Source organism: Brachypodium distachyon, chromosome 2 (assembly GCF_000005505.3).
Source record: "Brachypodium distachyon strain Bd21 chromosome 2, Brachypodium_distachyon_v3.0, whole genome shotgun sequence".
In the NCBI taxonomy this organism is placed as follows: Eukaryota; Viridiplantae; Streptophyta; class Magnoliopsida; order Poales; family Poaceae; genus Brachypodium; species Brachypodium distachyon.
In genome coordinates this window covers 37154570-37286322 of record NC_016132.3, presented here as the reverse complement: position 1 = coordinate 37286322, position 131753 = coordinate 37154570, and the positions used below count along the sequence as shown (strand labels likewise).

At 47.6% G+C, this 131753-nt stretch overlaps 11 protein-coding genes, 1 long non-coding RNA gene and 1 pseudogene across 12 annotated transcripts; 7 read left to right on the top strand and 6 right to left on the bottom strand.

Annotated features, from left to right (window-relative positions):
* Positions 1 to 4372: 4372 nt before the first annotated feature.
* LOC100844880 (probable clathrin assembly protein At4g32285) lies at positions 4373 to 6601 on the bottom strand. Its single transcript, XM_003568949.4, has one exon. It carries the CDS (start codon positions 6491 to 6493, stop codon positions 4748 to 4750), a length of 1746 nt encoding a protein of 581 aa, XP_003568997.1. The 5' UTR covers positions 6494 to 6601; the 3' UTR covers positions 4373 to 4747.
* A 6696-nt stretch (positions 6602 to 13297) lies between these two features.
* Positions 13298 to 13934, bottom strand: LOC104583244 (annotated as a pseudogene).
* Positions 13935 to 22938: 9004 nt separating this feature from the next.
* LOC112271097 lies at positions 22939 to 23619 on the bottom strand. The gene is made up of 2 exons (XR_002963964.1): positions 23417 to 23619; positions 22939 to 23258 (listed from the first exon to the last, which is right to left on the bottom strand). It is a non-coding gene; the product is annotated as an uncharacterized LOC112271097 (long non-coding RNA).
* A 23085-nt stretch (positions 23620 to 46704) lies between these two features.
* Positions 46705 to 50369, top strand: LOC100844571 (E3 ubiquitin-protein ligase XB3). The gene is made up of 8 exons (XM_003568948.4): positions 46705 to 47024; positions 47130 to 47189; positions 47329 to 47400; positions 47484 to 47605; positions 47707 to 47847; positions 47943 to 48050; positions 49298 to 49562; positions 49650 to 50369. Exons 1-8 carry the CDS (start codon positions 46842 to 46844, stop codon positions 50052 to 50054), a joined length of 1356 nt encoding a protein of 451 aa, XP_003568996.1. The 5' UTR covers positions 46705 to 46841; the 3' UTR covers positions 50055 to 50369.
* Positions 50370 to 58377: 8008 nt separating this feature from the next.
* Positions 58378 to 59929, top strand: LOC104583243 (peroxidase 2). The gene is made up of 2 exons (XM_010235059.2): positions 58378 to 58641; positions 58791 to 59929. Exons 1-2 carry the CDS (start codon positions 58438 to 58440, stop codon positions 59709 to 59711), a joined length of 1125 nt encoding a protein of 374 aa, XP_010233361.1. The 5' UTR covers positions 58378 to 58437; the 3' UTR covers positions 59712 to 59929.
* Positions 59930 to 61083: 1154 nt separating this feature from the next.
* On the top strand, positions 61084 to 61846 carry LOC112270995 (peroxidase 5-like). Its single transcript, XM_024459810.1, has 2 exons — positions 61084 to 61323; positions 61712 to 61846. Exons 1-2 carry the CDS (start codon positions 61105 to 61107, stop codon positions 61748 to 61750), a joined length of 258 nt encoding a protein of 85 aa, XP_024315578.1. The 5' UTR covers positions 61084 to 61104; the 3' UTR covers positions 61751 to 61846.
* A 381-nt stretch (positions 61847 to 62227) lies between these two features.
* On the top strand, positions 62228 to 62533 carry LOC100830311 (peroxidase 2). The gene has a single exon (XM_024458831.1). It carries the CDS (start codon positions 62228 to 62230, stop codon positions 62531 to 62533), a length of 306 nt encoding a protein of 101 aa, XP_024314599.1.
* A 1262-nt stretch (positions 62534 to 63795) lies between these two features.
* LOC104582763 (peroxidase 5) lies at positions 63796 to 65310 on the top strand. Its single transcript, XM_010233457.2, has 2 exons — positions 63796 to 64071; positions 64374 to 65310. Exons 1-2 carry the CDS (start codon positions 63865 to 63867, stop codon positions 65193 to 65195), a joined length of 1029 nt encoding a protein of 342 aa, XP_010231759.1. The 5' UTR covers positions 63796 to 63864; the 3' UTR covers positions 65196 to 65310.
* A 1940-nt stretch (positions 65311 to 67250) lies between these two features.
* Positions 67251 to 68715, top strand: LOC100843967 (peroxidase 2). Its single transcript, XM_014898880.2, has 2 exons — positions 67251 to 67594; positions 67698 to 68715. The coding sequence occupies exons 1-2, from the start codon at positions 67325 to 67327 to the stop codon at positions 68544 to 68546; spliced, it is 1119 nt and encodes a 372-aa protein (XP_014754366.1). The 5' UTR covers positions 67251 to 67324; the 3' UTR covers positions 68547 to 68715.
* Positions 68716 to 71293: 2578 nt separating this feature from the next.
* On the top strand, positions 71294 to 73451 carry LOC106866071 (peroxidase 2). Its single transcript, XM_014898604.2, has 2 exons — positions 71294 to 71561; positions 72507 to 73451. The coding sequence occupies exons 1-2, from the start codon at positions 71346 to 71348 to the stop codon at positions 73344 to 73346; spliced, it is 1056 nt and encodes a 351-aa protein (XP_014754090.1). The 5' UTR covers positions 71294 to 71345; the 3' UTR covers positions 73347 to 73451.
* Positions 73452 to 85919: 12468 nt separating this feature from the next.
* On the bottom strand, positions 85920 to 87620 carry LOC100843658 (peroxidase 5). The gene is made up of 2 exons (XM_003568945.4): positions 87082 to 87620; positions 85920 to 86976 (listed from the first exon to the last, which is right to left on the bottom strand). Exons 1-2 carry the CDS (start codon positions 87349 to 87351, stop codon positions 86218 to 86220), a joined length of 1029 nt encoding a protein of 342 aa, XP_003568993.1. The 5' UTR covers positions 87352 to 87620; the 3' UTR covers positions 85920 to 86217.
* Positions 87621 to 91744: 4124 nt separating this feature from the next.
* On the bottom strand, positions 91745 to 94327 carry LOC100843355 (protein WHAT'S THIS FACTOR 1 homolog). Its single transcript, XM_010233456.3, has 2 exons — positions 94000 to 94327; positions 91745 to 93247 (listed from the first exon to the last, which is right to left on the bottom strand). Exon 2 carries the CDS (start codon positions 93174 to 93176, stop codon positions 92010 to 92012), a length of 1167 nt encoding a protein of 388 aa, XP_010231758.1. The 5' UTR covers positions 93177 to 93247; positions 94000 to 94327; the 3' UTR covers positions 91745 to 92009.
* Positions 94328 to 94614: 287 nt separating this feature from the next.
* LOC100843052 (peroxidase 5) lies at positions 94615 to 96089 on the bottom strand. Its single transcript, XM_003568943.4, has 2 exons — positions 95727 to 96089; positions 94615 to 95602 (listed from the first exon to the last, which is right to left on the bottom strand). Exons 1-2 carry the CDS (start codon positions 95949 to 95951, stop codon positions 94817 to 94819), a joined length of 1011 nt encoding a protein of 336 aa, XP_003568991.1. The 5' UTR covers positions 95952 to 96089; the 3' UTR covers positions 94615 to 94816.
* Between the last annotated feature and the right edge of the window lie 35664 nt (positions 96090 to 131753).

Below are 131753 nucleotides of genomic sequence, written 5' to 3'. Positions count from 1 at the left end.
AGGATGCTACTTAGTTCCCTTGATCACCGGATCAGCCTGCTAGGAGTTAATTAACACGTGTAAGCACAAAGAAAAATAAAATTGAAATGCGATGCATATATGTGTTGCGTGCATGCATGGCTCTAACAAATAAATTAACATGCAATACCCAGCGATGCATGGATCGATGATCTGTGTGTACTGTGTAGTACTATATGGAGTATATGTTAATCTCTCATTGCAGTCAATGTTGATCACGTACGGCTGCAAATTAAAGGCACCTAGTCAAAGAGAGGTCCTGCATGCACTCAATAGTAAGGGTCGGTTCTTTAGTTTCTACCTTTCCCTTTCTCCCCCTCTCTTTTCACATTGTGACAGAACGTACGAAGGTAAGGAGATTATAAATATATATATATAGCTGTTATATACTCCATCCGATCCATAATAAGTGCCGTTGATTTAGAACAAAGTTGTACTAAATCAGCGACACTTATTATATGGATCGGAGGGAGTATATATATATATATGCTAGCCCAAAATCAGCAGCGAACCTTTAAGACATCAATTCACATGCTCTAAAAAAACCGTTGTGAAGACTGTTGCAACGCACAGGCCACTTAGCCAGTATGCAATTAAATTGTAGTAGCACTACGCTACCTCGACCGATCGATTCTCTTATATGGTACTCCCTCCAAAAGTGAGGGACAATTTTTATGGACCGGAGGGAGTATAGCATTTGGCTAGCTAGCTAGCTAGTTTCAGTTGCATGGATGCATGCATCTATATTATTCATGAGAAGAACTTTAGGTGCTAGCCAGATATATTTGCAATTTCTCTTTTCGAAAAGGAGGATGTTTCCCCAGCTTCTGCATGCATTTGCAATTATGGATGGAAGAACGTAAGCAGCGATTCTACCGGCACCGCTACGTAGCTGTGCCAACAGAAGGAGACACGTGGTGTTGGCCCGGCCCATCTTTTTATTATATTTTGTTATGGGTAAATGGTATATGATATTGGTACATGATACCGGTCAATGACATACGGTATCAGTCAATATATATGTGGTGTTTGTACATGGTGTCAGTCAATGATATATGATATATTTAATTGTATATGGTGCATAATGCCACGTGCCAGCGTGTGGTTGGTCGCATGCAACACATGGGTTCTGATGGCTCCGCTACATCGCGGAGCCGGTAGAAAAGAGTTTCCGATGGAAAAACCTCTATATATATACATATGTCATGCATGCATGAGGCGATGAAGATTTTATCCATGGATAGATATCGGTTACATAGAAGTCTGAGATCGATTGGAGGTAGCACTGAGATCAAGAGAAGACAGATGCTTTGCCTGCCGCTAGCTATAGCTAGGATCTACTGGAGAGCCATGGACGAGAAACGGTGCGCCCCAAAAGCACAAGCTGCTGCTGCCTGCATCAACACTGGTACTCGAAAAGCGAAAGAAGCGTACGAAAGAATGTAGACCATGACGAGAAAGAGGATTATGACGAAAGCTAGCCAGAGAGAGAGAGAGGGGATCAGTAATGCGAGCTTATTGGAATAGTCCAAGCAAGAGGTAGCAAGATCTAGAATCCTTGGATGTGGATTTTGATCTTTTTGCATGTTACTCTCTCGGAAGGAATCAGATTCTCCCAGCTGCTGCTAGATGCTTTGGCTTTCTTGTGCATGCATTTGCTTTGGCTTTGGCTTTGGCTAGCTTTGCTTTCTCGAAGGCCTAGGCCATCCCTCTCTCAGGCAGCTTGGCAGACCAGCTCTGTGTGTGTATCCCCCTTTGGGAGAATAAAGCAAACCAATGCACATGCACTCACACTCACACACTCTCTATCTCTCTCCTGTGCTATGCTTGTGATTGAACCCATGCATGCACATCATGCAATTCCGAGACGATGGAACGCGTACATTCTTTAAGGTATCTCATAGATTGTGTAGGACGTACGTATGCACATTTGGTGGTGGCGCCAATTCCCATGGAATGAATAGATATGTGACTGCCTGCACAGAGTAGAGTAGACTGCTGTTGAAAAAACATTTCAATCATCTATCTGTAAACATATTATATGTACATGGTTTGCATATATCGATCTACCCAGTGCACGTACGGTCCAAGTAATAAGAAGGCATGATCCATAAGGTACCCTGAACCATCCATTTGCCTCAATCCAATGGCTAATTTTATTTGGTACTCCATCACAAGCACGGGGGAGTACCGTCTAAAAAAATCACGGAGTGCCTAAACAAGAGGGACAAAAGCGTAATCATAGCACTTGCTTCTTTTTTTCTCAGCAGTTAATAATTGTTCCTCGTACAGAAAACACAAAACGATTGAAGAAAATGCAGAGACATAGATCCCTGTTCGACAAACCCTAAAATTCTCAATTGAGTCACAAGATATGGCAGCCAGGGATCCACTGCCGTGCGGCCACCAATATCTAGGAGTTAATCCCGAGCAGCCGGGACGAACTCAATGCCGTACATGTCGCTGGAGTCGCCGGATATGTCGCGCCCGCGGAGGACACGAGGAGCACATGAAGTTCAAACTGAATTGCACAAAGCCATTATCGGATTATTGAGATCTAACCAGATTAAGGTTCTAAATCCTGTTGTGGACAGCAACCACAGAATCAGCGTCAGCATAAATCAACAACTGACCCGATCTTATCTGTGATGCTATGAATTTCTTCCTCCATGGAGCGCCCTAGGGGCCTCGACCATGCTGGACTGGAGGCATGCGGTCGATCGGGAGTAGGCGCCGGCGTCACGCGCTATGCAAAATGAGAATACGAAGGAGCGGGAGGGTGAGAGGAAAGGGCGGCGACGGCTTGAGGACAGCCTGACAGCAGATGCGACCATGCAATCGGTGGGGGATCCAGGAGAGTCCGTGATTGATTCCGGCGGTGGCCGGTGGCACGATTGATTGGGGCGTCGGCCACTCGTTCGCTGGACAGGAAGGAGATACGAGAAGTTCGGAGTACCGTGCGTAAAATGTCTAAGTTACCCTCACCTATGGACGGCCAGATTTGCTTGGCACTCCTACCCATACTTATGGAGTACCAAGGTACCGTAAAAATCCTCAACTTGAAAAGGTTTGACTTAGGGACAAAGGTAGAACTTATTATATTTATTAACGGATTAGTAGTGAATAGAGAAAACGAATTTTAGCAAAACACAAGAGAAAACGAAGAGAGGATGCTAGTGCTTTCTTGCTAGCACATGAATATCTTGTTCTGATGCAAGATATACCACTTTCAACCAGCCTTGTGAATGGAAGAGTGAAAACAATGTAGATACATGATACTCACTCTATCCTGAAATAAGTGACATGGATTTGCATAAGAATCTATACAAATTCACGTCATTTATTTTGAGACAGAGGAAGTACTACACATATTTGACCTTTGTTTGAGAAGTGACATGTGTTGTCTCGAGAGAAAAGAAAAAGGAAAGGGGTCGGGGGATCGAGGAGAAGAAAGAACGCATATCTCTCTTGGGTTTTTTTAGCGAAACGCACATCTCTCTTCTGGCTTCCTTTATTCTTGCCAGCAGGCCCAAAGTATATACCATGCGTTTGTTGGGCTGGACGGGCATTTCACACCCTCATTACTGGCCTGGCCCAAAGCATTCACCATATGGTGATCCCCATTTGGAGATGTTTTAGCAGCCGGCCTCTCAAGTGGTGGATATATATGATTTGTTGTTTAACCTGTTTATACTTCGGCCCATGAATATTTGAGTTGCATTTCAGCCCATCGCAAGTCAATAAGAACTGGCGTCAAACTCCCCGGATTTTTCATATATTTTGGTTAAACAAATGGACTAAAATTTTAAAATCGCATCACATCTTGAAAAACTACTCCCCCGACCCATATTACTTGTTGAAATATTACATGTATCTAGACGATTTTTAAACATAAATACATCTATATTTGGATAAATTTAGACAAGTAATATGGGTCAGAGGGAGTAGTTCATTTGTTTGAACTAAAAAGTTTGGAGGGTACCTCAAGGTTTCCTTTTTTAACCTCTAACCTGGCTACAGCGTACGTGTAGCAGTGAAATCTGAAATGCCATTGAATTAACAGTGAAAACTGGTCCGCCATGCAATCTCATCCCAGGGTCCCATGACGCGTCAAGAAAAGCAAAGATATTTTAGACATCACATTGCATGACGAATGATCCATTAACACGCCGGCTGTGCTTGATTACATTGATTAATCACTAACCTCTTAATTAACGGATGTCTTGATGCTCCCAGCTGAATTTCAAGATACCATTGGCCTTTTAGCTAGCAACCCAACTGTTTAACCTCACATGATCAAAATCACAACAACAATAACAAAAAAACAACAACTCCGCAAGTACCATAATATATGTACTGACCCCAGAAAAAAGAACGATTAAATATATGTGTTGTGAAACTTGCACCAGCAAATGCCAAATATCAAGGACGATCTATCAAGCACCCACAGGACAAACCAGAAAGGGGTGATAACAGATTTGATATCAGCACAATTCTGTGCATTGTATATTTTCAGTCTCAATCTTTCCCGATCGATCTCTTTTACTATTCCTAAACCCGATTGATCTCGATTACTGCAGCGAGAAAGATCAGAATACCAGGTCAACTCGAATCATAATAACGATAATTTTGAACACTTGATGATCTCATGAGCAGAGTATCATTATTCACAGACAGGAGGAAATGGTGCTAGCTTCTGCTTCCCCTGCTTCTTCTTGAACTACTTCTATTAGTAGTGGTAGTAGCCGCCGTGGTACCCTGCCATGGGCATGGGCATGGAGGAGTTCGCCACAAAGGCGCTCCCGCCACCACCGACGGCGACCCCGTTGAGCCCCGTCCGGCCCTGCATCCCGCCCTGCCTGTACTGCGCCCACATCCTCTGCTCCTGCGCCAGCAGCTCCCGCTTCCGCTCCATCTCCGCCATCTGCACGTACGCCGGCGGCGGCACCGCCAGCGACGCCGCGAACGGGTCGCCGCCGCCGCCATGGACGCCGGGGCCCGGCAGCGCCAGGAAGCCCGCTCCCGGAAGCACAACGCTGCTCGCGCTCCCGGACGCCGCGTGCTGCTGTTGTTGCCGCACGGCAGCGCCATGGTCGTACATCCCCTGCAGCAGCAGCGCGTCCATCCCGCCGCCCGGCGCCGCCGTGCCGCGGGTTGACAGGGTGCTGGCCGTCTCCACCAGCGCCAGCTCCCACCCGGGCTCCGCCGCCGGCGTCTGCCACGCCGAGGCGGTGATCGCCGCCGCGTCGTCGTCGTCCTCCGACGGGAAGGCCACCCAGCCACCGTTCTTCGTCTCCGGCGCCGGTGGATCCCCCGAGAAGAGCGCCAATGCCATCTTGTTCCCCTGCTCCTCCGCTGACTCCCTGAGATCGACAAGCTCACCCTGTTCCTGAATCTGTTCATCCCCCATGGGTGCCACCGCCGCAGCCGCAGCTTTCGTAGGCGCAAGTTTGTAATGCTCTGGCGCCGGGAGCGCCCTGATGCCGTTCACGTCGCGCTCGATGCCGTCCATGACATGCGCGTTTGCGGGCGGCGGCGAGGGCGTCTGGGCTGCCTCTGCCTGGCCGCGCTCACGCAACAACTGCTCCAGAGTCTCGAGGAACTTGTCATCGACGCGCTTGACCTCAGGGAATTCCAGGTCGGACGATCTTGCGACGCCGGCGTGGTCGCACCAGGCGTAGAGAGCCAACAGGCCGTCGGCGAGCCTGGCGGCGCTGACGTGGGCCTCGAAGGCCTCGGCGCAGTCCTCGTAGTCCTCCATGTCGAAGAACCTGTCGAGCAGCGCGGCCAGCACGGCGGCCATGTCGGCGTAGAGCGCCGCGCTGTCCTTGACCACGGGCCAGAGCGCGGCCAGCACGACGCGGCTGCGCCTCGCGGCCCCCGCGGGCCGGCACGCCAGGCACCGCTCGATCAGATGCCGCAGCTGCCCCGCGCGCGCCAGGAGCGCGGCCGCGTCCATCTCGTGCGCCGGCCTCGCCGCCATGTCCGCCGCCGGCGCCGGGGAAGAAGAGGGGCCGTCGAGGGAGGCGAAGCGGACGGTGCGGGGCGGCGGGAGGAGGGAGAGGAGGAAGCGGGCGCGGTCGTCGAGGTAGAGGGCCAAGGCGCGCACGAAGGCCGTGTGGTCCCACGACGCCGGGTGCGCCTCGTCCCGGAACTCCGCGGCCATGGCGCCGAGCACGCCATGGCCGGAGAGCTCGTGGCGGAAGTGCGGGTCGCCGTCGGCGAGGAGGCGGTGGAGCAGGGCGAGGCACTTGGCGGCGACGACGTAGTCGCGGGTCCTCGCCAGGCGGCGGGACACGGCGGCGACGCAGGCGGAGACGCGCGCCCGGGAAGACGGCGAGGACGTCAGGCGGAGCACCTCGCGGGCGTGCCGGTCGTCGGCGGCCACGTCCAGCTCCGCGCCGGAGACGGCCACCTTCGCGATGCCGATTCTCGCCTGGTCCTTCACCGCGCCCAGCGCCTTCCGGATCGACATGGATGCTCGGCAGACTAGGTTCGATCTCAACTCCGCGATAGAAACCGAAGCCTTTGCTTTGGTGGGGATTTCGCGGCGGGCAGGAGAAGGAAGACGAAAGGGTTCTACGAGGAGAAGAGACGACCAGACGACGCGGTTTCACGAGGAACAATGGACGGACGGTTGGGATTGTTGGACGGGGTAGATGGAGGGCTGGGATGGGTTTGAGGGGCAAGTCAATGGTAGGCCGGCGGCGGGCGCTGACGTCGGGGCCCGCGGAGGGTTCGAGGGAACTGCGTTCTGCTGCGCGTTTTCCGATTAAACTAATTCCTGGTGTTTTCTTTGGGTGGACCGAAGGATTTGGATTTGATTTTGATTCGAGAAAAAATTGGTACCACTAGCTTTTAAGGGAAGGAACGGAGAGTGGCATCAAAACTTCTCGATTGAACCAAGGAAAAAATCTCAAGGAACAAAACAATGCTCCACGTGGAATCAGTGACAGGATTTGATTTGTTTTATTTTTCCATCAAAACGTAATTTGTTTTAATTTGGTTTTTGATAAGGGTAATATATTAATATCAAGAAGATATCATATACACCCAGACTCTGCAACAACAAGATGTCAACAAAAACATGAGAATGCACACAGCCAAGTGTGTGATGTACGTGGAGTTCAGTCAAGAATAAATCTCATCTTGGATCTTTTCTGATGCTTGCATGCGTCCTCAATTATGCATATGCAAGCAAGCAATCCTGCCTCCATTCCATTGTAGAGATTAATGTTTGATTGTACAAACCCTGCATATTGTGTCCCTCTAGCAACTTTATGCATGTCTTGCCAATCTTGATTGATGATTTTATTTAAGGCATTCTCTTCTCTCTATTCATGTCGATGCTGGATGTGTGGTCGATCCTTTGCTATGAAAATGTCAAGTTTAATTACATGCTTGTTGTTTGCAGATTGTGTGATGTGACTTGTGAGTGCAACAAACCAGAGATATCAACCCGCCTTTCGTGAATGTGAATGTGACGAAGAAAGTGCCAATCCCCACATTCCGCTTGATCAGACAGCCGGGAAGGCGACATGGACTAGGATGAGATTTCCAAATAATCTTGTTGTACTAAAATAAAACCCTTATGTGGGCCGGGCCGTAAATCCTACGTGACGACGACTAGGTCAACATTTTCCAGCGCGAGTCAAGATGCCAACGTGACGCAGTCAATCCTACATGGCAAATGAAGACAAGTCAACAAGTCAAGTCTCTCATGCCATGGTCAAAATGTGGAATGAGTTAGAATAGGGGGCAAGAAAAGTGTCGGGATGAGGCTTTTGGCCAATGGGGGACCATGGACCAACCTTCACTTTTCCCACATGGTGCACACAAAAGTTATGGACCAAAGAACTACTTTTACCGCTTTACCCCACTTTTCTCTCTCCCGTAAGGGTCGTCATGGTCTTTTATCATGTACCCCTAGGCTATAAATACCCCCCCAATGGGGGCATGTATCATTCACTCTCAACTTGAATAAACTCAACGGGAGAGGGCTAGAGTGCTCCCTCTAAGGTTTGCTCTCGAGCACCGCTTTCGACTAAAAGTCGACCAGACTCGAGGAAGCCGTCTAGGGGACTCTAGTTTCAAGGCTCCGCGCTAACCTTGGTTAGCACGGGCTCGAAGGAGAAGGGGTTGGGTTAGAGTTCCAAGGGTATCCTAATCTCAATACTTGGAAAGACGCGTTCGGTTCAAGTACGAGGCGGCCCCGACGAATCTCTCGCTAAAGGTGTCTTGGAAAGATCCGCTTGGTCCAAGCACTTGGCTAACAACCCCCTCGAAACTTTTTCTAACATAGGACTAAGTCGCACCCGCAGGGTCGGCTGAACCTATTCAAAAAATATCGACGTGTCAACTTGTCCAAGTGTACGGTGACCTTCGCTATAAGGCCGGCGTACACGCCCTACTTTCAGACAAGCACTTGTGACATCGAGCATTGGCACCCCTTACTCTAATTGTTGTCGAGAACAACAACAAACCTAAAATAGATTCTAACAGAGCTGACTTTCTAGCCGTCAGATCTCGATCAACAAAACCCACACCCACCCCGTATCCCGCCATGCATAGCCGTCCGATCTAGTTCCGTCAGCCATCTAGATGAGCATCGTGTTTGCTATATATAGAAACCCGCCAAAACCCTAACACGACCCACACCCACCTGCGCCCCGCCACACATAGTCGTCCGATCTCCATCACACGGCCATCCAGATGAGCCTCCTGATTGCTATATATAGAAACCCATCCAAACCCTAACACGGCCCATAACCACCCCACGCGTCGCCATGCATAGCCATCAAATCTCGATCCAACCGTCTACGGCCAAACCCTGACACGACCCACACGGCCACACTCACCCCGCACTCCCGCATATAGCCGTCAGATCATGATCCAACCGTCTCCGCGCAAACCCTAACACGATCCACACCGCCGCCCGCCGCCACGCGCATCGCAGTCGGATCTCAATCCAACCATCCAGAGAGCATTGTGGTTCCTATATAAAACCGGCAACATGAACCGATGACACCCACACCCTGCGCCACCACCAACACAAACCTCTTGCGGCGCCCTCCCCCGAAACCCTATCTCGATCTGACACCCACCCAACACGCCGCCACAAAGTACCAAGCTCTTGCGGCGTCCTACTCCTTTCTCTGTCCTCAGTCCTTGCGTTCTCGAGACAAATCTTCTTCTCCGGTAAGCTTATTGTTGTCTCCGACGATGGATTTTAAGTTTCTTATTCGTTGAGTTTTCTCCAAATCGTGGTGTGAAGATTTTGTTTAAATCATGCATGGACGCTGGAGGGAGACGCACATCTGGTGACGGCGCGCATGCGGCCATCATGTCGCAACCTCCCACCGACAGGGAGGAAGATGGTCGGGTTATATCGACATCGTACGGTAAATAATTTTTACCTTATTTTGATCTTCTGCCATTACGAGTTTTCCTTCCATCATTCGCAAGAATATTTTAAGATAATAGTTGAGTTAAGTGATGTTAATCATGTATTCATGATAAAAATACATGCTTTTGTGTTTGTACGTAGATTGTGAACTATTGAATTACTTTTGCTAGTGTACCATTATTGCAGTTGGCTCACAGGTCTACATGGAACAGAAACGGGGTCGGGGAAAAATTTGTCCCCGTGACTGGAGACGGTTTTGGGTGGGGCGTGGTCAAGGTGGAGTAACAGGGACAAACGTGTATAAGGATGGGTTTCTTTCCTAGCTTGCCACCCATAATTAGGGGTGGGCATAAAACCCGAAGAACCGAAACCGATGACTGAAGAACCGAAAACCGAGGCCGATTGGACCGAAACCGATGAACCGTTTAAATTTTCGGCCACCACACCCCGCTCTCGTCCTGGACCCCGGATCTCTGGCTCTCATCCATCTCCGAAACCTGCCTTAACTTCCCTACGCGAGGACCGGCCAGCTCCCAGTACGGCGAGTTTTCTTCACAATATGGTTTCTCGTGTGCTATCTGTAATTGATTCGGTTATAACCGAGAATCGAACCAAATTTTCGGTTCTAAAATATTCCGGTTCTCATTTTGTCAAAGAACCGATCGGTCATGATTTCCGAAGAACCGAAATCCAGCAAAAACCCGAAGGAGGCTACCCCGTCCCATAATCGTGATGATGGCAATAGATGGCCATTGGTCGGAAGTCGCAACATGCGAAGAGTAGCATGGAAGGCGACAAGAGGACCAAGAGGGCTTAGACACATCAACAACGATGATATGGGCTCCGGAACTCGATCCAATTGGACAGACGACGAGAAACCCGAAAACAAGATCAAGAAATTGGCTAATTGACAAAGAAAATTGATGAATTTTGCACTATTTAGATGAATTGGAAGTGAGATGACTTGGATAGACTAGTACTGGAACTAACTAGACCACTAAATAAAGACACAAACGAGACTTCCCCGATAACAAAGTAGCATGTAGAGAGCAGCAGTAGACAAATATGATAAGATGATGGGCTAGCTAGACTCCAACTCGAATGAAAGGTAGTTGGTGATTGTGGAAAGGTAGCTGCTAATTGAAAATCATTGGAGTGCACAGGCAAACAACAGCAGCTTGATAGGCACACAGAAGGCTCATTCCAAATTTTCCAATACAGCACAAGTAGAGTGCACGCGCAGCCTAACAAGGCCCAAAGCAGCAGCCCAAAGACTTGACAGAACAAACCTGAATAATAACCCATCATGGTCCATTAGCAGCCATGGCCTACGAAGGGCACAAAAGCCCAAACGTGGCCCATTAGCAAAGGGGGCCGCTGCTAGGACTCCTTCCTCCAGAAGGAGGCGGCGGCTGCAACAAGCAACGAGGGACGGGATGGGTTTAGTAGGGGGCAAGTCAATGGTTGGCCGGCGGCGGCCGCTGATGTCGGGGCCCGCGGAGTGTTCGAGGGAACTGCGGTGATTCTTCTGTACTGCTGCGCGTTTTCCAGATTAAACTAATTCCTGGTGTTTTCTTTGGGTGGACCGAAGAAATTGGATTTGATTTTTATTCGAGAGAAATTGGTACCACTAGCTGTCCGATCCGGATCCGACATCCATCTACATGAGCACGTGTTTGCCATATGTAGAAACCTGCCAAAATCTTAACACGACCCACGCCCACCCCGCCTCCCCGCCACTCATAGCAGTCCGATCCTGATCACGCGGCCATCTAGACGAGCCTCCTGATTGCTATATATAGAAACCCACCCAAACCTTAACATGGTCCATACCCACCCCACGTGTTGCCACGCATTGGTGTCAGATCTCGATCTAACCATCTGCGCCCAAACCCTGACACAACCCACACGGCACCACCCATCCCACGCCGCCACATAGAGCTGTAAGATCATGATCCAACCGTCTCCGCACAAACGCTAACACGATCCACACCCACCACGCCCGCCAACACGTGCATTACCTTATTGATCTTCTTCCATTACGAGTTTTTCTTCCATCGCAAGAATATTTATTTAATTTCTCTTACTAGTGTACCATCATTGTACTTTGCTCACGGGTCCACATGGAACAGACACGGGGTCCGAAAAAATTTGTCCCCGTGACTGGAGACGGTTTTGGGTGGGGTTGTCGTCAAGGTGGAGTAACGGGAACAGGAACGTGTATAAGGATGGGTTTCTTTCCTAGCTTGCCACCCATAATTTCCTTCCATTTATGGCCAGATTCCTCCGTTCCCGGATACCATGGACCTTCCGCCACCGGACTTCGGCCCGCATGGCGGCTTCTTCCTCCCAGATGGTGGCTTCTTCGGACCACCACCCTAATGTAGAAGAAGAAGAAGAGAAGAAATCTATCCATCTATCCATCTATCCTTAGTCCGAGTCTGAGTCTTCGTCGATCTTCCTGCATGCATGCATGCTTGGACGGCGAGATCGAATGCCACACCTGACATCGGTCCTGTATCTTTAATTTCAATTATTTCGTCAGCTGGCCAGTCTAGCAGCGTGTCTGTCCCTGTCATTTTTAGTCAAGTCATTACTGAGTACGAATACTTATGGTATGCACATCGTGTAAATATTCTCGTACTCTAGTCCAGGTCATGTCTCCTTCCATTTATGGAAGACTTGTATTTGTGTTAAATGGCATTATTCTTTAATGGAGATCTAAGCCTCAGTTTTTTTAATTTACAAAGACATGTGCCTCAAATTCTTAACTATATATGGAAGGAGTATGATGCAATGTGTGATGTCTTGCTAATTAAAATATTTCCTTCTTTTTCAAATTCAGTATTATTTAGACAATTATATGAAATTCCTGATCTGTATAGTCTCATATTAATTGTCAAAAAATAATAATGAATTTAAAAAGAAGGAAATAATTTAATTAGCAAGACAACACACATTGCATCATAGTCCTTCCATATATTGTTCAGAATTTGAGGCACGTGACTTTATAAATTCAAAAACTCTGCTTAGATCTCCATTAACGAATAATGCCATTTAACACAAATACTAGTCTTCCATAAATGGAAGGGGACACGACCTGGACTAGAGTACAAGAATATTTGCACGATGTGCATACCATAAGTAATCCTACTTAGTAATGACTTGACTAAAAACGACACAGACATACACGCTGACAGACGGGCAGCTGACAAAATAACTGAAAATTAAAGATACACGATCGATGCCAGGTGGCATTCGATCTCACCGTCCAAGCATGCATGCATGCAGGGAGATGAAGACTCCAACTCGGACGCACGACTCAGGATAGACAGATAGATTTCTTCTTCTTCTCTTCTTCTTCTTCTTCTTCTTCTTCTTCTTCAGCAGGGTGGTGGGCCGAAGAAGCCACCGTCGGGGAGGAAGAAGCCGCCGTTAGGGCCGAAGTCTTGCGGTGCAAGGTCCATGTTATCCGGGAACGAAGGAAGCTAGCCCGTTCCCGGTGGCGGCGGAAGTTCTGTGGTCTCCGGGAAAGGAGGGATTTGGCCCATTCCCGGCATCGACGGAGGAATGTGTGGCCCATGAGATCCACCTGCTGCAGCATGTTGTCCATCTGCATCATCTCCTCCATGGCCAGCCCTCCGCCATTGTTGCTGTTGCCGGAAGAAAAACCGCTGACCTCATAGACGCTGTTAGTGAATCCACCATTATTGTTGCCGGAAGAAGAACCGCCGACCACGTAGACGGTGTTAGCGGATCCGCGGAGCCTGGGCATGGGCATGGCGAGAGGTGGAGGAGTAGGGGCCATGTTGCATGCGGCGGTGGCGAGGGTCTCGCGGAGCATGTCGTTGGCGTTGAGGTCGACGGCATGCTTCACCTCCATGAGTGCCGCCTTGAACTCCACGAGCTTGGCCTCCGAGAGCTCCGCCGGGTCAGCGTCGAGCAGGCAATGGTGGGGCACCTGGCCGCCTCGCGCTCCCTCTTCATCTCCTCCTCCACGTGCTCTTGCGGAGCTTCTCCTGCTCCATCATCGCCCTCAGCTCCCCATATGCCCTGTTCAGCTCCACCAGCGCCTCCACCGCCACTGCCGTCGCCCGTCGGAGCCGAAGAAGACGAACTTGCTCCGCCGCCAGCAGCAGCAGGAGTGGCGTTGTTGTTGTTGGCGAAGAAGGTGGCGAGGAGGCAGTTGACGATGATGTCGACGAAGGGCTGCCAAAGGAGAAAGCCTTGCCGCCGGGCGAGAAGATGATGGCTGCCAGCTCCGCGCCGCAGAGAACCGAGAGTTCACTCGCCTTTTTAAAAAGCCCAACACGGTGCTTCGAGAAACTCACCTGGCAAGCCTCCTTGTCTTTGATCGGTAAAATAGATCATCGGCCATCCCTATCAAGTGAATACGTCCCCATACGACGACTTTCGCTGTAAATGGATCCGTGCTACACATATGCGTGAGAAAATATGTGAGAAACATTTTTGGACCTGGATGTAAAAGGGCAAAGTGACTCTGGGCCATTAGTTGTCCTTATTTAGTGTGAGTTTGATTATGCGGGTGGGGCCCACAACTTATCCACGCCAGCTCGGGGAAAGAACAGAAACCTGACAGGTGGGTCCAACAACTTATCCATGTTAGCATGGGGGAACACGAAATAACCCTTACATGTGGGACCCCAACAATTTCCACGTCGTCGTCGGACCCGTAACAATGTGCGTGACCGGAACGTGCCACCGCTATCCCGTGGCCGTTTCCCCTGTTCTTTTCCCCGTTATTTTCCGCCCCCTCTTCTAAGGTGACGGCGAGGGTGACAAGCGCGGCGGCTACGCCAATTGTTGACCAGAACCATGTCGCGCGAGAGCTCATCTTCTCTGTCCCACACCTGGCCTCATTACGGTCCAGTTCCCCTGACCTGCTGTCCCGAGTGCTCGCGGGAGGAGCAGGTCGTGTGGCTGACATGGAAGAAGGTGAACACCGAGAACTATGCCTGCGAATTTGTGAAGTGCGAGAGCTGGCCGCAGCCAGACAAGGTATGGTTGGGCATCTATCATGCTATTTTGCTCGACCTTGGCATGTCCGTTGCGTTCACGATTTCTAAGGTTCGCCCCCTTTTCATTCAGATCTTGAAGCAATGCAGCTACTTTTCTTGGTTGGATGCGTACGTCAAGAAGCTACAACCCGTGGGGAACGACAGCGCAGGGCTCTACGTCGACATGGCCGCCGTGCTCACGGTCCTCCTAGACAGGTTCTTCGACATGGAGGTGTACGGGGACTATGCCGAGGCCTTTGAGGCCCACGTCAGCGCCGCCAGGCTCGCCGACTGCCTGCAGGATCTCTACGCCTGGTGCGACCACGCCGACATCGCAAGCTCCTCGGACCTGGACTTCTCGGAGGTCAAGCGCGTTGACGACAAGTTCCTCGAAACTCTGGAGCAGTTCTTGCGCAGGCGCGGCCAGGCAGAGGCAGCCCAGACGCCCTCGCCGCGCGCCCCACATGCACATTCATGAACGGAATCAAGCACGATGTGAACAGCATCATGGTGCTCCCGACGCCAGAGCATCACAAGGCTGCGGCTACGCCGGTGCCCATGGCGCGTGATCAGATTTAGAAACAGAGTGAGCCTGTCGATCTCACGGAGTTGGCGGAGGAACAGGGGAACAAGATGGCGCTGGCGCTCTTCTCAGGGAACAATACCCCACCGGCGATGGAGACGAAGAGCGGCGGCCGGGTGGCATTCCCGGCGGACGACGACGACGTGACGGCAATCACCACCTCGGCGTGGCAGAAGCCAGCGGCAGAGCCCAGGAAGGAAGCTAGGGTGTGAGCTGGCGCTGGTGGAGACAGTTAGCACCATGTCCCGCAGCACGACGGCGCTGGGCGGCGGAATGGACGCATTGTTGCTGCATGGGATGTACGACCACCACGGCGTCGACAACAATAGTACGCGGCGTCCGGGAGGGCGAGCAGCGTGGTGCTTCCGAGAGCGGCTTCCATCAGCTCACTGGTGTTGCCCGGACCACTGCTACAGAAAGGTTTATCAGTAACGGTCGAAAAACACATCAGTAACGGTCGGGGCCGCCGTTACTAACTTCGTGTTACTGATGATGAGTATTATCAGTAACGGTCGCTTCCGTTACTGATGTACCATCATCAGTAACGGTCGCAGTGACCGTTACTGATGATATATACATCAGTAACGGGTATAACCCGACCGTTACTGATGTATATATCATCAGTAACGGTCGCGTTGCCACATCAGTATCGGTCGAGCGACCGACACTGAAACATTTTCGGTATTTTAAAAAATAATTAAAACCACAGAAAATACACTGGAAATACACAGAATGTATATACAACACAACACAGAATGTATATACAGCACAACACATAAAAAATACATATAAAGCCGCATCACATCACAGCACATTACATCATTTAAAGAATACAAATGTATATAAAGCCGCATAATTTAAAGCATATAAAGAATATAAAAGTATCTCACTTGACGACATTGACTACAAAGTGTCAAAATTTCATAGAATCATATAAAGAATACAAATGTATCTCATTTCAAGTTTGAAGCTATTTTTGTGGGTGAATCCTAAACACCACTTGTTCCACGTGTTCGTAGAAGTCCTCACTAGGCTTGATGACCTTATTGTTGATGAGATGGACGAACTCCCTTTGAATGTTATACACAACCCATTTAGGTCGGTGTCCCATTGTCATTCAGGGCCGCCAGTACTCTTCCATCGCCGCGACTGACCCCTTCCACTCAGGCTTGAACATGCTGGCATTCTCCATAAGAATGTGACAGCAGTAGTAGCCACAGAACACACTGTCGGGCGGCTGTTACTGGCAAGGGAACCTGTGGTTGTGGTGAGTCTCGTCTTTATAGCCTTTACCAGTTAGTTTTCTCTTGGTCGCCACTTTCCAGGCAGTGTTAATGAGTGATTTGATGGGTTTCCAGAACCTACCTCGAACACCCTTCTTCGGATGTAGTGAATCAAGTAGTACACTACGGACCAAGGCAAACAAATGAGTAATGTGACCCAATGGTCTCTGTTTTCAAAAGAAACAAACTTTAGTATCTAAGAGTGTATAAGAAAGACTAAATTAGAAAAAATAAACGGTTCCATATATAAAATTGAACTTACTCCAAATTAAGGAAGAAGAGGATAAAGTCGTGGTCCGCGTATTTCTTGAGACATGCCACCAAGTATTTAGATACCAGAGTTCTTGAGGGATCCTTTTCTGGCTCAAGACCGATGTCACCGTAGTTGAACATCGCGGGGTCTAGAATGGCTACTTTTTTTACCTCCATTCGCCGCAGTTCTCTTATTTGGTAGGCAGACCACAGCCTTAAGAGGTTGATATCAAGTTTTTGGCAGTTGAAGAGGTGGAACAGTTCGTTGAACTCCACACCAAAGGTGATAGAACGTTCCTGAATGTTCTCGGTTTCTTGGTCAAAGAAGCCATATCTTTTGGGATTTGAATATTGATTTGTTGGGCATGCTGTTGAGAACCAGCTGATGCTTGCATGTAGAACTGATGAAGCTTTTGCATCTCTCTGGACACGACATGCAGGGAATCTTCGGTGACCATCGATCTTTCAGGATAGTAAAGAAGCACCCGGTCAAACTCCCTAACCACGAAATAGGATCCATCTTCGAATCTCTGGCCTTGACGGGGGTTCTTTATAAGAATGTCAGGCCTCTTGTCCTCCCAGACTCCAGTTATGTCAGACACATAGTGCATCTCATCTTGAGTGACATTGGAGGACTCCTTGATGGTCTTGCCGCCGCATCCCCTCTTTTTATGCCTCCTCTTATTGTCCCATGCCTTCTGCTCCTCTGCCTTATACTTGTCATCGATCTTGCGGCCACCCATGGACTTAGCGGCACCCAAGAGAGAGAAGGTAGGAGGGACGCTTCCAGCCTGTGCTGACCTGGTGGTCTGGCTATCTTTGAGCTGTCGAGGCATCGACATTGCCCGCTCTTCATCTCCGCTGGCATCGACGGGAGGAAGTATCCTAGGGGAAAGGCCGAGCGGCGATTGAGAAGTACCTTTGTGGGCAGAGGGAGATGGAGTCATAGAGAGCCAGCGCTGGTTGTAGAGAAATACCAAGCTCCTAGGCCACATAATGCGGTAGTTTGGACAACCGCCTAGGATATCCACGCCTTCCTCCGGAGGTAGCGGGATAGCATAATCACGATGGTCGTCGACGACGGAGTCCACCATCACACTCACTTGTGCGTCGTTCATAAGAATGCCGTGCACCAGTGGCGGTGATTGTCTGGGCATCAGGAGGCCAATGGCGCCTACAGGCTTCCCAGGCTTGTCTACGTGGATACGACACTTCACCGGTGCCTGCGCGTAGCAAGAAGAAGGCATATGTGTGTAAGATCTTTATTCATGAAGGTAAGGAGTGAGAAAGAGTTTGAAAAATATGCTTACAAGGATGTTGTTGCTCGGACCCGGATCGTTATCCCGGATGCCCTCGCTTGGGTCCGGTTGGCTAGCGGGGGGGTTGTCCATGCTAGGAGCCGGGCTGTAACCTGGGGTGTAGGTGTCTTCGTCGTCCATACGTGTGTCGAAGGTGGCGCTGCTCTTCAGCGAGGTGCTCTTTCACGGGGGAAGAGGAGGAAGAGGAGGAAGGAGGTTCCTCAAACCTTCCACTCCTCTCCCGAGTATGGCGTCAAGGGCGGGGTGGTCTTTGGCCAATGCCGACACCAAATGACTGACGGCTTGCACTGCATATTCTCACGACACCTCTTGAGACACGATAGATGCCTGCTCTCGTGCCTCTGCGTTAACTTGTTCTATTATTTCAGCAGAAGCGGGGAGCTTTTTCTGGACCCTGTTTCGCTTCGGAGCAGGCGGGAAATAATCATCCCAGCAGGCCCCTTCACCTTCCCCTAGAACACGGCCCGTGTGCTCCGCCTTTTGCAAGCCGGCGGTCACAGCCGACTCCCACCTCTTGCTCTGCACGGAGTTGTCAGAGGTTTCTGACCTTTTGCTCTCCTCCCATTTCTGGGCACTTTCCTGTTATCATATAAGACAGGACGTGAGTCTATATGGATCAGGAGTGTCATAATTAACGCCGAAAAGAAATAAATGCACGTGAACCCTTACCGTAAAAATTTTAACAGCGCATTGGCTCAATGCCCGCCCACTCCTCTGGTGTCATGTGCTGACGTGCATATTCTCTAGCACGTTGGTCCTCCAGCATGTCATGCACTGGAGGCACCCTGCCTGCCGCCTCAAGAATTCAGTCCTGCTTGCGCCAGACCTTCTTCTTCCCCTCTTTCCCTGCACTCCCTAGCCTGTGGTTCAAGGGCTTCCTCACGCGCAACGACCTCATACGTTCACTCTTCGCAATGAAGGCAAAGTTAGATGATTTCTTCTTGAATTTTTCCCATTCGGCCTCATCAGTTACCGACGGCCATTTCTTCTTGATGATCTCGTAGGGTTTGTCCATCCACTTTCTAGCGGTGGTTTTCCAATTAGCAAGTCCATTGCGCACTGCTATGTTGACGGCCGTTAGGAATCGCTCGCGCCACTCGTCAGTGACTTGGAACCCCCTTGCAACGTCCGCGATGCACGTGTTTCTAATGACTTCGGAGATGTCACTCCACTCGTCGGTGATCTTGCAATATTTACATGCAACGGCTCCACAAGTCGTTGCGAAGGCCTTCTGTGCCCTCTCAGGCGACTCCGGGCGGCCTCTCTCAGAGTGCCGGGTGACCACGTAACAGAACTCCTTCAAGTTGTGGCTCCCCCTCGGTGTCTTCTTCCTTAGCTTCTTAGCATGAGTTTCAGAAGGCTTTGGGTTACTCTCTTCCACCCGTCGCTCGTTGTCGCGCTCTTCTGAACGAGAGCTAACTGAGCCAGAGCTGGCAATTTGCTCTCTCGATGAAGACTCTTCATTGACACGATCTACCTCCTCCCGATCAAGAACTGGTTTCTGGCTACTCTTGCCCATTTCGTACCTATGCCATCAACACCATCAAATATATATCGGCCGAAAATTTCGGCATGACCTATGCTAAAAAACTAGCAATTTTTCTCTACTAGGAGCTCGAAACCTGCGTAAAAAACCCACCCGCATATGTACCCCCCGGCACGATGCCCGGCCCCTTCTCCAATGACCCGACACGATGGTCGTGCCCACAATTCACATAAATGAAGCACTTGATGTATTCCAGCATGTATATAGCTAAAATCATAAGTAAACAGCGTGCATATCCCAACATGTATATACCAACTTATATAGCAACCGAACCAAACAACATCAGTTAAACATGTATAGCATATAAACAACATTTATATAGCAACCGAACCAACAGCAGCAGTTAAATATGTATGAAGCACTTTCCAAAGCAAGGAATATTCAGTTAAGCCCTAACATATAACCAACAGCATGTATATATCATATAAAACACCTAAGAAGCCAAGAAAAACAGCAGCATATAAGATCTGAGCAAGGAGAAATGGCTCGAGATTTACTTCGCTAAAATAGCATATAAGATAGCATGTATATATGACAGCATCTAATAATCATCTAATACATGACAGCATATAAACAACAACTAATTTGCTAACCCTAACCCTAACAGCAACTAATTTGCTAAATTAACAACAACTAATTTGCTAAATTAACAGCATATTAATTTGCTAATCCTAACAAGAGCAACAGAAACTAATTTAATAACCCTAACCCTAACAACAACAACTAATTTGCTAACCCTAACAACAGCAACAACAACTAATTTGCTAACCCTAACCCTAACAACAACAACTAATTTGCTAAATTAACAGCATATTAATTTGCTATCGACGGGTTCGACCGTGCTTTTTGGTTGGGTTCGGCCGAGTAACTACGCATCTAATTCTACGCTACCGTTAAAAGTTATTGGTGTCGGGAGCACCCAACGCCTCTATGGCAGCTCCGCCCCTGTCCCGCGGTCGCGGGAGAATTAGATCGGCACGGTGACGGCTGGCGACCGGACTTGGAGAAGATGGCTCGATTGCGGCGATTCCTGGCACCGACGATTCCGTTAACTGGGAGACTGATCAGCGTGCTGAAGCGGATCTAACAGGCAAGGTTAACATGACGTACAGGATCGTATCAAGCATTATCAACGGAAAAAGAGATCAAGATGGGCCAAATGGCCCAAAAGTCCTCATGGGCTCTACCATCTTGTATTCATATATCAAAATGCAAAATAACTAGTAATTGAGAGGCCGGCTCACTGGCAGAAATATCTCTACATCAACATTTTATATAGAATACGTGCCAAAAACAACTTTTTGCATAGAAAACGAATCTTTTCATCACAGATGATTTCCTTCGTGCAGCTGCATCATGCACATCTAATGCAAGATGGCGTGAGTTTAACCATGCAATTTCCATGCAAGCTAGGGCGGATATACAGATCACAATCCTATGTAGTGAAGGAACAATCGATTCATGCAAGACCATTAATTTGCATAACTAAAACATGAATAACGTATCAATAAGCAGAGTTAGCTGGGCCAGTGGGCCTATAAATTAAGGTCGTGTGTCTGTGTCTGTGTCTATAATTCTATATACACCCACAATTCATAGTTCGATGATTTATACCTACGCATGTAAAATAGTCAGACACATGTGTTCTTTTAAGGCAGGCAGGCAGGCAGGCAGGCAGGCATGCATGCATGCATACTCCCGGGTGTATTTACCCTCTCCTAATCCACCGTCTGATCGCTTGTTGCAATGGGTTCGTGCTAACGGGCTTGTAGATGTGGGTATAGCCACCCGTTTACAGTAAGGAGATAAAATTAATTAAATACCTAATTAATTACCTTGCAGCATCATTATCTCCTTCGGGTTGTTAAGTTGCAAACTAATTTTCGAAATTTGAGCCATCAGGCTTTATCTCTTTGTTTATTTTAGCGTACCCTATCTGCCAACTGACCGAGCAGTCAAGATTTTTTTATTTTTTTGCGCTGGAATTCTAGATTCTTTTTCCCTTAAAATACGAGCACGTATATTCTGTTCTTGTAGCAACATAACATCTTGAATTGGGATTTTTTTTTCTTCTGCTGCGAGCGACTAGGCGCAAGGAACAACTATACTCTGTCGATCAATGTCTCACGTCTGAACACAGAATATATACGACGGCATGCTTTTTCTCTTATTTTCTCCATTATTAATCCTATGGCTAGTCGGCCATCTGGGTCATCTGCATGCATGCATGGATGCGAATTAGAGCCAGGGCAACAAGAAATCAAAGCTAACGTGAGATTCTCATGTATTCTTGCTTAATCCCTTTGCACCAATAAAAATCTTCATATTTCACATTTGTTTGGCTACGTGTATTCAGACTTGTCGTGTTCAGCTGCTTCTTGAATTTTCTTAGCTGACCCGTGCTCTATTTTGAATCGCGCCGAGGCTTGTCGATATGGATCCGCGAGTCAAATTAAGTGGAACATGACAAGATTTTCCAAACGTCCTCTATTCACGCTCCTTTCTTCGTTATATACAAATTATACAACCAACATTCTACCTTCTATCTTCTGTCTTCTATATGCTATATTCTATCTTCTATATATAACTTTCTACATACAACATTCTAGGTACAACCTTCTAGAGTAAATTGCACAGAACCACCACATTTCGGTGACTTGTTGCGAAAACCACCGGTTTTGCTAATTTTTGTGCAGAATCATCACAATTCAGTGAAGTTGTTGCACATAACACTGATTCTACCGATTGCAGCGTATAAGCGCGTTTCTGACACCTCGGGGCCACATGTCGGGTTGACCAGCTCAACACGGCGTTGGATGTCCGTTAGCCAGTTATGTCTAAGCCTTTCTCTTCACCCATTGACTGCGGCCCCACCATCATCCTCCACCCCCCTTCCTGCTTCCGCCCGCCCCTGCTCGGTTGCTCCCCATTAATGCCGGCGGCCCCTCGCGTGCCTCTGCTGCGGCCCCCTACGCTGGCCCTGCTCCACCGCCCTGCCACCCCGTGCGCGGCCCCTGCTCCACCTCCCTCCGTTGTCTCACCCCGCCCTGCCGACCCTGCTCCGCCGCGAGCTCCCCCCCCCCCCCCCCCCCCCGTCTGCCCCCTGCCGCCCTGGTCCACGCGCCGCCCGCCCGCCCTTGCTCAGCCGCCGCGAGCGCCTCCGCCGCCGCCCGTGCTCCACCTCCGCCGCGCGCACGCCTCGCTTCACCCTCCATCCTCGTCGTCTACATCCCCATCAGTGCTATGTCAACAACTTCACTGAATTGCGGTGGTTCTGCGCAAACATTAGCAAAACCGATGTTTTCGCAACAAGTCATCGAAATGCGGTGGTTCTGTGCAATCTACTCCAACCTTTTACAACCTATATCCAGTATCCAACCTTCTACGTACTGCACTAGGGATGAGCATACTACGTCCTAGATTCTAGATATTCTATCCTCGATTCCTCGTATTTCTCGCATACTTTGATTACTTGAAAGCCATCGGTTGAATTACTCACAAGTTACAATCTCATTTCCAGACAGAATGCAAATTACTCTGAATTAATTTGGAAAAACACAAAAATAAATAGATAAAAATACATTTCGAAAGAAAAAAAGCATACAATTTACTACTAGTTCACCTAAACAACACACTAGCAAAAGACTAATTCGTCTTAGATTGAGATACGCATCCGTGGGTGGTCATTCCGGCCGGCAGCCTTTTTGTTAGCGCGTAATGGTCTGTTCTTCCGGCGGTCATTCCACGATGAATATGTGAGATTATTCCGCAATGCAAAGTCTGACTAATGCCTCGATCCTCCAGTTCTATTCATCAGTCCGGCGTAGATAGATCTGTAACATAAGCAATAAGCAAAAAGCAAAAAGTATCAAAACAACAATATTCATAGAAAATTTTACAAGCTAGCACCAATACGATTACTAGTACTCACGATGTACAACACGAAGGCCAGTAGTGATAATTAAATTAAGAATCTGCATGTAGAACTTACTGATAAGGTGAACCGATGCATTGGCCGAATCTTCCGATCTTGTACCGCACGCGTCCCGATCTTCATACTGGCAGTATTCTGCCACCGATCCCCAACTAGTAGTATTCTACCAGCTCATATTCTACCAACTCAATATAACCAATCGACTAGTAGGAAAAATATTCTACCAGCTCAAATAAACAATCGGCTAGTAGTAGTAGCCTGTAGGAGTATTTGGTTAATCGGCCGATATTTATAGCCACCGCAACCACACACGAGCATATCCCTCCTTAAAACCAGGACCGTTCAATACGATAATTCATTGATTTTTTAGGAATGGATAATTACTAGTCTAATATGGTTTCGTGGGTTTGCATGCGTGACCCGTTAACCCAATTAATTAGCTGCCGATTGAACGATTCATGGGGGAGTATTATCAGGTCAGCTGATCGTCCGTTCCAGCGCACATAATTACCAGGTTAACTGGGCGTGCTTATCAGGATAGCTCTTCATCCTTACCAGGTTAGCCGCACATACACTACTACAGAAAATTCCATCCGTGATCTTCCTCCAGTGGCGGTTAAAACGAACCAAAAAACACACCGCCACTGGAGGCCTCTCGAGGCATCCACGAGCGCCAACAGTGGCAGTGATAATAACCGCCACTGTTGCCCCACCACCACTGGCGGTGAATATTGTCCCGAAACAAGTCACCGCCACTGGTAATGGCCATGAAAACCCTAACAACCACCGGTGGCGGCCGTAAAAAAGACCCCCCACTGGTAGACCACCCGATACATGATGGTACTACTCAGTCTCAGTGCCCTTCCCTGAACCCCTTAAGCACCGCCCGATCACTCGTTTAGATCTCAACCGGAACGGGGAACGCACTGAGCACTGAGTAGTAACCACCGGTAGGTGGGGCAGCGGAATCCCTTTTATGCTGGTCGAAACTTCTCTAAACTAGCGAGGTGGGACTAAACAGGGGAAACTGGTGGGAGAGCACCAGTGGCGGGCCTAATGTTACCCGCCACTGGTGAGGCCTCCAGTGGCGGTTTATTTTTTCGCCCGCCGCTGGAGATCACCAGTGGCGGTTTATCCGTAAACCCGTCACTGGTGATCCGTCTACATATAACCCCTGCACGAGCCCCAGCTGGTCGAGCTCGCACGTCTGTCTGGACCAGCTGCGGCTCTCTCCTCACTGGCTCCGGCAAAGCCCTGCCAAAATTTGATGGCAGCGGCCGGAAGGTAGCTCTTCCCCCTTCTCCTTCCTCTTCCTCTCCCTTCTTCCTCCTCCTATTCTTCTCCAATTTTGCAAAATGGCCATTAATGGTGCCTTGGCCGCCGGTGGGATATTCGGTCCCGATCTCTCTCCGGCGGCTCTCCCGGGCTGCCCCCACTGTCTCTGGAGCTCCCCCTCACCCTAGTGAAGATCCTCCCTCTTTCTCTCGCTTTAATTTTGCTCGGATGAGCTTCCTCTCTCTCTCTAGCTCTCTCTCTATATAGCTGCTTATGGGGGAGCTTAGCCCCTGGGGGTTAGCCCTAGGGTTAAGCTTAACCTTGGGACCGGTGTACGTGCATGTTCAAACATATTAAATGTGTGTTGACACCGGCCTTCATGCCGTGTATTTCTTATGTGATGTGATACCGGCCGTCGTGCCGATGTGGGTGGGGGTAATTTATTTTTGATGCAGGCATCGAATTTCGTAGTGCAAAATGCTATTTTTTTAGCAAATGTCATGGCGAAATTTTCCATTTTTGTCGATCAAGCTGATTTGTTTATTTTTAAAAAAAATTGTGTTGTAGCTCGATGGGCCATGCTTGGATGTACGAGGACAGGTTACGTGTTGAGTGGATAGAGCGGCTGAAGACTTTTGTCGATGCCAGCGTGGAAGATATGCATAGGAAAGGGGGTGATAAGATGTGTTGTCCCTGTGTGAGATGTCGGAACAGCAAGCTGTACGAGCCAGAGGATGTCGAGATGCACTCGCTCATGCGGGGATTTGTGTCAGGTTATTCAAGGTGGACTTCTCATGGGGAGGATGGCATTGAAGTCGATGACGGCATTGAGATGGAAAACATGGAGTCTGACGACCAGCCTGGTGAAGAAGCATACCGTGGCGAGGATCCAGTACAGGACGTTCCAACCGGTAGGATGGTTGAAATGTTGGATGATCAGCATCTGCAGAATCAGTTGGATGACCCCGAGGATGAGAGGGTGTCCCGTAAGTTCGAGAAGCTGAGAGAGGATGCCGAGACACCGTTATATGAAAATATATGCCGGTGTGGATAAGAGTGTGCTAGAAGTAACGCTCGAGCTTTTGTGTATAAAGGCAAAATACAACATCGTGGACTCAGGATTCACGGAGATTCTGAGTTACCTACGTACGGTACTTCCTCCGGGCAACAAGTTGCCTAAGAGCACGTACGAGGCGAAGAAAGTTACATGCCCACTCAGGTTAGAGGTCATCAGATACCATGCTTGTCCGCTGGACTGCATCAGATATAAGGGCGACTACAAAGACATGCACAGCTGTCCAGTATGCAAAACATCCCGATATAGAAAAAAAGACCCAAATCCTGACGGCGGCGAGGAGGAAGAATTGAAGCATGGTGCGGCGGCAAAGACGGTCTGGTATCTCCCGTGTGGCACTAGGTTGGAGCGTTGGTTCCAGAACGAGAAGGAGGCCAGGTGGTTCATCTACCACGACGCGACTCAAGCGGATATCGATCCTGAGGGCGTGTACCGCAACGATGATGGAGTCCTCAGACACCCCGCAGATGCGGCTCAATGGAGGACTCTGGACGACGAATTCCCCTAGTTCGGCGCAGAGCCCAGGAACATCAGGTTCGGAATGAGTACGGACGGGATCAATCCATTTGGAAACTTGAGCAGCAAACACAGCACATGGCCAGTAATCCTGTTCATATACAATCTCCCCCCGTGGCTTGTCATGAAGAGGAAGTACATCCCCCCTAAGCAGCCTGGAGCTGATCTGAACGTGTATCTAGAACTATTGAAGGATGAGCTCAAGGAGCTTTGGGAGAAGGGTCGAAAGGTTTGGGACGCTCATAAGAAGGAGGAGTTCACCCTTCGAGCAGCTCTCCTGACATGTGTGCATGACAACCCGGTGAACGGGAACTCATCGTGCCAGTCAACACATGAGTACAAAGCGTGCACAAAGTGCGGGGACGAGACAGACGGGTTGTTCCTGCCCGAATCAAAAAAGATTGTGTACATGGGACACCGTAAGTGGCTGGAGATGCAGGACCCGTGGAGGGCTGATAAGAAAAACTTCAACGGGAGGGCAGAGAGGCCGCACAAACCGAGGGAACTAACTGGACACGAAGTATACGAAATTGTCAAGGACCTCGAAAAAGTCGTGGCCGGGAAAGCACAGCCGGCTGCAGGTCCAGATGGTGGCGGCCTTACGTACAAGAGGAGGTCCGTGTTCTGGGACCTGCCTTACTGGAGGTTCTTACAGAGCCGTCACACCATAGACGTCATGCATGTCGAGAAGAACGTGTGCGACAGCCTGTTGGGCTTGATGATGCACCACGCGGACAAGTCAAAAGATGGACCAAAGGCACGGAAGGACCTGCAGTGGATGGGGATAAGGGAGAAGCTGTGGCCGATAGAGGAAGAGGCGCCGCAAGAAAACAAGGATGGTGAACGCACGATATATACGCGATGCAAACCTGCGTGTTACAGTCTGAGCAAAGCCGAGCTGCATAGAATGTGCGAGTGTCTCCATGGCATCAAAGTTCCATCGAACTACTCATCCAGCATCAAGAAACTCGTTGACATGAAGAGCCACAAGCTGGTTGACATGAAGTCTTATGACTGCCACGTGATTCTCACGCAGCTACTTCCGGTTGCAATAAGAAGCTGCATGGAGCCATGGGTGAGAGAGACGGTCATGAAGCTCTGTGACTTCTTCGACACGATCGGCCAGAAGTCCATCACGGTTGACCGTTGCCTGCAACTGAGGGACGCAATGATACAAATATTGTGCGAATGTGAGATGTTCTTTCCCCCAACGTTCTTCGACATTATGGTCCATCTGATGGTCCACGTCGCCGATGAGATCTTGTTGTTAGGGCCATCGTTCCTGCACAACATGTTTGGGCCCAAACGATACAACGGGGTGCTGAAGCGATATGTTCGTAACAGAGGGCGTCCCGAAGGAAGCATCATGGAAGGCTATCATGCAGAAGAGTGCGTTGAGTTCTGCACTGATTGGTTGGCGGACCGCAAACCCGTAGGGGTTCCCGAATCACGAAATAAGGGAAAGCTAGAAGGTGAAGGTGGGCTTGGCCGGAAGGAGCTTGATGTGCATGCCCGCCAAAGAATGAACGACTTTATAAGAGCACACACAATGGTGCTGCAACTCACGCCAAAGGTCGAGCCATTCATCGACATGCACATCGAAGAACTTTGAAACCTCAACCCTAACAGGAATGATGATTGGATCCAGCGAAAACACAATTCTACATTCGCCATGTGGCTCAAGGATCTTTGGTATCTGGGGGCTGCGGTGAATGAAGATGAGAAGATTGTCCAGAAGTTGTCACGGCTTCCCGACCGCAATGTCGTGACATACCAGTCGTACGCAATGAATGGGTATACGTACTACACCAAGGCTCAAGACCGTAAGAGTACGTACCAAAACAGCGGTATAGTGCTCGTAGCTGAGACGGGGACCAACAGCGAAGGCCAGACTGAAGCGTACTACGGCGTGGTCGAAGAGATCTGGGAGCTTGACTACACCTTCACCACCATCGCCATGTTTCGCATCATGGGCACGCGATGTAAGGCATGAAGATCATAGGTTCACAACAGTGATTCTGCCAAAAGAGATTCCCCGTCATCAGGTGAACGTCAAAAGAATCTCGGCACTGCATGAACCATGGCAGTTTGCTTCCAAATGCAAACAAGTCTTCTTCGTAGAAGACCCGATAGCGAAAAACCGTGTAGTCGTGAGGAGAGGTAAAATGAGCATTGTTGGGATCGACGGAGTAACTTCACAACAAGACTATGAAGGTTTCCCCGATCCCATGACCAGGCAAGAAGAAGAGGTGGCAAGACGGACGATCCAGACAAGAAAAAAGTCAAAATTACCCACACAAGACAGGGCCTATGCCAGAAGCAGCCACGATGAGGTCCAAACGTATAAGAGGAAAGAGAAGACAACAAAGAAGAAAGACAAGATTGTCCAATAGTTCACTATTTGTGTAATTTTGATCAATTATGCTTGCTGATAATTTTCAGTGTAATTTGAATTCTAACGAGGTTCGAATCTTAACTTGTTCAAATTTGAAAACAAATGCCGTAAATTTGTTCGCAATATTTTTCTACTATGAATGTTTGTTTCATCATTATAAAGGAGAAAAAAAAAGTTTTTAAGCCCGCCCGGGTCAACTAGGCTGTTCGGATTCGGGCCCAGCCAGGCGAACCCGGGAGCAGCCTACTACCTACTAGGCCAGAGCGGACCCAGGCCAACGGGGCTGTTATCCGAGTCCACAAAGAACAGTAAAGGCACCGGGCCCACAGGCCAGGCGAGGAGCACAGGAGACAGGCGAGAGGATTAATCGGAAGCTGATGGGAGAAGGCAGGAAAGCCTTATATGCTGGTCAAACCGCTTGTAAACTAGCGAGGCGGGACTAAACTCCCACCTCGCCTCGCGCGGAGCCCGCAGAAGGACACCAGTGGTGGTTATTACAAGAAAAACTGCCACTGGAAGGGGACCAGTGGCGGTTATTACCAGGAAAACCGCCACTGGAAGGAAGACCAGTGGCGGTGATTTCCGTGAAACCCGCCACTGTTGTGTGCTACCAGAAAAAGAGGCAAAGAAGTTTTTTAGCCCGCCCGGTCAACTAGGCTGTTTCGGGTTCGGGCCCAGCCAGGCGAGAACCCGGGAGCTGCCTACTACCTACTAGGCCAGAAGAGCACGGGCCCACATGGCTATAATCCGAGCCCACCAGTGCACACAGAGGGTACCGGACCCACAGGCTAGGCGAACGGGAGTACAGGAGAGAGCGGCATGTGATTTTATTCGGAATCTGCAAAGGAAAGGGGAGTAAGCTATTTATGCTGGTCGAACCGCTCGTAAACTAGCGAGGTGGGACTAAACTCCCACCTCGCCTCGCACGGCAGCCCGCACAAGGGGTACCAGTGGCGGTGATTACAGGTAAACCCACCACCGGAAGCAGCCACCAGTGGCGGGTATTCCGCGGATACCCGCCACTGGTAGGAGCTACAGGACTTAGGGATTTCCCAAATCTTGTCCAACTCACCAGTGGCGGTTATTATTCTGAAACCCGCCACTGGTAATGATTTCAGAATGCACTATTATAATCCTATTATATTCTCTGCGTTCCCAAAAAATATAGCAGTTGTACTTTTGAGTGTATAGTAATATTGTTTGTTCATAATACAAGTTTTAGACATTAGTTCATAATATTTCATACAAATTTCTGTGATTATGTCTGGCTTTGGTGCTAATTTAATTTCATAAAATTCAATTTTCATCAAAATGAGCTGAAACTTGGCATGGGAACACCTCTCAGTCCAATAAAGCCACATGGAAAAAATCAAGCCCAAAGTTGTTATAATGTTAACATTTGGATGTTGGCTTAGAAGGTATCAGAGATATCTACCTAGATGATCCCAATATGTTATTCTTATTGGCTTCATTTGGAATTTTGACACCAAACTTCATATACAGGCATATTGTTGTGTGAGCAGCCTCCATGCCAAATATCAAACCATTCTGAGCAATTTTGTAATTTGTAACAATTTTTAACCATAGTAACACTACAAAAGCATAAATATTTGAATTTCAGCAATGTATTTAGCATTGAAATCTTTAGTGAGACAAGAAATAATTATTATACACTTGAAAGTACAGGTGGCATAATTTTCAGAGAGACACCGAATATAATACTAGAGGCAAAATAATAACCAGTGGCGGGTATATGCAATACAACCGCCATTGGTGCTTCGAACAGGGATGTGGTCACCCTCATTCCTGTTCCAATTACCAGTGGCGGGGTTTTCACATACCCGCCACTGGTGGGTCGCCAATGGCGGGTATCCGGGAATTTTGTAATTTGCCAAATATCCAGGAATACCCGCCACCGGAGGTCTCCTGCACCTGTAACCCTAGGAAGGTCTCCAGTGGCGGTATCTGCGAAATACCCGCCACTGGAGACCCTCCCCATATATATTACAGGAAGAGACTTGGCAAAAAAATTCGTATCCGACGCGCGCGTCCACTACTCTAGAAAACCCCTCCAGTGGCGGTCAAAAAATGCGGTTGGTGGCGGTGATCACGCCCGCCACCAACTACGCGTCACTGGAGATTTCGGCACCGGTGGCGAGTAAAATACCCGCCACTGCCGCTCCGAGATCAACAATGGCGGGTAAAATACCCGCCACCGAATACCCACAAACCACCACTGTAAATCCCTCCGGCACCACCCGAAAAGTGCGTGGAGTACATTCGTGGCGGGCAAAGTACCCGCCACTGGACAATTTCCAGTGGCGGTCCTGCCTAACCGCCACTGCTATGTGTTCAGTGGCGGTGGTTCTTAACCGCCACCGGTACTATTTTTTCCCCAAAAAAAATAAATGAGGTATTTATAAAAATAAATATTCCTGTAGCACAGAAATAGCAGGAATACAGCACAGCACAGATAATAATAGCAGCACAATATACAACACGAAAGAAACAGAAATAGCAGCAAATATATTACAAAGTTTCACACGAGTTAAACATTCAAGTCACATGCATGTGTATACAAAGTGTTTGAAAGAATGAGCCACAAATAAAAGTATTCCACACAATTTAGCCATTTTTGGCGACAATCCCGCCGCCGTAATAATCCCCGCTCGATTTGAGGACCTCCTTGTTGAGCATTTCGCCGATGTCCTTCTGGATCTCGTACACGAGAATTTCAAAGTTGTGCCCTAACTCGGCGTTGGCCAAAAACCAATTCCTCATTTCTTCGAAGGTTTTGTTCCCCTTCAGTTGGAAGTCGTTGATCATCTGCTAAATAGTGTGCGCGCAGTAGTAACCGCAGTAGACGGATCCTTCAGGCTGTTGCTCGCAGGGGAAGTTGAAATTGTGGCTGAGGGGAGCGTCAGGATTGCAGCTGAAGCCAGCCATCCCGTACCATTTCACCACGTCGCGATACGCTGAGTTGTGGTTCATTCCCCTTGCGTCTTAGTGGATCAAAAATATGTGACCCCTCCCATATTGAGGCAGATGGCGATTGTCACCCAATGGCCGCTGTTTTACAAAAAGACGCACATTGTATTAGCCAAATAATATAACAAGCAAGTCTTCCGACGGAAAAAGATTTATGTATTCACGCGAATTGAAAACAACTTACTGTAAATGGTACAATATCAATACGAAATGGCGGTTTCTGTGCTTCAAGATGGTACAATATCAACTTACTGCTGGTGTAGACTATCACCGCCACTGGTAGCCCTCGTGGTTGCCTCAAGAGGCCTTCAGTGGCGGTGTATTTTTTGGTCCGTTTTAACCGTCACTGGAGAGGGATCACGAATGGTGTTTTCTGTAGTAGGGTTTCTTGGAAGCATACACACATGAGTTTGAGATAGTAGAGGATAACTGAGATGTTACATCTTGACACAGAACAAATCTTAATACATCTTGATACAGGCTGGGCTGTCACACCCTGCCTCAAGGTCGTCGCGTCGTAGGGGGGAACTCCCTAGTACCCGTTTATGCTCAACGCAGGAAAACTATGTTATGAAGTCGAAGGCTCTCGATCGAGCCACTTTAGCAGTTGTTGTTACTTAGCCACAGTCCACGGCCATCTGCTCTAACAGCTCCACCACACCCCCAATTAATGACTGTGGAAGCCCAGCAGGTGTTGCACCGTGATAGGTCCTTCCGTCCTTGACGTGAGTCACCGCCTTCTCACGCTGATCAGGTAAATACGCCGATGAAGACATCCACCCCGACATGGACGCGGCATGTCGCCCAAGAGGTAGCTTGGCTCGGCTCGTCAGCAGCCTCATATCTCCAAAGGAATCGAGGGTTGTAGCGTGCTGTATCGTCCTCGTTGAAATGCGTGGATGAAACATGCGTTCTGCTTGAACACGTTGAAGCGCCTCGACTTCTCACCAAGGTTGCGCTCTATCGTGTGTGCCTCGTGCGGGCACCACCTCTCGTACAGTTGAACGGGATCGATAACTGATCTGTTGTGCCAAGCTTCTTCTTCTTTTTTAACTGAACGGAAGGGGAGACCCCTACCTTAAATTTATAAAAAAGGTAGTCAAAGACCAGTACGTATTTACATGGATGGATCAACTCCAAAGGAGAGATCATAGAATAGGAAGGGGACTAAAAAAAAGAAACCATCAAATACTTTTTTTTGAGAACCTAGCAGGCGCTCTGCTGTTTCATTAAAGAGGGCAAAGAAAAATACAACAATCCATCAAAAAGAACCAGACCAGTTACAGGCAACCGGCTGGTTAAAAGGAGAAAAGAGATTACTCCCAACTAGCCTCCTTCGGAAGGTCACACTCCGAAACGATTAAAAAAAAAACGCTCGCCGGCCAGGATCGGCGGTTCTCCAAAATTCTCTGGTTCCTCTCCTTCCAAACACTGCAACAAATATGTCTTGTAGAGACATTTTCATTGAGTCAATGTATTTTTTGTCTCTATCTAGAGATAATTTTGAGACAGAGTTTCATGTAGAGACATTTTATGAGACGCTATGAACAATGTCTTAAATATAGAGACACTAGTTGAGACATTATGGTGTAGAGACATTTTTTGAAACATTTAATAGATTGTCACAAAACTTATGTAGAGACATGGTTTTGAGATACTTGAGAAAATGACATTACGGTATAGTTAGAGACACTATTTGAGGCACATATTATGTTGTGTAGAGACATTCTTAGAAGGTTTGAGACATGTAGCAGACTACTCATAATAATTTCATTAGAAGTTTAAGCAAGAATTGGTATCAGGTTGAGATGGTTAGGTGAGTGTGTAATTTTCCTTAAGGTCTTGAGTTCAAGGATTGGTTTCAATATGATTTTTTCAATGCATATTTTCTAGCACATCACTGTAGAGACACAATTTAATGTCTTTACAAAATGTCACGTTGAATGTAAAGACAATATAGTGTCTCTATGAAATGTCTAAAAAGTATAAAGACACAATGCAATGTCTTTATGAAATGTCGTATTAAACGTAGAGACGGTATGGCGTCTCTATGCAATGTCTAAAACAATAGAGACGTCTTCTTAGTGTCTCATCACACATAGCGACACTGTCCATAGTGACAGCTTTGTGGCATTGTACCAAGCGTGTCTAAAATTATATAGAGACATTTATAGTGTTTCTACAAACCAAAAATATTATCTCTACGGGCTATTTCTCTTGCAGCGAAATGTGCCAAACCACCGTACTTGCCCACAGGATGTCAGCATTCGCCTTCTAAGGCTTGATCCTCAGCAACCGGCTCCACCACCCACTAATAGTGGTGCTCATGGCAGAAATGCTTGCCAGCTTCGGCCTCACCGCCAAAACGGATGCCCAAACTATCAAATACTAATCGGGCCATTCCTCAATGAATCGATCTACAGTCAGCTTTTCTTTCTTCTTAGAGGCTCAACTTCCAGAGTTTCAAAGTTTCTGAGCAATGACGAATTAACATAGGGACAGAGCAGTATGTATTTTCAAAGACTTTGCAGTTTCTTGAAAGCCACAGATTCCATAGAACTCACGGTGCCAAGCTTCTCAATCAAGTAGTTCCTGAGGAGGATGTTAATATTAAGCTCGTTAGCGGCAAGTTGTTTTTCGTTTCTGCTATGTTAATTCTGCAGTGAATAACTTGTAGAACCTGACTCTGAGCCTTGTTTGTTTGGATTCGAGTTGGATGCTGCTTGCATGTAGGCCGGAAGCGTGCTAGTTCACGTTGAGACGTTTTATTCCGTTTCAGTGTTTGTAACGGCCACGATCTTAGTCCGTGGGATGGCGGGTGATGTTTGGATCGTGGCCGATAGAATAGGGCCTGCTCGTTGTGGGCTTTGTCAAAGGAATAAAAGGAAAACAGAAAAGACGCATGCAGGTGCGCGTCGCAAAAGAATCTGAGTCCTGCGTCGTGAGTTCTCTGTGTGTTTCCTCCTCCCAGTTCATCGCGTGTGTGCATGTGTCCAGATAGCGTTGAGTCGAACCTGGCCTGAATCTATCACTTGGTATCAGAGCCACGGAGGCGAATCGGCGGCGTGGGTTTCTGGAGAACTTGGCGGCGGCGCTTGGGGACATGTCGACGTCCCCGAGGAGAGGCGGCGATCTCACTATGCCGGCGGCAGGGAAGTACATGCCACCGGCGAAGCGGCCAGGAGATGGCGATGGAGCTGGGAGCAGTGGGAGGCGGGGTAGCAACGTCCCGATCCAGTACCCGCAGCTCACGGAGGCAAATTATCAGCTGTAGGCTGGGAAGATGAAGATCCTCCTCTGCCACCTCGGCGTGTGGCAGGCCATTGAGGGCGAAGGCGCTGTCGATGAGGAGATGGACCAGGGCGCGATGACAGCACTGTCGCAATCTATTCCTGATGACGTGATGATGAGCATCATGAAGTACGAGACCGCGCGGGAGGCGTGGGCCGCGATCCGGACATCCTGGATCGGCGAGGAGCGCGTCGTGGAGGCGCGAATCCAATCCCTGATGAGGAGATTTGATCGGCTCATGATGCAGGAAGGAGAAACGGTCACGGCTTTCTCTCGCAGGCTAAATGCACTTGTCGGCGAGATTCGATCACTCGGGGAGAAGTTGGCAGAGAGGACCGTGGTTCAGCAGCTTTTTTTCTGCAATGCCGAAGCGATTCGCGTCGATCATCGGCACGATTCGGTAGTGGGGAGATCTCAAGACCATGATGGTCGCTTCGGGCGCCTGCGGGCGTTCGAGGAGACCGAGGACGAGTATCAGGAGGCTCATGGAGGCGGAGAATATCAGTTGATGCTGGTTACTCGTGTGTTGGAGCAACTGATGCACAAAGGCAAGGGCGGGGGCAGTACCTCATCCGCCAGCGCCGGCAAGAAGAATGCCGGGCGCGACCGTGCCCAGACGGGGCGTGGTGACAAGGCCGAGTCCTCAGGCAAGAAGAAGAAGGATAGGAAGTTTGACAAAAGCAAGGTCAAGTGCTTCAATTTTGAAGAAATGGGTCACTTCGCGTCGGAGTGCCGCGAGCCAAAGAAAGAGAAGGCGCACCTCGTTGTGGTAGAAGATGACGACAAGCCGGCGCTGTTGTCAGTCGAAGTCTACTCACTGACACCCGTCGTCAAGCCGGCACCGCAAGAAATTGTGATGCTGAATGAGGAGCGCTTGGTGCCGAAGCTGACAGGCACACGGCTCATGTCTAGGTGTCTGGACACCGGGGCAAGCAACCACATGACCGGATCCAAGGAAAAGTTCACCGAGCTGAACACAAGGGTGGGAGGCACAGTGAAATTTGGCGATGGGTCAGTGGTGGAGATCCATGGACGTGGCATCATGCTGTTCGAGTGCCAGAATGGAGAGCATCGTCTCCTAACAGAGGTATATTACATTCCAAAGCTCAAGAGTAATATTGTCAGTGTTGGGCAATTAGATGAGATTGGGTGTAAGACTGTTATAGAGGATGGTGTGATCACAGTTCTAGATCGGCAGAGAAAAGTACTTGCTCAGGTCAAGTGGGCGCGTAACTGTCTGTACATACTCCGGGTAGCACAGGCTTATCCGGTGTGTTTGCTTGCAAAGAGTGAAGATCTGGCCTGGCAGTGGCATGCCAGATATGGGCACCTGAATTTTTATGCACTGAAGAAACTAGGGCAGCAAGGTATGGTCCGTGGTATGCCTGTAATTGATCATGTGGAACGTGTCTGTGATGGATGTATGGTTGGAAAGCACCGCCGTAGTCCGTTCCTGCAGAAGCAGCCTATCGAGCAGAAGTGCCACTCGAATTGATGCATGCTGACGTATGTGGACAAATCACACCAGCTACGTTCAGTAGAAAGAGGTACTTCTTGTTGGTTGTTGATGACAACTCGAGGTACATGTGGGTCATGTTGATCCGCACAAAAGATGAGGCACTGGCCGCGTTCAAGAAGGTGCAGTTAGCAGCTAAATGGAAGCTAAATCTGAAAGTAAAAGCTCTTCGGACAGATAGAGGTGGTGAATTCACCTCAAAGGAGTTTGAGCAGTACTGCACCAAGCATGGAATAGAAAGGTTCCTCACTCCGCCTTACATGCCTCAGCAGAATGGAGTCGTGGAGCGCAGAAATCAGACCGTAATCAACATGGCTAGAAGCTTGCTTAAGGCCAAGAACCTGCCGGGGACATTTTGGGGCGAAGCTGTTAGTACAGCAGTGTATTTGCTCAACCGTGTGCCGACGAAGAGTCTGATAGGAAAGACACCATACGAAGCACTGTATGGGAAGAAGCCAAATGTTGAACATATGAAAAAATTTGGCTGTGTTGGGCACGTGAAGAAAGTTGGAGTACATTTGCCAAACTTGCTGATCGCAGCTCGCCGATGATCTTTATTGGGTATGAAACGCCATCAAAGGCATACAGGATGTATGATCCGAAGAACAAGCGCCTCGTTGTGTCTCGAGATGTGGCCTTTGATGAGCAGATGGAGTGGAAGTGGGGATGAGAAGAAGCTGGGATGAACTCCAGCGACAGGGAGGTATTCACAGTGTCACATAATCTCACTGAAATCTATGCCGCGACAGAGCCTGCCTCGCCTATGAGTTCTGTCGTGACAGAACCTGCCTCTCCCGTCTCACCTGCTGCAACATGTACCGTGGCAGAACCAGCTACTCCGATGGCACTGAAGAAGCAAGTCAATACGGCATCGCGACTGCAACTCTCACCACCAGCGCCCGCAACTGCAGCCTCACCGGAATCAACATCGTCTGCAGATTTCAGTGGACAGAACTTGCGGGTACGTGATTTAAATAGCATTTATAATGAAACATCAGAGGTTGTTGCTCTAGATGAAGAACTGTATTTGCTGGGTGTTGAGGAGCCAGCTAACTTTGCTGAGGCAGAGAAGGAGAGTGCTTGGCAGATTGCAATGAAAGAGGAGATGGACTCCATTGTTAGTAACGTCACATGGGAATTCTCTGATCTGACGAAGGGGCACAAAGCTATTGGGCTCAAATGGGTGTATAAATTAAAGAAAGACACTCAAGGCAAAGTTGTGAAGCACAAAGCAAGATTAGTAGCCAAGGGCTATGTGCAGCGGCAAGGAATTGATTTTGAGGCTGCACAAGAGGGGTGGAAATTACATCACATGGATGTGAAGTCTGCATTCCTGAATGGTGATCTTGTTGAAGAAGTATATGTTTCACAGCCTCCTGGATTTGAATCAGCTGGACATGAAGTTAAAGTGCTCCGGTTGAAGAAGGCATTGTATGGCCTTCGACAAGCTCCAAGAGCCTGGTACTACAAGCTGGACCAGACTTTGGTAGCACTTGGGTTTGAGAGAAGCCCATTGGAACATGCTGTATACAAAAGAAGGTCTGACACTTCATCGCTGATAGTGGGTGTTTATGTAGATGACCTCATAATCACTGGAGGAAGCAATGAAGAAATAATTGCTTTCAAGAATGAGATGAAGAAAGAATTCAAGATGAGTGACTTGGGGCTCCTGAGTTATTATTTGGGCATAGAAGTACAGCAGGAGCATGACACCATATCACTTTGTCAGTCTTCATATGCAGCAAGAATTGTAGAGAAGTGTGGCATGGGAAATTGTAATGCAACTCAAGTTCCCATGGAGGCAAGACTGAAATTGAGCAAAGTAAGTGACAATCCTTCAGTTGATGCAAGCCTCTACCGAAGCATTGTGGGAAGCTTAAGGTACCTACTTCACACCCGGCCAGATTTGATCTATTCTGTCGAGATGGTAAGCCGGTTCATGGAGAATCCTACAACTGAACACATGGCAGCCGTGAAGCACATATTGAGGTATGTCAAGGGCACTTTACAGTATGGTTGTATCTTCACAAAAAGCAAGATCGGCATGAAGTTGCATGGGTTCAGTGACAGCGATATGGCTGGGATTTAGATGGTAGAAAGAGTACCACCGGCGTTGTGTTTTATCTTGGTGAGAACCTGATGTCTTGGCTGTCACAGAAACAGAAAGTGCTGGCGTTGTCATCCTGTGAAGCTGAGTACATGGCGGCATCTGTAGCGGCCTGCCAGGCGGTGTGGCTGGGAAGATTGCTGGGCGACTTGATGAACAAAGAACCAGAAACTGTAACTCTGAAGATTGATAATCAGTCGGCAATCCAGCTAGTGAAGAATCCAGTCCATCATGAGAGAAGCAAGCACATAGACACGAGATTTCATTATATTCGTGACTGTGTGGAAGAGGGCTTGATCGCGGTCGAGCACGTCAGGACCGAGGATCAACTTGTTGATATTCTCACCAAGCCGCTCACGAAGCAGAAGTTCCTGGAGATGAGGGGAAGAATTGGAGTTCACTTCGTGAGGCCGCAACAAGCTTAAGGAGGTGAATGTTAATATTAAGCTCGTTAGCTGCAAGTTGTTTTTCGTTTCTGCTATGTTAATTCTGTAGCGAATAACTTGTAGAACCTGACTCGAGCCTTGTTTGTTTGGATTCGAGTTGGATGCTGCTTGCATGTAGGCCGGAAGCGTGCTAGTTCACGTTGAGACGTTTTATTCCGTTTCAGTGTTTGTAACGGCCACGATCTTAGTCCGTGGGATGGCGCGTGATGTTTGGATCGTGGCCGATAGAATAGGGCCTGCTCGTTGTGGGCTTTGTCAAAGGAATAAAAGGAAAACAGAAAAGACGCAGGCAGGTGCGCGTCGCAAAAGAATCTGAGTCCTGTGTCGTGAGTTCTCTGTGTGTTTCCTCCTCCCAGTTCATCGCGTGTGTGCGTGTGTCCAGATAGCGTTGAGTCGAACCTGGCTGAATCTATCAGAGGACCTGCTCTGGAGTGATTTCGTTCTTCCATACACAGTTCTTGATCTGAGGTCCTTGATCTAGGAATGGTGTAGCAGGAGGAAGCACGAGGACTCACGGTGTCTTCGTGGTGCCTTTATGCTTCTAGACATATCCATTTTTGCTGAAAAGGAAATAGTAGTGATTTTAAGCTTTTTGACGTATCCATTTTTGCTGAAAAGGAAGCCAGCCTCCGAGGCTCCTGTAAATTCTCTGGAGCAACGATGGTTTTATTGAAAAATAAGTTATAAACATTGAACGGAGGCCATCTTCTTTCATCCTTCATGCGACGGCCATCTCTCTCTTTTTTTCCTTTTTTTTTTTGCTAAATCTCCCAAGCCTCACAAAAGAGGCAGATATCATCACGGATGTAGTTTAGCACCGTATGATAGAGCATGTTCTTGTTCTGTGGTGCTGAACTCGCCAACGACATGACCTGAAGTGTTGATCATAATTATGCATTCGTGCTTCTTTAATTTTTTATTAAGAAACAGCCGGAGCAAGTATATATTTTGGATGGAACTTTAAGCTAATATTTGCCCAGTTCTATAAATAAAGCCCGGAAAGATTTTGAGATCGGGGGTAACTAGTGCATCGATCATATTCGTTTTCCGCACATATATTTCCCTTTACTCATTCTTTTTAAGCCAACTTTTGTCATGCTTAATGTTAAGTAAACAACAAGAAACTCATATTAATGAAGTGCGACAAAACCGAGTTAATTATAATCATTTTTTTTAATTTTAATGAAGGTGTGGCCCTTGTATCTAAGAAATACTAGGTGACTTTTATCTTGAAAGGAAACACCCCGGTTACGTTTCATGTCAATTAGCTGCTCAAGGAGTATGCAACTCCATCTTGTATGTATGACACCTAGTTACTTGCTGTGAATGAAAACAACTTGAGGCATGCAGTGTTGATGAGTGGCGAATATTGACGGACCAACTTCTATAAAGGCACAAGTAATGTTAATGGTTGGCAATTAATTTGAAGAGTAGCAGAGTCATGATCGACTATAACGGTATAAACCCATTATTTTGGTCTATAAATTAATCTAGGCAGTGCTTACCTATATATATGTGCATCAGTTCAAATGAAATGCTATGTGCAACCAGTCATGCACAAAACAAATGGGCGGCATATCATGAGATTTTATTTTTGTTTGGAAAGCTACGTACACACGGGTTGGGATATTAGAAGATAACTGAGGTATACAGGGTTGATAGAAAATAGGTCCTTAGGCTTGATAGTTGAAACGAAATGGATGCTTTGTGCAGCGTGGCTCTACGCACCCACGGTGCAATCATTCTTAAGAAACCGCTATAAATGGTACCGACTTGTGTAGACAATTCTCTTTAGTAGGTGTGGAACCATGTCATCTAAGCAAATTAAGTCCGCAAAGGTAATCACGTTGTTTTTCTATAACCATCACCATGTAGAGTTTCGACTATTTTTAAGTAATTTTATAAATGTATAATGCACATGCATGCCCAGTTTTGTGAAAAATAACATTGTTCAGCTGTCAAATTCTTCTGCTGAGTTGACATGATCCGTCTGTAAACTGTGTGCACCCATTTTGCAGCTTTTTGTTGTGGTGCTGAACTCAGAACTCAGATCGCTTTATTAAAGGTGTTATATATGGCAATTGCACATTTCTGTTTCCATTTTTGGAAGTAACAAGTGGATAAATTTTTTTTACTTGGTTCGCTTGACTCAAGTGTAACTAACCCTACCGGAGAAAAACGCCTTTCCGAAGGCTAAAGGAACTCGGCAGAGGATATATACCCTTTGGCAGAGTCTTTCCCGAAGGCCTTATAAGTTATTTTGACCAACGCAATGTTCATGCATGACCATTGACGAACCATCGTGCATGCATGAAGCAACTCTCCATGGTGTGAAGTTTAGTTCATGATCATGCATGACCATTAGTTTGCATAACAAAAGCATGAAAATAGATAGCACCCTGATCTTGTTTTGGGTGTGTATAAAAACCGTCAACCCCTCTGCATAAATAGGGAGGATCCATATGTTAGTGCTAGAGGTGCAACTTGGTGACCCTCGCGGTACCCTTTGACCCTTTTTAGTTCAAACAAATGAACTATTTTTTCAAAAAGTTATGTCATTTTAAAATTTTAGTTCATTTGGTTGAACTAAGGAGGGTCAATGGCTACCCTGAGGATCACAAACTTGCAGTTCTAGTTAGTGCTATGTTGTGCGCATTGTTTATGGTCATATACATATGGACATACATAAACACAAGTTGAGATATTAGAGGATAACTGAAATGTCGTGCCAAGCTTTTTTGTCCTATGAGCGACGTCCTTTGTTAGGGCACCGTTCTCCCATGCGCAATTCTTGATCCGAGGTCCTTGATCTGGAGTGGCGTAGCAGTGGGAAGTACCAGGAGTCACCGATCCAAGCCTCCAACATACTAGGAACCTATCGCCGGGGGCCAAAATCCAAAGGCAGAATTGCACATGACATAGCAAAAAGCCCAACAGAGTTTCTTCGAGAGGTGATCACCGATCACACATTAATGTCAAAAAGATTGTCACATCTTATTTCAAGAACAATTTGGTGCCAACTTCGTCGACTGGCGTAGACTCATCTCTGTTTGTGCATCTCATTGTGTCTACAATGTGGACTTTCGTATGAACTCAGTAGACAAGACCGGCCGAGATGTTATTCGAAATTTTGCAGTTGTTACGGTTTAAACCCAAATTTTATCATAGAAGAAATAAATTACTGACGCTAAATATGAATGACTCGTTTATCGGCAAGCTAGCAAGTAGAAACGACACTTGGTACAACAATTAGCTAGCAGGACCGACAAAAAATGCATGTAGGGTATGTGAGAGTTATGTTGGGCCGAGACTTGTGCTGGTTGATTATAATCATTTCTATGTTGGGCCGAGGCCTGTATAGAAATGTTTTTTTTTGCGAGAAGTATAGAAATGATTATGTGAGTATTTTCTCCGTTCCATAATTTTTGTCCATTTGCGAGAAGTATAGAAAGAATTATGAAACGGAGGGAGTACGTGAGCATGTACTGCCCATCTTCAGTGCTTGGAGGCGAACCTTGGATGTATTTCGTCCTTCCGGAAGCTGTCGGCGGCCGACGGCATCATCCTCGAGGGACTCGATATATATGGCCTTCGTTGATAAGCCCATGGTGAGCCTCGAGGAAGGCGACGTGGTCTGCTTCTGGTATCATCAACAACACTGGTAAGAAGGAGCTGCGAGGTGTTAATCACTTAATCCTCTTCGTGTGAGGGGGGAGGCATACAAGGATATCCTACAGCACGATCTCCAATCATCAACAACACTGTTGCAGATCCAAGAGGTAATTCATTACAGTGGCTGTTCTGATGCAGAGACCGGGCGGTTTCAAGAAGTTTCAACCTTCTTTTCGAAGAAAATAAAGGGTAATTCATTACTTTATTGGTGTCCATGATCAATGATCATCAATTGAACCGTACTTTAATATGGGCTACAGTGATGTGGTAATGCTAATTTGTACTGAATATTGTTCATGTCACTTGTTGCAGACGACTGAAGTACTGAACTTCATCTGACAAACAATGGTCTCATTCAGCAGCACTACTTCTTTTCTTGAAGGGGAATAAGCAGCACATTTTCACCCTTACATGTATGATGTACTCCGAAAGAAAGAATACCGAGGTTTGATCTTTGGTGCTGGCCTAGGTAGCTTTGCTTTTCTTAAACTTATGCCACAGTCTGGTAAGACCATTTTTTTTGTGTCAGTCCTTCAGAGTATCAGGTCAAACTTATTTGGGTTCACTATATAATGACGGAGAAATCATGTGGCGAAAACTGATCACAATGGGAAACATGCAAACTGCAACATGTGCCTGCCTCCTGGGCTCCTGGCCATGCTTTTTGCAAAAACAAAATAACGTCCGCCTCCCTCATTGTTATTTTACACATATCTCATCTCCCTTATTCTGTCCACAATCTAGGTTTTGATGTGCCATTTCTAGCAACAATTAATTAAATAATGATGAATCAACGAACTATCAATGATGCATCAATGAAATGAAAATATCAATAAGATATTTTATGTTCACGAATATCAATGAAGTTTCAATTATGTATCATTGAAATTTCATTAACATATATTATTTCATTGATATATTGCTGAAATTTCATTGACATTCCATTAATATTTGTTATTTAAAATATTATTTCGAAAAAAAGAGCATTCCAGATCAGGAAGGAGAAAGAAAGAGCTGGCAGGGTGTTTGTTGCAAAAAATAATAGGATGCGATGGAGAGAGACAGTGAGGTTGATCTAGACCGAACATTTCAAATCCAACGTGGGTCTTCATGTTTCTGCCGAAAGAGTGGTTTTCAGGAGATACGTACATATACTTTCTCATATTGACGGGGCAATCGGCGAACCCTGCATTTTTGTTCGAAGTGTAACACATACAGAAATCAGGATGTAACCAAAAGAAATGCTGAAAGAAAATACTCAGCATTCCAGCTTAGAGTTTAGAGTACATTGTAGTAGGCATTTCTGCTCTCTTGCCCCCCTTCCTCTGTTTTCTTGTCTGCTATACTTTGACTGTGACAGCAGATTTTCTGAACGAATCAAATATTTTGGACTCCTGACTGCTGATCCTACGTATCAAGTACTCCCTCTGTCCCATACCAAGTGTCTCAAATTTTTTCTAAACATGGATGTATCTATAACTAAAAAGCGTCTAGATACATGCAATATTTTGACACTTAATATGAGACGGAGGAAGTAGATCAACCGAGGCTCAAGCAATATAATGATACTGCATCTAGTGGTTCAGGTGTACACCTGATCCATGTGCAGGTACAACAAACGCTCTAAAAGAATACAGGCTCTAACTAACCTTCATCCCGGCCAATTATACTAGGTTAGCGATAGTAATAAGTAGATACCATGGGAAAAAAGTATATCTACTGGGCTTGTACCGATCGGTTGCATGCATAAAAGTTTCAACCGGATAGATTGTTTGTGGAACAGAGCGATCATTGCCACTGATCATTGCACATGAAACTTTATCTGACTCATTTGATGAAAATATTGTCTTAGAGGGAGTAACAATGCACAATCACTTCTACTATTATTGCCGAGCGGAGTCCTACTTTGTTTAGATTGTTTACGGCTGGTCCAACTTACCGGAGAGACGTTGACCATATCATGTACTCCCTCCTAACAAGTATTCCTGATTTAGTACAACTTTGACTGTACACATCTACAGAAAGGTCTTGACGGGAGATATCCCATTAGAAGTTGGCTCATAGAAGACCGGGCATGTGGCAACGGTGACGGCTGCTCTGTTCCCTTCTTCTTACCTCTTTTCCCAACGACGAGCTAGCTTGGGAGCTCCAAAACATGACAATAGTGATGCTTGACAAGATCCATAGGAAAGAAGAGCTAGAGAATACAGTGGAGAGCATCGAGAGGGAGGCGTGCCTTCTGTATGGTTTTCTTTTTCTTTTTTCTTTTTTACCAACTTTTACCAAAGGGAAAATCACCCGCCAACTCCCCCGATGACGTGTTCGTGGTCAAAGTGCCACGTGAGACAGTTGGCATCTCCCGAGTGAATCTAAGACTTGCACTAAATAACTTAACAAAAGTTGCATAGATACGTAGTTTTGTAATTTCGAGACTAACTTGACATATCAACAATAACAATAATACTCCAGTAGGATAGCGGATGGATTTTACTCAACTTGAAAACATACAACTTTTATTTAAAAGATCAGTAAAAAAAATAGCTATGATATAATCGAAATTAAAATTTACCATGACCGTCCACTGAGATGAGTGTAGAAGATGCACCCCCACCATTTTGGTGAAGTATATACCGAAAGCTACAAGCAATGATTTGCATTTCTCGCGCCCAACCAACACCAAACCGTACCAAACCCCACGAATGCATCCAACAAAATCGATTTCCCACCACACCCATAAAAGTGCATGATTGCCTCCTCTTATATTATAAGTGCCTAGTCATCGTGAAACATGGTGGCACAACTTTCTTTTTAAGATCTATTTCAGCATTTTCGTGTTTTTTTCATTAATTTAATTTCAATACTTTTAACAAGAATTGAAATTTTGATGATACGAAGAGGACTAGGGGCTCACTCGGTTTCGAGTTTTTCATAAGAAATCCGAAAGATTGACAGTAGATGCATTCGGTCCAACCTCTATTTTCCATAGGATATTTCACATTATGCATTCGGTCCAACCTCTGTTTTCCATAGGTATGAGGCAAGACAATTTCTTAGGATGGCAAGTATCATCCTATCATCCCATTTCCCTATGTTTTGTTTTCCTCAAACCGAACGAGGCCTAGAAAATTTATGTGATCCCATTATGGCAGAAAAGTAGAAAAGGTTACAAATATTTAACGTGTTTGGAATTTGCTACTACGTGGAGCGAAATATTGCCAGCTTCCTTAATTAATACTACTCCCTCCAATCCAAAATTCTTGTCATGTTTTAGTTTTTCAAAATTTGAACTGAAACCTAAACAAGAATTAAGGATCGGAGGGTTTGAAATAAAACCACAACAAAAATTTACAATCGGATGGAGTACATCATATACTCTCTTCGTCCAACAAAGGGTGTCTCAACTTTGACTTTTTGAATGCATCTATAGTTCTATACACTAAGTCATGTCTAGATACATCCAAATTTTAGCAAACTTGAGACATCTTTTATTGGACGGAGGGAGTACTAAGTTTCATTAAACCAAGACGTTTCATTAAAAAAGTGATTTTTATGACAAGATTCATCTTACTGATAATTGTGGAAATAGTGGGTTCGTATCGTATGTATGAATCGTATACCAAAAAAATAATTATCGGTCAAAGTTTTTTTTTTGACTAAATGTAAATGGGTCCGAAATAGTCAGGTTAATTAGCGTTTAATCTGACCCGCTGCTTATGCGACGAATGTTCCACGGAAAGAGCAGAGAGAGAGGGGGGTGAGACTTCCGAGAGAAGGAAGAATAAGAGGAGACTTCATTTTCTGGTCAGGGTTACCAAAAGACACCAAATAAAAAAGATTACGCACTTATTACGAATATATAGTACAATGTTTTTAATCAAAATTATCTCTTTAAAATATGTTGGATTTTTTTTTCTCGTCACATGATGACGAGTTGGTCCCAAATCCCAATGACCATCCTTAATTGAGTGAAATCACGAGATATTTCGGCTCCTTTTCTTCTTAAAAAAAAAGAAAAACAGAAGAGAGAGAAAGTTGATTGAAACAATAAAAAGGCGTCAGGCTCCGTGTTTCCTCCCCATTGCCCACTCTTCAGTGCTCCCCCCACTTCGCCGGCGGCGGGAGGAGTCGTCTCATCGCCGGTGCCTCCCCCGCCGCCGCCGCCGACGCTGCTACCGTCACCAACTTAGCAGAGGCGCCGGCCATGGGGCACGGGGTGAGCTGCGCGCGCACCGGCGACGAGCACGACTTCTTCCGCGCGGCGCAGCTCGGGGACCTCGACGCCCTGGCCGCGCTCCTCGACGCCGACGCCTCCCTCGCCCGCCGCGCCACCCTCTACGACCGCCTCTCTCCGCTCCACATCGCCGCCGCCAATGGCCACCTCGAGGTCAGCCACCCACCCAGCCCCCCTTCTTCTTCTTCTCAGTACAGTGCCTCACCAACCACGCCATGGATCTGTCTCTGAACCTTCTTATCCTTCCTTGGCTCGCAGGTGCTCTCCATGTTCTTGGATCGCGGGGCGCGGCCGGACGCGGTGGATCGGCACAAGCAGGTGCCAGATCCCATTTCAAAATCTCCTCTCCTTTTGTTTTTTGAGTGCATCTTACTGCTGTTCCTCCTTACCAACTCCCTAAAAAATCTCCCTGTTTTTTTTCTTTCTGTCTGCTGATTTCTTCTTCGCGTTGCTCCAGACTCCGCTGATGCTCGCCGCCACGCACGGCAACATCGGCTGCGCGCTCAAGCTCCTCCAGGCCGGCGCAAATGTGAGCCACAAATCTGCAATTCCGCTTGCGAATTCCACTCGCTGTTCGCTGACCATGGCCGGATTTCATCTGTGCATTATCAGATCTTGATGTTTGATTCGGTGAACGCGCGGACCTGCCTCCACCACGCGGCGTACTACGGCCACGTCGACTGCCTGGAGGCCATCCTCTCCGCCGCGCGGACCACGCCGGTGGCCGATTCGTGGTGAGATCTTGATCCAGTCCGTGGCTATGTAAGAGCTTGATGGCTTGGCCGGCTTGGTTGTTTGCAAGACTGCTCACCTGCTGCTCTCGTAAGCTTTGCAGGGGTTTCGCCCGGTTCGTCAACGTCAGGGACGACTATGGAGCCACGCCGCTGCATCTCGCAGCCAGGCAGGGGCGGCCGGAGTGCTTGCAGGTGCTGCTGGAGAAGGGCGCCATTGTGTCTGCTTTGACAGGATCATACGGGTAATGTTATTGATCGGTGTTGTTCCTACCAGTCTGGGATTGGCTCCAATTGGTCCTTGATAGTGCAAATGCTGATTCATGTGTTGCTGCTGCAGCTTCCCTGGTAGCACTTCATTGCATCTGGCCGCTCGAAGTGGGAGCTTGGACTGCATCCGGAAGCTGCTTGCCTGGGGAGCTGATCGGCTCCAAAGGGACTCGGCCGGGTGAGCACTAGATCTCTAAATTCAGCTCATGCCTAAATGCCCCTTTGTGTATGTAGCAGAACAATTTCTGGCGCGGTTATAGAAATCACTAACGGTCCACATTTGTCACCAAGTGTCAAAGTCAAATGGAGTAGTATATTTAGTGAACTCACTAAGCATTATGAATCCACATTTGTGAGATTCTGCAATCCTTGCTGTTATTCCCTATGTTCTTTTAATGAACTAGCTGGGGTGTTCGGCATGATTGCGCGGGAAACTTGTTTAACCCTCTTACCCTCTTTAAATTTTCTTCATATTTGTATGCATTATTACACTAGTTGTAAAACCATGGGGCCTTTAATAATTGAGGTGGCCAGATCGATTTGTCCGGGTGTCATGTTCCAGTCATAATAAAGTACATCAGGTCAACAGCTGTATGCATGTAAATTATCAGTTGAAATATGTTCAGAGACAATTTGAATCTGTGATCGTTGTTTTTTGTTCTTTGCCGACTTTCTTTTTAATGTAAACACATGCAACACTTATGCATGCTCTAAAAACAGATACGGTTATGAAGATCAATCGGCTATGATCGGTTTGGGTACCATGCTTATTGGTTATTTCTCTCATTAATGAACATTAGAACTTTTTTGATATAAATTTTAGATTGAAGTATGAATTTATTTGTTTGTATGTTGTATAATAATTGATGATACATTAGTCTTTGCTAGCCTTCAGTTACCTAATATGAGGAAGAAAATATTTTCTAAACACATATTAATCAACTTACCGATTTACCGGATGGTGATATGTTCGTAAAGAGATCTCTCGTCTATGTTTGGGCTTTTTCCTTAAATGGTAGGTGTTGCCTATTTATATTTTATCGTTTACGAAAGATTTAAATTCCTACTTTAATTACAAGTATGAGCACAGGAAGGCTACAATTAATCGTCTCATGGGACAATAGTTTCTCATGTTGATATTATTGTGCCAAATGTCCCTTGACCGCAAGCTTTGTCATGGCAACCTACGTGACCTTTGAACCATGATGCTAACCTACTACCTAGGACTCGACGACAAACATGTATGCATGAGGTCGCATCATCGAACACATGATTCAAGCATGAATCTATCTTGTTTAAAACGCATTGCAATTAGTAACTGGCAGAGGCAGTGCTGAACTTTGGAGTCATGTACTTCTAATATATATAGTAGATTGCCAGTAGTTGTTCTGCTAAATCTGACGACAAATGTTATTGTTCCCCCAGGAGAATTCCCTATGCCGTTGCGCTGAAGCGCAACCATGGGGCCTGTGCAGCTTTGCTAAACCCTTCTTCGGCAGAGCCCATGGTTTGGCCTTCCCCTCTTAAGTTCATCAGCGAGCTTGATCCGGAAGCAAAGGCTCTCCTGGAAGCAGCCCTCAAGGAAGCCAACAGGGAGAGGGAGAAAAATATCTTGAAGGGCACAAAATATTCCATGTCATCCCCTACACGTCACGATGATATCATCGATGATGAAGACGCATGCTCGGAGGTATATCAGATGCTTAATTTCCATATAAACACATCAGATGATTCATTTTCACATCTTTGGGCTGACGGATAATTTGGGCACGGACAGGTGAGCGACACCGAGCTGTGCTGCATCTGCTTCGACCAGTCCTGCACCATAGAGGTACAAGACTGCGGGCACCAAATGTGCGCCCCGTGCACACTTGCGCTCTGCTGCCACAACAAGCCCAACCCGACGACCCTGACCCTGCCCTCACCGGCCTGCCCATTCTGCCGTGGCAGCATCTCCCAACTGGTGGTGGCCCGGACCAGGACACCCAGCGACCCCGACAAGCCAGCCTCCCCGACCTCCCCGCAGCTCACCCAAAGGCAGTCTCGACGCTCTCGCAACCTCAGCGAGGGGAGCGGCAGCTTCAAAGGGCTGTCCTCGGCCATCTCGAAGATCGCCCGTGGCTCGAGCCGGATGGCCGGCAGCGACTGCGGTGACATGGACAAGCCCGAGCATGATCCGTGAAGCAGAACGAGTGGACATCAACCTTAAGATCAAATCTTCAAAAGCACTCCAGCTTCTGAAAACCCCACATGAAAAACAAAATCCAATACCTGTTTAGGGTACTATCAGGGCGTGATCCATGGAAGGCAGCCATAGCCTCATGGGTAGGAGAACTAAATAAGTTTATCCTCCATTTCCATCTATATATATCCTTTCCTTCTGCCCTAGTACATTTTTGGAATCTCCAGACTAAGTTTAGCAATGCATATATAGAGCTGAGCTCTGGTAATGAAAGAACAACCAGTGAAGAGCTATTCATCATTCATTTTTGGTGTCTCTGGTGACGGATATACAAGGATGTAGTGTATGCACAGATCTGAGTGAGCTACTGCTTCATGAATCATCGGTGCGCCATGATCTCTGAAGCTTAAGCCTGCTGCCATTCCATGGGACGGGCATTGGCTTGTGAGCTCTGCCTGCCCCACCCTAGGCTAGCTGTGCAACGAATGGATGACGCCCATTTTTGACGCGGTTCGTGCACTGGCGCCGCAGTGGTGGTGGTGGTCCTTGGATCGCCACGAAATTTGCTGCTGCTGCTGCTGCCCCCTAGATGCATGACACTGTACTGGCTCATTAACAGTAGGGTTCAGTTCACTGCAGCTTACTTTGTCAGTCTCATCGTAATTGCTGGTAATATTGGCTGATTTCTGTTATAACTGCAGTGATCTTATGAGATCTGTATATATACCACGGTATCAGTAAGGATAAAACTTGTAATGTAGACTCTTAGGACACAGGAACTGTCCAAATCATCCAACCAACAGAAAATGACTCGTGATGGGCTCGTGTTAGTCGTCCACTTTTTTTTAGAGCATCGACCACTTAGTACAAATATTTTTTATGGATCGTAGGGAGTAGAAAAGAAAGGAGCCATCTGGCGATCGAATCCCTGAACATGTTCATGTCGGGATATTTAACACTGGGGATGCATTGGGGTTTGGGGATCGGTGAACCTCCCACTTCTGGTTCAATTCTTAAATCTTGTGTTTAAAATTTTGAACAAGAAAATTGAATAGAAATGAAAAGTTGACCAGGGATCTTGCTTGCATCCCTAACTAACACAGTAAAAAACCAGTCAAGTATACATTTATTATTTGAGCCGTCTCCTTGCAAAGATCTTGGTAAATTGTTAGCCACACTCTAAATTCACCCTCGAAATTAAACGCCGATGAGTACATAAATCGATCTGCAATAATAAGTGCGCATGTGCTACCTTACCTATGTTCATACATATATGAAGTCCCAACTTTGTTGTAATTCAAACTTTTTAATTTTAATCAAATTTATAAAAAATATATAACGGCATTTACAATGTCAAAGAAAAAAGAAGTCAACCATGACGTTGATCATTCTACTCTGAAGAGATGACCACGGGCTTTCGATTCGGAGTTAGCGGTTAGGTTTTAGAGTTTAGGTTAAAAAAGCAACAAATCTGTTTACTAACTCCATCCCATTTGTATGACACTACTTACTAGCCGTGTGTAGTAACAACGGTTTTTGGTTAAAGAAAACGGTTTCATGCGTGGGCGCATGCCCATTAACGAAGGCATGCAATGTTCATGCATGCACGCATGGCCATTGATTTTCATAATATAAGCATGAATATACCACACCCATTGGTTCTATAAATCCAGGGAGTGTCCACCTATATATACGCATCAGTCGGAAGAATGAGTAGTGCTCCGTTTCATGTACTGTTATGCTATATATCTACATGTAATCTTGTACAAGTTTTTGTATTATATACATATATGTTCTTGGAAATTCATTAAAATGTGAGATATTAGAGGACAACTGATATGTTAAGATAGAGCTTGACTAGGAGGCGGTTCATGCGGCCGACAGGAGATGCCAAGGTACCGGATCTTGTTGCTCGGTCCTCATGCCCTAGAGATGAACAGCTCGTGGGTGTCGACGGTGTCACGATATATCTCGACCATTGTGGCCATGTCCAGTGGACTAAATGACGGTGTGAGGGCAACGTCTGGCAAGATAAGTGACATGAACACCTATAACTGTTGTCGAACAATACTTTTACACTGAAAAAAAACTAACTCAGTGTTGTACCACCCGATCAAAATGCTGGATTGATCTCAGTTATGCGTTCGTGCGCTCTCCTATTGTTTCATTTGAAAGTAAATAGACAAAGCCAACTGTCGAGATATTGTTAAGCTGGATTGAGTAAATAAGAGATTTTGCAACCAAACGTTTGTAGCCAAGATGTTAAAATTTGTCTTCTAAGAGTCGAAAGATCTTATAATATTACATATCAACTAATACATAAAAAAATGTGGTGGTGTCAATCGCATGCGTATGGTTGCTGAACCATGAACGATGAATCCCCACATTAGACATACCCCCACACAGTGACTGAGGCGGAAACCGTGTGATTTAGGCAATTCGAATCGTGTGGGAATGTTGATCCGTACTAGTGATAATTTTGAATGGATAGCGTTGATTTGAAATTGACAAAGGGTTTTCATAATTGATTAAAAGAAAACTAATGAATTGATTTGTAATTAATTGATTTTTCAACTTTTCACAGTTAATGGGGCAGTGTAATTGGTGGGGAACTAAAATGTGTTGTACAACATATGCCACTAAAACGACGTAGGACGTCTGATCTAGCCAGTTGGATGGTTGAGATCTTTCAAATTAATCTATCACAACCCGTGATTTTATAGTACGGAGTACTATAGATATAGATGTGAAACATTACTTGCCATGAACTAAAATTAGGTACTTTGGCCAATGTAATACTAATGTTCATGCATTGCCATTGGACGAACCATGCATCGTGCATGCATGAAAGCAACTATCCATGGTGTGTAATCTTTAGCTCATGCATGGCCATTAGTTTTCATAACAAAAGCATGAAAATAGATACCACCGGGGCCATGCATTATATGGGTGTATATATTAACCGAGGTAGCGTCCACCCCTGTGCATAAACAGGGGATATAGTTTTGATGCGACCTTGTGTCCATGTAATCTTCTACTGAGTACAATTTTTTTTTGAGGAAATGTAATCTTCTACAATTGTTTTAAGGCATATGAATCTCTTAGGCATGTATACATGCAAGTTGAGATACTAGAGGATATAACTGATATGTGGTGCCAAGCTATTTTCTCAGGAAGTCCTTGTGGGTGACATGCTCTGCCGGGGCGCCGGTCTCTCGTGTATTGGTGTCAAGTATGAGGTGTCACTAATAAGTAGACAATTATTTGTTCTTCTTCACAAAAACGGTCCATTCTTGGCGCACACGGTGGTAGCTGGTTTCTCATTTGCTACAAAATTTATCACCCCTGCTGCTCTGGTTGAGCGTTCCAGTACTAGTGTTCTGATTGAGCGTTAATATGCATGTCTGATCACTAGCATTTGATCTCAAGTGTTTGGGTTGTACTGTACTTCTCATTGTATCTTTTTCTGAAAAAGAAAGTCAAAGCTAGCATCTGCATCTCCCCGACGTAAGGATGTAATTGTATTTATTGAAAGATACTCCCTCCGTTCATAAATACTTGTCGCTGTTTTAGTGCAAATTGAGGTCTAAAACAGATACTCTCTCCGTTCCTAAATACTTGTCGCTGTTTCTATTGACGTCGTATCCTGTGAATCCACCATCTTTGTGCATCCCTGCATCCAGCCCTCCTCTGCCTTCCGATTCAGATCCTGCCACCTGCGTCTGGACGTGGCAATTTTCTGAAAACACGCCCGCGTCGTCCTGATTTAGTTGGCTAATTATCCAAAAACGCCCCCAGCAATAGTCATCTTCAAAATAATAATTGAGGTCATCCTCTTCCTTAGTGACAACTGACCCAACAAGCCGAGTCGGCCTTTTAGGCTCGTTTGTGTCTCGGCCGAGCCAAACTCGGCGAGCCAGTAGCTCGCAGGAAGCCCAAGTACACGCTCGAATTTCTTTCTTATGCAGCCCATTAGCCAGAATCCCTCTCTGTCTCTCTTTAATCCCCACGCACGGAAGCACAACCCGGCCGGGACAGTCCTGGCAGTAGCCTGGCAAGCGACCTCATGGAGCACCACCACGAGTAGCCCGGCCCAGCTGTGCAGCCTTCATGAACGCTGTTCTTGGCACCTGGACCCTGGTCTCCTCCGCCTCGGCAGTCCGCTGCTTCTTTTGAGAATTCCTAAAGAAAAAAAGGCATATATATGCACGTTATGTTCATGAATGACCAATATTAATTTGCATAACTAAAGCATGAGCAACGCAATAATTAACTAGCTCATGGGTCTATAAATTGATGTTGTGTCTAGCTACCTATCTCACACATCCTATATATATATATATATATATATATATATATATATATATATATATATATATATATATATATATATATATATATATATATATATATATCGAGTTGGGATATTAGATGATAACTGAGATGTTACATCAAACTTGACTGGGAGGTGGTCAATGAGTGTGATGTGTGCAGTAACACATAACATGTGACACATGTACGTGTTTATTGGCTTCAGCAAACTGTAACCTTGCATATCAGCTGGCTTAAATCAGAAGTTTGCCGTACCTATAGGTTTTAACTTGAGGCACAAATCTCACATCTTGAGCTGCCACAGGCCTTTGCTTGGATCTGGTCTTCATGCTGCCAACTGAAACACAAATTCTTCTTCTGGCTCCTACTATCATCAACTGCCTCAATACAAGAGCAATGCTTCAAAAGAGAAACTTCCAAATACCTGCATATGATTGTATCCTTGTGTGATGGTCACCATCTTGAGACCAAGGGCCATCTCTTTTTCCACTTCCCCTTTGCATTGGCTTGCTGGAACTACATTTTCCCGAGTTTTGTTCCTCAGCAAAATGTGCACCATAATGTTGCACAGCTGAAAAAAGAGCTCAAAGTCCCATTCTCCATGGAAATTACCACTCTGGTTACCTGGAGCATTTGGAAATCTAGGAATGACTTCATCTAGTTTATACAGATGCAGACAGATCTAAGGTGGAGCTAAATCTTGTCGTCCACCAAGCCAGAAGAAAGGAATACTCTGAATTTGCAGATTGGCTCAATGCCTTTAGATAGCTTTTTTTCTCCTACTTAGGGTGCTTTCTTTCATTTATTTCTGCACACACACTTTATTTTATTAATATAAGTCTGTAGGCATTTTGCCTACAATCTTATCCTTAAAAAAATAGGTTTAACTTGAGAAAAATACTGAAATCTCATATTGGCCGTCAAGTACTGGTAGTCGGTAGATCAATGTTACTAAAGATAATACAAGGATCTAATTAATCTTCATACAGGCCAATTTTTTTTTGTCCAGGCCAATTATACTACTCCTTCTCTAATCCATAATAAGTGACGCTGATTTAGTATAACTTTGTACTAAATTAAAGACATTTTTCAAACTTCACCGCACGTCGAGTTTTATCGACTCGGTGAAAAAATTGTCTTAAATGAAACTTAGAGTAAAATACATTGGCCTATTATTACCAAGATGTAAAACTGCTTTTGTTTACATTGCTTACGTGGCTCCTAAACCCGTCGGAGATTTTCCCTAAAAAAACCTCATCGGAGATTCTTCCAAAAAAAAAACTCGTCGGAGAGGCATTAACCGTCTCACACGTGGCACTTTGACCGCTCACACATTGGCAGAGGGGGGAGATTTCCCCAATATGCCTGCTCCGCTAGCTCCCTTCTTCTTGCCTCTTTCCCCACCGACCAGCTAGCATGTGAGTTCCTGGACATGGCAGCAGTGATGGATGATAAGCTCAATAGGCGAGATTTAAGGAATTACTCTCCAAAGGCGTTCGACGAAGTATACCATAGCAGTACCAAGAATTCAACGAAAAACACCCGTGTGTATGATGCATGTGTGTGGTGATCACCATGGCTTCCCCTGATCACTTATCCAGAATGATCAACTCTGTCATGCATCCCGTGTGTATACATGATGCATGTTGAAAAAATGACTCTAGGCCTCTATGTAGTTAGTTAACCATGCAGATCCAGTGATATACACTATATGAAGGCACGTCATGTTCATGACTGTCCTTTAGAGTTATTTGCATAAGGAAACAGCATGAGTAACACATTAGCTAGCTGGGTCTATAAAATGAGGTTTATGTCATGCCCAATACTAATTTGATCAATTGTATATGTTCTGTGCATGTAGCCAGCTGCTCCCACAACTACCGGAAAACCGGCCGTTGCCGGCGGCAAGGCCCTTTGCCGACGGCTTTCTATCGGGCCGCCGGCAAAAAGGCACTATGCCATGGGCTGCCGCCGGCAAATATTTCGAAAAGCCGTCGGCAAAGAGACCCTGCACGTGGGTCCAGCCGTTAACGGCACCGCATGTCGTGATTTTTTTTTTTGCCGGAGGCCGTCGTTTCGCCGCTGGCAAAGGCTTCGCCGACGGAGCCGTGAGAAAGCCACCGGCAAAGGCTTTGCCGGCAGCCCTGGCCCCCGGCAAAGCCGCTTTCTCCCGTAGTGCACTGTAAGAAAAAAAAAGTTTGGCACTTATGTTTTTTCAGATCATAGTTTGAGATATTAGAGGATAACTGAGATGTTAATCTTGATATATACTGAGGTCATCTTGATACAGGCAGGTTTAGATTCCAGTTTGACATTTATTCCAGTCTGACATTGATTCCAGTTTGACATTGATAGAAACCTCTGATAATTATGTTACAGTATAATGGTTAGATAAAGTGCTCTCGATCTAGCTTGTGGCCACTCCTGGGAGGTCCTGGCATCGTAGATAATGGCGTGTAGGTGGCCGGAACGGATGGTGGCAGCAGGCTGCAGGCGGCGACCGACCGCGGCGGTGCCGTCTCCTGCCTTCCCGTGGGTTTTTTTTTTCAGGGAAGCTCTCACCCGATCCGTATTTGGGATTTACATGGGCCCCCAAAACGGGAGCATATCCAAGTAGGCTGGGCTTGGGCCTAGGCCTTCCAACTCCCGTTCGTACGTCCGAGGCGCCCATCCCGCACGGACCCGCTGGGCTCTTCCTGGGCTTGTCAAGGACCAGAAAGGCCATCACTGGACACAAGATTGATATCGGCCCGACTGCAGTTGGGTGAGTATGATGAAATGTTTCTCTAAAAAACAAATAGTATGATGAAATGTGGACAATAATATCCTCTCAGAAAAAAATGGAGAATAATAGAGTTCGGCGCCAGCTTTGGAAGTACATAGTACAGATTTAATCGAATCGAATTCAATTCGAACTAAGCCAGTTTGGATCATCGGACGTGCACAGATATCTAGCCTGACCAGGGTTTTCGCCGGCAAACATGCAAGCCACGCCCACGGACGATGGGATCGAACAACAGCTGTACATATCTCAAAACTTGTTTGAAATATGTAGATCCAATCCCAGAAAGACTTCTATATATATAGATCCAACCATTTTCTCCTTTTCACAATTTCACCATAAAAGACATTACTCCTTGTACTAGTAACTGTGTATATTGCACTCGTAAACCTATACAAAAAATATATTATTGGTGAGATAAACTGTAGTTTAGAATAATTTTAAATTTCTCGGATTTTGATTTGCAACTAATTGATGAGGATTTCCATAATTGATTGAAATTTTCCAAAAATTAGTTGCGACTTGAAACTCATGGATTGATTAAGTTGGTGTTGTGTATACAAGTGGTATTGGTGCATAATTGAAACGTAATGTGCATCATAAATCATCGAATTAAACAACATTGGATTTTCCCGCGATAGGATAGCTGGGATCTTCTGAAATCCGCTACGACTCGTGCTTTTAATTAATAAATTTTAAACAATAATAGACGTAGATCGAATTTAATCCATAAACATCAAAATCAGTAAAAGGGAATTGAACCCTCGAACACTTTGAAACCATTGCATTCACCGGTCTCAACTGAAATCGTGGTGATTTTGGATGATGTTTGCCCCTTCATGCTTACTTTTGCTAGCACCATATCCACGTGGACAAAAGTGATCGACTCAACATTTGAAACAAAAAAAATGAGGAGGTGTCTCATATCTATGAATATCACTCTCCACTAACGAGGTAGTGTGGTCGAAATATATTCCTTACAACCTGAACACGTTGACGAAGCTAGCTCAGGTGGAGGCGAGCTGCTCAGCACGTTGGTCGGAGTTCAAGAAGAGTGCTAAGTACATGGTCATCGTGCACGTTTGGCAAATCAATCCATATCTCAACAACTTAATATATGAGTTGCGCGGATCACATGGACGCATAAATAATTACCTTACCAATGAGTATATATATACGCTCCTTGCTCACCCGAATGAAATCATCCACAGCCAAGAAGCATTTCGATCATCCCTAGCTAGCTTGCAAAAACCAAAAGAGTTTATCATCATGGCGAAGCGCAACGAGAAGGGTCCTCTTTCAGTTCTCCTGGCTTTGGCCATCGCTGTGGTCCTCCTCGCCGCGCAGGTGAAGCCGGCGGTGGGTGGCGGCTACACCGATCCTATGCAGGCTGAGGTGAGGAAGATAGTGGGGGGCAGACTCTACGACGCCCCTGGCCTCATCCGTCTCCTCTTCCACGACTGCTGGGTCCAGGTAACTAAACCTGATTTTGACACACATTGCCGAAGTGATTATTTACAAAAGATGTTTTTTTTTCTATTTCACTACCTGGATATTGTAGATTTATTGCAATCTAGTTATAGACTTATAGCGCGTTGATGCGATAATATGTTACATATTAGGGTTGCGATGGATCCGTGCTGCTAACTGAGACACCGTACAAGAGCAAAGACGGGAAGACGGAGCAGGACGGGCCGGCGAACATCGGCCTCCGGGGCTTGGACATGATCCAAGCGATCAAGGACAAGCTCTACGCCCACGACAATGCCGTGACCTGCGCCGACGCGGTCGTCTACGCTGCACGTGAGGCCACATACCTCCTCAGCAACAAGCAGATCATCTACGACGTCGCCGGGCCGGGCTCCCACAGGGACGGCCTCGTCTCCTCCGCGGACAAAACCAACGTCCTCCCAGGGCCGACCTCCGGCTACGACGACCTCGTGAAGAACTTCCATGACAATGGCGGCCTCGACCACGAAGACCTCGTGGCCCTCTCCGGCGCGCACGGCGTCGGCAAAGCCCACCTCTCGACCTTCGCCGACCGCTTCGGCCCGGCCGCCGACGATGAGATCAACCACGCCTACAGAGATGCCCTCAAGAAGCGCATCCCCAAGGAAGCGTCAGATGATGCATTGGCTTTGCACAACTTGGGCTTGTTGTCCTTCAACCCGGCGGCAAAGAACGACGCCGCCGGCAAGCTCAAGTCCAACCCGACGGTGGAGAACAATGTCCGTGACATGGACGATGTCCGGAGCGAGTCCGGCTACGACGCCACCGGGGTGAGCCTGGCGCCCAAGGGTGCCCTGGACAACAGCTACTACACCGCCAACCTCCAGAACATGGTGCTCTTCAAGTCCGACTGGGCGCTCACCACCAACCACACCGCCAAGGCCAAGATGGTGGACTACAAGAAGGACGCCAAGGCGTGGTACGCCCGCTTCGGCAAGGCCATGGAAAAGCTCAGCAAGCTTAAGGACAATAACGCCCGTTACGAGAATGAGCCTCGGACCAACTGCAGTGCCACCAACAAGAAGAGCTACTAATAGCCAAGCGTGCGCGCCAAGATTTGAACCACCACAGCAAGAGCGTTTATGAATCATTGTTTTCTTCATGTATCATTTGTTTATTCCTGGTCTATTACATTTTGATTATATTTTTCATACACGCATATGTGTTCCAAATATGTACGTCACCGTCTAAATCAAGGCGCGCGGTTACCCTTTTTAAATATAATATATGGCCATTCCATTTGTTTTCTGAATACCTATACTTGCATTTTCCTTTGTAATCACCTGCTCGAGAACAATTACGAGTATAATGTTTTGGGTCAATATAGACTAATTAATAGAAAACTCTTACAATTGAGAATCACAATGTAATATGATTCAAAGACATTTTCCGTTGTATGAATATATTGAAACTACTGCCAAGGCTGCTCCGAGTGCGAAACGGCAATGCCATATATATCTTACGGTCTTCCATGTCACCAGTTAACCCTAACAGATACGACCGTCCCAATCGATCGACTTTTGCCTACCGAAACATTTATTTTCTCTGTCCTCACAGCCGAACAGGAGGAACAAGTGATACCCAGCCAAGGTTTCTGTCCTTCCCAGATCTGAAATACCCATACTTCAAATCCTCAAAAATCCATCCAATTGATCTAACCTTTTAACAAATCAACTTCAAAAATTGGCTTGTTGCCTTCCTATAGCCTCAGTTTTGCCTTCCTTTCGTCGATTATTTTGTCCCTGAAGATGACTTGGTAGAAAGAGATGCCAAGGTGGAGGGTGAAGAACTGGCTGAGTGGTGCGTGACCGGGGTAGAAGAAAGGTTGGGGGGGACACAGAAAATAAATGCTTCGGTAGGCAAAGAGTCGATCGATTGGGACGGTCGTGTATCTGTTAGGGTTAGCTGGTGACGTGGAGACCGTAAGATACGGCATTGCCGTTTCACACTGGGAGCGGCCTTGGTACTTTGGACTCTCGAGGACCACACATAATTTGCCAGTCAGCCTGTATTTTCATTTTAGTTATCACACTGCAAACAAATTGATGGCAAGAAATAATACCACATTGAGCAAGAGGGATCGACAACGTACTTTAGCATCATGCAAGTTGATGAGAATTAATTAATGGCCAATTTGGCTGGAATTCCTGGAATATTTACAGGCTTGCACACGTTGACCAGGCTTACTTAGCCGGCCGCAGCTGCTCACCACGTTGATCGATCGGAGTTGAAGAAGAGTCACCATGATTACTGTGCATGTTCGGCTGATCGATCCATATCTGAACAGCTACTTTAATTATCCCCTCCACGGATCACAAGGCGCATAAACAATCTTTGTGCTTGCCTTATTCAGCAGTATATATACGTTCATTATTTGTGCCGAAACAGTAGTATCCACAACGATTGAGAACTTCAAGTTTCTGATTCATGACGAAGCGTGGCGGGGGGTTGTCCTTTTGCGAGCTCGTGGCCTTGGCCGCCGCCGCCGTTCTACTCGCGGCGCAGGCGAAGCTGGCGGTGGCCGGCGGCTACTACAACCCTGCAATTGAGGACGTTGTGAGGGAAGAAGTGCAGAAGGGCATAAAGACCTATCCCGGCGTCGGCCCTGGTCTCATCCGGCTCCTGTTCCACGACTGCTGGGTCAAGGTAACATATAGGCTGCCTTTTGGCTTTACAATTGCGGTGCAGGTCTTGTAAAAACATTTTTTTTAATCTTTCTGTTAGCATATTGTAGATAGCTGCAAAACTTTTACGTTTAGAAACATCAACAGCAAATCATCTGCTGAAATTGGTAACACGTCTCATTATTTCGGGCACTTCAATGCATTGTGGTTCAGCAATGAGAATGGAATTTTACCTTTTTGTTCAAACAATCTCATGACGGGTTTTCTCTATCAGGAGATAACGGAAAGACAAAGGTTCTAAAACAATGAAAAACTTTACCGATTTAGATGGCTGTTTGATGTAGAGGACGGGGGTATTCGCTCCTTTTCGAGAAAAATAAAGCTGACCTTAAAATATTTAATGTCCTTAGGGTTGCGATGGATCCGTGTTGCTGGAGAGAGCTGACTGAAAGGCCGAGAAGTACGCGGCAGCCAGCATCGGTCTCCGCGGCTTCGAGGTGATTGACGCCATCAAGGCCAAGCTCACCGCCCACGGCGTCACCTGCACGGACGCCATCATCTACGCGGCGCGCGAAGCAACCATCCACCTCAGCCGTGGCAAAATCAAGTACTACGTCGCCGGGCCAGGCCGTAAGGACGGCCTCGTCTCATCCGCAGAGCACGCCAACGAGTTCCTCCCGCTCCCCACCGCCAGCTTCCCGGACCTCGTAGAGATATTCAAAACCAAGGGCTTCGACGCCACGGAGCTCGTCGTCCTCTCCGGCGCACACGCCGTGGGCGTCGCAAACTACACCTCCTTCAAGCACCGCCTGCGACTGCCCGCCGTCGGCAAGATCAACACCTTGTACCAACTCCAGCTCGGCGTGCAGACAGCGAAAGACGGTGTAACGACGCCGAACCCGAACGAGAGCAACAACGTCCGCGACATGGACAATGTCCGGAAACTGTCCTTCTATGACGACCAAGGGGTTAACGTGGCGGACAAGGGTGTCCTGGACAACAGCTACTACACGGCCAACCTCCAGAACATGGTGCTCTTCAACTCCGATTGGGTGCTGACGCAGGACAAGGCTGCCAGGGACGCGATGGAACTGTACAAGAAGGACGCCGACACGTGGTACGACCTCTTTGGCAAGGCCATGGGTAAGCTCAGCGAGCTTCCCATGGACGAGGGCGCCGGTTGGGAGATCAGGAAGAACTGCAGAACCACTAACGATGCCAGCTGGTACTAGCTAGGTAGAAGTTCGCGTGCCGGGATTTTTCTCTTCTTCGAAAAGGAAAAGGAGGGTATCACGAGACATTTATATCGTTGAATCTGAATCGTGTCCCTAATGTGTCCTCATGTCACACCACGTGAACTGGCCGAACAAGTTCGGTGCAGCCGTTTTTTAACGGCTGAGTCCATGCATCCATGCATAGGAATTCACCACCTTCAGGAGGAACGGGGGGCATCGAAAAGAAGAAGAAAAGAATACGTGTGTTTGTCAAAGCCATCGGAGATGGAAAATCATAATATTGGAGATGCAAGGGTAATCAATAATATTGTAGGACATAACATGGGGGGTCGCAGGGTTGCGCGGTGAACGAGCTTAGGACCTGTCGTGACCCATTTAACAAAAACGGACATAAATATGCAGTTTAGTAAGTGTAGGACTAACTTTGCACATCGTCAATCATATTAGGACTGTGGGTGCATTTTTCCTTGCGTCAGTTATGTCTAGCGGGCCCTTTAGCCTACGTGTATTAGGTCAACGTACCACGTAGGCCGGCCAAACACTCATGTCCGAGCTTAGGACCTGTCGTGACCCACTTTATAAAAAGTTGGGACCTAAATATTCAGTTTACTAATTTTAGAACTAACTTGACACCTTGTCGATAATATTAGAACCGCGGGTATATTTTACTCAAGAACGAACTAACAACAACGAAATTGGCCGGGTTATTTTCAGGCTTTCAGCGAACCAATAGTTTGCAACTTGGAGTTGGGACGACCAAGAGAAATAACAAAACCGTGCGGTTAATTACAAAACAAGGGATTAGCTAGCTAGCTAGGCTCAAAGCACAATTGCTTGATTAATCGATCGTGCAACTTCCACGCACGTTCGTACACTGATTAATCAATTGATCGACAGATCGTGGCAACAATTTCCACGTAACTACAACCCCCAACGCGCTCCGGCCAGCTGATAGAGATATCGATGATCCAGAGATTAAGCTAAGCCCTATGTACAGAGATATATATTAAGCTAAAGTCCTATGCAGTACTCCCGTGTTTACCATTTGCTTGGCTAGCTCGCATTCCTGGCATGTAGCTACTGGAATCTATCCAAACACCGACCGTTAAACGCCAAATGCCTCCGTGGCACACAGCAAACAATCATGTCAGTGCATGCAAGCTAAGCAATCATTGTGATCAACGTCAGTGTACCTACGCGGGTGCTAGCTATATATACACCTCGATCTCAAACTCCATGGACACACACACACAACAATCAATTTATATACCATTCCATATCGATCTTAACCTCGAACTATATTGGTATTGGTCTCGAGGTTGACGACGATGGTGAGGCTTAACTCCGGCGCCGTCGTGTTGTTTCTCTGCCTGGGGCTTGCATTCGTCTCCGGGCAGCCTGCAGAGGCCGCCGGCAGCAAGAAAGATGTTGACGTTGAGGGAACGGTTAGGAAGGAAGTGGCCAAGGCCATCAAGAGCAACCCCCGCGTCGGCGCCGCCCTGGTCCGGTTGCTCTTCCACGACTGCTGGGTTCATGTAAGTTAAGCCACCGTTGCACTTGCATCTGATTACCTTGCATGCACTAACTAGTTAGTGTACAATAATCTATCATGCACTTGTGCTTAAAATGCCTAAATGCCCTTATGCTAGAATTATCAATCATTCTACATACTAGTACCTATTTAAAATACCTAATTGCTCTTGTTGTGATTTGAAAAGAAGACATAAATCACCTAAATTACATCTTTGAAATTAAAAAATTGTAACAAATTACAAATGTAACCACATAATGCATGGCCCATTCCACTAGCTTCATAACTAATGAAGAGTATATGCAGGGTTGCGACGGATCAGTGCTCTTGGATAGCAACGGCAGCAACAACAGCAGTACTGAGAAGAGGGCGGAGAACAACATAGGCCTCGCTGGCTTTGACGTGATCGACACGATCAAGGCCAAGCTCGGCGACAACATCTCTTGTGCCGACATAGTCGTCCTGGCCGCCCGTGACGCGACCGACATCCTCAGTCGTGGCAAGATCGTGTACGGCGTCTCCACAGGACGAAAGGATGGCGTCATCTCAACAGCCGCCGCTGCCGATGCCGTCCTCCCGCCCTCTACCCTCAACTTCGACCAGCTCAAGGCCAACTTCGCTGCCAAGAACTTCACCCAAAGAGAGCTCGTCGTCCTCTCCGGTGCGCACGCCATTGGCGTTGCCCACCTTTCGTCCTTCATTGATCGTCTCAAACCGTCCACGTCCACCCCGATCAGTGAAACCTACCAGAAGGCGCTCGGCGACCATGTCAAGGCCCAGAAAAAGGTGCAAGGAACGCCTGACCCAGCGGAGATGAACAACATCCGCGACATGGACCTGACCTTCCAAAATAAGTCTGGCTATCATCCCACTAGGGTGAACATGACTGCGACGGCCGTCCTCGACAACAGCTACTACAGCGCCAACCTCCAGAACATGGTGCTCTTCAGGTCTGATTGGGAGCTACGTAACGACAGCAGTAACGCCGCCGGGGACGCAATGGAAGAGTTCATGGAGAATGCTTCAAAGTGGTTCCTCCTCTTCGGCAAGGCCATGGCCAAGCTCAGCGAGCTCCCTGCCGAGGGCACCCGCTTCGAGATCAGGAAGAACTGCAGAAAGACCAACTAGAAGAGCTGCCACACATCGAGCCAGAATGTACTTTGATTCTCTCTATTTCTATTTTGAAAGGTTCCTCAACTGAATTTTTTATTACCCCTACTTAATAACAAACAAGTTCATAGTAGTTGCATGCACATGGTTTTGGTTACTGGGCGGAGTTACCGCCCGGTAACCGCGTTTACCACCTACCCACGGTAAATGGTCTTACCGTGCAAAAAATTCCGGTTTGTTTGAATTTTTTGAATTCAAACACCTAAAGTGAGAATAGATAGGCTTGTGTCACATACTAGATGTTATGGAGCTGCTGGCGGAGTGGTGAACCGTAAGATTGTCCGTTCGCATCGGGAGGTGACTGGTTTGAGTCCCCATTGTGCATTTTTTTTTGCGAAAGTTTGAAATATTATCACAAGAAAGTGAATATTCTGTGGGAGTCAAAAACAGGAACTGGCGAGATGGTCAACATGACCAGGAGCCTTGCCACTGAGATAAGAGTGCGATCATGTTAAATGAGCGTTATGGTATTATATATCACCTACAGAATAATTTGAATTCAAATATTTGATTTAAATTTTTCCGGTAACCATCCCGTAAATTTTTGGTTACCGCGGTAACCGCGTTTACCAGTCCCCCCCGGTAAAAAATCGATGCTCGGTAGCCAAAACCTTACTTGCACTTGCATCTTCATCTGTGTTAACACTTGTAACGGTATTCTCAAGTTCCGAACATCCTTAGATCTCTTTGATGAATCGATCACATGCATATTCATGCAACCTGGTTGCGTTTTCAGACATCGATCGCTTCACATCATACCTGATTAAGGGAGCGACTCAGGAGTAAACATTTACCATTAAAAACAAACATGATATACACCCCTTAGAGTAAGCGCTCCCGCTATTACTTGCAAAACCCAAGCGCTCTCACATGAAGAAATACTCATGTTTTTTCCCATTGGCCTCTCTGGCCATGTTTGTTTTCTCCTTGACACCCCCCCCCCCCCCCCCGGGATTGAGCATTTGTACAGTTTTCCCCCCCTCTTTGATCAAATGACGGAAGCGACCGCCTTTTCCTAAATAAAAAAGTGCAGGAGAATTACAATTGAGAAAGTGCAATAGAAACCAATAAAAAAAGTATAGTCCAAACAAGTGCAAATGTGCAGTGGAGAAAAAGAACAGTAAATTCAGGTTCTCTAATAATCAAATATGGCAACATCATATAAGCAACTGATTGACTTGCTAAACAAACGGAAGTAACAGTGTGAAAGTCGCTCTAGTCTTTCTCTCGTCTTGCTGTTCTCCTCCTGAAATCATGTTGTTTTTGTGTTTGTTTGTTTTTTGCACGAATGGGCTTCTGTAAATTCCAGCTCTTAAATAATAGAAATGGCGCTGCCGTTATCATCAAAAAAAGGCCTAGAGTTTTAGTTTCTTGTTAAATATGCATATACTAGTATGTAGCTAGCAACAAACCGTACTAGCGCTTCAGTTTGACTGTTAATTTGGAGCCAATAATAACGTGCTACTCCAGACGACGACCAAATCTGAAGATGACAAAAGTCAAGCACCCTAGAAACAGCAAAACCGCGAGAGGTAGATCAACTACAAAACACGAGAGCTCAAATTAAGCGCATGCACTACTTAATTATTTAATTAACTAATCTATCCACCGTGGCAACTTGCATGCGCGTCGCGCGATCGCAAGTTGACTAATAATAATAATCAATAAATCCTGCAAACGACACCAACGCGCTCTCCGTAGTCCTGCTGACGAGCTGATGGTCATCCAGGGATTAAGGTAAGCCAATTAAACTAAGCTGTTGATGCGCTGTGCTGCATAGATGTATACCGTGCCCATTGCTTGGCCTGCATTCCTGGGACGCAAGTGAAAATGTATCCAGAATTCCAGATCAGGCCGAGCGTAAACCGCCAAATGCTTCCATCCCACGCCGACGCGCCATAATACACTTATTTAATATTGCATGTGGCTTGAGTGCATGCAAGCTAATTAAGCATAGCTAACGGAGTAGGTGCTATATATACCCCTCGATCTCGGTCTCCATTGGACACACAAGCACTAAGTACACACAGTTAAGAATCATCTTAGCAGGTAGCTAGCGATCAGTCTCGAGATAATTAATAGACGAGATGAAGCTCAACTCTGGCGCCCTTGTGTTGTCTCTCTGCCTGCTGCTCGCCTTCTTGGCCGGGCAGCCTGCAGCGGCCGGCAGAGGCGACGGCGGAAAGAAGGACGGCGACGGCGGGAAGAAAGGCGGCGGTGATGGCGGCAAGAAGGGCGGTAAGAAGGATGTTGACGTGGAGAGCACGGTTAGGATGATAGTGGCCAAGGCCATGGAGGGCAAGCCCCGCGTCGGCGCCGCCCTCGTCCGGCTGCTCTTCCACGACTGCTGGGTCCACGTACGAGATTAATCAAGCCACGCCATCATCTCGATCATAGTATTATAATTTTCTAGTATTAGCACTAATTACTATATGACGTGGATGCATGCATGTGTGGCAGGGTTGCGACGGGTCCGTGCTCCTGGACACGGTGCCCTACGGCAGCGGCAGCGGCGAGAAGGACGCCGAGAACAACATCGGCCTCGAAGGCTTCGAGGTGATCGACGACATCAAGGCCGAGCTCCTCCGCCTCGCCGATGGCTACGACAACGTCTCCTGCGCCGACATCCTCGTGCTCGCCGCCCGCCAAGCCACCGCCATCCTCAGCCGCGGCAAGATTGTTTACGCCGTCAAGCGAGGCCGCATGGACGGCGTGGTCTCGTCCGCCGCCGACGCCGACGCCGTGCTTCCACCCTCCACCTTCAAGATCAAGCAGCTCAAGGACAACTTCAAGGCCAGAGGCTTCAACACACGGGAGCTCGTAGCTCTCTCCGGCGCGCACGCCGTCGGCGTCGCCCACTTGTCGTCCTTCGTCGACCGCCTCAACACCGCCACGCAGTCCCCGATCAGCGGAGCCTACCAGAACGCGCTCCGGAGCCACACGGAAGCTCAGAAGACGGCGCAAGGGACGAATGACCCGATCGAGTTCAACAACATCCGTGACATGGACAAGCAGTTCCAGAACGCCGCCGGCTACGTCACCACCGGGGTGGACGTGACGGCCAACGGCGTCCTGGACAACAGCTACTACAAGGCCAACCTCCAGAACAGGGTGCTCTTCAGGTCCGACTGGGAGCTCCGCAACGACACCGACACGGGCGCGAACAACGCCGGGAATGCCCTGGATGAGTTCGGCGACAACGCCGGCAAGTGGTTCCTCGCCTTCGGTCAGGCCATGGCCAAGCTCAGCGACATCCCCGCCGACGGCCCGCGCTTCGAGATCAGGAAGAACTGCAGAAAGATCAACTAGCAAGAAGGGCCACGTACCGCGCGCGAATTAAACCGGCTTGTAGTGTATACAAAGCCTGCTTGTAATGTAATGGTTCGTATTTGAAAGGTTTTATATATGGATCTGATTTGTATTACTCATTTACTCCTCCCTCCTATTATAATGGTAATAAAAAGTTGAAACATTTTTACCTACGTCTTCATTAGTGTTCATAGTTGTGTAAATGTGTCATCGGATCCAAACAGATTTAGACACGTCCATGTACCATTTGGACGTGAGCCGAGCCGAGTTCAGACTGCCTTCGGAAGCTCGTCAGTTCCCGAGCCAAGCCATCCTCGGCTCGTTGCTCCGACGAGCCATGAAAGAAGGCTCGGGCTGATGGGGATAAACCGATAAAGAGACTGAGGGGTGTCGGGTGGGCTGATGGGCTTCATAGAAAGGAAACAAGGCTATAAAAAGGAAACTTGGCTCGGGCTGAAACCTTGTCGGGCCGAACTGCACCGGGCCAAGCCCAAAAGCTCGAGCACAGCGTCCGCCCCGTACCAAACTCTACCAATGACGACAAATTCGCTCAAAGAAAAATAAGCAATGACGACAAACGACAGAACATGAGGATTAATTTCTTATATATACAAGTTTATAGTTCAGTTGGGAATTTGTCTTCTTTTTGTTCGGTTGTTTAAGCAGGGTTGGCATTTCTCATCGAAAATCGAACTAGTCAAACACACCGATTATTGAGCCAATCTCAGTTTTAATTTCTCGGCCCAATGATATCTCTGTACTCTTTTTATAGGTGAACTGTGTCAGGCATTAACCTGCCCGAATAAATTCCAACTAAATGAACGAATAGAGATCACCAGCACCATGGCAGCGGGTGCCAAAAAGACAAAGAAGAAAAAAGCAAGAACTCTTTAAGCTAACTACCCAAGGAAAAGGAGGAGGAGCAGCTAGCAGGCCAGCACACAAGGGCAAGGCAAGCCACTACACGATCCAAGCACTGTCAACAGAAAAACTAGACGACCTTAATAGTTAATCAGTTGACGTTGGATCTCGTGGCAACTTGCATGCGCGCGCGCTCAGTAAGTTGAGAGTAATTTGACCAACGCAACAATTCTGTGGTAGAGTAATTTGCTTGCCAAAATTAATAGAACTGCAGTACCAGTACTAGGAGAGCTAGTGGAAGACTGGAAGCACAGTATGGACTGAGGTAGCCTATGATTTCTCTCCTAAATCTTGGCCACATTTCTAAATCTTTGGGATTATCATCCAACCAAAATATCATATCCTCCCCCATCTCTCTACATATATAGCACTAATAGGTACTCTTTCTGATTCATAATAAGTGTCGATCTCACGTTTAGTACAACACTTTGTACTAATTAAATCCGAGACACTTATTATGGATCAGAGGAAGTTCTATATAATTTGTTTTGTTAAAATTGCATATTTTCACAACTAATGGAGAGGATTGGGGCCAATATTGTGCACTCCTTTTTATTAGGTGAACTATGAGCTCTTTTACGGTGATTGTCGAGTACTTCTCAGTACTTTCCAGTACTCCCGCAAGAATTAATTATGTCCGTTGATCTGTACCCAAGAGTTTTATTTTCATGGGCCACAACTGGCTAACGGGCTGGTTTCCTGGCCCATACCGGCTTCTCTCTCTCGCTACGCCTATCCCTGCCACTGGCATCGATCCTATTCCTCGATCGGAGAATAACACAGGAGGCCACACGTGAGGAGTCTCATCGGAGAAGAACATCGGATCTCATATCAGAAGCAGTCCTACCGAAATCAAGAAGTCTTGCTAGCTGCTGGATTTGGACTCCAATCCAACTGCCGCTGCCACACGTGAGGAGCCTCGTCGGAGAAAAAGACAGGAGGCCAGGGGTGGGCGCAGGTGCAGCGGGCGGCGGCTGCGTCGACAGAGATGGTGCTGGTCTGCTGGACTAGTGGAGACAGGTGGGAGAGACTGGGAGAATGGAGATGGAGGGGACCAGGAGTATGTCGGGCGAGTTTGATGTGCGCACCGCGAACACCAACGGAGCGCACCGGAGAGATTACGCGATAAAAAAATTTGGTTCAAAAATAAATCAATAATTTTGTACTTTCTAGTACTTTCCAGTAATTTTGTTTTAGTACTTTTCAGTACTTCCTGTTTTTTCACCATTGGATCAACTAGGTTGGACAGTTCCTAAAATCGCCAACCATCGTAAAACTTGTAGGTGAACTATATATGGCACGCAGCCGGAATCAATTTCAACTAAAAATGAGAGAATAGAAATACAACGACTACCCGCACCACGGCCGTGGGTGCCAAAAAAGACAAAGAAAAACGAACCAACTTGATCATTAAGCTAACTACGTACCCAATTAAGAGGAGGAGCTAGCACCAGGATGCCAGCAACACAAGGGCAAATGACTACACGATCCAAGGCTCCAAGCACACTGTCAACAGAAAAAACTAGACGACCCTTAATAGTTATAATCAGTTGACGTTGGATCTCGTGGCAACTTGCATGCGCACGCGCTCATAAGTTTAGAGTAATTTGACCAACACAATCATTCTGTGGTAGAACAATTTGCTCGCCAGGCGCCACGCTTGCCAGGGGCCAGCTAATTATCCAGATCCAGTGGCACATAAACATAGTTGCAATTTGCATGCATCCCACGTTACCGCATGCAATTGGGCTCGATGATCAACGTCGTGTGTACATGCTATATATACCCCTCGACCTCAACCTCCATGGATACAACAAACACACACATCTCGATCAATCTTAATTTCTTGCATAGGTCTTAAGACTGATCACGATCGATATGGTGAAGTTCAGTGCTGGCTGTGTCGCGTTGTCTCTGTGCTGCTGCCTTTGGCTTGCATTCTTGGCCGGGCTGCCGGCAGAAGCAGCCCGCGGCGGCAAGAAGGAGACCGTGGAGGAGACGGTTAAGAGGGTAGTGGGCACGGCCATGGAGGGCAGCGGTCGCCGCCTCGGCGCCGCCCTCGTCCGGTTGCTCTTCCACGATTGCTGGGTCCAGGTACGTGCTATATATATACTTCAAGCCCTCGATAATAAATCTAGTTTATCTTTTCTGCGAACAGGTTAATTAATTATGTGATCCATGTGACCATGCGTTCTGCATGCTGTGTACACGTACGATAGGAGTAATTAATAGGGAGTGTTTCTAAGTTGACTTGGAAATTCATATTGAGCATTCATTCGAAAATTAAAGTTGACTACTCTGGTTCGATACACACACCCCCTCCTCTAAAGAAAAACACAAAGACGGTCCATATTAATCCGTACCTCTTCATAAAAAAGGGCACACGACATTAAACAATATTTTCTTTTATCATTTTTCGTATGTCTTCGAACAACACTCGGTGTTTTTAATTTTTCCGGAGATTGCACCATTGGATCGTCATCAAATTTCACGCTATAGTAGTGGACACAATTCCAAACAATCTCACCGAAGGGATCGACAAAATATTTTTCTTGAGCCAGCGGGAAACAGACGAACAAGTCGGATGTTCATGCTGTCCCGCACAGCCGCGAGAATTCAAAACAGCACTCAGTGTTTCGAAGCTTTCCGGAGATTCCACCATTGGATCGCGATGAAATTTCACATTGTAGTAGTAGACAAAATTCCGCACAATCTCACTGAAGGGATCGGCAAAACACTTCTCGAGGAATCGGGAAACATGCAAACAAGTTGGATGTTCGTGCTGTCCCGCACGGTCGCGAGAAATACAAACAACACTAGGTATTTTGATTTTTTCCGGAGATTCCACCGTTGGATTGCAATGAAATTTCACACTGGTAGTACACAAAATTCCGCACAATCTCACCAAAAGGATCGTTGAAACATTGTTTGAATCAGCGGGAAATCTGTGAACATCGTGCTATCCCGTGGGGCCGCAAGAAATCCTACCCTTTTCCGTTTGGAAATATATAGTTTTCCTAATTGCCGTGAGGATGACAGGGTTGCGACGCTTCCGTGCTCTTGGATACGGTGCCGGCCGGCAGCGGCACCGGCGAGAAGGACGCCAAGAACAACAACGGCCTGGACGGCTTCAACCTGATCGACGACATCAAGGCCGAGCTCGTCCGCCTCGGCGAGACCAACGTCTCCTGCGCCGACATCCTCGTGCTCGCCGCCCGCGACGCGACGGCCATCCTCAGCGGGGGCACAATCAACTACGCCATCAAGCGAGGCCGCGTGGATGGCGTGGTCTCCTCGGCGTCCGACGCCGACGCCATACTCCCTCCCTCCACCTTCAAAATAAAGCAACTCAAGGACAACTTCGCCCTCAAGGGCTTCACCACGCGGGAGCTCGTGGCCCTCTCCGGCGCGCACGCCGTCGGCGTCGCCCACCTGCAATCCTTCGCCGACCGCCTCAACTCCTCCACGGAGACGCCGATCGACGGAGCCTACCGGAACGCGCTCCGGAACCACACCGAGGCCCAGAAGACGGCGCAAGGAACAAACGACCCGATCGAGTTGAACAACATCCGTGACATGGACGGGAAGTTCCAGACAGACGCCGGATACGACGCCACGGGGGTGAACACGGCGGTGGTGGGCGTCCTGGACAACAGCTACTACAAGGCCAACCTCCAGAATAGGGTGCTCTTCAGGTCCGACTGGGAGCTCCGCAACGACACTGACACCGCCGCCAATGCTGGAATTGCTCTGGCAGAGTTCGGCAGCAGCGCCAGCAAGTGGTTCGTCGCCTTCAGCAATGCCATGGCCAAGCTTAGTGATCTCCGTGCCGAGGGCCCACGCTTCGAGATCAGAAAGAACTGCAGAAAGATTAACTAGACCAATACGTGTGTATTGTGATGATTTGTATTAGAGATTAAGGTTCTATATATACATATTCACCTCATTGGTCGGTTTGTATTATCCAATTGATAACATGTCAAATAAAAGGGAAACAAAATCATATATTTGTATTTACGGCTTCATTTGTGTTCGTACTTGGTAACGTGTTTGTTAATTTTGGGATGATCAATAGATAACTATTTCCAAATTATTAATAAGAACCATCTCATTTAAACATGTGATCTGCATAACTGTAAATATGACGAGACGATCTTTTTTTGAAAAAAAAAATATGACAAGACGATCTTACATTTTTTTTTTTTTGAGAAAGGCAAGGCAATCTTACATGGCAGAAGAGAGATTGGTAGGGTTTGCTTTACACTCGGTTGGCATTTGTCAAAAACCGATTTCTTGGGTCATGAAAATCGAACAAGCCGGAGCAACCGCGTTATCAGCCCGGTGATTTTCACAGCTCAATCGTAGCATAGGCCCAAGCCCATTACCAGGCCATGATCTCAGGTGACAGGAGCAAGCTGGCCTCTCGGTCCATCTGTGGCCGACCGATTTAAATTCAGCTTCTGAGTCGTGAACCGTCGTCTGGCTCAATCGTAGCATAGGCCCAAGCCCACCGTCGCCTGGCTCTTGGCTGGAGGGTGTCCGGTCCCCTCTGGTCTCGTGGCCGCCGGCGCCCTCGCCCTCTGTCGGCTGCCGCTGGTCTTTTTGCCCAGCCTGCATCCTATTATTGCTATTTGACAGAAATAGGCTGGCACATTAACAATAAAATTTATTTATACAGTATAAACTGAGGAGCTGATTCCAACCATTTACCCAATGCTGTTACTTTGTACAGACCATATCATCTGCTTGCTGTTATTTCATCAAGTTAAAATTTGAGTAGAAAACGCAGAAAAATAATTTGGGGTAGACCCTGAGTGAGAACTCCAATAACTATGACTGACATTACTGTGGACTACTGAACTGACTAAGGCACTCAGACTAGTGAACTGATGACTCAAACTTAAAGTTAAAACAGAAACTTATACTTCAACTTAAACTTTGGGTACTACCAGCTGGACATCGTATAACACCGCGAAAACTGCAGACCTTGCCTAAAAGAAATCGGACTACTAATCAGTATCGCTTACAGAAACTTCAATTTCATGCTACAGTCATAAGGGTTTAAACCAAAATCGCTACAAACTGGACAAGAAAATGAAATATTGGGAGGCAAAAATTCCAACAAATTAAGGTGCAGCATGAAGGGGAGTCGTCTAGGAATCACACACGAGTTGTACAATTATTCATTGATCACTTCCTCCAAAGAAGAAAAAACTAAAACTGCAAAGAAGAAGAACTGAAGTTCTTTTGTACCAAATCCCAACAAATCAAGGTGCAACATGAAAGGGATGACCAGAATTAGAACTAGGAATCACATACAGGAGTACAACTCATGTCATATCGTTGCAGTTAAGTCAAGGCAGAAGTAAGATGCACTGGCTGGGACTACACATTGCATGTCATCGGAGACATGATTCCTAGGGCAAGCAATTCGTGGAACATCTTTCGTGCGCGGTCGGTGAGAAGCCTAGAACCAGATCGAGGGTGAGGAGGAAGGAGTCCGGCGGCGTGGAAGCAGGCGCTCGACGGCGGTGGGCAGGTTGGTGTCAAAAGCGTAGCGGTAGCGTCCCGTGTCGGACGAGGGGAACTTACCGTTGTGGGACTGGCTCTTGTCATAGAAATAGAGGAAGGCTGGGGTGTCCTGGCTGGTGAGGATGACGGAGGAGCACCCTCGCTCGAGGAAGATGCCGCAACCGCGAAGACATGGGAGTTTGCGCCATGCCCCGCGGCGGCGGCGGCGGCCACTGACCTCCTCCACGCCAAAGATTTCGAAGTTGACGCTGCTCTCGACGAGATCGGTGTGCCTATGCACCCTCAGCAGCTTGGCCGGTGGTGCGGGTCCTGTGACGAAGAGGTAGCGTGCGAGGTAACTCTTGGCCGACGGTGGGCGGGGTCGAGAGTATAGCCGACGATGTAACCGTCGAGCACCACGCTGAGCCTTCCATCCTCTCCGATCAGTAGCGAAGCTGTAACATCCCAAAAATTTTCCATTTTAGAATGTTATCTAATACTCCCTCTGATTCTAAATTCTTGACTCAAATTTGCCCAAATATGGATGTATCTATTCTTAAAAGGCATCTAGATACATGTAATATTTCGACAACAATTTAGAATCGGAGGTAATAAATATCTTATTTGAATCATTGCAATTTTCAATATTTTGGTTGAGAGTTTGTGAAGAATTTAAAATTTTCATGACTTGTTTGAATTTTTCTCGCCATGTTTGAATTTTTGAAAACAAAAGAGCGGATTAATATGACTATCCAGCTACGTGGTTGCACAATTTATACAAGTTAAAAGTATTTAATTCGGATCCATTTGGCATGTTATTTTATTACATAGGACCTCAAGAGACTGAATGAATCCTATTCCTTTTGGAGAACCGAATAAAGGGTTTATGATATACCCAATTCCCAATTTGGATGCTATAACCAATTGAGAGCATCGTTCGAATTTTTGAATCGATTATAAATGTTTTCCGACATTTCTTTAAAAAAGCCTCCAATCATCATCAATGGCTAACGCCCTTAATTCCGGCCGTCGGTACCGGTCGTACCAGTGGCCCACGGGGTCACACTGATACGGGACGCGTGGGTCGCCAGTGACGAAGCCCAGTCAGGAAGACCTCCCGGGAAGCGATGAGTCCGGGAGTCCTGCCTCGAGGAGACGACCCTTAGTGAAGGCGAAGCTAAGGGCCGAGTACAAGAAGCCCCTGGGAACCCCGGTCCCGGGAAGCGTTCCTTCAGCTTCCCGCGCTCGGGCATGCAGGCGGGGCCCACAAGAACAGTGAAGACAGGATGAGACGACGGGCGCAGTGCATTTAATGCACTGACAGGAGTCTTATCAGCAGGCCTAGGGCGACTACCCTACGAACCATTTTTTCTACTGTGTATAATGAACCGGGCGCTGCACGGCGTCCAGCATGGATGACCAAAGTTGTACCTCATGTGGCTGTGACACGCGTCTGGAAAACGTGTCACGCTGCATGCATAGGCACCTGTGGTATCCCCTTGTCTATAAAAGGAGGACCGATGCCACCGGTCAAAAGGTTCGGTTCCGTCCAGTTCAGGATTCACCCAAGTAGTCAAGCCCTTAGAGGGACAAGTAGCAAAGCCCGGGAGCTCCTTGGCAACCTGTAACATTCATACTAAGAAATACAACTCTCAAGCATGACGTAGGGTATTTGAAAGATCGAGAATGTCTTCAAGAGGGGGGGGGGTGAATTGAAGATTATCAAATTTTACTTCAAATTAAAACAGATTTTTCAAATATGATGAAACAACTGAAGACATAAAGCAATTCTGAGTCTTAGCAGAGTTACAGCGGCGGAATACATTGAAGAAAAATAGTAACTGAAGACAGTTCAGAACAGTTCAAACTGAAGCAAACAGTTAATGAAGACTGAAGATAAATAGGTGAGGAAAGGTATCACCCGGACACAGAGACACGATGATTTGTTTCCCGAAGTTCAGATTGTTGGCACAATCTTACGTCTCTGTTGAGGGGGTTGAATCACACAAGATTCGCGGACACACAAGTCCACCCAATCCTTTTGAGCTAAGACCAAAGTCTCGCCCAGTTACTCGTGATAGATCTTTCTTTGCAGAGGCGATCTTTCGGCCTTCACAGACTGTTTGAGGCAAATCACACTTTGATTGCTCTTCAACGACACCTAGCCGTCTAGGTGCTGCCAAACACCAAGAGTAACAAGTTCTTCAACGTTCAGCTAGGAGGGAGAGATCATTTTCTTCAGCTCAGCTTAGCTCTAAGATTTTTCTTCACAAAATCGTTTTCGAGATCTCCATCGAATGGTAGAGGGGGTCGGCCGCTTATATAGATGGGCTGAAAAAACTAGCCGTTACCGACCGTTGGACCCCACTGAAGAATTGTAACACCACCGGTCTCGAGACACCTACAGTCTCCGTCTTCCACCAAAGACATTTTTCTTCAAGTGCCAACGGTCATCGTAACAAATAGTTTGACTGGTCAGACTAAAAAGCAACACCACGTTTTTTCAAACAATTTGAATTCAAACTCCTTTTGAAAACAAAGCAAGTCTTCAGTATGAAGAAACTGATCCAGGAACATTCGAGCTCTTCTTCACACATGAAGACAACGAATCTCGAAGCATCCTAGACTCAATTTTCTTTGGAACGAAGACACACCATTTTTATCCTAAGTTGAGCATTGAGGAAAATGAATTCTTCACAACCAGCTTACCGCTTGAAACCCCTCTTAATAGTACAGCTTGTCCTATACTCAAAGTGAAGACAATTCTTCACAGAAATTCTAGGAAACATCCTTAGCCTACCCGTAAAGCTTGATGCTTCAAGCCTTCTTCCTATTTTCAATTTTGAGGGATCACCAACACCGGTTGGAACTCTTCATTCATGGGACTAAGCATCTGGAACACTCAATTTGCACATTAGTCCCTTAACCAATTTTTCATGAATCATCAAAACCCATACGGAGGCACATGATTCGCTTTCAATCTCCCCCTTTTTGGTGATTGATGACAACACTTGGTTAAAGCTTCACAGATGAATAATGAAGAGTGTAAGTTTTAGGGTTCCAAGCTATATGAAGACTCCCCCTGAATGTGTGTACTATTTAAAGTTGCGTTTGAATGCAAGTACTCAGATTGAGGATTGTGAGGAATTCTTCACATAACTTAGAATCCAAGGGTGTGCATCGTGTTCAAATAATAGGTAATGAAGTAAAACAGATGCACAGTGACATATGATGCATGAGGAACTAAAATGCATGAAGAATGATACTGATTACAGGCATCCAGAATCCTCATGCAAGAGGCAATGTTAAGTTTAAGTCACACAAAATACTTCAAAGTCTTCAGACACGGAACGAAAGTCTTCAAAAAGAACGAACGAGAAAACCCCTTGAAGAACTGCCCTTGAAACTAACCCAAAACTCCCCCTAAATCTTCTCCCCCTTTGGCATCAAGACACCGAAAAGGGAAAAGGCACTAAGCTTGAGGCGGAGATGAAGACGCAACTGCAGGTGAAGCCAGCAGTGGAGTAGAAGCCGCTGCAGTGTCTTCAACATCTTCGGGAGAATAGTCATCAGAGACTTGCAGGGTTGCTTTAGGAGATACATCAGAAGGTGCAGGGGCTTCAGCTGGTACAACTTGAGAAAGCTTTTGAAGAACCAACTAAAGAATGTCTTCAATTCTCTTTTCTGAAGCACAACGATCTTCTTCTATCTTCTATTCTCGTTCCAACCTTAACTTCTCAGCTTCATCAAATTTCTTCTCCAGGAGAATCAAATGGGTCTTCAATGAATCTTCAAAGGCAGAGGAATTCGTATTGGTGTCCAGAGGCTTACGAATAATTCCTTTGAGAGGAAGATTCTGGTTGACATGATGCGGTGAAGACTCCTTTGAATCAGTAGCGTGAGTAGATGGAGCAGAGGGAGGTTGAAGTTTGAAGCTTGAATGAACACTTTCTTCAACAAATTTCTGCTATGTGTAAACATTTATGAGCTGTTGAACCAAATGAGCAAAAGGAAGTGGGCTGAACTTGTGGGCAGTAGCACCAACAATCTTTTCAAGAATGAATTCAGCATAGTCCTTTTCTTGCTCAAGATACACAGAGAGCAGCAGGTTGCTATGATACCCTTGAAGAGAGTTTGAAGAAACTCTTGGTGGTGAAATAGTGTGGCGAAAAATGGTGTTAATGCAAGATGCTTCAAAGTTTAAACCTTCCAAGCCACCAATGGTACCAGTGAAGCCTTCTTCATACAAGACCTTCAAGTCTTCATCAGAAGCAATGTCTTCATCTAACAGAGAAGGCAAGTTGTCGAAGCCATGAAAATTCAGAATTCTGCGTACTGTCCTTATGCCATAAGCATGCTTCACTCTGTTTGTCATCCAGTGAAAATTGAAGCCAATAGATCCATCCTTGCGAGTGCATTCAATACGATGAAGTGTTGCATAAAATTGAAGAATGGCTTCTTCATTCCAATTTTGATTCAAGCAAATTAGTTGGTACAAGCCAACAATGAGGAACTTGTGGATGACATGGTTGAAGATTGGATTCTCCTCAGCCATTTTTCATCTAGCCTTTTGTGTGCAAAGATGCGCACAGTCTTCTTCATCAATACTGAACTATAGAAATCTTGCTGAATACAGGACCAGAAGCGAATGTCTTCGGCATTTTGTTCATCTCTGTAAGGATTTACTTCAGGAAATCTGAGATTTGAGAGTTCTTTGAATGAAAACTTGAGATAGTCGGCAGGAACTCTGTCACCTGATTGAGGCAGAAATGGGACAAGTGCAGCAGGATTCACTTTGGAGATTTTCTTCATTCTTCTATTCAGGGCCCTCTCTTCAGAGGTAGAAGGTCCTCTCTTTTTTTTTTTCTCCGTCCTGTGAGATGAAGTAATAGGATTGACAACTTCAACCTCATCATCAGCAACAGCAGCTGAGGAGGAGCGGACAGGTGGAATGACTTCAGTTTGCATCACATTTTCTTTAGCTTGAAGAGGTGGAGCTTGCAGTAAAGGCAAAACAGGTGCAACTTCTTCAGCAGGAGCTTCACGTGATGCTTCTTCATGATGTGCTTCATTCTGTTCTTCATTCTGAGCTGGAGTAACTTCAGCAGCTTTTCGCACACTGATCGGCTGAGGATCAAAAGGCGACACAGACTGAGGATATTCTTCACCTCTTCCAGTGACTTCAGCTTCAGAAGTAGTTGTAGGAAGAGTTGACTGAGAAAAGGTCGGTGAAAACACTGCTTCTTCTTCATTAATAACTGCTAGCTGAAGAGCAGAGGCCTTAACTGCAACATTCTTCATAGCTCTTGAAGCAGCCCTTTTGGCTTTTGTCTCAGCTTTCTTCCTTTCTTCCTTATCTGCAAGAAATTTCTTCAGCTGTTCTTTGCGAGCTATAGTGCTAGCTTGCAGTTCTTTCAGAAATGCTTCATCTTCAGTTAGCTTCGCTTTTCTAGCTTCAAGCTCTTCTTCAGTCAGGTGTTCAATCGCTTTAGAAAGGAGCTCTTTTTCAGCTTACTCCTTAGCCATTCTGGCTTTCTGATCAGCAGCAAATTTGCGCAGAGCTTCCTTCTGCTGAAGCAACATCTTCTTGTTCTCTCGCATGTTGGGGTCTAAATAGGTGAGGAAAGGTATCACCCGGACACAGAGACACGATGATTTGTTTCCTGAAGTTCAGATTGTTGGCACAATCCTACGTCTCCGTTGAGGGGGTTGAATCACACAAGATTCGCAGACACACAAGTCCACTCAATCCTCCTAAGCTAAGACCAAAGTCTCGCCTAGTTACTCGTGATAGATCTTTCTTTGCAAAGGCGATCTTCAGGCCTTCACAGACTGTTTGAGGCAAATCACACTTTGATTGCTCTTCAACGACGCCTAGCCGTCTAGGTGCTGCCAAACACCAAGAGTAACAAGTTCTTCAACGTTCGGCTAGGAGGGAGAAATCATTTTCTTCAGCTTAGCTCTAAGATTTTTCTTCACAAAATCGTTTTCGAGATCTCCACCTAATGGTAGAGGGGGTCGGCCGCTTATATAGATGGGCCGAAAAAACTAGCCGTTACCGACCGTTGGACCCTACTGAAGAATTGTGACACCACCGGTCTCGAGACACCTATGGTCTCCGTCTTCCACCGAAGACATTTTTCTTCAAGTGCCAACGGTCATCGTAACAAATAGTTTGACTGGTCAGACCAAAAAGCAACACCACATTTTTTCAAACAATTTTGAATTCAAACTTCTTTTGAAAACAAAGCAAGTCTTCAGTCTGAAGAAACTGATCCAGGAACATTCAAGCTCTTCTTCACACATGAAGACAGCGAATCTCGAAGCATCCTAGACTCAACTTTCTTCAGAACGAAGACACACCATTTTTATCCTAAGTTGAGCATGAGGAAAATGAATTCTTCACAACCAGCTTACCGCTTAGAACCCCTCTTAATAGTACGGCTTGTCCTATACTCAAAGTGAAGACAATTCTTCACAGAAATTCTAGGAAACATCCTTAGCCTACCCGTAAGCCTTGATGCTTTAAGCCTTCTTCATATCTTCAATTTTGAGGGATCACCAACGCCGGTCGGAACTCTTCATCCATGGGACTAAGCATCTGAAACACTCAATTTGCACATTAGTCCCTTAACCAATTTTTCATGAATCATCAAAAACCATACGAGGGCACATGATTCGCTTTCAATATTACACCTCCGGGTGGCCCGAACCTGGGTAAACTCTCGTGTCTACACTTCGTGTCCATCGCCACGCCGGCGATCGCCAGAGCGATCACCTCGCCCTCCACCGAACCAAAAAAGGGGTTGCTCGGCATCCTCGGTGCCGGAGACCCGTGCTCCCTCCTCGGCCTATAAAAGTCGATTCCTATCGCGTCACATCGAGCCTTTGCCTCTCTTCTCTCATTCCCATATGGAAATTGTTGCCTCTAAACCTCTGTACAGCCCGGTACTCCGGCGCCCTTCCCCGCCGTTCGTTGCCACCATTGTTGAAGGTGAGATTGCTCCGAACCTCCGTTCTTCAATTGCTTTCACCGGTATACTCCTATGACCTGCGTCTACCTCATTGACAAGGTTATGCAAGCCATCTACGTTGTTGTCCGCGTCGCCCCGAGGACATGCCAACGCCGTGCCCCGGAGCTCCGTCCGTCGCTGTCCAGTGACGACTCCGACCCCTAAAGCCGCGTCACGATGTCCGCCTCGATGCCGTGCACGTCCCTAGCCACCTCACCGACGCCGAATCCCGCCGGAACGACGACTCCAACGACAACCGTCACCGCCGATGCCGTCTCCATGTCGCACCACCGCCTCGGAGCACCCCGGCGACCACCACGACCAACCTTGGCTTCCTCTCGTCACCCTCGACGTCTTCCATGACCACATCGAACCCTCTGACGACTTTTTCGCCATTTTCCTTCCATACTCCGGCGAGCACCTTTTGTCAAACAACCAATGTATATAAGTTATAAGAATTCCTATAGACTAAAATCCAGATTTAGCCACTCTAGTCTTAGCCCTAGGACCTGGAACTTTGTTTAGGGTTAAAATAGTACTAGTTACATGTTAAATTAGTACTGTTATTGATTGCATTTCATGTTGACTCGTGTTTGGGATTCATTTGGAGTTATATTTGGAGTTATTTGAATTGTGTGGATGGTGTATTTATATTTGGTTATTCGTTCTCTACACTAGATCACACGGAGTGCGATTGTAGTGATTATGTGTCGTTTAAGAAGAATGCTTCAACAACCTTAACCAAGGCAAATTCACTTTGACTATGAGCTCATGTTATTCTTATTTTAAATTCCTCTGCATTAGAGTTGTTGTAGAATGATAGGATTACTATTGTATCTATGCTAGCTATGATGTCCTAGTAGTATAGATTATCTTTGTCATTATCTCTCTACAATAGCCGCTGTGTGTAGTTGAATGCTTAGCCATGCTATGTTAGTATACGTGGGAGGAAATCACTATACCATGAAATTGTTGTTGTAAAGTATTTGAAGTAACGTGTCGAAGGCGTTGGAGGCTTAGTTTATTGATACATTATTGTTGAACTAATATAAAATTTTGTTGATATATATAAATAGATTTTTTAATATATAAAAATATTTTCACATTATGATTATTTTTGACAAATATTACATTTGATGATTACATGTTATACATGGTATATCATATTATATAGTTGTATGTATATATACTTTTTGCATAATTTTGTGTGTTGAAAAATCAGAATTATCTAGCACAATAGACAATCTTATTTTTTGTATAAAAGATTTATTTAATGTGATGTTTTTTTGCACATGGTCGATTTTGTACAAATAATAAGTTATTGATTAAGTGTTATATTTTATATCATATTATATAGTTGTGTGTAGGTGCATGACTGCATTAGTGCCTCTGAGTAATTAAGATTTTTGTAGTACACAACAAATTTGTTAGAGCGGCTTCTAGAGTATGTTTCTCTCACAAATATCACAATTTTGATTTTAGAACATACAAGTGTCTTGGCGTGCTTTCAATATTTCTTTTTTTTTTCTCTCTTTTCGACCCACTGGACTTCAACCTTCTTTCCCGACACTTCTACTTATCTGCTCCGACTGGCAACTGGTGAGACTCCCTCTCTTCTTCTCTACTAGCTTTGTTGTCGTCTAGAGGAGATTCAGAAATTGGCTCGGTTGATACTCCTACTCTCCATGAACCGTCTAGACATCCTTGACCCTAATGTGTCTCCGACTCGTTCTGTTCTAGTTCAAAGTCGTGCCAATCTTTATGTAACAGAGGAAGTATAATTTATTGTGCTTCAAGATCCATTCTTGTATCTTATCTTTGGAGAGTATATCAAAATTATATGAAAACAAGTGTATTTGTTCACAAGATTTTTAATGGCAACATGGTTATTCATATCCTTCTCTCCAAATGGTACAGAAGCTATTACACTTCAGATTTAAATTAAATGCTCAGAGGCTTTTCCCTATTTTCCAAAGAACCACCACCCATTTGGCCAGTAGCTGTTTTGACTGCTTTATACGGTTCGCTAGTCAAACTAGGGACTATTTGATTCGCAATATTTCAAAACAGATGATGAATAAAAACGTAGGAATTGAATGTCATCATGTCATGGCATGTGGAATCCTATAGGAATTCAAGAATTTGCACAAAAAAAAATTGTTCAAAAATGCACAGATTTTAAATCCTGAAAATCAAATGAGCTATAAAACATTCAAATGAGCTATGTAGGAAAAGATTCTCAAGAATAAAAACCTTCAATTTCCTACTACCTCCATCCAACAATATATAGTAGGCAATATTAATTTTTTCTTTGACTAAGCCTTTGACCAGAAATTATTCCATTCATACATAAGTTATTTGACATAAAATTGTTATCATTGTATTCGTATTGAAAATTACCTTTTGATGGTTATAATTCTGATCACATCAGTCATATACTTACAAAGTAATTAATGGTCAAGCGTTGGCTAAAAAAAAGCTAATATGCCTACTATTCTTGGACGGAGGTTGGTACGAACTAAATGGCAGTGCCAGCTGGATTTAAAAGAAACTTACGAAAAGTTCAAATCCCGTTAGAACTTCTCATTTTAATGTGTTTGCTAAACAAAAGGTTAAAAGTCACATTGCAGTGACTGAAACTTCTGAAATTTCAGAAAGAGAGAACAAACAAACATAGACATAAAAATGGGTATGTACTCCTCCGAAGCAGGACAAAGTACAGCTGTGGCGAAGAAGATGCAGCACCAAGATGATTCAGGAATGATGAGAAAAAAAGGGGTGGTCTGAACTCTGAACACGAGCACGTACAGTAGAGACTCGACACATAAATACAAAATACATGCATGTGCGATCGATCATTGAGGTTAATGGAAGGAGTTGTAGGCCCGGCCACAAGTATGGATCCAAAGCAGGCTCTCGGGAACCTTCACTTCACATTGTACCACATTATTGGTCAATCAAAGTGCCAGAAGCTCATCATCTGACCCAGACAGACAGACAATCCAAAACTGGAGCACTGCTCTTTTGAGAGTTTCTGACAGGGGAAAAGGAAGATGCTACCACAGTTCTCTTGTCCAAAGTTGGGTGGATCCTTCCTGCACGGTCAACAGCTGACATCGGAGTTTTTTTCCATTCCATGGAGCCGATCCCGATGAAGTTAATTAACTTTATAAGTAAAGAGTTCCTCACTGAGATCGATCGAGCTCTCCACGATCTGCCCGCATCTGCAGGGACCATGGAATTGAATTAGCCTGGTATCTTAATTGAGTCCGGGCAGAAAAATGTCAAGGTTAAGCACTTAAACAGGGGAATCTTGGCGTGTTGTTAATTGCACGGGGCACATCACTGCACATGTACACACGTTCTAATTTGGCCTAATTAGCTTGGTGCGTAAAGGGGACATGGGAGCAAAACATGCTACACGCGTGTTAGCTATAGGTTAATTCTCTGCCAACCCAGGCCAGATACCAAATACCATGTGGCTCCTCGAAGTTGGCCTGGCCTGCATTATGCTCGTGCTTTCTGGCTCTCCAGCGTTCTTTCTGGCTCTCTAGCGCTTTCTTCTTTCTCTTCTTATCAACGAGGCTTTTGGTTGTGTGCATTCTATATGACTGTTTTTCAGAGAGTTCTGCTTTTTGGTATATCTAATTAAGAAAAAAGTTATACCTTTTGTTATCTAAGAAAAAGGTTATACGTACCTTTTGTTATATCTAAGGAAAAAATCAAACCTTTAGTTATATCTACGAAATTACATTGAGAGATAGCATTATTGATGTTTTAGTATTATATGGTAAAACTGCGCAAATCAGGGGTTTATGTACTTCATGTCCGAATTATATTGCAATGACAAATCGATGACCCAACATCCGTTGATTTGCAGGTTATTTGTACACAATAGTAGCGATAGTAAATATTATGAAACAACCAATTAATACACTGATCTCATTATCATTCTTGATTCATTCATTTCTCTCCTAATAACCAAGTATAGCCCCACAAAATCAATCAATGGAATTTTCCGACAATGTGACAACTGATCTACCCTTAGGTAGCATGCACCTCGGAGCCAATTAAGGCAGAATCTGGCGATCGATCATATCATGTACAGCTAATAGCGGCCGGATCAGTACACATGTGCATGCATGCACAGAACTCTGAATCGAGAGAAAAAAATAAAACAAAAGAAATGTGTTTGATGCTGTACTACTCCACTAGCTAAGCTAGCTTTAGTTGACTCTGCTGCAGACTTTCCTGATCTCCCCTGGCGGTCCGGTGAGCACGTCGGCGTAGCCCATCTGCACCATGGCCTCCCCGAACCGCCGCGACCAGAGCTTCCGGTTGCCGGCGTACGCCGCGACGAGCCTCGCCGTGTCGGTCCTGTCCGTCAGCGCCTGGTCGGACCCGAAGAGCACCTCATGGTTCCCCACATTGACATAATACTGCGTGTCCAGCATCAACGGCGTGACATGGTCCAACTGAACCACTCTATCCAGCCTCCCCGTCGCCGCCGGGCACTTCCCGGCACGAAGAGCTTTCCCCAGAGTGACATTCAGCGTGGCGTCGATCCTCGGGTAGAGGCGCGAGGTGAAGGAGGAGCAGTGGGATCGGCCGATGGAGTGCGCCCCGGACAGCGTGACCATGTCGTCGGCGGTCAGGTTCTTGGACTTGAAGAGGGAGACGAGCCGCGTGATGTTGGAGCTCGCGGGTGGGAGGTTGTTGAGCGCTTCGGCGGACCGGGAGACCCGGCCGTCGAGCCGTCCCGCGGGGACGGAGTACTTGACGCCCCCCATTATGCGCGACGCGTCACGTGCCGCGAAGGCGAGGATGTCGGCGCAGGAGACGGTCCCCGGGCACCGGCGCTCCACCACGCGCTTCGCGCGGTCGATCACGCCGAAGCCTCGTAGGGAGGGGAAGTTTGGCGGCGCGTCTTTCTCCGCCGTCGAGTTCCCCGTCGGGTCGTCCAGCAGCACCGACGCGTCGCAGCCCTGGAATCAAAGATCGAGTTAGCACTACTTAGCAATGGAAACTTGAGGAGTTACTCAAATTAACAATAATGGCGTGTGTGTGTGTGTGTGTGTAATGTAATGTACCCTGACGAAGCAGTCGTGGAAGAAGAGGCGGATGAGGCCGGGCCCGTTGCCGGGGTCCATGCGGATGGAGGCGTGGACGATCGTGGTGACCAGGTCCTCGGCGTCCGGGCAGCTGCCGTTGTAGTAGCCGACATCCAGCTTTGCTTGGGCCTGGGCCTGGGCCTGGGCGTCGGCGCCGCCCAAGAAGGAGCAAGCCCACGCGAGCAGGACCATGGCATTCAGCACTGAGCTGACACGACGAGCATCGCCGACGCCGCCTCTGGAATCCATCTCCGGCGGACCAAGCTAGCTAGTTAGAGCTAGTTAGAGAGCTAGATATGGATGGATTGTGGAAGTTAGTGCTACCGGCCTCTGGGTCTGTGCAGAGGATATATCGGTATGCGTGTGTAACAGCAAAGTTCAGTGCAGTGCCATTTATACGTGGGTACAGCTAAGATTCGAGGGTGATAGAAAATGGAAGCTAGCTAGCGGCTAGTACTAGTGATCGACATGCATATAGAGGAGTGAGTGACCAGCTGAGCACTGATTAAAGAAGAACATGGCCAGTGTGTCCATCGATCAAATGGGGAAGAGGTGATCGAACATGGATGCATGGGCAATGGGGGATCCCTTTGGACGTTGACCTGCCATCGGTCCAAAGCACACCAATTAGCCACGATTTTACTAGTACATGCGTGCTAGCTGTACGCCTGTACGTTACCAAGTGTTGTTTCTTGGCTTTTTTCCTTCCTTCTTTTGTTGTTCCGAGGTCGGGATCGATCGAGTACAGACTAGAATTGTTACAGTAATTGACTGCGGTTTAACGTGTGGCAAGCGCGTTTCTCAGTAAAGCGCAGGCCTGCAGCTCATGAAAGCTCCGGCTGCAACGTCAGTTATAATTTGACGGCCGGGAAATCGAGTATGCTCTGGCGACCTACGGGCCTCGAGGCTGCAAGTAAACTGATGATCCGGATACTCGGGATCGGTGAGTAAATTCGTCGGGTTCAGAGTCCCACTGATGGTACTGGCCGGCTTCAGATCCGGATCCTCGGGACTGTTTAACCGCCACACATGCCTCACTTTCTTAATTTACCGCGCATCTTCGTCGTTCAGCAACATCCAGAGTAAAACTACAAACACGCACATAAATGTCAGCTAGGGAGAGTAACGAGGGAAATGTCCTGGGAACTTTACAGAAAAGACCCCTAAATAGAAAAAATATATATAAGGCCTCAGGGGCACTTCCCCTTTTCGAAAAAAAAAGGCCTCAGGGGCACTTAGCACACATCGAAATTAGAAAGGCTTTCGGAGCTGAAGAAAAATATATATACGTACCTAAAAAACACGAGCATAATGCGAGGAGACACATGGTATATATGTGGTCTGGGTTGGCAGAGAACCTACCTAGCTAACACGCGTAAGTGTAGCATGTTTGGCTCCCGTGTCTCCCTTTGCGCATCAAATTAAAGCTAATCTGGCCACAGTCGAACATGCTTGCATGTGCAGTGATGTGTTGGGTCAAGCGGCCTGTGCAATTAGCAACACACCATGCAAGATCCATCCATCCCATGCTTAAGTAACCTTGACATTTCTGTGACCCGGGCTCCATTAGATACCAGGCTAATTCCATGGTCCATGTAGATCGTGGAGGGCTCGATCGATCTGACCGGGCGAGAATCTCTTTACTATAAAGTTCACCTTCATCGATCGGGATCAGTGGTTGACCGTGTTAATTAGCTCCAGAGAACTTGAACAGGATCACAAGAGAACTGGTGCAGTATCTTCTTCTTTCTTTCTCCCAATCAGAGTAATGAGCATGTTTGTTTACCCTTTTCTCCCCATGTTCTTAATTATTGGAAGAACATGGCCTTAAAATATACTCTTGTGGTCAGGGCTGCGAAGGTTCTGCTAGCTCTCCCCTTTCCCTTCTCTGACAGCTTTATGACGGGGCAAAGCAAAGAAAGGTGAGAATCTTGTGCATATGCAATGTCTATCTGACAGAAGGAAGAGCAGTGCTCCAGCTTTGGATTCTAGTGTCTCTCTGTCTGGGTCAGATTAGCTTCTGATCGACCGCTGCATTGCACAGCCGCAGCATGTACTTCCATTCCTCCCCTTTGATTGAACAATGATTAATGTGGTCTAGTGCAATGTGAAGGTTCTCTTGCCGGCTTAATTTGGATCCATCCTTGTGGCCGGCCCGGCCCGACATGGCACGCTAGTTTGATCACCTCCCGGGCACGCTAGTTTGATCACCTCAATGATGGCACATTCATGTGTCGAGTGTTCAGACACTTTCCCCTTTCCTGGAATAATCTAGGTACTGCATCTTCTTCGTCACAGCTGCACGTTGTCCTTCAGACGAGGAGTGCGTGCCCATTTATGTCTGTGTTTCTCTCTTTCTAGTGGCGCAAACCATATATCATGAACACCAATTTATGCTTTGCAATAATATTGATTGACACACCATATCCCTTCTGCCAAAATTCGTCATTACTTTTCCCATGATGAGGTAGTCAAACTGCATAGAAAACACAATTGGAAGTTTATCCAATATTACTTGACACCTTATAAGCTATAGGCAACACTGATTGATCAAGGACTCACCTTTTCTTCCCCAAGTCTTCCTAAGTTCCTTTTCATCCTCCTCAGGAAGTGGCTAACAGCACAATACAAAGAAGTCAACAACCAGAATCTACTATTCTCAACACACCGAGGAACTATATTAGAGTGCAAACTGAATATGCAGTAACCCGCTGACAAACTGATATAAGCGAGGTTGAGAAAAAAAATTGTGAACTTGACAATCCAGTGCATTTTTCTGAAGGGCATTCAAGAAGAATGCTACCGGCTACCGCAAGCTGGGCCCTGGGGGTTATACCGGCCTCAGGATAGACAAACAGCTAATTCAAATAAGGGCAAGCCCACAAGTTCTATTCTGGTGAAGAATCCTTTTCGGCTGCTTAGGGTGAAGTCCCGGTCAACTGTGTAGAACAAACAACAGTTGTAACTGTGTCGTGTGTAGATCATTGACTTTCCTCCACGCCGTTCTGTAAGGCCCACAAAATTGCTGCGCAAAGAGAAAGTCAATAGAGCAAGATATGTAAATCACTGTGTCTGATAATATGACACTATTCCATTCCCAGATTATGTGGTGCTTAATTAGAATTTTAAAAGAATAGGCTTCTGCTATTCACCAACATATTCAATCTCCAACGCAGTTGCTTTATATGCATTAATTCGGTTGTACTTTGAGCATGGAAGCGAAAGAGACCAACCTTCTTGATAAGTCTTTGCATGGTCAGGGTTGATATTACTGGACCACAGTGCTGAGAATACTGACGCAGAGCATTGTTCAGTTAAATGCAAGTCCAGAATCCAGATGCCCTCACAAAAGGCCAGCTTTGAAAGTCTATCTTCATGCCGTTGTCCTCGACTCCTCATGATGCTGCACTGCTATTTGGTTACATTTCTTTCTAGTTGCTGGAAGTAAACAACAAATATAAAATTAATGACAAAGTACAAACATTGGTCATAAGATCTATGTAAACGGTATTTACATATGCATTTACTGTGATAGTCTAAGACAAAATGAGGCAAGATTAGCCAGCTATAAAATGACACTTCCTTTTCATTCCAAGTCTTAATTTACATACGAGTGGCACATATCAAGTCATACAGAAAACAAACTGCTGAAGAAAGTAGTGGCAAGAAGAACAAACGTACAGAAACACATTTTCGGAAATCTCTTGAGCTCATATAGAACCTGCACCGTAGCATACAATAGAACTAAAGGGTACATTAAAATCCCAAAGTCTTGCATTCTAGACAATGTGTAGTATATGCCGTGAGAAAGCATAGTAATTGCATTTGAATCTAAGAACTATGCAAAAACTTATATTTTCTGGAAAACAGAAAGCCTTATATCATTCCTGATTTACCTTTCCTAATACATCATCCCAATCTCAGATCCGTTCTCAGACAATTTCTATATAGTGAAGATGGAGTTGTAAGAAAAATAATAAGAACAGAATAACTTGAATCATGACAGCAAGTATTTCCGATGAGATCAACATCTATTAGAAAAATGACCAAGACCATCAGCAACTAACATACAGAGTATATGTTTGTTCATGCTTTTATCCGATGGCAAGGAAAAGTAATTGCACATGTACATAGTTGGATAAAACACAGGGCATTCGTGGTTAGCAAACACTTCCTAGTAGATTCTCAAATTGTACCAAGCTTGTGCCAATCTCTGAAAGAATTATTTAAGAAATAAAGTGATCTTGCAGTAGCCATTGGGAGGGTCATCCATTACACTGCCAGAAGGTAGCCTCCTATATTAAAAATTGCAGTTGTAGATGTTTTCAGAGAATTTTGTTCGCTCACCAATCCGTAGATGGGCATATCTAGTACTGCCCATACATCCCTAGCAAACCGCTATTAAAACCTGAGAAATGTGACCGCCCTTGTACTAAAAATTGGTGAGAGCTCCTGTAGCTCAGACTTCATCTGCTGCAAGAACCATAATAAAAATTAACAACTCATGTCACGTACTGCTACGTTCAGACATACGAAAAACGTTGCAGATTGTCAGGCACTTCACCTCCAGCAATACACCGTTTCTCCATGCAGAATAATATAGCAAGTGACCTTCTCCTTCCATAAGGAGAATCACATGAGATTGAGTCAATAATACAGTTTCAGATAACTGAATATCTGACTCTATTACTTCTGAGAAAAGGTCAGGAAGTCATCCAAGTAAGAGAAGCAACTCAACATTAAAGTATGTTAGCATAAAGGCGAACTGATGCTATAGCTTCTTTTTTGGAATTATAATGTACATTACTGGAGTTAATCGTCTGAGGAAACTAAGACATACCATCCCCTACATACCAGAGCTGAGCATCAACTAAGGAAGTTACATCAGATCGCACACAAACTGTAAATTAATACTCAAACTGTGCTGCCAATGGCTTATTTGTGTCGGAGCATGGTCGGCCAATTAAAGATGAAAACTCATCATGGAACTTCAACAGAGGACACTTCTCAATAAGGTTTGTGTCATCATAGGCCTCCTTGAGGAAGACGGTGCTTCTTGCTCCCTTGTTAGTGATGTAGAAAATCCCATGATTTTTTACTAAACAAAGAAGTAGCTTGCATGGCAGCCTGTACTCATTGTGGAAGACTTCTAGCTTATCAGATGTCAGTCGCTTCTGTGTTGTCAGGCTCAAAATCTCATGTAGAACAGCAACAGATCGCTTCCTAGCCTGTGGAGTTGCAGGCTCCACTCGCCTAGCATTCAAATAAGGTGAAGGAAATGCCATCTTCTGCCACCTGACCACCTCCTCAAGGTACTTCCGGTTGGGCCTAAATCCTGCTGGATACTTTAACTTGAAAGCAAAAGGGCCCAGTATATTTCCATCTTTAGGGATTCCTCTGTAGTCCATCTGAAAGCCATCAAAATTCAATTTTTCTTCTCGCACTGTGACTGCTAGTGAAGAATCCCAACTCTCCAAACACAGATGGTCCAATCCTCTCACATCACGGATTGAAAAAAAATCAGGGTAATTAGGAATAAAGTTGTTCTTGAAGTTCTTAGGTAAACCTAATTCAGATTGGATGAGCTCAATCTTCTCTAAAGGGATCTGGCAGTCCATTGACATCATTAGCAGCTTCCTGAGATTCCTTACCAAGATTGGCTCCATTAGCTTTTGTGCTTGCATCTCTTCACTGGAAATAATCTTGGCCTTCTCAGTAAGCGTGACAGCAATGGGCGCTCGTGACGTACTTCCACCAGAGACACGGAAGATATTGGGGTGGCGCTCAATAAGCGACACAAAGTTCCATTTTTGGACAAAGCCAACCTCCTTTTCAAGGTCACGTACCAGCAGCGAACCTGTCTTTTGGGCCAAGATGAGCTCGCGGAGACGAAGAAGGAGAGCAGGCTTCTTTTGGAGGTCCATGGCCTTGTCGAGGCCAGGCTCACGGTGATAAAGCTTCTTCTTTGGTCGGCGCCCATGACCAGCCGAGAATGAGGACATAGCCTTGAGTCGTATCAAGGGAAGAGTTCGGTGAATGGAAGATGAATGTTCTGCCAATCTTCTATTCAACATTTCTGACTTAGATACCAGTCTTCGCAGGCATCACATTCAGGAGCGCAGGATAAAGAATTGTACTTCAAAATCTGCAAGAGAAAAGAAAGGTAGGAAATATTCTCAGCCATTCCAAACAACAACCTAAGGCATGCAACTAAGGAATCAAATCCATATGTAGTACTTTTGAGGAAATCCATATGTACTCCCTCCGTCCAACAAAGCATGTCTTAACTTTGACTAAATTTGAATGCATCTATATACTAAGTCATGTCTAGATACATTCAAATTTTGACAAACTTGAGACATCTTTTGTTGGACGGAGGGAGTAGTACCTAAACTGTTCCTCAACAATTCACATTTTAGAAAAACAATTCACTGGGGTACTTTCTTAAGGTGTGCTCACAGCCATGATTCGGACACCTAACTGGCTGAAAACTAACGCCACAGTGTACCAAAGCAGGAGTATAGAACAAAGAGAGAATAGCCAAAATACCGTTAGTCAAAACCGAGAGTCCCAAAATACTCCCTCCGTCACTAAATGCTTGTCGTGGTTTTAGTTCAAATTTGAACAGCCAAGATACCATTATACACTAAGTGACACTAACACCCACACAAGAAGACATATATGCCCCTGCCTCTTCACTGAAAAGGAGTCTTTCATTTCAACGTCTTCTAAACAAGATTTCGGCAATTTTTCCACAGTTCCGGCATTTGACAGATTCAGCCGCCGACAACAAAACATAATCTGACAGCTATTCAGCAGCATTCGACAGCAAAATCCGAGAGCAATCAGCAGCCGAGCAGAAGAGGAGAGGGCGAACTGGGCGGGCAGGGAGCTCACGAGTCGGGGAGAGGACGGAGCAGCCGGGTGCCCCACGGCCGGCCTGGCTGCGATGGGCTCGTGGGCGGTGGAGGGAGCCCCGCGACGGGCTCTTGGGCGGCGGAGGGAGCCCGCGTCTTGGCCTGGCCGCGACGGACTCGGGGGCGGCGACGGGGAGGGAGCGACGGAGGGGCCGGGCGCCGGGGGGAGCGGACTATGGGAGGGATTCAGAGGGGAGAGAAGGCAGCAACTGGGGCGAGACATCGCCGCGCCGGCGGGTGCGCGCCGCCATGCTTGGTCGAGAGAAGAAGAGTCTCTCAGAGAAAAGGGAACGGGAGGGCAAAGAGACCGAGGCCTCGTACTGGTGTTTTGAACAAGGGTAGTTTTGGCATTGTGAGAAAGCCCATCAAAGCGAGGATGTACTTCAAGGGCCCAGCTCTATGGGCCGCATTACTCGAATGGGCTAGATTAGTCCGTCAGTCAGTCTTTGGTAGTACTAGAAATTACAAGCCCAACCAGTGTTCCAAAAGCCCAGCTACTTTTATTCCTTAGACGATGTTCTCAGAATCTCACATTTGCTCGCTCCTGCTAAAGGAGAACCAGAAATTCCTGATCTGATATGCACACACAATAATGTTTCATTCTTCCCGTCAAAATATTGTTTCATTCTTAATTATTACTCCCTTCTTCTTTGACATACACGAACAACAACAAGAATTCACATCGGCAAATTCATCACTTGCAAGAAATTTAAGGACCAACATGTACACGTACACACGTATATGACCTACAATTAACGCATCTGAGTTGAATTTTGGATTAACGGAAGGAAAGACTACTAGTGTCTATTGATGGCGAAGCATTTCTCCCTGATCTCGCCCTGGTGGCCGGTGAGCACGCCGACGTTGCCCATCCTGACCATCGACACGGCAAACTTGGCCCGCCACGCCTTCTCGACAGCCGCGTGGAAGACGACGATCGCGGCAGTCCGCTTGCTGGTGATCAGCGTCTGGTCCGAGGTCAGCGGCACCTTGTGCGCCAGCACGTTCTTGTAGTACTGGTTGTCGAACTCCGCCGGCGTCACCACATCGAGCGGCACGACGGTGGGGTCGTTCGGGTCATCCGTCGCCGGCGGGCACCTCCGTTTGAGGTCCGAGGCGTAGGCGGGCTCGATGGAAGGGTCGGTGCGGCCTTGGACGCCGGTGAAGTTGTGGATCCGCTGCGTGAAGGAGGAGCAGTGGGAGCGGCCGATGGTGTGGGCCCCGGAGAGCGTGACCATGTCGTCGGCGCTGAGCCCCTTGCGCGCGAAGGAGGCGATGAGGGCGGCGACGTCGTCTGTGGGGGGCGGCACGTTGTTGTCGAGCACCTCGGACTCGAGGGAGACGCGGCCGTCGCGGCGGCCGGAGGGGAGTGGGTAGGAGATGCCGCCCGCGAGGTCGGCGCTGTCGCGGGCGGCGAAGGCGAGGACGTCGGCGCAGGAGACCGTGCGTGGGCACACGGATTCGAGGATGGCTTTGGCGTCGTCGATCACCTCGAAGCCTCGAAGGCTCGGGGTGTTGGCCACCGAGTCCTTCTCCGCCCGGTTGCCCGGGGTCGAGTTGATCAGCACGGATCCATCGCAGCCCTATATACACACACACGTGGCAAAATCAACGGTCAGACCAGATATTACATGCATGGAAGGTTGGATTTATTAAGCAAAGCAATAGAGTGTAACTAATAAGCTTCTTCTTGCTTGCTTTGCTTACCCTGACGAAGCAGTCATGGAAGTGCATGCGGATGAGGCCGGGGGCGAAGCCGGGGTTACGGGCGATGCCGCGGCGGACGGCGTCGCGCACGATGGCCTCCGCCTGCGGGCACGAGTGCTCGTAGAACCCAACCTTCAAAGTCTTGGACGGTGGCGCATACGCCGTCGCCGAAGACACGGCCACGGCGAGCGCTGCCGCCGCAAGAACAAACCACGGCAACCTCATGGTCAAGCTTTAGCTCCGGGAATTAGCTTATGGGTCAAGCTCAAGCAAGCTCGCTCGGGCTCGGCCGGAATGGCAAGATATATGGAATTGGAATTTGGATGTTGGTTTGATGTGGAGATGAGTTGATATGGCTCAAGGGATCAGTCCGGGCGTGTTTATATACATTTACCCGCCGACTTAGCAGTTGGGGAAGAAGGTGTCCGGCTACAGCGGGTGCGTGTTGGGAAGGAACACCGAGTCAAAAACAAGACCCGATCGTCGTCGACTCGTCACTGCAAATTTGCAATTGAATGGCGACATGTACACATTAACCGCCTGCCTGCTGCTTTCCCTCGATTTCCACCTAACAAAAGCAACGACAAGATAAAATAATTTGCTAGCCTCCTGCCTCCAGCGCACTATATATGATCGAGCGTGTTATACGTACGCACACGACGCCATCCAGTTTGGAAACCTGGCCCTAGTCAACGCGTACATGCATATCGCCCACAAGGAAATCCGCGATGGACGGTGATTGATGCGTGTTATTAATTGGCCGTGTAGACAAATCAGCGTTTCTACTCACTGCACTTATGTTGTCAAATAGTAGTACTAACGTGTAGAAGCAAGCGGACAAGAAGATATAAATGAATAAAAATCATTAGATCAATTCTATTTTTTTAGGAAACCCAGATGCAGACGCTCACGAGTACGCACGCACACTCACACACTACCCCTATGAGCACCTCCGAGAGACTTGTCCGGCACATCATCTTGAGATTGACGAAGTCAAGTCACCACAGGCGCCTCGTAGTTGACGGGTACGTCACTCTCACTGAAAGCACAACACCGGTTAGTTTTTGAAAATTTCAGGAAAATGCGAGCATCCACGTCAAGTCGGAGACTTGAATCTGGGTGGCACCACAAGGAACCAACCACCTGAAGTGGGCTCAGTTCGCATCATTAGATCAATTCTAAAATATATGTTCACTCGATGAAGTAGGCTTCGTTGGTGCCGCATTAAATATTCAATTGCGGCAAGGGTTCCCACGGTCGGCGCCACTGTTGTTGTTCTAGAAAACAAAAGGAGTAAGGGTGCCAACGCTCGATGTCACAAGTGTGAGAATTGTATGTAGGGTGTGTACGCTGGCCTTATAGCGAAGGTCGCCGTACACTTGGACAAGTTGACACGTCGATATTTTTTGGATAGGTTCAGTCGATCCTACGGGCACGACTTAGTCCTACGTTAGGCGAGCCTTCGAGGGGGTCGTTAGCCGGGTGTTTGGGCCGAGCTCGTCTTCCCAAATCACCTATGACGAGAGATCTCTCGGGGCCGCCTCGGACTTGAGCCGAACTCGTCTTCCCAAGTGGCGAGGTTGGGATACCCTCGAGACTCTAACCCGATCCCTCTACTTCGAGTCGAGGCTAGGCTCGACCCAAGCACTCGAGAGCTGGCTCCTTAGGTTGCTCTAGCTCTCTCCCCTTTGATCTTATTCCAATTGAGAGTGGATGATACATGTCCTCCATGGGGGTTATTTATAGCCTAGGAGTGCATGACAAAAGACCATGGATACCCTTGAGGGAGAGAGAAAAGTAAGGGCAAAGTGGTAAAAAGTGATTCTTGGTCCATAACTTTTGTGTGCACCAAGTGGGAAAAGTAGGGGTTGGTCCATAGTCCACCATGGACCAAAAACCCCATTTCTACACCTTTCTTGGCCCCTACCCAAGCTCCTCCTCCCCTTTGACCATGGCATGAGAGGCTTGACTCGTTGACTTCTTTGACCGGCGCCTAGTTGGCATGACTATGCCATGTTGGCAAATTGACCGATCCTTGGACTTTGTTAACTTGGTCGTTGCCACGTAGCATTATGGGTCGGCCCATGTAAGAATTTTATTATATTACAACAGTAGCCCCCTTGAGCCGGAGGTATTGGGAATGCCTTCAGGTCAACTTCAACGTTGATGGCATGCTGGGATTCTTCTTCCAATGTTTGGGTCATGCCCACGTAACTCTTTTAGGGATGAGCCACCGGCTAGGTAGGTTTCGCAAGGAAACAAGACCAAGCTGGGCTTTCCTGCGAGATACTTGTAGTTTCGGAAGCTTTTCCCGTGGAGTTGAGACCTTCGAGGCTTTTCGCGAGAGGAGCCACTGGCCAGGTAATTTTTCTCGAGGAGAAAAATAGTCCTAGGTGGGCCTTTTTGCACAAAACTGCGGTCTTGTGAGGTTTTATGCATCCTAAAGGCTTTGGAATTTTTCCTGCGGAAAATTAGGGCCTTAGAATTTTTTGCGTGGAGAACCACCGGCTAGGCAAGTTTCTCTATGAGAAAACTAAGCCTAGGTGGGTTCGCTTGCAAACTTTCGCTGGTCTTGAAGTCTGTTTCCGAAGAAACGAACATCTTTGATATCTTCCTTGTGGAAAACCATGGCCACAGAGGCTTTTCTAGCAAAATTTTGAGCCCGAGTGACTCTTCTTGCAAGAATATGAAGCTGCAGGAGCATTCTGTGGACAGCCACCAGCTAGGTAGGTTTCTCGGTAGAAAACAAAACCTAGGCGGGCTTTCTTGCGAGAATCATATTCTTGTAATGTTCGAGGTTCTAGATAATTTTCCGATGGAAAACTTAGAGCTCTGGAATTTTTGGCATGGAGAACCACCGGCTAGGTAAGTCTCTTGATGAGAGAACTAGACCTAGGTGTGTCCTGTTATGAAAATTCATGGTCTGAAGTCTTCTCTTGAAGAAACAGATATACTTTTAGGTCTTTCTTGTGAAAAAATGGAGTCACGAGGGTCTTTCTGGGAAAAACCGGAATCCCACGAATCTGTGTTCGAATGCCCTGCAAATATTTCGGAATTTTCCCAAGGTGCAAGGACCTCTCTACAAGATTTTGGATATAGTCCGAGCTACTCCCGATTCATTATTTCGCGGGAATGCGCTCGCTGCCAGGTGAGCCATGGGCCGTCGGCCCATCCGTGCTTCCCACCTCTGCTTTTTTTGTCTTGGGCTGAGTTGGGCTGTGGACTGCAGGGGCCTTGTCGGGAGAACAAATGTCGTGGCCGGCCTAGCTCACGAGTGCTTCGCGGATCGAACGACGCGGATCCCTTCATTCACGATTTGATCGGAGGGCTGCTCTTCGGTTCGCTCCTGGGATTACGTTTTCCCTCGATTAATGGCACTGGCTGGCGGCGGCTTCGTCGTTTTCTCCACGCAGAAAGGGAAGCGGGTCCCATGATCACGGATGCTAAGACGCTGTCTCGGCCTATAAAAATGGGGGCGATGCGTTGCTTCTTGCCACATGGCAGCCTCGTCGCCCACCCGTGGAGCCGTTCGGCGGCCCTCGGCCGGTGGCGGTGGGGCCAAGCCTAGTTAGGGCAGGGCGCCGGTGGCCTTGGCATGGCGGACTGCAGGTTCGGCGGCCATGGCGCGGCGGGGCTACGCAAAGGCGAGACGGGTGAGGCTGGGGCCCGAGGGCACGACGCGCAGCGGGATGGCGACGCAGAGCACCACGTCGTCGGCGCCTTGGCGCAGATTCGCAGGGGCCCGATGGCACGGTTAGCAGGCGGGCGGTGCGAGGGTGAGCACACAACGCAGCAGCACGCTCGCGACCATGGCGGGGCGGAGCAACAGATTCGCCTCCACGGCGTGACGGAGCAAGGGTCTGGCGGAACTGTGCGCAGCGTCCGAGCCTTGGTGGCAGGATCACAGCACAAGGTGGTGCCCAAAACAGCAGGTGGCGGGTCGGAGTTGTGGGCGACAGCGGCGTTGGTCAACTCAACGAGCATCCTTGGGGCACGGCTGGGGCAACACGGGCTCGCACGGGACGCAGCACGGGTGGGCACGCTTGGTGTGCCACCGGGCGCGAGCGCGGCAAGCTACTGAGTCCGACGCACGCGGCGCGAAGATGGGCACGGTGCGAGGGGCGACACTGCGAACGGTGCGTGGGCGGAATGCATGACGCGTCAATCATTTTGTCAAGGAGCGCGGCGGGTGTGCGTGCTTGGTGCACTGGGGGCACGGCCACGATGTGCACGGCGTCGGCAGGAACATGCCTGGTGCAGGACGGCATGCACGCGAATGCGGAGGGCGTCGTTGGCGCGCGTCGTGACTGGCCCGAGGTGCCGATCATTCGGTCGAGCAGTTCGAGGGCGGGACCTGCAGCACGAGGGGCGCGCACGGCCCGGCGTGGGCGCAGACGGCAGGGCGCCGAAGCCCGCACGTCAAGGCGTCGCGTCAACACATGCATGGAGAGGCATGTCCCGGAGGTGAGCATCCTGGCGATGGCGAACACCTGCACGGCGGAGCGCAGATACACGCGGAGCGAGGACAGATGGCACATGGACTTGGCGAGGGCGCATCCGGGGTGCTGGTCATTTGACCGAGCTCCTTGCGTGCTTCTCCCTCTGGCCTCCCTTCTTCTCTTTTTTGCAGGAATCGGGCCGGCAGTTGAGCAACGGGCCTTGGGCCATCGTCCTTGTTCCGATGGAGTGTAGGCCGATGGGAGAGCTAGCCCTTTGCGACATTTTTTCGTCGTAGATTTTCCATAGTTGCTCTGTTAGGAGTTTTTGCAACCATGTACTAATCTTTTGTGTGTCGCTTTCGCAGGCGAGATGAATGGGGTTACCTCTTCACGTTCGCTTGGCGAGGTGGATGTTTAGTCATCGCCTTTGGACCTTGGGCTCGTCATTGCCTCGACCTTAGCTCTCGGAGCCATGGTACTTTGTGATGGCTTTGAACCTCGGGCTCGCCTTGGAGCTTGATTTTTAGCGATGCCTTATGTATCTTCGGCCCTTTGCCACGATCATGGCTCTTGGAGCTATGATACTTTGCGATGGCCCAGAACCTTGGGTTTGCCATGCTAGCTCTTGGAGCTAGTCTTTAAGTGGTACCACGACCATGGCTCTTGAAGCGATGGTACTTTTCGACGGCCGCGAACCTTGGGTTTGCCATGCTAGCTCTTGGAGCTAGAATTTTAAGTGGTACTTTCGTACCTTAGGCTCTTTGTCGTTAGTTACCATGGCTCTTGGAGCTAGGGTACTTTGAGACGGCCCCGAACCTTGGGTTCGCCGTGCTAGCTCTTGGTGCTAGACTTTAAGTGGTACTTTCGTACCTTAGGCTCTTTGTCGCGACCATGGCTCTTGGAGCTAGGGTACTTTGTGACCGCCCTGAACCCTGGGTTCACCGTGCTAGCTCTTGGCGCTAGACTTTAAGTGGTACTTTCGCACCTTAGGCTCTCTGTCGTGACCATGGCTCTTGGAGCGATGGTACTTTGCGACGCCCTGAACCTTGGGTTCGCCGTGCTATCTCTTGGCGCTAGACTTTAAGTGGTACTTTCGTACCTTAGGCTCTCCGTCGCGACCATGGCTCTTGGAGCGATGGTACTTTGTGACGGCCTTTGAGCCTTGGGCCCACAAACCTAACTCTTGGAGTTAAGATTTTTGTTGCAGCAACAAACCTTGAACCTTGGGTTCTTTAGTGTTGCTCACACGCTTCATTACCCATGTTGCAGGTAAGATAGAAGGTGTGGATATTTTATCGCCAAGATGATGGCACCCTGACTTGGTGGAGGTTAGGGTTTCCTTTTGCTCAAGGACCATCTCGATATAGTCCAATCCTTTGGGGATGCAGACTTTTGTCGACCACAGTCTTGGTGGTATTTTGCCCCGAAGGAATCAAGGTCTTGTTCGCCGAAGTGTTTTTTCAGCGGAGTCCAATCGCGTTGAAGCAAGGACCTTGATTGTTTGGCTACTTGGAGGTGAGCCCCCTGGCGAATCTTGGCGATATTCACTTGGTTTGTATGTTGCCATCGCAACTTGGTTACGCACCATGTGACGGGTTTTGCTTGCGCTTGGCAATCCTGTCAAAGATGGCGTTTCAATCATGTCACCAAAGCCTTTGCAAGGAGGAGACGCCTCTTGTGGCGTTCGAGTTATTGGTGCTCTTGGGCACGAAACTCGAACTCTTTTGCCCATCTTTGGTGAGTATTTCTATCTTTTCTTGCTTTGTCCACCTTTGGTGAATATTTTGACACCATACTTGTCTTCTTTTCCAGGTACCATGATAGTTGTATCCGGTGTTTCTAGAGTTGACATTTGTGCCGACGAAAAAAGGAGGAGGCCTCGGGCTCTCTCCAAGCCATGTAGGTTGCCGTGGGCTACCCACTAGCGGCTTTCTTGCTTCAAACTCTTGTTGTTGAGCCATGAAGTCGTAGCATGCGCCTTTAACCTTTGGAAGGTTCGAGGCTTGCTGGAGATTGTTAACCTCGTCGCACTTTTGTCACTCAGGCTGACGTGGCGAGCCCTAAGGTGTTGTGATGACCTTGTTGGGCGAGGAAGTTCCTCGGGAGCACGGTGGTACTCGTTCGTAAAAAATTCCTCACTTTGTGATGCGTTTCTGACCTCACCCTTCCGGAGGGTATTTGGGAGGTATGAGCTTCTGTCGTCCTTGGAGTCGACAAGTCACCTCTGATGCTTGCTTATGTGCTTTGCACACTGTCCTTTTGACATAGCCTTATGACTTGCGTGTAGCTAGCCATATGCCTGCAATGCATACATTTGTTTTGTTCCATGTATCACTATGTTGTTGACATTAACGGAAATGTCAACTTTAGCTCAACATGTGTTTGTGAGTACTACATTTCTTTCTTCGTGGAATATTATGTTTCCTTGAGTTTATATAGCTCGCGATCGATCGCTATTACTCGCACATTGTGATTTCAATTGCTGTCGCCGTTGGGATACGACTCGGCTTCGGTGCCTTAGGTCATGGTTATGAGCCATGGATCCTGGTACCCTTGTGAGGATCGCTATCGATATGCCGGTAGTGATCCAGACATTCTGACCTGCCGTTCGGGAAATTTCATGCGGAATTTTCCCTCTTCGGACTTCAGGAAGCTATGCTTTCCCGCGATTATTATGGAGTCTTAACTCGGTTACTATCACACCGGCCCGTGCACGACATCTCGCACACGGGTAACATGGTTCTTCGAGGTAAGTAAGCTCGTGCATAACTCGCTTATTTACGGTTCTACTTGAATGCGTTTTAAGGAGCTTCCGGCCCTCGAGGGACTTGGTTCTGCTTGGTGGATGGCCTCGGGGCACACTAGGATCCACCAAGGAACGGGTTGCCAATGAGGCAATTATGTCTGGAGACATTTTGGGAGATGCTTTGTGCCAACGTAGGCCTCCTAGCATTCCTTGGTGAGCGGCACTGGGCAGCAACTCTTTTTGAGGAGGATTTTCCTTTCGCGGGAGTACCGCTTGATAAGGTTCTCCTTTGCGATGAGCCCCTTTTGAGTGCCCACACATGCCAAGGTAACACATATGATAATGTGCTACCTTATTTTTCTTTCAAGGATGATTGTGCTCATATCCCTTTCCCTTATTTTTGAGGAGATGGCCCCGAGGGCACTTATAATCCCCCGCGAAGATGGCCGGCTTGGCGCTTATACTCGCCTGAAGGGTCGGAGGCGCATCCTTGGTTACTTGGGCCTTTTTAGGCATGGAAGTGGCAGCTCGTTGCCGGCTCCAGGCATTGAAGAGGAGTTTATCCCCTTATGCTTTCAGGATGGCATGCATACTCTCTTCAATTCCCTCTTGGCCGCGATACAGTAAGGTACTTCCCACTTGAGGCCGAGCTCATGCCATAGCTTTGGGTTGAGGTCTCCTCAGAGGAGAATCGTTTTCGGACCTTCCTGTGGAACCGAGACCCTTGAGGCCTTTTGGTGAGGAGCCAACCGGCTAGGTAATTTTCTTGATGAGAAAACTGAACCTAGGTGGGCGTTGTTGCGAAAAACTAGGGCCTCAGGATTTTTGCGAGGAGAACCACCGGCTAGGCGAGTTTCTCTACGAGAAAACTAAGCCAAGGTGGGTTCCTTCACAAAGCTTTGTTTGTCTTCAGACCCATTTCCGAAGAAGCGGACATAGTTGAAGTCTTCCTTGTGAAAGACCATGGGTTTGGTACAAGCAAGTAGCATTCTGCTTATAAGTGGCACGCTTCATGAGGTCTCTGTCGGGAGTTTCCTCAATTTGATGCTCTTCGTTTTACGCGAAGGCGAGGGCGATGGTATCTTGGACCCCTTCCTCTTGAAGTGAGCGCATGGCGCTCGACTTCGGCCGAGAGCGTTGCTTTTGCTCCTATACACCAAAAATGAAGGTGTCCGGCCTGTGGAGTGGCTTGTAGTGGTGCGTATTCCTCAAACCGCAGCCTTGAAGAGCCTAATTGCTTGACATAAATCCTTCAGGGAAGTGTTTATGCCTTGATCTTCTTTGAGAAGTGGCAAATTGTTGCCATGACATGTTCCCAGCCCCCGTTGCGTGCGAGGGGAGGGCCCGAGAAGGTCCGTTCCCTTGCGGGCAAATAGCCATTTCGTCAGGATATTTTTTGAATAGGTTCGGTCGACCCTGCGGGTGCAACTTAATCCTATGTTAGGAAAGGCTTCGAGGGGTCGTTAGCCAAGTGCTTGGGCCGAGCTTGTCTTCCCAAGTCACTTAAAGCGAGAGATCTTTTGGGGGTGCCTCGGACTTGGGCCGAACTCGTCTTTCCAAGTAGCGAGGTTAGGATACCCTCGAGACTCTAACCCGGTCCCTCTACTTCGAGTCGAGACCATACTAGACAGCCCGGAACCTCGAAACTAGGCCTCCTAAGGTGCGTCCACAAGATCGAGTCGAGACTAGGCTCGACCCAAGCACTCAAGAGCAGGCCCCTTGGGATGCTCTAGCCCTGTCCCCTTGGGTTTGAGCTTTGCATCATCGTTGGCCGATGGAAACTCTAGTGCAAGGCTTTTGTCATGGTCGCGCTTGGCTCAAGATGGTCGTCACATATTCCCGAGTGGACCTTGGGTAGGAGTTCGGCTCCTTGGTCAAGGGACTTGCGCTTAGGCAAAGCGACGACACCTTTCTTGTGTGAGACGTCGCTAGGTAGGACGTACACCTCGGCTTTTGCAAGTAGAGTTTTTGGCATTTGGGCCTTCTGCTTCTTTGTCCACCTTGCCTTTCTAGGCGTGGATAATTGGAGTCATCGACCATGCTGGTCATTGAAGATTTGTCTTGAGTCTCGGCTTCTTCCTTTATGGACGGGGCACGAGTCACTTCGAAGAAAAGCACCGGTGGCAGCGGTTCCTTGGAACCGGCCGTTCGGGCTAGTCCATTGGCAAGGTGATTTTCTCCTCGTGAGACGCGTCGTGCCTCCATACCAGCTGTCAGTCCCCTTCGATGAGCATGTGTCGAACGCTCATGGCCTTAGCCAATTGGAGTCCGAGATGGGGCGCCTCATACTCTGCCAAACTATTGGTGGCATTGAAGTCGAGATGGGCGGCTCCAAGATCTTCCCTTCGGGGTTGACGAGTATAACTCCAGCCCCCGCACCGTCGAGGCGCTTGGAACCGCCGAATCGCATGACCCAATGGGGTTTTGTGGACTCGATCTTGGAAGAAGACCCTTCTCGGCTGATCGGACGAGAAATCGTCCCAATGCCGCCGTCCTTCCTGCAAGGCATCGCACATCTTGGACGGAACGAGGAGCTTTCCATCTCGAGAATGGCCCAAATTTTTCTCGGGTGGGCCTTGATCCCAAGTTGGGAGACGAGGAAACCCAAAAGCTTTCTTCCTCGGACTCCGAAAGCGCACTTCTCGGTGTTTACACCGTGTTTCCGGAGGTCGTTGAAGGTTTATTGCAAGTCCTCACGATGGGTCTTTGCAAGTTGGATTTTGATAATGGCGTTGTCCACGTAGACTTTGGCATTTCTCCCCAATTGCGCCTTGAGGATAGGGCCGACGAAACGTTCGAAGGTTGTGTCGGCATTCCTCGAACCGAAAAGCATTCTGCGGTAGCAGAAAGTGCCGAAGGGAGCAATGAAGCTGGCCTTCTTCTCGTCTTCCTCGGCTATGTGTGGACTTGATGATATCCTGAATATAGGCGTCCAAGATGCTCAACCTTCCGCATCCCGCTATGGAGTCCACCGGTTGGTTGATCCGGGGGAGAGGGTAGTCGTCCTTGGGACATGCCTTATTCAAATTGGAGAAGTCAACACACGTTCGCCACTTCCCGTTGGGTTTCTTCACCAAGACCGGATTGGCCAACCACTTGGGATGCCAAACCTATTGGATAAGTCTGGCCTTGGAGAGCTTCACAATTTCTTGCTTCACGACTTCGCTTCGCTCCATGGAGAGCTTTCGAAGTATTTGCTTCACGGGAGCCTTCCCAGGCCTTACGGTGGGGCGGTGCTTCACAATGTCGCGTGGGACTCCTGCCATGTTGGAAGGTGACCAAGCGAAGAGATCCGGGTTCATCCGGAGTAAGGTGATGAGTTCTTCCTTGAGTTCACTCGGGAGGTCGGCTCCAGTCTTCACGATGAGTGATGCGTCATCGTCCGAGAGGTGTACTTCCTTAAGTTCTCCCTTGGGGAGGGGCTTAGGGACGTAGCACTCCGGGTGATCGGTTTCGGATTATCCCTTGCCCGAAAGCATGTGGACACTATCGGAGAACTCTCCCTTCTTGGTGCACTTTGTCTCGTGGCGGTAGAGCATTTTCCCATCGGAGGATTGCTCTCCACGGACCGCTGTCCCGCCCTTTGGGCCTGGAAACTTCATGCACAAGAAGTTGTGGTCGACGGCAGTGCAGGGGCGATTTGAGGTTGTCCTCTCGAGGATGGCATCAAAGAACGCCTCCATGTCCACCACGTCGAAGCGTATGAGCTTGGCTCGGTGGTTTGTCGTATCCCCGACGGTCGTGAGGAGCTCGACTTGTCTGAGAAGCTGGATGGACCTCCCTGGCACGAAGGCGGTGAGTGGATAAAGTGATGGTTGCAAGGAACTGTTCTTGTATCCTCCTTGGGGTTCCATAAACTTCTGCAGCGTGCTCAAGTATAGGACGTAGGCGGGGCTTCGCCATCCTCGAGTACCTTCTTGAGCTTGCAATTGGTAACAATGGCCATTATGAAGAGGGCATCGTCGTGCGGGAAGCGCATTCCCTTGGAGTCTTCTTCGGTGAAGGAAATCGGCACGCTCGCCTACTTAGGTGGTGGTGTCGGGGCGAAGGTTCCCGCGATGTCGTTGACCTCACGAGCGTACTCCTTGCATTGCCGCTTTGACCCTCGGCCTGCGGCCGAGCCCCCGAGTATTACTCCGACATGACGTGCGGGTTCTCGGGCGTTGGGTTGGTGCGACAAGGACGTTGGCGGGCACGAAGCCTAGGCCGGCTTGTCGTCCTTGCGCCGGGCTTGCAGTTTTGCTTGGAATTCTTGGCGCGCCGAGATGAGAGTATTATACTCTTCGGTGTTTTGGCTCGCCGAGTTGTGGATAAGGCACCTTCCGGCGCCTCCCTCGGTGGGGCGTGGCGGCTTCTTGGGCTGCCAAGTCTTCTAGGACGAGGATTGTCCTTCGACGGCGAAGATCTTTCGAGCCTGATTGCCGGACGCCTTCTTCCCCTGCCTCCTCTTCTTCTTGGAAAATGATGCGGATGCCTGGGGCTTATCCGACGAGGGAGTCCCTTCGGGAGCACCGCGTGGCGCGTCGTTCTTGGCGATGTCTCCATCTTCGCCTCAGGCGTATTCTTGCAAGATTCGATAGAGCTCTTCGGTTGTCTTTGGAGGTGCGACTTAGAGCTCGATTTACTTCTCCTTGGAGGAGGCCTTACATGCATGTGTCGATCACGGTCGTCGACGGTGGGTTGGCGATTTGGCTTCGGACCTTCGCAAAGCGATGGAAGAAGTTTCGAAGAGATTCCCCCGGCTTTTGTTTCACAGCGTAAAGCTCGTGAGCCTGCATGGGTTCCTTGAAATTTCCCTGGAAGTTGGCGATGAAGACCTCTTGGAGGCGCTCCCACGAGTGTACGGAATTTTTTCCGCAGGTTATAAAACCAAGTTGGCGCCATCCCGATGAGCGCGAGCGGAAAAAGGTTGCACGTCTCGGTGGGACCTCCCCCGGCCGCCCGTATGGCGGTGGAGTAAACGTTCCGGAATTGAAAAGGATTCGACTCTCCGTCGTACGTCCTATCGTAGGCGGTTTGAACCTAGGTGGGAAGGCCGGGTCTTGGATTTCCCGCGTGAGCGGGTTGCAAGATGGTCGACCCTTCCGATTTCTTCGGCGGGGAGATCTTCCTTCGTCGGAGTCTCTATCGTCACCAGAGGGGTGGTTTGGATAATCTCGACGCCTTCTTGGTGGACCGGAGTATCGATGTGAGTTTGTTTCGCCACCTGCGGGGGCTCCAGACGCTGCCACTTGCTGGTTCTCACGCACGTGGGGTCTCGTTCTCCCGGGGTGCAACTTGGGGCGGTGCGTGGTTGCCGCCTTGCTCAGCCCTTGTGGGGGAAGCGAGGGGCGCTTGATTGGCACTCGCAAAGCGAGGCTGATTTGGAGCAAGTGCGACTTGGAGAGCGCCATGAGGCGGAAATCCCCAGTGCGGAGCTCCATGGGTGATCGTGGCGAGAGCGCCATGAGGGATTATAGACGGGAATCCTTGATTTTCTGACGCGGATCCTCCTGACGCACATTGTTTCCACTTGCAGGTTGCGAAGGTAGAGTCACCGGTGGTAGAGAAGGCGACGCGAAGCCTGTCGAGCGAAGTAAGCCAAGTTCTGCGTCACGTGCGGGCCCGGCAACTATGGGTAGCTTGACGATCCTTGCTACCATGTTGGTGGGTATCGATGGACCGCCTGCGACGGTTTCGAACACCTCTGTACCTTCGGAGATGGTCGGAAGCGGAGGTGCGACCACGACTTTAGTTGCGGTGACCTTGTCGGCGGCGACGGTCGAACCGGTGAGAATATCTTCTTCCTCGGAAGCTCCCGAGGCGTTTGTTTTCTTTGTTTATAGCCGTGTAGCCGCAAGTTGGGCACTCGATGAAGTAGGCTCCGTTGGTGCCATTAAATCTTCAATTGCGGCGAGTGTTCCCCACAGTCGGCGCCACTGTTGTTGTTCTAGAAAACAACAAGACTAAGAGGTGCCAACGCTCGATGGCACAAGTACGAGAATTGTATGTATGACGTGTACGTCGGCCTTATAGCGAAGGTCGTCGTATACTTAGACAAGTTGACACGTCGATATTTTTTGGATACGTTCAGTCAACCCTGCGGGCACGACTTAGTCCTATGTTAGGAGAGGCTTCGAGGGGGACATTAGCCGGGTGTTCGGGCCGGGCTCGTCTTCCCAAATCACCTATGGCGAGAGATCTCTCGGGGCCGCCTCGGACTTGGGCTGAACTCGTCTTCCCAAGTGGCGAGGTTGGGATACCCTCGAGACTCTAACTCGATCCCTATACATCGAGTCGAGGCCGTACTAGACGGCCCGGAACCTCGAAACTAGGCTCCCTAGGTCACGTCCCCGAGGTCGAGTCGAGGCTAGACTCGACCCAAACACTCGAGAGCGGGCTCCTTAGGTTCCTCTAGCCCTCTCCCCTTTGATCTTATTCCAATTGAGAGTGAATGATTCATGCCCTTCATGGGGGTATTTATAGCCTAAGGGTGCATGACAAAAGACTATGGCTAACTTTGAGGGAGAGAGAAAAGTGGGGGCACAGTGGTAAAAAGTGTTTCTTGGTCCAGAACTTTTGTGTGCACCAAGTGAGAAAAGTAGGGGTTGGTCCATGGTTCACCATGGACCAAAAGCCCCATCACTACACCTTTCTTGGCCTCTACTCAAGCTCCTCCTCCCCTTTGACCATGGCATGAGAAGCTTAACTCGTTGACTTCTTTGACCGGCACCTAGTTGGCATGACTATGGCATGTTGGCAAATTGACCGATCCTTGGAGTTTGTTGACTTGTTGTCGCCACGTAAGATTTTATTATATTACAACATGACCGAAATACCCCTGGTCCACAGGTCAGAAAAAACAAAAAGAAACAAGAAAACTAAAATACCCTCTCGGTCTCTTCTCCCTCTCTCTCTCCACAAATTATGATGAGTTTTAGTATATTAATTTGCTGAATCTATTATGAATTTTGTGATGTTAATTAAAATTAAGGGAAGTGCTATTGAAATTTTACAATTTTTCATGCTAAAATCATTATTGCTGAAACTTACTCCGGAAGGTATTATGGGCATCCTAAAAACCTTGAAAAGCTAAGTTTTCGAAAATGAGTAATTTGTTGTAAACGGAACATCAACATATTACATAGGGGCAAAATTGTCTTTTCATCTTTTACTTAACGGTCAACTAGCGGTCAACTAACAGTAGTGGCATATTTGTACTCCGTGCAAAATTTGAGTGGCATATTTGGAATAGGGAAATTCTCAGTGGCATCTGGGCATACGGGCAAATTCTCAATGGCCAATATGGAATTCTCTATTTATTATTAACCCAATATCAGTGGTAAGGCACGAGAAATGAGAGATGGTTTGGTCCAAGTGCACAAATATATATGAGTTGTATTTAGGAATGGAGGGAATACTTGGTAGTGTGGACAAATCAACGTATTTGCTCTCTGCACTTACACATGTACATGGCGAGAAAGGGGCCATTATCAGTCGATCCATGGAAATATAAATCGGGTTTGCCATTGCAAACTCAACAAAAATTATTCAGTTTATTTTTCTGACAGTTCGACTCGGCCAAGCACTACTACAGAAAACCCCATCCGTGATCCCCCTCCAGTGGCGGTTAAAACGGTTCAAAAAACACACCGCCACTGGAGGCCTCTCGAGGCATCCACGAGCGCCACCAGTGGCGGTGAATATTGTCCCGAAACAAGTCACCGCCACTGGTGGTCCATCACCAGTGGCGGTGTTTGCCACCGCCACTGGAAAAGCCCATGGAAACCCTAACAACCACCAGTGGCGGCCGTAAAAAAGAACCGTCACTGGTAGACCACCCGATGGATGATGGTACTACTCAGTCTCAGTGACCTTCCCTGAACCCCTTAAGCACCGCCCGATCATTAGTTTAGTACTCAACCGGAACGGGGAACGCACTGAGTACTGAGTAGTAACCACTGGTAAGTGGGGTAGCGGAATCCTTTTTATGCTGGTCAGAACTCGTGTAAACTAGCGAGGTGGGACTAAAGCAGGGAAACAGGTGGGCGATCTCCAGTGGCGGGTCTCTGGTTACCCGCCACTGGTGATGCCTCCAGTGGCGGTTTATTTTTCTGCCCGCCGCTGGAGGTCACCAGTGGCGGTTGATCCGTACACCCGCCACTGGTGACCTTCCTACATATAACTACTGTGTGAGCCCGAAACTATTCGAACTCGCGCATCTGTCTTGGACCAGCTGCGGCTCTGCTCCTCACCGGTGGCGAAGCCCTGCCAAAATTGATGGCGGCGGCTCCAAGGTAGCTCTCCCCCCTTCTCCTTCTTCTTTCTTTCCCTTCTTCCTCCGCTTCTTCTTCTTAAATTTGGCCAAAAAGCCATCAATGGCACGGTGGCCGGTGGTGGAAAATCCGGCCCCGATCTCTCTCCGGCGCCTCTCCCGGGCTGCCCCCGCTATCTCTAGAGCTCCCCCTCACCCTAGTGAGGGCCCTCCCTCCCGGATCCCTCTCTCTCTCTCTCTCGCTTTAATTTTGCTCCGATGAGCTCCCTCTCTCTCTAGCTCTCTCTCTGGAGTCCATGGCCGCTGCTTCTAATGGGGGAGCTTAGCCCCTGGGGGTTAGCCCTGCGGTTAAGTTTAACCTCGGAACCGGTGTACGTGCATGTTCAAGCATATTAAATGTGTGTTGACACCGGCCTTCGTGCCATGTATTTCTTATGCGATGTGATATTGGTCGTCGTGCCGATGTGGGTGGGGGTAATTTGTTTTAGATGCAGGCATCGAATTTCGTAGTGCAAAATGCTATTTTTTTTAGCAAAGGTCATGCCGAAATTTTCCATTTTTGTCGATCAAGTTGATTCGTTTATTTTTTAAAAAAATTGTGTTGTAGCTTGATGGGCCGTGCTTGGATGTACGAGGACAGGTTACGTGTTGAGTGGATAGAGTGGCTGAAGACTTTTGTCGATGCCGGCGTGAAATGGGGTTATAAGATGTGTAGTCCCAGTGTGAGATGTCGGAACAGCAAGTTGTACGAGCCAGAGTATGTCGAGATGCAGTTGCTCATGCGGGGATTTGTGTCTGGTTATTCAAGATGGACTTCTCACGGGGAGGATGGCATTGAAGTCGATGACGGCATTGAGATGGAAAACATGGAGTCTGACGACCATCCTGGTGAAGAAGCATACACTACTAGAAACTAGAGTTTTCCCTAGAGCCGGTTTCCCTCTGGTTGGGATAGTAAAGGTATGAACAGTGAACTCTAGCTAAAGAATGGTTTTTGTTCAAATTTTTTTGATAAAAATACTTTACCTAGAGCTGTATATACCGTGGCGAGGATCCAGTATAGGACGTTCCAACCGGTAGGATGGTTGAAATGCTGGACGATCAGCATCTGCATAATCAGTTGGATGACCCCGAGGAGAGGGTGTCCCGTAAGTTCGAGAAGCTGAGGAACGATGCCGAGACACCGTTATATGAAAATGCCGGCGTGGATAACAGTGTGCTAGAAGTAACGCTCGAGCTTTTGCGTATAAAGGCAAAATACAACATCGTGGACTCGGGATTCACGGAGATTCTGAGTTACCTACGTACGGTACTTCCTCCGGGCAACAAGTTGCCTGAGAGCACGTACGAGGCGAAGAAAGTTACATACCCCATCGGGTTAGAGGTCATTAGATACAATGCTTGTCCGCTGGACTGCATCATATATCAGGGCGACTACAAAGACATGCACAGCTGTCCAGTATGCAAAACATTCCGATACAAGAAGAAAGACCCCAATCCTGACGGCAGCGAGGAGGAAGAAGTGAAGCGTGGTCCGGCGGCAAAGACGGTCTGGTATCTCCCGTGTGGCACTAGGCTGGAGCGTTGGTTCCAGAACGAGAAGGAGGCCAGGTGGTTCGTCTACCACGATGCGACTCAGGCGGATATCGATCCCGAGGGCGTCTACCGCAACGATGATGGAGTCCTCAGACACCCCGCGGATGCGGCTCAATGGAGGACTCTGGACGACGAATTCCCGAGTTCGGCGCAGATCCTAGGAACATCAGGTTCGGGATGAGTACGGACGGGATCAATCCGTTCGGAAACTTGAGCAGCAAACACAACACATGGCCGGTGATGCTGTTCATATACAACCTCCCCCCGTGGCTTGTCATGAAGAGGAAGTACATCCACCTATCAATGCTCATACAAGGCCCTAAGCAGCCTGGAGCTGATCTGAACGTGTATTTAGAGCTGCTGAAAGATGAGCTCAAGGATCTTTGGGAGAAGGGTCGAAAGGTTTGGGACGCTCATAAGAAGGAGGATTTCACCCTTCGAGCAGCTCTCCTCACATGTGTGCATGACTACCCGGCGAACGGGAACTCATCGTGCCAGTCAACACATGGGTACAAAGCGTGTACAAAGTGCGGGGACGGACAAAAGGGTTGTTCCTGCCAGAATCAAAAAAGATTGTGTACATGGGACACCGTAAGTGGCTGGAGATGAAGTACCCGTGGAGGGATGATAAGAAAAACTTCAATGGGAGGGCAGAGAGGCGGCACAAACCGAGGGAACTGACTGGACACGAAGTATATGAAAATTGTCAGGGACCTCGAAGTCGTGGCCGGAAAAGCACAGCCGGCTGCTGGTCCAGATGGCGGCCTTACGTACAAGAGGAGGTCCATGTTCTGGGACCTGCCTTACTGGAGGTTCTACAGAGCCGTCACACCATAGACGTCATGCATGTTGAGAAGAACGTGTGCGACAGCCTGTTGGGCTTGATGATGCACCACGCGGACAAGTCAAAAGATGGACCAAAGGCACGGAAGGACCTGCAGTGGATGGGGATAAGGGAGAAGCTGTGGCCGATAGAGGAAGAGGCGCCGCAACAAAACAAGAATGGTGAACGCGCGATATATACGCGATGCAAACCTGCGTGTTACAGTCTGAGCAAAGCCGAGCTGCATAGAATGTGCGAGTGTCTCCATGGCGTCAACTTCCATCGAACTACTCATCCAGCATCAAGAAACTCGTTTACATGAAGAGCCACAAGCTGGTTGGCATGAAGTCTCATGACTGCCACGTGATTCTCACGGAGCTATTTCCTGTTGCAATAAGAGGCTGCATGGAACCATGGGTGAGAGAGATGGTCATGAAGCTTTGTGACTTCTTCGACACGATCGGCCAGAAGTCCATCACGGTGGACCGTTGCCTGCAACTGAGGGACGCAATGATACAGATATTGTGCGAATGTGAGATGTTCTTTCCCCTAACGTTCTTCGACATTATGGTCCATCTGATGGTCCACGTCGTCGATGAGATTTTGTTGTTAGGGCCATCGTTCTTGCACAACATGTTTGGGCCCGAACGATACAACGGGGTGCTGAAGCGATATGTTCGTAACAGAAGGCGTCCCGAAGGAAGCATCATGCAAGGCTATCATGCAGAAGAGTGCGTTGAGTTCTGCACTGATTGGTTGGCGGACCGCAAACCATTAGGGGTCGACATAAGGGGAAGCTAGAAGGTGAAGGTGGGCTTGGCTGGAAGGATCTTGATGTGCATGCCCGCCAAAGAATGGACGACTTTATAAGAGCACACACAATGGTGCTGCAACTCACGCCAGAGGTCGAGCCGTTCATCGACATGCACATCGAAGAACTTCGAAACCTCAACCCTAACAGGAATGATGATTGGATCCAACAAAAAAACAATTCTACATTCGCCATGTGGCTCAACGATCTTTGGTATCTGAGGGCTGCGGCGAATGAAGATGAGAAGATTGTCCAGAAGTTGTCACGGCTTCCCGACCGCAACGTCGAGACATACCAGTCGTACGCAATGAATGGGTATACATACTACACCAAGGCTCAAGACCGTAAGAGTACGTACCAAAACAGCGGTATAGTGCTCGTTGCTGAGACGTGGACCGACAGCGAAGGCCAGACTGAAGCGTACTATGGCGTGGTCGAAGAGATCTGGGAACTTGACTACACCTTCACAACCATCGACATGTTTAGCATCAGATGGGCACGCGATGTCAGGCATGAAGATCATAGGTTCACAACAATGATTCTGCCAAAAGAGGTTCCCGTCATTAGGTGAACATCAAAATAATCTCGACACTGCTTGAACCATGGCAGTTTGCTTACAAATGCAAACAAGTCTTCTTCATAGAAGACCCGATAGCGAAAAACCGCGTAGTCGTGAGGAGAGGCAAAAGGAGCATTGTTGGGGTCGACGGAGTAACTTCACAACAAGACTATGAAAGTTTCCCCGATCCCACGACCAGGCAAGAAGAAGAGGTGGCAAGACGGACGATCCAGACAAGAAAGAAGTCAAAATTACCCACACAAGACGAGGCCTACGCCAGAAGCAGCCACGATGAGGTCCAAACGTATAATCCGGGCCCAGCCAGGCGAACCCGTGAGCAGCCTACTACCTACTAGGCCAACGCAGACCTGGGCCCACGGGGCTGTAATCCGAGCCCACATTGAACATTACAGGTACCGGGCCCACGGGCCAGGCGAGGAGAGGCGGTGACAGGTTAGAGGAATATTCGGAAGCTGATGCACACAGGGGAGAAAGCCTTATATGCTGGTCGAAACGCGTGTAAACTAGCGAGGTGGGACTAAACTCCCACCTCGCCTCGCGCGGCAGCCTGCAGAAGACCACCAGTGGCGGTGATCCAAAGAAACCTGCCGCTGGTGCACGTACCAGTGGTGGTGACCCCAGGAAACCGGCCACTGGTGCGTGCTAACAGAAAGGACGGAAAAAAATTTAGCCTGCCCGGCCAACTAAGCTGTCTCGGGTTCGGGCCCACCCATGCGAACCCCAGAGCTGCCTACTACCTACTGGGCCAGCAGAGCACGGGCCCATAGGGCTATAATCCGAGCCCACAAGTGACCACATAGGGTACCGGGCCCACAGGCCAGGTTAACGGGAGCGGAAGAGAGAGCGGCATTTGATTTTATTCGGAATCTGAAACAGGAGGGGGAGGAAGCTAATTATGCTGGCCGAAACGCTTGTAAACTAGCGAGGTGGGACTAAACTTCCACCTCGCCTAGCGCGGAAGCCCGTAGAAGGCCACCAGTGGAGGTGACGTCAAAGGAACCTGCCACTGGTGCCCGGTGGCGGTGATTACAGGGAAACCCACCACCGGAAGGGGTCACTAGTGGCAGTGATTTTCCTGAAACCCGCCACTGGTGATTGCTACAAGGCTTAGGGATTTCCCAAATCCTGTCCCACTCACTAGTCGCGGTGATTTGTGTGAAACCCGCCACTGGTAATGATTTCAGAATGCACTATTATATTCCTATTGTATTCACTGCGTTCCCAAAAAATATAACAGTTGTACTTTTGGGTGTATAATAATACTGTTTGTTCCCAATACAAGTTTTAGACATTAATTCATAATATTTCATACAGATTTCTATGATTATGTGTCGCTTTTCTGCTAATTTAATTCCATAAAATTCAATTTCATCCAAATGAGCTGAAACTTTGCATGGGAACAACTATTAGTCTAATGAAGCCACATGAAAAAAAAGCAAGGTCAAAATTGTTTTAATGTTACAATTTGGATGTTGGCTTAGAAGGTATCAGAGATATCTACCTAGATGATCCCAATATGGTATTTTTATGGGCTTCATTTGGAATTTTGACACCAAACTTCATATGCAGTATATTGTTGTGTGAGATGCTTCCATGCCAAATATTAGACCATTCTGAGCAATTTTGTAATTTATAACAATTTTTAACCACAGTAAACACTACAAAAACATACATATTTCAGCTTCAGCAATGCATTTAGCATTGAAAACTTTAGTGAGACAAGAAACAATTATTATACACTTGAAGGTACAGTACTATAATTTTCAGAGAGACAAAGAATATAATAAGAACATAATACTAGAGCCAAAATAGTTTGCAGTGGCAGTAATTTAGTAAGTCACCGCCACTCGTGTGTGGAACAAGTGTGTGGTTTACCCTCACTCCTGTTCCTAGTACCAGTGACGGGTCTTTTCTTATACCCGCAATTGTAGGGTCACCAATGGCGGGTATGCAGATAACCCCGCCACTGGTGGTCACCTTTACCACAAACCCTAGGACGGGTCACTAGTGGCGGGGGTTTATGAAATAACCGCCACTGGTGTTCTTCCCTATATATAAGAACCGAGCGGGACTTGGCAAAAAATTTATATCTGAAGCGTGCGTCTATTTCGGACCAGCAGCACTTCCTCTCCCTCCCCGACAGCAAAGCGCTGCCCGATTCTCACCCCGCCGCCGCAGTTCTCGCCGCCTCCGCCACCGCCACGCGCCGCCAAATGCGCCGCCGCCTCCCTTCTCCCAAACCCTAGCCGCCTCCATGAGTAGCTCCGCCAGCGGCTCCGAACACATGACGCGGAGTGGGAAGCCGCTGGCCGCCACGGCCTCCGGATCGGGATCCGGCGGCGCTGCCTTGCCGCCGAGCGGCCCCCATCGCAGGGGGCGCGGTCGGACCCGCTCGGCTGCAACTCCGCTGCCTCCCGCGACGGACGGGGCCGCCGACCCAGCCTCCACCACCGACCCTGCCTCCGCTGACCCCGCATCCACCGCCGACGCCACCACCACGGCGCCCACGACCGCCTCCACCACCGACGCCACTACCACCGCGGCCATCCCCGCCGCCGTCACCGCCCCTGCCCAGGTAAGGGTTAGGGTTAGGGTTCAATATTTGTGAAATTTTCTGTTAAATGGGTTCAATTTCATGAATTTGCTGCTGTTTAGTGTCAAATTATGGTTCAGTTTGAAGAATTTGGCGTTAAATTGGTTCATTAGATCAATTTGCTGATGTTTAGTGGTGAAATATGGTTCAATTTGATTAATTTGCAGCTAAATGGGTTCAATTTGTTCAAATTGTTGCTGCTTAGTGTCAAATTATGGTTCAATTTGATTAATTTGCTGCTAGTTATGGATTTGTTTGATGAAATATGATTGAATGTGATCCCGACCATCGTGTCGGTTGATATGAGCAATGTGGGCCCGGCCATCGTGCCGGGTCGTTGAGAAGGGTCCAGCCATAGTGCCGAGGGGGTATATGTGGGTTGGAGTTTTTTTATGCAGGTATAAAATTCGGGTAGACTCATTTGTTATTTTACAGCAATGGTCATGCCGAAATTTTCTTGTTTTACTGCAGATGTCATGCCGAATTTTACCCTTTTTTTAAATTACTTTTATAAGTGTTGGATACGAACCTCGGGCTCGCGTTGAAGAGGTGCCTAAGCAGCCACCGGTTGTGGAGGGAGAAGTCCAAGAAGAAGTGGGGGCATCTTCCTCGGGCTCGGAAATTGCCATGAGCGATGGCTTCGAGCACGGCGAAGAAGGAGCCGAGGAGCAGCTGTTCCTTGAAGGAACCGAGGAGTTGCTGCTCCTTGAAGTAGCAGCTAGCGAGGAAGAAGTCCAGGGTGCAACGTCTCAGGCTACGGCGTCGACTACGGCGTCGACGTCCCAAGCGCGGGAGGGGGGGTGGGGGTACAAGGTGCCGTCGGAGTCGTGGGTCGTCACCAAGCTCAATAAAGAAAGCTACCCGGAGGAACCGGTGGAGGCTGCAGAAAGATTCTCCAACACATGCAACGCCATCGTACGGGTACGCACTCAGATCTATCAAAGATGGAGCGACGTCCCGGAAGCTGTGAAGCTGGACTGTTACGAGGCGGCATGGAAGCGGTTCGTGCCTGCCAATGATGAGATCTACGTACGGTTGGAGTGGCGGATGCACCAAGTCATGAGGAAGGGCCAGAGCACGTGGCAATATAACTGCAGGAAGCTCATCGACAAAGACTGGAAGACAGTGGTTAACAAGCACTGGAAGGGGATCTCGGAGGAGGACTGGGAGAGGTTCAAGGTGTGGGTCAGGTCCCTTGAATTCAAAGCCAGCCAAAATGGTACAAGGAGCTTCGTGAGAAAAGGCCCTTTGACCACCGCCTCGGCAGTCGTGGACGCCCCGGAAAGGAGAAGGTGTGGGCGAAGGAGGACGCCGCATTGGACCAAGCCGGGATATAGCTGAAGGTCCCAACTTTGCTTCGCGGTGAACGCTCCAGCAAATGGCTGCGGTCGTCCATGACCGCAAATCAGTGGGCGGGCCTGGAGCCTATGTCAGAGAAGCAAGAGGCTGCACTCATAAGGCCTCGTCCTGACATCTTCTTTTATCGGTTGGGTTTCTTATACTCACATATAAGATTAACACCGAGCATGTTGTTTTTTGTATACAGGGTGCAATGAAGAGTGGGAGTCGGATGGCTCCCACTCGTCTACCAACAGTGGGATGATGCCATCAGCTACGCTCTGCAACAAAATGAGCACGGGGGCCATATGCGAGGTGTCGGTTCCAGGCCCTTTCGCAGGCAGATGGCGAAAGAGCAAGGTTCCCGGAAACGCAAAAGGGCATCCAGCACAGAACAGAGCTCAGAGGAATTAGATGAGAAGATCCGGGTGTTGGCGAGGGAGGAGCTCAGGAAGCTCATGCGGCACGCAAGGGACCAGCGTGACGTCGACAACTTCATTGATCACGGTGTTTTCCCGCCGGCGCCCATCCAACCAACCCCACCCACACCGGATCCGTCCCCGCTGGGGAATAAGAGCACCTCATGCTCCGGCACCGAGTGCTAGCTTGACCCTCTTGGGCCACCCGACGAGAACCTCACGGTAAGCGTCTTCGCGCACTACGAAAAATAGTGAAATACCACTATCATGCTCCGATCTATTAATGATGTTGCCATGTTTGTCATGCGCAGAAGGGCGTCAAATGCCGGCTACACATGCCGACGGTGGGGAATCCTCTGGGCGCGCGCGGGTTGCTAATGCAGCGTATGGCCGTGGTGCACCACGTGACCCTGCAAGACGACATGGTCAGGGTGCAGGTGGACTCCGTGCTCAAGGGCTTCGAGGACGAACCGGTCCCTTATCCTCCGCACGAAGAGGCGACGACCCTAAGGGATTGCGCCAACTCCTACGTCATCTAGCCTAGGAGGTTGGTGGTCCTCGCTACGGAGCCTTCTCCGTCTCCATCTCCATCTCCATTGCCCCGCCTCGGTCCGTCTCCACCCGCCCGACACCTAACGTCTCCGTCACTGCTTGGCGCCTCACCCGGTCCTTTGGACTACGAGCCCGCGGAACGAGACTTCTCACCTGCGGCGGAGTGCAGCGACGACAATGCAAGCCAAAATCCTCCGTCGCCGCCCAAACCCGAAGCCCCGAAGCCATCCGTACCAAGACCCGTCCCTCGGAGAGCCGTAGCACAATCGGCCCCGTTGGAGCCCCGTCCAAGTGCCCTGGGATGCAGGTCTCCCATAAACCGGACAATTCCGGTTTCCTGAGATGCTGGAAAAACAAGAGGGGGACAGGCGGCAAGGCAAGCAAGGGCTCCTCCAGGGAGGGGGAAAAGTCGTCTTCTACGGGAAGACAACCAAAGACCGCGCCGCAGATAGAAGGGATTTGGGAACAGCGACCAGGCATTCTGAAGATGCCCACCCACCCCCGTGTTGCAGATAGATTGCCTAATGGATCTTATTTCGTGGACAGGCGATTCTCCCAATTTTTGTTGTTCCACCCCAGACAACCGATGGTGTCCCAGGATGACCTGTATCGCCTGACACGGGAGATGCAAGAGCTCCATGAAAAATACATGAATGTGGCATCATCAGGCGCAGACCTAACAAATCTGGAAATTAGGGTTCGATTGCCAAAACATTATGGCTTCTTCGACTCCAATATGGGGGAAATCCAGAGGCAAAATGACGTTACCTTTGGCATTGACTTCCTCGACTTGTTTCACCTCTTCAACTGCAAGTGCCTCGACAACGCCATATTAAGACTGTGGTGTGTACACTACACGAGGGAGGCCTATAGGGTGAAGCAATATGGGATGGCCATCGCCGACCCCCTTCTCTTCAACACCACTTTGCTTGGTCCAGACGCATTGTTGGCCGAAAGTAGAAGGTTGGCGATTGAATACCTCACTCAATTCATGTTGAAGCACCAAGGCTGTCGTACTAGTGGCCCACGGGGTCCCACTGATACAGGACGTGTGGGTCGCCAGTGACGAAGCCCCGTCAGGAAGGCCTCCCGGGAAGCGATGAGTCCGGGAAGCCTGCCTCAAGGAGACGGTTCTTGGTGAAGTCAAAGCTAAGGGCCGTAATAGAAAAAGCGCCCGGGAACAGTGGTCCCGGGAAGTGGAAGAAACGCCTCCCCGGCAACTGGCCGAGTGCGCTAGCCGGGAAGGGGCACCCCAGCAGCCCACGCTCAGGCCTAGTCTTGCTTAGCAAGGCTAGGGCGTCTACTCTACAAACCATCTTTTTCTACCGTGTACAATGGACCGGTCACTGCATGGCGTCAAGCGTGGATCAGCGGGAGTGTATTTCATGTGGCTGTGACACGCGTCTAGGAGACGTGTCACGCTGCATGCATTGGCACATGTGGTATCCCCTTGTCTATAAAAGGAGGACCAATGCCACCGGTCAAAGGGTTCCAATCAGTATTAGTTCTAGCCCTAGTTAGAGCCATCGCCAAGTAGCTCCTCGGTAACTCTCGGGACACCTTGTAAGCCACATACATAATCTTGAATATAACAAAAAGTAGGACGTAGGGTGTTACACCTCTGGGTGGCCCGAACCTGGGTAAATTCACGTGTCCACACTTCATGTCTATCGTCACGCCGGTGATCGCCGAAGCGATCGCCTCGCCCTCCACCGAACCAAAACGGGGTGCTCGGCATCCCCGGTGCCAGAGACCCATGCTCCGACAAAGATCGTCGTTTTGTATTGATATTGTACCATCTACAGTAAGTTGTTTTCAATTCACGTGAATACATACATCTTTTTCTATCGGAAGACTTGCTTGTTATATTATTTGGCTAATACAATGTGCGTCCTTTTGTGAAACAGCGGCCCTTGGATGACAATCGCCATCTGCCTCGATCTTGGAGGGGTCACATATTTTGATCCACTACGACGCAAGGAGAATGAACCACAACGCCACTTTGAGCCAATCAAATATGTCATCGACGCAGCCTATCGTGACGCGGTGAAATGGTACGGGATGCCTAGCTTCAGCCGCAATCGTGACGCTCCCCTCAGGCACACTTTCAGGTTCCCCTGCGAGCAACAGCCTGAAGGATCCGTCTACTGTGGTTACTACTGCGCGCACACTATTTAGCAATTCATCAACGACTTCCAGCCGAAGGGGAAGAAGACCTTCGAAGAAGTGAGGAATTGGTTTCTGGCCAACGCCGAGTTAGGGCACAACTCAGAAATTCTCGTGTACGAGATCCAAAAGGACATCGGCGAAATCCTCAACAAGGAGGTTCTCAAATCGAGCGGGGATTACTACAGCGGCGTGATTGTCGCCAAAAGTGGTTAAATTGTGTGGAACACTTCTATTTGTGGCTCATTGTTTCAAACACTTTGTATACATGCATGTGACTTGAATGTTTAACTCGTGTGGAACTTTGTAATATATTTGCTGCTATTCTGTTTCTTTGGTGCTGTATATTATGCTGCTGTATTCTTGCTATGTGTTGTATTCCTTCTATTTCTGTGCTACATGAATATTTATTTTTATAAATAACTCATTTATTTATTTTCAGGAAAACATAGTACCAGTGGCGGTTATAAACCACCGCCACTGAACATATAGCAGTGGCGGTTATACACCACCGCCACTGGAACCTTTTCCAGTGGCGGTGGCCACAGACCCCCACTGGAAATGTCCAGTGGCGGGTACTTTGCCCGCCACTGATGTACTCCGCGCACTTTTCGGGTGGTGCCGGAGGGATTTACAGTGGCGGATTGTAGGTCTTCGGTGGCGGGTATTTTACCTGCCATTGGTGATCTCAGTGCAGCAGTGGCGGGTATTTTACCCGCCACCGGTGCTAAAACCTCCGGTGACGTAGAGTTGGTGGCGGGCGTGATCACCGCCACCAACCCCATTTTTTGACCGCCACTGGAGGGGTTTTTTGGAGCAGTGAAGCCACCTGGCCTGGCCAACCGTTCGTCTAGGGCCCGTAGGGGCATCGTCATCAACCCTGTATCTCCATTGGGAGAAATGCAGATATAAATGAGGAGACACGAAGAACTTCTTAATTTGTATATCTTCCTGGAAGTTGATTTTAGATCCTGTCTAAATTAGATGATCACTGGTACTTTGAAAATGTAGCTCTGAGAAGATCCACCGTGAAGGTGGTTGTTTCATGTCCGGAGTGAAAAACTCATTATATGACCTTCATTGTTCGGATCAACAACAATATACTTGCAACGTCATCTATTGAGGGTGTTTGTCTCAGCCCAAGGGATTTTACCCCATTGGGGAACGGGGATCGGTAAAAGTTAATCCTCATGGGTCAAAGACTCAAGGTGAAGTTCCAAAACCGGTCCAGCACTCTCCAAACCCGATGTCCTATGGGTTTCACAAAACAATTAATGTAGCCCATCTAGATCAATGGCACAATTCATCCCGTACCCATATGCATCCAAAATTATACTCTATCGTGGGCCTGCCTTCGTTTAGTGATGTTGTCCTGTTATATGTGTGTGTGAAATGATGATGAAATATGTTGTTTTGTTGTTATAATGCTGCTGAAATGTGATGCTTTGTTGGCATGATGCTGCCGTTTTTTCGGGTTGGGCCATGTATTTTCGCGGGTTTTGAATTCTCTGACGGGAACAAAAAACCCGATGGGGATGGGATGGGAAAAAAATGAAGCCAGTGACCAGAGACGGGAATGTGGACGGGACTGGGATCAGGGTTGGGTGGACAGTTTTGGGCGAGCACTACCCGGTGGGGTTCGTCTCCGTTGCCATCCTTAGTTTCAGGCTGATGTTTTGGCCTTAATTGGTTGTAACCGACCTCCTCCTGTATCTAGCATGCAACATCGGCGCAAGTATGTATCTCCTTTTTGAAGGCGTTGCTTCTGAAGAATGGCAAAACGTGTATATAACATTCATGTCAGCAAGGAGAAGTTGTCCAAGTGTCCAACGAGTGAGCGGATTAGCTTGTCGCTTGCGCATGTCCTTTTTTTATCCTCAGGTTAAAATCACTTTTTATTGGTTCATCCGGGCAATTGATGGACTCTCAGAACAAAGCAAACTTGCAGGCTACTCCAGCGCCCGGGGACAATGATTAGGAATTAGTTCGATTAATTTTTATACTGCAAGATCAGAGGAAGGTTTTGGACGTGGTAAAAATTTGACTTCGTAACAATGTTATTTTGCAATGTCTACTCTCTCTCTCTCTGCGTGTGTGGATGGTGCCAAGATTCCATCATCGATCACGTCAAATGGATTAACCAACACTAAACCGCGTAAGTGTACTTCTCCAGCTGCAGCCTTTGGGGAATAGTCTCCAACTATATCCAACAACCATCAATGCATGCGATAACCTAAATAACCTTTTTCTCTGACTGACTATCTGCAACAAGTTAAGGCAGGCCAAAGCGTACGTAATTAAAGGAAACACGAAAGGGACTAGCTCTTTGTATGATTAAAGCATTAATATCTTGTATATGTCACACGACTTAGCCCGGGTCGATCGACGTTGTACAGTGCATACATCGCAAAGAGAGACGGGCCGGGTCAAGGATTGATCGAAGTTAGGCTATAGCTTAGCTGGTTTCCTCAATAAGAAATTTCATGGTAACACGCACCCTCTTCTTCTTGTCCGAATTTATTTATCACCGTGTTACGCGAATGATTGGTGCAAATTAAAGGTCTAATGGTGAGACATGCATACGTAATGTCGGCCAGCGTGTACATTATACTATTATGTACGAGTAAATTAAGAGCGCTTGGACCAGGCATGCGAAGAAATTTGAGTCCTAGCTACTCTTGCGTCCACAGAAAATAAATTTATAAACACAGGATTTGAGTCATACTTATAGAATATAGCGAGAAAGTGAGTACAAGTCTGGACATATGGATCGGACCAATGTGCCATAACCACAATACGATAATAATACTTTAGTCTGGTCCGTCAATGCGCTGCAGGCAACCAAAAAGAAAAGAAGCTTTCGGTCCTAGCCTGTCATTTTGTGGGGATCGACCGTTTGATTATAGAGTTGATTATATATGTACATCCTCACAATGTATTTAGTACTACGACGAGCGTCGATCCTATAAAAGATTAGGCCATCAGGTATATTGGGAAAACACATGTATAACACATACTTCCCTCCGGTCCATATAATAAGTGTCGGAAATTTAATATAAATTAATACAATTTTATAGTACTAAATTTCCAACATTATTATGGATAGGAAAGAGTACAAGTTGTTGAATAATTAGGTAATTTCGATAAATATTTAATTAAAAAAACAATGTGTAAAATATGTAGCATATTATATCATGCAAACTAGACAAATTAAATAGTAACGCACAGCAATAAAACTCATCTAATTTCACGGCATGAATAATAAAATTACTAATCAAAATCAACAAGAAAGAGCAGATTACGTACGGTGTTGTACACTTTTCTTGTGTTTGTTTGTCGGTGACGAGTCCGGCGGCGTCGATGTGCACGCCGGCAGCAGCAACAGCCTTGACTACCTCCTGAGCAGCGGCCAGCGCCTGTGCAGCAGCAGTTGCCTGGGCTTTGAGTTGGGCAGCCTGCTGCTGCTGAGCTAGAGCGGCATCCTGAGCCGCGGGATCTCTGAGATCGTCGGCCACTGGTGATGAAGATGCCAACGAAACAGGGACGTGAAGAAGCGAGCAGTCGCGTGAGAACGCTCCCCAAAAACCTTATCGACCGTCTCCCGAGCAGGATCTCGAAGGTCGGGCTTCCGGAGGCCTGCTCTCCCTGCGATCTGTGCACGCAGTCGACAGGATGGAGTAACAGTTCGCGGCGAAAAGCAAGATTGGATCGTGGGCGTGACAGCTAGGGTTGTGGCGTGATCCGTCCGGAGACTGCAGTCGTCTTATTATATAGAATTTCTGGAATGGGCTTTTGAGATTTTTCAGGAATTAATTTCAGATTGGGCCTTGGGCCTAACCCAAAATTCCAACAATCCCCCACAATATCTCATAAGCACATAAAATTGCCATTGATCCAAAACTCTGTTTTTGATATACCAGTGTTTCAGTGGAGACCGGTTAAGGTCGAACATCCACTTAAACAAATAGCTTCACTCACGCACAACTGAACAATGGACAAACCTTGAATTGTTGGTTTTCTGTGTTAGAGCTTCACTAAATTGTTGTCTAGTACTGGGCTGCCGAATGCTATCCCGCGGTGTGTAGCATATAAGTCCTTCTCCAGACCTTTTTATAAGCTTACTAGAGACCACCCAAATCTCATAGACTGCGACCAACAGTCAGGCTCACATAGGTGTGTTTTTTAGAGACTAATCTGTAGGACAGTATCTCCCTTGCAAATTAATGCAACGCGTTAGAACACATTAAGTTAAACAACTTACCATACAGTACACGAGAGTAATGCATCGTCAACGGAGTGGGATAAAGAATGTACACTCTCCTCAGTTATCTAATGACTTGTTTCCCAGGTCCTAATTCACGGGATCTCCGATCACATAGGTTGTTTTACCGCCATGATAACTCACATGGGTCGCAACCCCATCTCCCTTGATGCAGATTCTATCACATTCCTTGATAGACCCTTTGTAAATGGATCTGCCAGATTTTTAGCCGTTGGGATATATCCCAATGCTATTATTTCGTAATTTCTCATTGCTCTGACAGATTTCAGACGTCTCCTGACGTTTCTTGATGACTTCATGTTATCTTTAGAACTGTTCACTTTGACTATCACAGTTTGATTGTCACAGTTCATAAGAATCGCCGGTATTGGTTTTTCAACAATCGGCAAGTCCATCAAGAGCTCACAAAACCAGTCGGCTTCAACCGTGGATGTATCTAATGCTGAAAGTTCTGCTTCCATTGTTGATCTGGTTAAGATCGTTTGCTTGCAAGACTTCCATGAAACAGCGCCCCCTCCGAGTGTGAACACATATCCACTCGTGGCCTTTAGCTCATCAGCATCAGATATCCAGTTTAAATCACTATAACCCTCAAGTACCTTGGGGTACCCAGTATAGTGTATACCATCGCTCATTGTGCCCTTTAGATAGCGCATGACCCTCTCGAGTGCACTCCAATGATCATCTCCCGGATTCTTATTGAACCGACTCAGTTTGCTCATAGCAAAAGAGATGTCAGGTCTAGTTGCACTAGCCAAATACATGAGCGAACCAATCATCTGAGAATATCTCAGTTGGTCTCTTCCAATTCTGTGATTCTTGCGAAGCAGAACGTTTGGATCATAAGGAGTTGGAGAAGGTTTACAATCAGCATAGCCGAAACGAATCAAAATCTTTTCCACATAGTGAGATTGCAACAAAGTGATCTCACCATTGTCACCTCTCACGAGCTTGATATTCAGAATAACATCAGCTACACCAAGGTCTTTCATGTCAAAGCACTTCGAGAAGAAAGTCTTAACCTCTTCAATCACTTTGAGGTTAGTCCCAAATATTAGTATGTCATCGACATACAAACAAAGTATAACTCCCTCACCCTCACCATGGCAGTAGTATACACATTTGTCAGCTTCGTTTACAACAAAACCGGCAGATGTTAAAGTTTTGTCAAACTTCTCATGCCATTGCTTAGGAGCTTGTTTCAGGCCATATAGAGACTTTAATAACTTACACACTTTGCCTTCATGACCCTTTATTACAAATCCATCTGGCCGGTTCATGTAAATTCCCTCTTCCAACTCTCCGTTTAGAAAGCTGCCTTAACGTCCATAGGAGGCAGCCAGTGATAGTAATACTCTGATTGTGGTCAATCGAGCTATAGATGAGTAAGGATAAAAGAAATCTTCACTTTCTTTTTGGGTAAAACCCTTGGCCACAAGCCATGCCTTGTACTTCTCAACAGTACCATCAGGCCTAAGCTTTTTTCTTGAATATCCACTTGCATCCTACAAGTTTGCACCCATACGGACGGTCAACGACCTCCCAAGTACCATTAGCCATGATAGAATTCATCTCACTACGAATAGCTTCCTTCCAATAGTCTGCATCCGGAGATGCAAAGGCCTCATTAATGGTTTTAGGGGTGTCATCCACAAGGTACATAATGAAATCATCACCAAAGGATTTAGCAATCCTTTGTCGCTTACCCCAAATAGGAGCTTCATTGTCATACTCCTCAGAAATCTCAGCAAGTGTTTGTTCAAGATTTTCCACTGGGATGGTAGGTTCAGGAGCTACACCATGATCCTGATGTTCCTCTAAACTGACGGGTTCAGCAGGTACATCATGATCCTTTCTAGATGTGCTATCCATATCTCTCATGGGAAATATGTTCTCAAAGAATGTAGCATCCCTGGACTCCATAATTGTACCGACGCTCATGTCAGGTACTCCAGAATTTACAACCAAGAATCTATAGCCAACACTCCGAAGTGCGTAGCCAACAAAGACACAATCAACGGTTTTTAGTCCAAGCTTACGTTTCTTGGTAATTGGCACATTGACTTTCGCCAAACAACCCCAAATCCGTAAGTAAGAAAGTGTGAGTCTTTTCTTTTCCCATAACTCGTATGGTGTGACTTTTTTATCTTTTGTGGGAACACGATTTAGGACATGACATGAAGTCAATAGCTCCTCTCCCCATCATGCCTTGGATAAACCAACAGTGTCTAACATGGCGTTGACAAAGTCAGTCAGCGTACGGTTTTTTCTCTCAGCAACCCCGTTTGACTGGGGCGAATAGGAAGGCGTCCTCTCATGGACTATGCCATGTTCCTCACAAAATGAATTACACTCACTGGAGAAATATTCTCCACCGCAGTCAGACCGCAAACTTTTAACTTTCTTCTCAAGTTGATTCTCGACTTCAGCTTTATAGATCTTAAAATAATGCAATGCTTCATCCTTTCATTTTAATAAATACACATAACAGAATCTAGTCGCATCATCAATGAAAGTCATAAAGTAATGTTTTCCACCTTTGGTTAATACACCATTCATCTCACAAAGATCAGAATGTACGAGCTCTAACGGTGCTAGGTTCCTCTCCTCAGCAGCCTTGTGAGGCTTGCAAAGCTGCTTCGCTTGCACACAAGCTTGGCACTTCAAACCTTTAACCACAGTGATTTTAGGGATTAAACTCAGATTTGCTAATCGTGTCATGCAACCAAAATTAATGTGACAAAGTCATGAATGCCAAACATTAGACTCATGATTAATAGAATTGACGCTGTTCACGACCTTATTACAAAAATCTAAAAGGGATAAGCGGAACAAGCCTCTGCACTCATAACCTTTACCAATAAATTGTCCATACTTAGACACAATAACTTTATTGGACTCAAACACTAACTTAAATCCGTCCTTGCAAAGGAGGGATCAACTAACAAAATTCTTCTGAATGGAGGGCACATGCTGCACGTTCCTCAGCTGCACGATCTTTCCTGAAGTAAACTTCAGATCCACCATGCTAACACCATGAACAGAAGCATGGGCGTTGTTCCTCATCGTCACTGAGGAGCTGATGGTCTGATATGAAGAAAACAAGGAAATATCAGCACACACATGAATAGTTGCACATGTATCGACCCACCAATCGGTGGACTAACATACAGAAAATACAGTAAATAAATTACCATACCCGCCTGCATCTTCATTGTTGCCAATGGTCAAATTAGCAAACTTTTGGCGAATCTGTCCTCCTTTGCGCTCCTTTCAGTTAGTCGCCCAGTGGCCAAGTCCTCCACACACAAAGCAAGGATCCTTGTCCTTGTTGCCTCCTTTCTTCTTCTTCTTGAAAGTGGTACTGTTTTTTGGACCAGCATTGTTGAATGCCTTTCCCTTTCCCTTGTTGTTACTGTTGTTGTGGTTGTTTCTCTGAACCATGTTGGCAATGAACGTACCCTCTTGTGTGTTGCCTTTGGGGTCAGCAGCTTTTGCTCTCACCTTCTCCTCAACATCAAGAGTCCCAATCAGGTTCTCCATTCTTATTTCTTGTCTCTTGTGTTTTAGTGAAGTAGCAAAGTTCCTCCACGAGGAAGGAAGCTTGGCGATGATGCCCCCGGCGACAAACTTGTCGGGTAGTGGACACTTGAATTGATCAAGTTCCTTAGCCATAGTCAGTAACTCATGAGCTTCTTCCACTACAGATTGGTTTGCAACCATCTTAGAGTCAAAGAACTGCTCCATGACGTACAGCTCACTGCCAGCGTCAGATGCACCAAACTTAGCATCAAGCGCATCCCACAACTCTTTGGCATCCTGATAGTGCAGATAAGCATCAAGGAGCTTATCTCCCAGCACACTACAGATCGCACCGACGACTACAACACAAGCCTCAACATACAACTGTTGAGGAGCAATTGTTTGAGTCTTCCCGTGTTGTACCGCCCACCATGCGCCCATAGCCACGATCCACATATGACATTTATACTGCCACCTCTTAAAGTGCAGTCCAGTAAACACAGGTGGTTTCAATGCGACAGCAAATTGAGACATCGAAAATTGCCTACACGATAAGGTTTTTGGATTGCTGAGTAATTAGGTAATTTCGATGAATATTTAATCCAAAAACAATGTGTAAAATATGTAGCATATTATATCATGCAAACTAGACAAATTAAATAGCAATGCATAGCAATAAAACTCATCTAATTTCACGGCATGAATAATAGAACTACTAATCAAAATCAATAAGAAACAGCAGATTACGTACGGTGTTGTACTCTTTTCTTGTGTTTCTTTGTTGAGGTCGGTGACGAGTCCGGCGGCGTCGATGTTCACGCCGGCAGCAGCAGCAGCCTTGACTACCTCCTGGGCAACGGGCAGCGCCTGCGCTTGCGCCTGGGTAGCAACAGTTGCCTGGGCTTGGAGTTGGGCAGCCTACTGCTGCTGAGCTAGAGCGGCAGCCTGAGCCGCGGGATCTCCGAGGTCGTCGGCCATTGGTGATGAAGATGCCGACAAAACAGGAACGTGAAGAAGCGAGCAGTCGCGTGAGAACGCTCCCCAAAAAACTTATCGACCGTCTCCCGGACAGGATCTCGAAGGTCGGGGTTCTCGAGGCCTGCTCTCCCAGCGATCTGTGCACGCAATTGACGGGATGGAGAGCAGTTGGCGACAAACAGCGAGATTGGGTCGTGGGCGTGACAGCTAGGGTTGTGGCGTGGTCCGTCCGGAGGCCGCGATCGTCTTATTATATAGGCACGCAGGCGGACTTCGGTTCGGTTTAGGAAACCAAAACCGACTCCGTAATGATCAGGATTTGTTACGCGTAAGCAATGGATTCCGACTGCCAAAAAAATAAGCATGACCCCGCCCCGCCCCGCACCTACCCGGTGCGGCTCGAGCCACGAAACGCAGCGCGCGTAGCGTGGCAAGGCGAGCGGAGGAGGAGTGCGCGTGGGGATTTTCCTTGGTCCTTTGCTCAAGAGGTGAGAACCAACATACTTTATATATTGGTCCAACTCCTCCTAAACTAGTAAGGTGGGACTATGCCCATTTCCTCGTCCCACTTCATGAATGTGCTTTTGAGATTTTTCAAGAATTAATTTCAGATTGAACCTTGGGCCTAACCCAAAATTACAACACAAGTTACAAATACACGTAGGAAAAATCTAGGATAGAAATAATAGAAGGATATATCGTGGCGAAGATTGAACTGTCAGATAAATCGACTGAAACTTGATTTTGTTATTCAGGTGACTTAATTTGCAATAGCAAACCCGATTAATTTATTATTATATATTTGCAGGGACAAGACAATGCATGATACTCACTCTAACATCCCTCTCTTTTTTCCCTTTCTCACTACGTACAATTAAGAAGTGCCGAGTAGCGCGACAAAGTCGACCTTGATTTGTCTCCCTTAACG

Excerpts from the sequence above, each read along its gene's own strand:
- LOC100844880 (XM_003568949.4), bottom strand. The coding sequence starts at position 6,493 with ATGTCGATCCGGAAGGCGCTGGGCGCGGTGAAGGACCAGGCGAGAATC.
- LOC100844571 (XM_003568948.4), top strand. The coding sequence starts at position 46,842 with ATGGGGCACGGGGTGAGCTGCGCGCGCACCGGCGACGAGCACGACTTC. Across the intron at positions 47,401-47,483 it reads TCCTCCAGGCCGGCGCAAAT|ATCTTGATGTTTGATTCGGT; the intron begins GTGAGCCACAAA and ends GTGCATTATCAG. Across the intron at positions 48,051-49,297 it reads CTCCAAAGGGACTCGGCCGG|GAGAATTCCCTATGCCGTTG; the intron begins GTGAGCACTAGA and ends TTGTTCCCCCAG.
- LOC104583243 (XM_010235059.2), top strand. The coding sequence starts at position 58,438 with ATGGCGAAGCGCAACGAGAAGGGTCCTCTTTCAGTTCTCCTGGCTTTG. Across the intron at positions 58,642-58,790 it reads TCCACGACTGCTGGGTCCAG|GGTTGCGATGGATCCGTGCT; the intron begins GTAACTAAACCT and ends GTTACATATTAG.
- LOC112270995 (XM_024459810.1), top strand. The coding sequence starts at position 61,105 with ATGACGAAGCGTGGCGGGGGGTTGTCCTTTTGCGAGCTCGTGGCCTTG. Across the intron at positions 61,324-61,711 it reads TCCACGACTGCTGGGTCAAG|GGTTGCGATGGATCCGTGTT; the intron begins GTAACATATAGG and ends TAATGTCCTTAG.
- LOC100830311 (XM_024458831.1), top strand. The coding sequence starts at position 62,228 with ATGGACAATGTCCGGAAACTGTCCTTCTATGACGACCAAGGGGTTAAC.
- LOC104582763 (XM_010233457.2), top strand. The coding sequence starts at position 63,865 with ATGGTGAGGCTTAACTCCGGCGCCGTCGTGTTGTTTCTCTGCCTGGGG. Across the intron at positions 64,072-64,373 it reads TCCACGACTGCTGGGTTCAT|GGTTGCGACGGATCAGTGCT; the intron begins GTAAGTTAAGCC and ends GAGTATATGCAG.
- LOC100843967 (XM_014898880.2), top strand. The coding sequence starts at position 67,325 with ATGAAGCTCAACTCTGGCGCCCTTGTGTTGTCTCTCTGCCTGCTGCTC. Across the intron at positions 67,595-67,697 it reads TCCACGACTGCTGGGTCCAC|GGTTGCGACGGGTCCGTGCT; the intron begins GTACGAGATTAA and ends CATGTGTGGCAG.
- LOC106866071 (XM_014898604.2), top strand. The coding sequence starts at position 71,346 with ATGGTGAAGTTCAGTGCTGGCTGTGTCGCGTTGTCTCTGTGCTGCTGC. Across the intron at positions 71,562-72,506 it reads TCCACGATTGCTGGGTCCAG|GGTTGCGACGCTTCCGTGCT; the intron begins GTACGTGCTATA and ends TGAGGATGACAG.
- LOC100843658 (XM_003568945.4), bottom strand. The coding sequence starts at position 87,351 with ATGGATTCCAGAGGCGGCGTCGGCGATGCTCGTCGTGTCAGCTCAGTG. Across the intron at positions 86,977-87,081 it reads TCCACGACTGCTTCGTCAGG|GGCTGCGACGCGTCGGTGCT; the intron begins GTACATTACATT and ends CTTTGATTCCAG.
- LOC100843355 (XM_010233456.3), bottom strand. The coding sequence starts at position 93,176 with ATGTTGAATAGAAGATTGGCAGAACATTCATCTTCCATTCACCGAACT.
- LOC100843052 (XM_003568943.4), bottom strand. The coding sequence starts at position 95,951 with ATGAGGTTGCCGTGGTTTGTTCTTGCGGCGGCAGCGCTCGCCGTGGCC. Across the intron at positions 95,603-95,726 it reads TCCATGACTGCTTCGTCAGG|GGCTGCGATGGATCCGTGCT; the intron begins GTAAGCAAAGCA and ends GTGTGTATATAG.